The 122,112-nt window shown below is 35.4% G+C and overlaps 2 protein-coding genes across 7 annotated transcripts; one reads left to right on the top strand and one right to left on the bottom strand.

The window, feature by feature from the left end:
• Positions 1 to 804: 804 nt before the first annotated feature.
• Positions 805 to 17,199, bottom strand: LOC123536989 (rho guanine nucleotide exchange factor 39-like). The gene is made up of 13 exons (XM_053528741.1): positions 17,156 to 17,199; positions 11,482 to 11,846; positions 10,827 to 11,026; positions 9,759 to 9,974; positions 9,126 to 9,241; positions 8,566 to 8,636; positions 6,957 to 7,120; positions 6,206 to 6,400; positions 5,495 to 5,583; positions 4,887 to 4,998; positions 4,156 to 4,299; positions 3,490 to 3,842; positions 805 to 2,072 (listed from the first exon to the last, which is right to left on the bottom strand). The coding sequence occupies exons 2-13, from the start codon at positions 11,507 to 11,509 to the stop codon at positions 1,985 to 1,987; spliced, it is 1,776 nt and encodes a 591-aa protein (XP_053384716.1). The 5' UTR covers positions 11,510 to 11,846; positions 17,156 to 17,199; the 3' UTR covers positions 805 to 1,984.
• A 12,065-nt stretch (positions 17,200 to 29,264) lies between these two features.
• On the top strand, positions 29,265 to 118,098 carry LOC123536008 (myotubularin-related protein 13-like). 6 transcript variants are annotated; one of them, XM_053528736.1, is made up of 41 exons: positions 29,265 to 29,386; positions 37,640 to 37,725; positions 44,581 to 44,835; positions 45,932 to 46,151; positions 49,238 to 49,370; positions 60,004 to 60,112; positions 61,513 to 61,626; positions 65,201 to 65,281; positions 70,689 to 70,802; positions 71,638 to 71,766; positions 74,188 to 74,286; positions 75,072 to 75,223; positions 76,302 to 76,464; positions 76,878 to 77,027; positions 79,012 to 79,080; positions 80,201 to 80,389; positions 83,165 to 83,275; positions 83,937 to 84,130; positions 84,623 to 84,792; positions 87,371 to 87,444; positions 88,159 to 88,354; positions 88,707 to 88,840; positions 91,374 to 91,549; positions 92,177 to 92,367; positions 92,859 to 93,054; positions 95,247 to 95,327; positions 95,612 to 95,721; positions 96,469 to 96,682; positions 97,169 to 97,209; positions 99,658 to 99,780; positions 105,325 to 105,369; positions 107,527 to 107,699; positions 109,005 to 109,181; positions 109,481 to 109,771; positions 110,506 to 110,814; positions 112,228 to 112,458; positions 112,739 to 113,048; positions 113,613 to 113,783; positions 115,013 to 115,161; positions 115,967 to 116,110; positions 116,602 to 118,098. In XM_053528736.1, exons 1-41 carry the CDS (start codon positions 29,332 to 29,334, stop codon positions 116,692 to 116,694), a joined length of 6,222 nt encoding a protein of 2,073 aa, XP_053384711.1. In that variant the 5' UTR covers positions 29,265 to 29,331; the 3' UTR covers positions 116,695 to 118,098. The 6 variants fall into 6 exon arrangements, with proteins under 6 accessions (XP_053384711.1, XP_053384706.1, XP_053384708.1 ...); XM_053528731.1 differs by lacking the exons at positions 29,265 to 29,386; positions 37,640 to 37,725; positions 44,581 to 44,835; ... (3 more) ...; positions 61,513 to 61,626; positions 65,201 to 65,281 and having other exon boundaries at positions 70,693 to 70,802; positions 80,201 to 80,353; XM_053528733.1 differs by lacking the exons at positions 29,265 to 29,386; positions 37,640 to 37,725; positions 44,581 to 44,835; ... (4 more) ...; positions 65,201 to 65,281; positions 99,658 to 99,780 and adding an exon at positions 102,248 to 102,280 and having other exon boundaries at positions 70,693 to 70,802.
• Positions 118,099 to 122,112: the final 4,014 nt, after the last annotated feature.

Here is a 122,112-nt window from a genome sequence, read left to right as displayed (position 1 = left end):
CTTGTCAAAAGTCTGAATTTTATGACCATAGAATGTAGTATTTATTTACTTTTAGAAATAAATAAATATTTAAGATCGCGCTGTTTGAAATTTTACAAATAAATGTATGAAAATTCGATCGTTTTTATAGTCTTTTGCCTACAGGTCGCACGTGTTCGTGGAATGGAAAATTACTGGTATGACGTTTTGATATCTTTACGATTCGCGGGTAAATTCCAGTCAATCCAGGTTAGTTTTAGGGATGTAATTTCTGCATTTGGTAAAGTTACGAGGTAAAATCCACGCGTCCGATCGGATGAGCATACAGAGAGGTCCACTCGTCCCTATCCAGACTTTAACCCACCAATACTCGTATAAGACATAACTCGCAATATACGAGGCGGCTATATGTCCGTGGTGTTTGAAGATAAAATTGCATGCAAGAAATCGAGAAATGCATGCTGCAGACAAAAGTTCGTGCAAATTCTGACGCGCGGGAACTTTTCGGCGCATGTAAAATTTATGAAAAACGTAACAGTTGTTTTCATTGAAGTACAGCGCCTATGCGGGCCAATCAAAATTGTCGTTACATATTGACAATATGCGAGATGCGCTGCAAACGGCAAATGTGATAAACAGAGTCGATTGTGTTTGTCGCCGATCGACTGATTTTTCAAGCTTTGTTGATTGATGACACAATACCAACACCCCCCCCCCTCCCCCGAATTTCGACCCGGATTTAGACGATTTGGGAAAACGATCCCGGCCGAGATGGAAAATCCGGAACTTCCGGAGTATTCCGGAAAACTTTCACCCATGCTATTGTAATAAAGCTTTGACGTCGACGTCATTTATAGTACATGAGACGTTGGTCAAATTGACTTGTTTATATAGTAGAAGAAAGTAGAATGTATGAGTTTTCGACAGGAAAATCTAACATGTGATAAAAAGAATATTACATTTGTGACTTCCCACACTGAATTTATTAAACTCGTTGAATAAAATTGATAAAACACTCGACAGAGCCTCGCATTTTATTCAACTCATTTAATAAATTCAATATAAAAAGACACTCATGTAATATCCTCTATATATTATTAGCAAGAATTGGAAAATGCATTATTAACTGCAGCTCATTACAGGCGATATATTTGCAAGAATCAGAAAATTCATACTTACTGCAGTTCATTATGAAATGGTCATATATTAGCAAAAATTGAAAAATGTATAAACTCTAGTTCATTACATATTATATTTGCAAGAATCAGAAAATGAATAAATTACTGCAGTCCATTACAGAATGGTTATGTATTACCTAGAATGGGAAATGTATTTAATGACTGCCGTTAATTATGGAATGGCTATATATTAGCAATAATCGGAATGTCCACAATAAAGCACAAATGGTGACAATTATAATGATAATTATTCTATTATGACCTAGTAAGTGAAGCAAAATTGTCTATATTTTTCAATAACAAATCAAGTCTTGATTTTTCCAAACTATTTTTAAGAACCAGCCTTTTATGATATGTGTCTATTTACTTAATAAACACCTGAAAATTCTTTTCACATATCTTGAAGGTTCTCTGATACTTAGAGAGAATACATCAAAAATATAACAACACTCAAATATATAATCTGAAAAAATATCACTTTTTTGTTGATTTTTACATTAAAGACTTTATTACCAATTAAATTTTAATATCACGTTTTCTTTATATTACAAGAGTTACAAAATGAGTACTGGTATACAAACAAAGCCACACCATGAGAAAATCAACATAGTGCATTTGCGACCAGCATGAATCCAGACTAACCTGCGCAGTCTGGTAAGGATCCATGCTGTTCGCTAACGATTCCTCTAATTGCAATAGGCTTTGAAAGCGAACAGCATGGATCCTGACCAGACTGCGCGGATTCGCAGGCTGGTCTGGATCCATGCTGTGGCAAATGCACTATGTTGGTTTTCTCATGGGGCAGCTCAATTATATCTGTAGACTATCTAAATAATTATACAAGATTTATGGTCTCGAACACTGTCCATCATTCCACCTATACGGGATGTTACTTTCGTTCCTCTCTGTACAACCCTGAAATCATATAATTACACAAACATTAATATATTTTATACTCCAGGCCACTATCTATATGGTAAATGCAGAAATGTACAAAAACTGGTAAATTAATGTTTTAATTTTCAAACTGCAAGTTTTCAATACTGAAGAAGAAAGTGAATTTTAGCATTGTGGAACTTCTATTCGTCAGCCATAGCAAAAGTTTCTTAATTTAATATCTCTACTCTGTTATATCAGAATTCCCTTAAAAACAAGAAAACAGTCGATTTTGCAAACACCACAAAATTTTATGCCCACAAAATCACGGGTGGTAAACGCGCAATCCAATTCCCGCCGGGAATACGCTTAAAATGGGTTGCGCAACTTCCGGTGCTGGTGTTGCGCGTAAAAAAAGACGAAATTGAGGTATGTGAAGTTATGATTTTGCTTAGTATGAGACAAGAATAAATTTTCTCGAAAAAAGCAAAATGCTATTCGACACAAATATGATAATATATCATATGTGTAAAATATCTGGTTTGTAATTTATGATTCGGCTCTATTATCACGAAAACTCAGGCGACAAGAAGCGTGAAAAAAGTATGAAATCAACAAAAATGGAAGTTTCTGACCTCGTATGCCTAATCTGAGGACATCTGATGCTTTTTATGATAACTCAACTCTTTTGAAGTAACGAATATCATAATTATTTGCTTCAAATCCTGCTTACGGGGACATAATTGACAAAAAATCATCGGAAATGGGGTTGCGCACCGGGAATGGAGTTGCTCGTATACATCATAATGTATATAATGTAAACGCGCAACTCCATTCCTGGGGCGCAACCCCATTCCCGATTATTTTTTGCCAATCTTTCATCCAAAAGCAACATTTCATTCAAGTGTATGTAATATTCATGACTATTTTACACGCGTTTGACCATTAGAAGCATCACATTTCCAGAAAGAAGGCACAAGAGTTAGAAAATTTGCATTTTTCATGAATCCATGCTTTTTTGACAGCTCGAGCCAGCAGAGTTTTCGTGATAACAGAGCTGCTTCTTAAATTAATAAGTTGGTATTGCACATATATGATCTTTATTCATTTTTGTGTCGAATAGCATTTTGCTTTTTTCGAAAGCACTCGTAAATGTGTCATTATTTACAAAAACAAAAACCCACCTACCTCGATTTTGTAAATATTGATGCGCAACACCAGCACCGGAAGTCGCACAACCCATTTTTAGCGTATTCCCAGTGGGAATTGGATTGCGCGTTTACCGGCCGTGAAAATAAAATGGTTTTACATCACAATAAACTAAATCAAATATAAAAAGTTCTGAAAAAGCAATCCACAGCTACACCCTCATAAACTAGACGTCATTTATAAACTCTTCTGTCATGTTTAAATTAATTAAAACACAATTCTGCAATATGAATTTATTTCATATTACCTCCTAATAGGCCATGTGGAGCAAGATGAAGATTCCTCTTTTTGTTGTAATTTTGGATTAAACCAGGGCTGTGACGAGTTTCCATTATGCATCGTAACATCTGAACTAAATTTAACCCTACTGCTCCCACTAGCTGTAACATTGTCACATTCATTTTCAATATCCTCTAACAATTCCCTGTATGGAGGATTTTCAATAACTATTGTGGGGACATTTTCATCTATATATTCATTATCATCGTCATCATCTTCATAGTTTTCATCATTGTTATCATCTACATCATTGTTTACATACTGCGCCTCTTCAGGGTTCCAGTTGTCAAGACAAATTTCATTCTCTTCTTCAACAGTACCCTACAATGTTGAATGAATAAATCAAGTAATAAGAAATATCTGCTAGGGATTATTTTTCACTATTTTGCCATTATTATTTCTCCAAAATAAAAGGCAGCCGCCGAAAAAGCTCTTATTTTAATAACTTCTATGCAATGGATTTATGACATTACATAAAAACCTCGCATTAAAATACTACTCTTAATTTGCTCACAATTGCTTTTCATATAGAAATATCTGACATTACATTAGTTCATTTTTATAACTCTTATTGTAACAAGTTTCCTAAAGTTTTTGATTTGTTATACATTATCAAAGGTTACATTTATCTTACAGTGGAACAAGATGCTTCACTTTCTACATGGGAATTCATCCTCTGGCGTTTTGGTGGAGTCAAGCAGTTCTCTACCAAAGTTTTCATAGGTGGTCGACCTTCTGTTGTGGCCTTAGAGGCTCTTCTCTTTGGCTGAAGTTTACGCTGCAAATAAACATGGGAATTTTTCTCACAAATGAGACAAAGTATTCTGAACAAAATAAAGTGTGAGACAATATCTTACTGCTGGTTGTCTAACACTAGAATTTTGTTTTACAGACAGTCTTAATCCAGATTTCCCCATTTACAGGTAGATTCCAAAGTCTTATTCCAGATTTCCCCATTTACTGGTAGATTTACTTTCTCAAGTGTATTCAATACAAAGATGCTTTGTTAAAATCTGTTGCATGAACAAGTCATTAACAAACTTCTTTCTGCATCTACATTGGAGCGGAACATGGCATGCAGGAGGCAATAAGTATTAGTATGTTTTAGAATTCACTGATACAGCACATGCAATATATTTGAGTTTCTGGCAAAGCTGATCTTACTTTCCAACAAAAAGTTAAATTGTCCTATGACTTCTAAAAAAAGTATGAATAGTGAATATTGATGTTAATTCTTTTAAATATTCACTGCAACATGCATAGAATTCACTGGTTTTACTGCAAGCCAAACTGTTTTTCAAGAATATCAATACAGCAATTACATATATGTAGTTAAAGGCAGCAAGACCTCATACAAATCAATACCTTCAAATCTTGTTTTCTTTCTCTCAACCTCATCTTGAGTAAAGACTTTCCTCTAACTGGCACATTCTGACTGCTTGGTTTTCTTAACGTTTGTCTATTTACATTCAGTTTTCTGTAAAAAAAATGTACAAACTGCCTATTAACATGGATAAAGAACTAACAATGAGGTATAATTATCAGATGAAGCAAAAGCTACAGATGAAGTAGAGGCTCCCTTCAAATTCTGCAGAGTCAGGACTTACTATTAACTTACTTTAACAAATCATTTTGCATTCTTTTGTTGTTGTTTTTTGGATCTGGCACCATTTTTCTTTTAACAGTATTTCAGTTTTGCAATTACTTTTATGTGTTTCTGTATTCTGTAACTATACTAACTTGTCCCCACCATCCCACCCCCCAAGTAATTGCCAACTTCTCCACATGAATCAGGTGGAAGACGAATGAATTCCAACACATTTTCATCCATCAAATCATAATGAAGAACAAACTCATCACTAGAGAGTTTAAACTCACAATACCACAACCCATAGATCTGTACTTTCCCTGTCAAGCTAAGAATGTGGGCTTTCCCAAAATCAGACACTACACTAGAATATAGACCAACTAACCTTATTGCAGCTTCAGTACAGTCTACCCATGACTGGGCCTCGTCAGGATCAGTACAGAATAACAATAGGCTCTCCTCCTTACAGTTTATCTAAAATGTATAATAAAAAAGACTGTCAATATCTTAAAATTTTAAAAGCAACATTTGAAGTAAAAAGGGTTCTTGACAAGACATTTACTTCCATTCCATAAATTTCATTACTGAGAACAAAGTAATAATTTGGGCTAACTGTTCTTGTTATGATGTAAAAAAAAACAACATGCATCTCTTGTGAAGAATTCTGACCTGGTGACTGTCCATGCACTTAGCTACACAGAGATTCCAGAAGATCCATTTCTTTTTCGTTTGAGCCGTGCCATGAGAAAACCAACAAAGTGGCTTTGCGACCAGCATGAATCCTGACCAGCCTGCGCATCTGCACTGTCTGGTCAGGATCCATGCTGTTCGCTTTCAAAGCCTATTGCAATTATAGAAACCGTTGGCGAACAGCATGGATCCTGACCAGACTGCACGGATGCGCAGGCTGGTCTGGATCCATGCTGGTCGCAAAGACACTATGTTGGTTTTCTCATGGCACGGCTCATTTAATGTTTTTCAAATTTTATAATTACCAAATTAATATAATGTAATATCTCAATAAACTTTATTCTATCTGTATGAAAACCCTAAAACAACAAATACAAGAGTTTTTACCATAAAAAATAGCACCTACCCTGAACATGCCACCACCGTCCGTGCGTTGTACACTACCAAGAACTTTCTCCACTTGACAATGTTTAAGTGGCAGCACACAACAACAGGTATAGGAGTTGTTACCACTGTCCAACAGTTTGGGTTTGCCATATATCATCATATCAGAGAACAGGAAAAACATACGCTCCTGTGATCTGCCACCTCGTCTCGATATCTACACAAAATATAAAATATTTTGAAAATATACAGATTTTTTTTTTTTTTGAGAAATCAGCAGGTAACACTATTAGCATATGATTTATAAACATCTGAACCAATCTCAATAAAACTTGCAGGGCCTCATTGCACTATAGCAGTAAACATTTCTACCATGTTTTATCCAACCGTGTCCGAGATACGATTCCTGACGGACAGAAAATGGAACATAACACTATATATACATGTATAAAGGGCCATAAATTTTAGTCTTACTCATGCAATCTGACCAAAACTTGCAGGGTGGAATTTCCCTACAGCAGTTAACATTTCCAACATGTTTTACATAATCCACATCATGCCATAGATACCGTTTTGGATGAAGGACAATGCCAAAACTATATCCCTCTGCCTTCTAAAACAAAGAACAGGGTCTGAGTCAGATCAGTCTAAGAAAACAAGCTTGCTATTGGTCAATTACAAATTTGTTCTAAGAATCGACCAATCAGATGCTGCAGTTTGAAAATCGGACTGGTCTCAAAATTCAGCTTATAACATTGTACTGCAAAATGTACCTTATTAAGTTTTCCTTCTTTGATAAAAACTCTCCCTGGAGCAAGTATTTTTGGAGCTGAGTTGTCAAAACTGTTATGTATGGACAACATTTTCTGGAAGTTCTCATTCTGTCTTACATGCTCGTTGATGTGTCTGGCAATCTCACCAACCTGCTTTGCTGCTTCTACAACAAAAAATACAGGCAATACCTGAACAGTTAATCTTGAATGCAATGGGTTTTACTAAACTATCTCCATAACAAATATGAACATGTTACAACTTTACAAAATGTGGGTATTGCAAAGGTATATCTTCATGATCTTGGTCTGAATGAAAATGCTGTTGTAGTGTGAGTTTTTTTATAAATTTAAGTAATACCTATAGTGTAGCTTACTCTATTGCAGGAAATGGATGTTTAATGCTATAACATCTAATGTATACATTTCTCAATCCGAAAACTCTAAAAATAATGAAGCAAAAAATGGCTTTTTTTCTTCTTTAACTCCCTGAGGCCGATATCGTAACATACCTGCTGCGGCGGGATAAGAATTATCACCTGACGTCGAAGAACATTACCTAATAATCTCACTCGCATACAGTCAGTTGACATCATGCAGGGAAACATTATTAACTTGGGTGTAAATTAAAATATACTTACAAAATATTCGAAGTTTGAACAAATATTTTTTATATCTAATTTCGTATGAGCTTTTATCCAAATAGAACAAAACTTTCACTTCCAAATATTCACAATTTTAACACACCTACTGCGTTTAATAGATATTTGAACATTAAATTCCAATAAATAGAAATGCACCATTAACAATGAATATTTACATCAGCATTACTCGAAATTTACACTCGTTTTTGTGTGAATATCAATGGCTTATTTTGATGTATAATCTATTTCTAAACATGTACACAAATGTTGTGTGTCACACACTGAGTTAAGATGTAATATTTACATCCATCTTTGAATAATTATTAAATTTACAAACATGCGTTTATTTACATATATTTTTTTTTTGTATTTTATGCTTTGCTGTGTTATTTTTTATCCATTTGTATCGTATATGATGTAAGTGTACCAATATTTCAGCCTTCTAAAACTTAACATTTTCCGACCATTCATTTGTCCGATAATGGCATCGCATGGTCGGAATCATCATCCGACGGAACAGTTATTTTAGAATCAGCATGATAATAAATAAATATTTTCTTCATTTTAAGAAAGATCTCTGGCCGACGACATTATTTTACTCTTTTGAAATACAGCATGAACGAAACACAGCGGAGATCATCTTTTTATTTTATTTACATTACCGCATAGTTACAGACATTTATTTTAACAAGGGAACTAATTATTAGCTCAACTAGTAATTATCACATCAAAGAAATAATAGCCAGTATGCAAAGTAATTTTGCTTTTATCAAGATTATTAAAAATTAACAAGTACTTATCGCAATCATCATAATCTCGGTGCAGCGACTATACTCGTCAATCGCCGTCCTGGGGAGTCCTGATAACGAGCATATATTCGCATATTGACGCTACAGGGGTAGAAAATATAAAGCCTACAGTCGCATTTCGGCCCCAGGGAGTTAAACACTGCAATATTATAAAATTACCTTTCAACATTGCATAATCATGATGTTCTTCACTTGTGTTTTCTAAAAGATCTTCAAGCAGTAATTTATACCTGTGAAAGTAAAACAACAGTAAATATACATGTATATAAACATCTGTAAAATACTGACTACCCTGTCAAACTGTGTCATACTCATTCTCAGTCTTTATTTCTCACACATGTATCAATCTTTTACTTGAAAATGCAAGTAGTCAGTGTCATTGTTAAAACAGTACTTAATTATATATCCAATTTCTCATTTTATCAGACATTACATGTACTTTAATAATATGACCTGCTTTTCCTTATGTATGAATTTGTATTAAAGAACAATGGTTGTTGTTACGGAATACTTGGAAAACAAGAGCTGTCCATCAGTCAACCAATGCCATTTTAGGGCAAAATAGGAATGTCAAATAATAAGACTGGAAAGACAAAGATAGGGGTTAAATTTTCTTTGAATTTATTAAATTTTGGGTAAAGAAATACACTCATCCTGCACAAAGCCACTGGCCTGGGGTAGATTTTTTACAATCAAGTAGAAGTATAAATCTACAGTACCTAGGTATCCTCTGTACAGGGGTTATAAGTAAAGCTCCAATTTTCAGTCCCATTACTTCAGGCCTGTCTTCCTGCTCTCTGATAAATTCTGCAAACTTTTCATTTTTCAGACTATCCTATAACCATAAAACACATTTAACATAACATTAACAAGATCTTGTTATACTGAGCAAATGTGTCGTGCATGATTTAATGCAAGATGTAAGTTGTAAAATCATCATTATTTAATGTGGATTTCTTGGTACTAAAGCCAAATCAACAAGTAGAATTCCCTTTTCTCTGATCTTCATAGCTTGAAATTCTCAAATTTATGCCCCTAAGCACTTACTTTTTGAAATTTAATGCATACAAAATTAAATAGCCACCTTTAATTTGCACCATCAGGAACTCATAATTTGTGACTGGATATTTTCTTGGATTTAATGCTTTTAGTACTATATATTAATATTCATACCTTAGTACTTCAAATGCACAGCTAAGACGGACTGATAGAAAGACAAACATATGGACAAGGGTAAATTTAAATGCCTCACAAAAATATTGTAAGAGGAGAAGGGGGCATAAAAACCGAATCAACAATAATCCTACCTTGAAGCAAATCAAGGGACACAACATATTCTGCTGAATATATACCTGCAATGTTGATATTGCTTGTTGGTGATTATTTGCATACATTGAGTATAACTTCAAGAAAGGTCCCAGAAACTTGAACGCTGTTCCCACAGTAGTCTGCTCCATGTACTCTAAAAGCTTTTTATTCACTTCAAGAATCTGCTCCAGGTTACTGAAAAGCTGTGCATGTGCTCGCTCTGACACCAAACAGTTAAACCTCAATGGGAACTCAAAAAACTGAAATACAAAACAAATACCACACTTTAATCATATATATAACCTTTCTGCATTAAAGCAGGTTTCAAGAAAATTGTATGGAGAACCCTGCAGATGTAATAATTTAACTCTGTTTTCTAAGCTAACTAAACACACAAAATAAACATACAATGTCGCAGAGCAGTCAAGACCTCTGTCAGAGTCAATCACACACACCCCTCCCCTCAACTCTGGGGTTTGAAGCAAAATTGAGGTTTATAGTTCTTATATTAAGTTCACCTGCATGCTTGCTCATGAGGTGCCCTCCTGTGCCTTTGAATAATGCCAAAAAGAGCTCATGGGGATATTCCTTTACCAATAAATCTTGAAAGTAGCAATATGACCTAAATTTATTGGTGAGACTTTAAAATCCTAACAAAACAAACAAAAACATACTAACAAAATTCTTTTAGTTTGTTTTACTGGGTTTATTAAATGCAATTTTTTTTCTAAAAATATTTCAGTTATGTAGCAGCAGTTAGTCAACAACTCCTGGATATCTTAACATAGGCTCAATGAACATGAAATGAGCTGTGCCATGAGAAAACCAACATAGTGGGTTTGCGACCAGCATGGATCCAGACCAGCCTGCGCATCCACGCAGTCTGGTCAGGATCCATGCTGTTCGCTAACAGTTTCTCCAATTCCAATAGGCTTTAAAAGTGAACAGCATGGATCCTGACCAGACTGCGCAGATGCGCAGGCTGGTCTGGATCCATGCTGGTCGCAAACCCACTATGTTGGTTTTCTCATGGCGCGGCTCAAATATGCAGACATGCAGCTTATCTGCCTCACTATGAATAGATCCATAATATCTTAAGAATAAAATATCACCTTATAAGCTAATTCTAAATGGTGTATATATGTTTTCTCAGTTTCAAACAGCTCTTCTGTAATTCTCCTTCTCCGCCGTTCTCTTCTATCATCCTCCTCCACACTCTCTGCCCTCACGACCCTAACTGGAGTCCCTCTGATATCCTCACAAATTGTAGGTGAACCAACATCTTCTTCCTCTTCAACTATCTCTGCTAACACTGAAAAAAAGAAATTTTAAATAACCTTGATATAAAACATAGTAAAAAAGAGATACAGATGTTCCAGATTTTGATAGTGATGCTTTCGATATAGTGTTAACCCTCACCCTGCTAAATTTCTGTAATGAACTTGCAAGCCCATTTTCAATTTTGATAGTACCATTAGCTGTTAAAAAGGGTGCTTACCAAAAGACACTGACTGAATGGTTTCACAGCTCAAACAGCTAACACTCTTGGAAGAGGGTCACCCAAGAATCTCGTGTGAAAATATTTTAAAATTGTGCCACACAAAGAACGTGCAGCAGACGAACAGTCAGCGGTCGAAATTGCTCACCCCATGCATTCTGTGTTCAGGCGAGCTAAAAAGTTGGCAAGCATAAATTGTTTGTATGAGTTTCTAAATTGTTCAACAATAAAGATAGTTATACGGTTACCATACTCCTGCAAGTACATACCTTTCAACCTGGTCCTGGTTGTCAACATACTGTTGTATAAGTTAATTCAGGTTAAACTCGATGTCACATGGGCTGAATGTAACAAGCTTATCTTCAACTCCCTACATGTATGTCTGGTAAAATGTCAAGAATGTCAAACAATAACATATAATGATAGTTCCATCAACTTCCTTTTTGCAAGGCGTTGAGCCTTTGTTTTTTGTTGTGGTTGTATTTCTATACAAAAATGCAACTTTTTGTCAGTCGTCTCTACTTTCCACCTTTGCCTATATCTATTACAAATACTTGGACTGTTCTAGCTTCAAAGTATCACTGTTCACATGTATTCCTATTGCCAACTTTTACTATACTTGTTCTTTATTTATCTGAAATTACAACAAAAATAGTTTCTACATATTTATAATTATATCAATGAGAGAACTGTCATTACAAAGATAATTTACTACATATATACCGATTCATGAATGCCTGACAATTTGTCAGAGAAACCTACTACTACTGTCTTTAATATTTTTTTTAGAATTTATGAGTATTCCACATGTAGTAATAATACAAACAAGAGCTGTCAGAGGACAGCAACGCTCGACTATTCAACAGCCTTGTCGACTGAATGAATACGAAAGTCGAAAAAGGGGCATAATTTTGTAAAAAAGCAAAATAGAGTTATGGACCTGTGCAATGTAAGTCAGTTTATCACAGTGAATAAGTGTGTGAAGTTTCAATCCATTCCCACAAGTGGTTACTGAGATACCAGCTTACATACAAAACCTTAACCAAAAATTTCTAAGTCGAAAAAGGGGCATAATTTTGTAAAAAAGCAAAATAGAGTTATGGGACCTGTGCAGTGTAAGTCAGTTTATCACAGTGAATAAGTGTGTGAAGTTTCAATCCATTCCCACAAGTGGTTACTGAGATACCAGCTTACATACAAAACCTTAACCAAAAATTTCTAAGTCGAAAAAGGGGCATAATTTTGTAAAAAAGCAGAATAGAGTTATGGGACCTGTGCAATGTAAGTCAGTTTATCACAGTGAATAAGTGTGTGAAGTTTCAATCCATTCCCACATGTGGTTGCTGAGATACCAGCTTACATACAAAACTTAACCAAATCGGGACGCGGACGCGGACGCCGACGCATGGGCGAGTCCAATAGCTCTACTATTCTATGAATAGTCGAGCTAAAAAAGAAATTCTGATTAGATTCTAAACAGTAAATGTCAAGTATGTGATGGTGACGCCGGGACGAGTGCAATAGCTCTACTTTTTCTTCGGAAAGTCAAGCTAAAAATTAAAAGTACCTGAAGTGAAATTTCAAGAATTTCTAGCCCAAAAATAGGTCAACTTTGAGTCTTCATGTCTCAGAAATGGTTTAATATAGACAGTTTCCAGTGGTTCCATGGCGCAGAGGCATATACATTTTAGCAAAAACAAGGTGAAATAACATGATATTCTGGAGTGCTTAGAAGCACCAACCTCTTTCAACACCCCATGCCAAACTCCATGTACATACAACAGCTTCGGGGTCTTAAACGTTGCATGGATTCGGAATAAATAAAAATAGTGTTAACTAAGTCTGGCTTTAGACTGTCTTTCATTGACACTATCTTTAGCTAGAGCTGTACATGTCTCTGCCTTTAGAACTATCCCTGAAAGTTACCCCCATCTGCGCACTTGTTTCTAAATTACTTCCCTTGACAAATACTCTTCAATTTTGCAAATCTTCATCTATACGTGTTGCTGTCAAACTTGACCATTATATTACGGTGGGCAAGAAAAAAGATAAATGGGAAGTAAAGTATGAAAAGACTCAGACAAGTGCAATATGGTAAAAGTTTAGGAAATAAAGTAAAAGATTGCCCAGTTGTGATATTCCTCAAAAGACTATAACGTCAATCTGGGTATTATCGGACATGGGGCTTTTATCGGACAAACCAATGAACATCCATTATTTTAAAAGATATAATCATAAAAATGCATTATTACACCGGTCACGTGTTTTTTTAAAGCTTTTGCCGCCCGATTTCAAACGAAGAAAGAGGCAACATCGATAAAAGGTAACAAAAATGCAAACAAAAATATTCATCTATGCAGAATAAATCCGCTTCCTGTTACAACTACTAACATTCCGATAAAACATTTGTTGGAATATTTCTTTGAAAACATGTACAATGATGTGCTCAAGTGGTGATTTGGCACCAATATGTACAGTCGGTTTGATAAATATACAATGCAGAGTACAATGTACTCTGTATGACAGAAACGCTTTGCTCTCCATGGAGGCCTGTCAAGGGGTATTTTCGGACACTTGTTTCACAAAAAAAGTAAGGCTACATTAACCGCATTGATAATAAATTTTACAACAGTCCAAATTTTCTGCCTGTTGCTCGCAAAACTTTAATTATAATTTATGAATGGGTAGGTGGAGACACAGACCAAACAGAAACCCCTCCTGCACCTACCCTCATTCGTCTCGTATTTGCACCCCCTTTCTAGAAAATCTTTGTTACCCCTATGAATACTATTACAGTGATTTATTAAATTGAAAAGAGTGTAGAGTAGATCTATATTTCATGCATATACGCTTGAAAATTGCCTAGAAATGCATTACTCCACATAGTCCACAAATTATTTCCTACTGAATATGCCATAATCAAACTGATGGTGTATGATTAGTGTTATAAATACGTGTCCGGTAATACCCCAGCATGACCGATAATACCCGCTTTGAACACCTCAAATTGATTGTATACATAACAAGTCATATGACATAATACGACCTATCTATTTTTGAGAAATGGAAACTACACATGCAGCTGTAAAGTGAGAGAGGATTTCTGAGTCTTGTTTATGGTAAGTCGTGTGAAACATTATTTTTACGAATTCTGTCCGATAATACCCCGATCGACGTTACATGCTGACCACTCTGGCTTGCGTGGCGCCACCAGGGAATAGTCCCTGCTGGCACAGCTCAGGTGTCTTATTGAAAATACCACAACTGGAGGAAAGTCCCCGTTTAGATTCAGATACATACTGGTTTCACTCATAATTTTTAACAAAAAAACTTTTTAACAGAAAAAGCTATAAAAAATGTTTTTCACTATTGTTTCTCTAAAAAATATATCTTTCTAACAATATACAGCATGTGCCATTTACTTAAAAGAAAAGAAATTGCTGGTCAGGGTTCTAGCCAGGCTATTATTGCCTGTCGCGTGCGACATGCCTTCAGGCTTTGAGTTGTATATTCGACATCCCTTATTTCCCCCGTCATCCCTTAACTGCCAAAGCGACATGTCTTAAACGCATTCCAATAAACACCTCGATTAATCCAATAGTGTATTCGAAAGTTTACCACGTGCTCACCCGATAGTTCAGGTAAAGCGATGTCAGTTAAGATATACGATAAACCAATGACAGCTTCCTATGTAGAAACGTGTGACGTAAATTTCATCGTAGCTCCGCCTTTAAATCCTTTGACAGACGGTATCTTGTGATGTGTACATGAAAGTGTTTTAAGATTTTTTATGTTATCAGAAATGACAGATGACTTTCAACAATTATTGTCCGAATGTTTTTCGCAATAAAAAAAAAGACAATGGAAGGTACTAAGTCAAAAATTGTGCAACACGTTAAAATGATTTTGAACAATTCTCAGCGTAATATTAATGTTTTTCTCATGTATGAATTGTGTTTTCTCGGGTGGAATATCGAAAAGACCATCATGAATGCCAGAATTAATGTTTTCTGTTGTCACTTTCAAAATAGAACTTGTAGAGAAAAGTTTGAAATATTGTGGATGTATTACTTAATTACTGATAATGCCTGGAAATAAACGTAAATCAGAGAGTGGGACATTGTTAAATATGAACTGTTTCAAGAAGAACAGTGTTAGTGACTCAGTAATAGAGGAGAGGAGACAGTGAGATGTGAAAAGCGTGACGAATCTGTGAATGACATTCGTCCAGGACCAGGTACACCAGAGAAAACGGTCACAAATTCAGAATCCCACCCAGCCACGCCGGACGACCAAAGGAAATCAGGCATTGATCCAAAATGGAAACAAGCGTTTCCCTGGATGACAGTTCTCAGAGAACGGTAATTTAAATAATTTTTAAGTTATCCCAAAAATACGGTCTATTGAATGTATCATATCGTATGTATCAAGCGATCTGTGAACGTATTAAAAAAAAGTGCAAACTATCAGTTGTTAAACAAATTATAAGAAGACCACATTTTATATTTCAAATCTGATTCCTTTGGGGAAAAAAAATTGGACATGCATACTTAGAAAATAGGGAGGAAGAGTTGATGACTAACTAGAAATTAAGTTGTCATGACTTTACACACAGGGCTATGTTTTATGTGTTTGTGTCTTTTTTTTTTTGATATAAGTTCTTGAAATTCATTAAAAAACCCATTTAGATCTCTTATCATAGCAGTGACGGTCCCTTTGGCTATGCAAAAAACAAAATTGTTTTAAATTCTTTATTTCAGGCCAAGGTATGTTGTGTTCAGTATGTGTAAAGCACCAGAGAAGGCCAGAGAAGTGTACTTCAATAAGGCGATCATCTTTAGTAATTCATAAGGACTCAGACTCGCACAAGAAAGCAGTGGTATTTGACGTTGCAGAAGCAAAAACAAGTGGGGGGATCGAGGCTTGCTTTGTGAGGGAAGAAAACATGTGAACCATGAGGCAATTACAGCATCTATGACACTGCTTTACTTTCCTTGATAGAAAGTAAATGAGTAATTATGGAAAATTTGATGGTCCATCAGCAAATAAAAACAGCAGTCAGATTCATTTCATGCCCCAGTGATTAAATATTGATATGCAGTTTTAACAGATTGATTCCATTCCTACAAATTATATCTTGTGAATATGTAGAATAAATTTTTGTTGCATATCTTCGCTTAGCAGACTTTTATGCCTGTTTCTCGTCGATTCGAGCTTTCTCATCGATTCGAGCCCTTGTGTTTTAGTAAAATTCATGCTCATGTAGCATGTTCTTCCATCAGAAACTTGTGTCATTTACATTTTAAAATGCCTTGGAAAATACTAGTCATGAAACCACTGAAAAATTGATTATATACCTATTTTAAATTTTTGCATCAAAAATTACTTATTTCAAAAGGAAATTACATAGTGGGTAATATTGTGAGCCCAAATTTCAAATTAAAAGCACCCTGAGCATATTTCGACTGTTGTAACGAGTGCACAAGAAGTCAGTCTTGATAGAAATTTGCTTTATGGAAATAGAATATGCAAACATAAACATTTAATGACCTTCCAAACAGAGGGCTCGAATCGATGAGAAAGTTTTAAAATGATGTGGAGTTTCACCTCCTTCAGTCTTGTGCAAAAAAGTACATATAAAAGATGATAACATTGTAATTCTTATTGCCCATTGTTAAATGCAAATATTTTTGTAACAAAAAACAAAAGTTATTTAATTGAACAGGTTTACAAAAATTTGCACACCTCTAAAAGATTTAAGAGGCTCGAATCAAGGAGAAAGCAGCATATAATTTTAGTTTAAACCAGTGGACAGCATTATAACCAATTTTATAAATTTATGAAATTCTTAACAATTGAAACAATCATTTTTCGAGCACGTTACTTATTCATTGATACCTAACTTACACATCTAAACTGAAATTAAAAGAAAATATTTAAAACCTGGATTTCAAATTTTGTGCCATTTGACATTTTAATCATTTCCGGTGATAAAACCCGAAATAGAATTATTTCGCGAAATGAAGCACCCGAACGAAACGGACAATGAACGTGATATGATATTTTTTTCAAGAGTAAACTTTGATACATTTAGATAAATATTTATACTTTATGTATATATCATAGTAACAAAAAAAACAACAAAGTCCCATATCTCTGCAGAATTTTATCTAAATGAACCTAACATGCACCATGCACAACTAGGTGGTACTGATAACTCGTGTGAAGTTTCATTAAATTGTGTGCAAGGGTTTGGGAAACTAGACACGCACAAGGTTGCATATGCAAACTGTATGTATATAGCATATTAACAAAAAAAACAAAGTCCCATAACTGTGCAGATTTGTTTTAAAGAACCTACCATGCATCAAGCGCAACTAGGGTTTCTACTGATCACTTAATTTGTGTTATGATTCATTCAATTGTGTGCATGGGTTCAGGAGATTAGGCGCGCACAAGATTGCATATGCAAACTGTATGTATATAGTATATTAACAAAAACCGAAGTCCCGTAACTGTGCAAAATTTTTTAAAGAACCTAAAATGCACCAAGCACAATTAGGGTTACTACTGATCACTTGTGTTAAGTTTCATTCAACATGTGTAAATGGGTTCAGGAGATTAGGCGCACACAAGATTGCATATGCAGACTCTATGTATATAGTATAGTACCAAAAACAAAGTCCCGTAACTCTGTACTTTTTTCCTGAAAGAACTTAACATGCACCATAAACAACTACTGTTGTTACTGATCAAATTTTTGTCTACGGACAGACAGACGGACAGACGGACAACATGAAACCAGTATATCCCTCCCCCTTACAACGTCGTTGTCAGCGGGGGGGGGGGAGGTACATAATACCACAGACCACAGACTCCATGCTGCATAGAGTTGGAATCAATTTTTTTGTGTTGATGTTACTGTGGAAGATACTCCCCTGCGTCATACCAGATTTGCCTAAACCCAACCCTAACAATGCAGTCAAATCCTTGCAGCTAGCTCGCTTATCAGAACATCTTCATTTGCGCTGGCTTTGCCCTTTGCCTGAAAAAGCAGTACGTCCGACTATTCTGAAGGAGTTTAATATTTTCCTGACTGCCATAACTCATTCCAGATACCAGATTTTGTTTTAATAAAGTTTTTAGTGATGTTAAACTAGATACCTTTATGTGTGTAGGTGATCACTGTAGATAACAATGATTATGATGATGAGACGTCAGCATATTTATTCTTTTTCTTGCCCAATGTATTGGAGTTTCCGGCGATGTTGGCCAAAACCGTTTGGAACCCCATAGTGCACTGATTATATATTTTCTATGCAAAATTCGATGAAAATCAAAAGTTTTGATAGTTGTTCTTTCTTCCTTATAGTATATTTCTCAATTAAAATAGTTAACTTACATAAAAATGTAACACTGAAAATGCTGAACAAAACCAGAGCCTGGCTGTTTGAAAGTTAAACATGCGATTAGGGTAACAGTCAATTCACTAGCTTTTATGGCTACATTTTGACTGATTTTAGAAAACTTGTTAAAACAGCTTTATGAGTTGAGGATTTTGAACACTGAAATGTCTTTACAGTTAAAAAAAAATATTATACTGGTATTTCCCACCAAGACTGATGTTTGGAATCAAAATTTTACAGTGGTAAGTTTAATAGCCGGTAAAAGTTTCGAACGACTAGGCCAAAATCTTTTTTTACGTTTTTCAAACAACATCACATATTAATTTCCCGCATTTTATTTAGATAAAGAACGTTTCATTAACACTGTTTCCTTTTGCTTTATTTATCATATAATTTGTAAAACATGGTGCGCAAGAAAATTAATCTATCACTGGTTGCAATTGTAAATGGGAATATCCAGCTCTTCGGTAACTGTTTAGGCGGTAACTTATCGCAAAAACAGTTACCCTCGAAACTTCTTCTTCTTCTTCTCGTTCGCGACTACACAGTCAGACCAGTAGCCTCGATGGAACTTATGGTTTGCCACAGATCCTCAATGCCTCCATGCAATTTCTGGTGGATTGAGGTATCTATCGGCCAAGTCGCAGCTCGCTCCTGGTCATGCCTTTTACATCTCTGAAGTGTATGCTCCGCAGTCTGATCTTCCTCACCACATGGAAAAGTTGGCGATGATGCCAGTCTGTATTTCTTGAACACGTGAGCATAAGGCTTGTTGTGCCCTGAGCGAAGCCTGACCAGCATCACCTGAGGATGGCTATGACTACACAGCCATCCTCGAAACGAATATTACCATCTGCATCTGCAAACAGTGGCCGATAACTACAATACTGCTGATATTGCAACATTATTATTGCGTTTCCTGCAAAAAAGTCATACTGCACCAAATGTACATCTAAGGTCACGCACTGTAAGCCGATGCAACCGAGTATCAATATAATTGAAAAGGCTACCTCACATTTAAATTCAAACCTAAATTACATTTTGTATTTACATTTGTAATTCCAAATGTGGCTGCAAAATGCTTTTACAACTCTGATATTTTTCCCATGAAGCAAAGGTGCACTCTTTTTTCAATCTGTTCATTCTTTCTAGGAAAGGACAATCGTAAGCTAATTAGTTTTTTGTCCAATTCCTTTATCACTGTTATTACAAATTATTCATGAACTGACTTGAATAAATAAAATATGACTTGAATAAATAAAATATTTTTAAACCAATATATTCATTAGTAGTTTTTCATTGTGTAGACAAATATTCGCCTCTGTTATAAACTTCTTGATGCCTGTTTCATTACTATAATTATAAATGCACACTTACGACTATACCTGCCATAAATACATAATATATATTTATAATATTTATATAAGTTAAGAATGCAACCAAGCAAACTAATAGCAGACAGTTTGATTGAGTCTTTTTATGAGAGGTAATGGAAAGTTTAAGACCTCTCACGCCCCCTAGCACCGGCTTATTTAAGCGGAATTCATAGATACTGAATGTACTCCGTGATTCCAAAGGACCAGAAAAACCAGTACAGTGTCGTAAAGGCTTGTTTTGCTTTAATGATCTTCTGTTGACATACATTATTTCTTAAAAATAAACAAAATGAAACAATGAAATGACGTTGGTGCGCCAAACCAACATAAACGTTTAAATGTAGTTCAATTGTATATTTACGAAATTTTCAATGGTAGAGTTGAGATGTGAAGGAATTATATCACATGGGCCATCCCGAGTGATATGATAATAATATGAATTTGAATGACAATTACTGATTTAAATCGATCTTTGAGGTCTAACATTATATCAAAAATCATTTGTGTATTTTGTAAGGTTTTCTTTTCCAGCGCTCCGCTATGATATTTGACTTGATAACGTGATAAACGTGACATACTAACACTGAAATTGTTACATAACATTACACTTATTCAGTTGTATTTTTTTTTTTGTTGTTTAATAGGAAAAAAATCAGATTATGTTAGAATATAAAATAAAATGCCTTTGTACGTTCAAATAAATAACATTATTACACAGTATCTGTTGTTATAGACGTTATCATTTTCGACATAACATATAAAATCATTATTAAATAACTGAATCAAATGAGACATAAACTTCTTCAAAGATAATGAAATAATTTTGTCCACATTAACGAAGTAAGAGGTTCCCAGTGACCTGGTACATATTGACTGTGGTTCGTATTAACTTGTTACGGCGAGAGACATCCACAGCTATCCATATTAGCTAAATTCAAAGCAAAAGATTCATAAGAAACAGTCACCTCAATTGTTTTCACACTGATACCCTTTAGGAGTGTGTATATGGGTGTTAACATCTGTGGAAAAGAACCAGTAAACAAAGTATTTCATACCTTAAATAAATGTTTACAAAGCATTATACCTTTTGGAGAATAAGAAGGGTCAGGGAGCAATTCTTTGGTGTCGGGGATGACAATTCATCATTAAATTTATTGTGACCAAATGGTTACAGAAAGCATGGTATGTAACGATTAGATTCGTTGGAAGAACCAAACAAAGTAATAGCAGAATGGTTTGATAGACTGTTCATTGGAGGTGCTATGTATATTGTATATAACTCCGTCTACCACACTGTCAATTAAGTTCAGATGAATTCATTCAGTGGACTCAATGGGTTTGTCCATGAGAGGAAAGAAATGTGCAAACAACCCCACTTCCTTAATCGTCACATATCCTAAAGACAGCATTTATAGCTATAAAATTCAACAACTCAAAGGATACTTGAAGACATGATGTAAACATTTGCAGCAGTTGAAAGTTTATTTGTGTTGTAAGAGACTTTTCAAAATTATGTACGACGTCGCATTTGGTGATGTCACAATGTTATGACGCACTGCTGCAGACAAAGAAGTGTTCTTGACTAAACTCTGGAGTAAACTTGACTTGAATACATCTCTAAATTGTTTCTGTACTTGTAGCATGTGTAAATGTTGTGTGCTGCTCAACCCGGGGCTAGAGGGCGTGAACGGTAGCATGCATTTCCAGTCCATGAACAGGCTCAATCAAACCGAGCCTGCAACATTTTCGTTTTTGTCGTATTAAGTAACCTGTGGAGTTCCCACTTTTTATACGCCCGAAGGGACGTATTATGTTATGACGATGGTGTCCGTCTGTCCGTCTGTCCGTCCGTCTGTCTGTCCGTCTGTCCGTTGGCAATTTCGTGTCCGCTCTGTAACTCTTGAACCCCTTGAAGGATTTCAAGGAAACTTGACACAAATGTTCACCACACCGAGACGATGTGCAGAGCGCATGTTTTGGATGCCTCGCTTCAAGGCCAAGGTCACACTTAGGAGTCAAAGGTCATATCAGTTTGTTTCGTGTCCGCTCTGTAACTCTTGAACCCCTTCAAGGATTTCAAAGAAACTTGACACAAATGTTCACCACACTAAGACGACGTGCAGAGCGCATGTTCCGGATGACTTGCTTCAAGGTCAAGGTCACACTTAGGGGTCATAAGTCATATCAGTTTGTTTCGTGTCCGCTCTGTAACTCTTGAACTGCTAGAAGGATTTCAAAGAAACTTGGCAGAAATATTCACCACATTGTAACGATGTGCAGAGCGCATGTGCCGGATGACTCGCTTCAAGGTCAAGGTCACACTTAAGGGTCAAAGGTCATATATGACTTTGCTTTGTGTATATTGCTCTGCATTGCAGTGCTCTTGTTTTATTTTGGCAGATCTCTTTTTTGTACTTTATTTTTTTTGAATTACTTTCCTTTTATGTTACTATAAATAGCTTATTTTGAAACTTTTTTTATTATTGGCCGTAGGGAAAAACCGAGACCACTTTTCTGTGGTACAACATGGGTGGTACCTCTAATTTTTAGGTGTATTTTTACATACCTGTACCTGATAAGGATTTTTTTGTAGACTTTGAATCTTTTATTTGTGGACTTAGATTTATTTTTTGAAGTTTTTCTTTTGTTGTTCAGATCCATTGGGGCTACAACAGTCAAGTTCTTAAAATTTTGCTCCCATCCTATGATGTAAGCCTTCGGGCGTATATTGCCCCGCTTGGCGGCGCTCTTGTTCTACTTTGTAATCACTAATCAAGTGACCATGTTTAGACATATTGAGATGATTATTAAATAATATATTTCAAGCAGTGATTTTTTGTCACTGGATAAAATCTTTGTTTGGAGTTCAGATGCGAAGGAACAATATCACGAGAGCGTGGCCTGATCGAGTGATGTTATAATATGCATCTTAATGACAATGATGTAAGCAAAGGAAAATGACATTTTTAGATATATTATTTTGAAATCAACACAATATTAAGGATTATATATTTATATTTGTAAATGTTGAGTTCTGCTCAACCCGGGGCTAGAGTGCGTGGACGGTAGCATGCATTTCCACTACCGTCCATGAACAGGCTCAATCAAACCGAGCCTGCAACATTTTCGTTTTTGTCGTGTTGAGCTACCTGTGAAGTTTCCACTTTTCTCTATTTTATTATCCTTGACGACATCCAGCAAAAATTTGTCCGATTTTCCAACAAATATTTGCCAGTTTGATGTTGTTTTCTTTTCGAAAAAAATACTGAATTTACAATGAAAATTACGCAAATGAATTATTTTTAAAATGAACATACAAATTGTCATATTTTCGCTCTTGAGATTATTTCAAATGATTTATAATATAAATGATATATTGTCTTAGGCCTGACAGTACTTCAGAAACCAGGACGGGAACCATCTAGTCTAGTCGCGTAATGGCGGACATGTTATTATACACTAATTTTTCACTTTGGGTGGTCACAGAGGTCTTAATTAAAGCCATTTTTGTTTGAGTTTCATTGTGGGTGTATTTATTTAAGCTTATTGGAACCACTCTCGAGTCCATTTCGCGGATTAACAAGTATTAGAGATTTTCAGCTTACTTCGACGCGTACTGCGGACCACGGACTGTGGACTTACTATAGGGATTTTCTCAAACTGTATATAAGTTAATTAGGCATAACTGAACAGCGGCATATTTAGCATCCGGTTCTAATACCGTAATACTGTTTCCATTTAAAATATCTTAAAGACAGTTATAAGATTTATTAATATCCGTTTTATATAATTGTTTCTGAAATACCGATATATTTTGTCTTAAAAGCATTCTTAACAGCGCGGACGCATTTACTTTTCAATCGCTTTTTGATTAATGTATCTATTCAAATCTTTCGACTACCGTATTTATGAACAAGAAGCGACAGGACCTGTATCGTAAACCTTTTCATATATTCCGGGGATTTGAACCAATGACCACCTGGTGAAGAGACATACACTCTTCCCCTGCGCCGCAAGAGATTCACCTATTTTAGCTCAAGCTACCCATATGCGTAGGGAATCACAACAACATATGTTACAAGTCATTTCTTCATTGAATATTTGGTATCCAAGAATGTACATAGTGATTTTGGAAACATGAAGCTTCGTATTATTGCACTCGCGACGCTGAAATACTATTGTACAACGCACAATTTTGAATATGCACGATACGATGCGTGACATTTTAATGCACCGCGGCAAAAAAAAATGTCGCAGGTGGTATTATACGTGTATATTCTTAACCATTTAAAACCCTACAAATTCAGTTTGATACGGTACTGAATTCATACAGTTTTCCCGGTCACCTTATCATGATATACATAATGGCTACATTATGAATTTTTAAACCAATATAGACCTTGAGTTTTCATGAGTTTAAATCGTTGTCCAAGTTCCCTGAAGCCGAGTATCTACACATACCATATATGCATGTGTTCGAAAATGTACTCGACTAAAAAGGCTTTGTCAATAATAATGATAAAAGTCTAGTCTCGACTACTAAGCTGGTTGTATCAAATAACCACACAGAACAGCTCAGATGTCTTGTGTCATTGGAGTTGACTAAGTCAAAATATAATTTCGTTGACAATTCTATGCATGTACTGGCAATAACACATTTTTGGAATATGATTGGAATTTTGACTTTGGACGCTTCCCGGGCCCCATGTTCACAAAACAATTTTCGGTCTCAGTTGGATTTTAGATTGAAATTTTGACAGCTACTTTTAATGGTACTTAAAGATCAAATTCCAGTTGAGACTGACAAACCATATTTAATAGTCACTTGAAAATAGTCAATTTAAAACTTAAATTTTAACATGTAATTCTGATATCAGAGTATGAAAATACGAAGTGGCTATTTCCTTTTTTTTATTTTCAAACATGCTTCAGGATGTTTTCGCTAAATTATGGTAATGTATCGGATCTCGTTTCGTCGGGGGTGAAAGATACATGTATGAGAACTTCCTGTATGTTAGACAAAGTGTTGAACTAAATCATTCAATATATTTCATGAAAACCTCTATTTTATGGAAGTTTAGATACAATTCTCAAAATTAATTAAAAAGAAAAAGCTATGAGAAAAAAATGAATCCAGTTGATGGTGACGGTGTTAACACCATTTTCCTGAAGTTTAAAGAGAAGTTTTAGGTGAGAAACTTTATCGAATGTTTTACTAAAGTCGAGGAGAATCAAGTCGGTTTGTTGTCCAAAGATGAGGTTTCTGGCTAGATGGTCTACAACCTAATGAGCTTACTCGTTTTTGAACAGTCTGTACCAGACAAGCGCCTCCCATTTATAGTCAGAATTGATTGTTGGGCAGTATACCGAAGATGTAGATGTAGACGGCAGATACCTTATCCACTATGACGTATTTTTGACGTTAAGTTTGAAAAATGGGACAGTAGTTTTTGTTGGTTTTTGTTTGTTTGTTTGTTTGTTTTTTCTGTGAAGTAAAACTTAATTTTTTCAATTTTTGTATGAATAGTCATAGCCATCTACCAGGCCACAACAATGTGATTTTGATAAGATTTTGCAGTAATTTAAGCAAATGAGGCAGAAGATACATGACCCATACGTTTCCCTTCATTTTATGTAAATTTAAGGATAATTATTTAAAATGAATTAAGGAATTTCACTCTGAAATGTGTTTTGATATGTATGTCAGATCCGTTAAAAACAAAGACAAATATCAAACAGGGAATGCCACGTACCAAAATTGCAGCCTCCCCAAAACGAAACCTACAGCACGCAGACGTGCAAAATTGTCTATGTAATACAGATCTATATAGGGGATACTATTTAGGCATGTGTGGCGTTTTATCAAGCGAAACCCTTGTTACGAAATGAGTACAAAGAACCGTTGGAATTAAGCAGTAACAGTTAACAGGCATGTTTTCAAACTCTTATGAACTGACTTTATTATATTTTAGACAATTTTTGATATCGTCAAAGGGCACACACGTTAATATACTTACGGGTAATCTTAAAAATTGGCATAAATTGGCATAAAATTTTCCAAGTACTCAGTACTATACAGTATCTCTTTAGAAATTAAAAACTGAATAATAAGTGTTGTCTTGATTACAATTTTATAAACTGTGTGTATAAAAACTATGATAAGATATATAAAGAATATGTTTTACAGCGGCACTACATATCATTAATAACAGAGCTACCGGCGCCGCGAAGCGGGTCCGACAGCGTCGCATTACGGTTAAACGTGTGAAAAAGAAAATGAATAAAACTGTGTACAGACATTACTATCGAGTTGAAAATTCGTGGAATCGGTGTTGTTTGGGTTTCTTCCAGTACGCAATGCTCATAGTAATCAATCAGTAAGACGTCAATAGACGCTTGCTGTTTACAGTTGACAAAAGCGTTTCGCTTACTGCTTTGAACGTTGAATAAAAATGTAAATGAGCGCCTGATAGTAAGAAGTTAGTGCTAAATACATTTTCTACGAAGAAAGAAAGGTAAAATACAATATTTTTAATGTGAAACGATTTTCGTCACGCTGCCGCAACTGAAGTTTACTTATATTTGTGGTGATGAAGTCATACTTCCACACTGGTGCAGTGTTTAGCGAGGTCGCGTTGAAATCCAAAGGTCGGGAGTTCGATCCTCACCAGAAGCGTCTTTTTTTTTTTAATTTCTTTTTTATTTCAGTTTTTTTTTATTTTATTTATTATGGGTTTTGAAAGTATTGTAAAAACAATAAAGTCATTCATGTGATATTTAACAAGTGTTTTGTTAGTGATGTCAGGTTCCAATGTAGTACTGTCTGTAGCCTACAGTAGTCAGTAGATAAAACTTTAAAAAAAGAAGGTTTTTGGATCAAAATTTACAGGCATTGAACTGTGAAAAGCACAAAATGCTCTTCTCCCTGTTAACATATATTTCATCCACAAGCTTAAAAATCACTGACCAGAGTTTATTACTAGAAAAAAAAAACTATTGACTATGAATTATCAATAAACATCAAAAAGGCTCCTATTAGTAACTACCATTCCTAATCTGTATCAGTTGTGCTAAAAGATTAACCATAAAAATGTTAACTTCGCAGTTCAGTAAATAAAACAGAAGTTTTCGAGAATTTCGGCAAAAAAGTGATTTTCTCTGGGTAAAATTCTCATCATTTGGGAGACAATCAAAATCCCCTTGATCAAAATCCCCTTCACTAAAAAATGACAGGGTGTTACAAAATCCCCTTCATACTTTTGCAGGGGGTATCATAATCCCCTCTGTGATTTTTACTTATTTCATCAAGTTCAAATACAACTATATACAACTTAAAAGTCTATTGCATAAAGCACGTAAATACAATGCCTTTAGCAAACATAATATAATTTGGAGCACTGATATCTATATATCTATAATGTTAATCACAGAGGGGATTATGATAACCCCTGCAAATGTGTGAAGGGGATTTTGTAACACCCAGTCATTTTTCAGTGGAGGGGATTTTGATCAAGGGGATTTTGATATACACTCTTTACATGTACAAAGCTAGTCTTTTGGTTTTTAAACAAGCTTTGTACATGTAAATGATTTTCATTCTCCCATACCAGAGGTGGGTGCAGGTCAAAACGTACCCAAACCAAAATGTACCCACATGGTAAAGTCAAAATGTACCCAAAAAAGTCAAAATGTACCCACTTGGCTAAGTCAAAATGTACCCAAAAAAGTCAAAATGTACCCAATTACTTTGGCATTTAGTATTTAAATACCCATAAATTCAGCTATGTATTATATATAATATTTTAAATATATGTAAGTTGTAAATTGAATGTTAGAGAAGTAGATCATCTAATTAAACTAGATTGGCACAATAATTGATTATTTTTCGCACCTACAGCACAGTTGTTTCACACCTGTTGTGAAATTTTTTACTCCTGTCTTTATTAGACTGTCAATGGAGTGATTGACACCTAATTTAGTTATCAAAGTGACTTTCTTTAATGTCCGAGTTTGTAAATTTCCTACTTTATTTACTATTGTTAAAAAATCAGTAACACAAGTCTGTTTTAAATACTTTATTTTTCACCCTAATTTTGTTTTATAAATATGCATCTGCAGCTATCTTATCAGAATCCTATATATATATCTGTAAAAACTCTTAATAACTTATACACATATACACAAAATACAAAATAAATAATAAATAATATTAGCATGATTAGAGCTGCGGGTACTGGATGCACTATTTCATCACTGAAACTAAACACTAGTTGCTCCATAATTGTCTTATCAAACTACTCACTATTCAAACATTTTATACATATTTACAAAATAATAATATTAGAGATGCACTATTTCTAAGTCTGATCCATGAAATGTCTAATAATTTGAACTATTCAAACACTGATCCATGAAATGTCTAATCATCTGAATTATTTGTTAGTGTTTTATTACTTAGTAATTAAGTTGTAATAGATGAAAAATTGTATTTCAAACTTCAGTTTTAATAAAGAAAGATCAAAAACTATTTTTTTCACACTTCCAGATCAAAGGATAAACAGTTTGATTATTATGTAAAAGATGAAAGGTTCAGTAATTAGCTTATCTCAATTATTGGCTTATCTCAATGTTATTGACACCTTGGAAAGTAGGTAGCATGTTTGATAGGCCTAATAATTACCTGTTAATTAACAATGAATGAAAGAAAATTCAGTTATATACATGTTATTTTCCATTAAAATGCATTACTTTGATAATTAAATCAAAATAAATGATCATTTTTATATGGGTACATTTTGACTTCTGTCACATTTTTGGGTACATTTTGACTTTCAGTAGTGGGTACATTTTGACTTTTTGTGGGTACATTTTGACTTTTTATTTTTGGGTACATTTTGGTTTGGGTACGTTTTGACTATAATCCCCAGAGGTCTATCATAGCAGTATTTTGCCTTAAAGTTGGATACATTATTCTTTCTAAAAAGAACTGTAACTTTCTTTAGATTTAATCTTAATGCATTTTAAGACATTCATTCAGAAATCAGGAATTATCATTAATTCCTGAAAATTTTAATAGATCTTAAAGAACATAAACTTCCTAAAACGGATCCATAATTCTAGGTCATTCCAGCAGCACTCCTTTAATTTTCAAGGGGCACTGGTGATTTTTCAAGGGAGCTCTGCCTAGCACCTAAGTTCATATTATTAACGTGCTTTTCGCGGAAAGTGGTTCATTTTAAACAAAGGGAGATAATTTCACTTGATGAGTCACTCGTCGAAAATAAAAATGGCGACGACGTAGACAGTGCCGAAAAATTAGCTTTTGGATTTATTTGTGATGTCGCGGCTGGCTGACTATTTTGCTATTATAGGATTTGATCATGAAAAAGAAAGTAAGTTAACAGACTGTGCGTATGTCAAATTAGCACAAGCATTATTTCCAGCCAAGTTAAATTTTGATAAGAAGATGCAACCAGTTGGAAACTGTCTGTTTTCGGAGCTGTCAGTTATCGCTGATAATTAATTATGCCAAGAAATCACTAAATGGAGTATACAAAGAATGTATTTTATAAATGCTTTAAATTGTTGTTTTGAGTATATATAATTGGGTAGATGATGTCAAATTTATATCTTAGTTGGAACTGTGCTGATGATGTTTTTATTTTTTGTTGGTAAATATGTCTGTTTAGTTATGCCATAATCCTATTGGACCAATTTGTTTCACTCAATCCGGGACATGCTGGTCACATGAGCGGCAAGACCAGTTTATTATTAAAAAAGGCATTGTCGTACGTTGGCCACATAAGCTGAAATAGAATAAGTTGTTGAATTGCATCTTATAAGCAAGTGCGCCTAATAAGCATGTGTAACAGTCTCAGGAAAAATGTGCAGCCTCGAACATGACTCTAACCTGGGACCTTCGGCTCGCCATGTCAACGCGCTACCAATTGAACTACCGAGGCCACGCGATACAAAAACCACTACACACCTTCCCTCACATTGCAAGTCATTCGCACTCCTGGCAGACTGTTAACCAAATTCAGATGCACACCCCAGCCAAACTGCTTTGCCCTGCATGACCTCCAAGGGTGAACATCTTGGTAGGACCTCCAAATGTAACAGTCTCAGGAAAAATGTGCAGCCTCGACCAGGACTCGGACCTACAGCTTACCGTGCCAGTGCTCTACCAACTGAGCTACATAGGCCCCAGGGCCTCCTCTGGGTTTTTCATACTTGTCGCCAACCTTTTCGCCAATTTGAAAAAAGTTGGAGCCACATTAGAGCCATTTTTGAGCCAAAGTTCTGAGCCACTTTTATTTCTTTTAGTTGGCTGTCATAGTGTGCATAGAGAAATAAAATATTGTAAATAATTTCATTAGGAATAATAACAACTTTTGAAGGTGTATTAGTTTATTGTAGAAGTAAATTCAATTTGTAGTTGGATAAAAAATGACACAAATCATTCTCTAATTTAAGAATCATACCTATCCATGTCAGAATTACCAATATTTCGGGACTCATTTATTTTCGGAAAGGAAAATTCGGATTTTTTTCTATTCTAAAAGGTCGAGTTGAACACTCTTCTAATGATTTTTAAGAAGCCAGTAGCAAGTGATACCTTCCAGTTTCTGAACATTTCAATTTCAAAGAAATTAACCAGGTCCAGGATGCAAATTGAGGCCGAGTGTTTTAATTTAAGGAATCAAAAATTATCTTGCAAAAAAGTAACAAATTAAATGTATCTTTCTACTTACTTAAAATTCGTCAGTACATACAACTGCATGCCACAAACATGACAATCTTTTTTTTTTTGTAAAAAATGCGCAACACTAAAAGTACAACCGAATCGGCGTTAATTTTGTGAATTTCGGCAGAGGTAACAAACAGTGCAGAGTTTTGGTACTGATTAATCTTCAATTCACACATTAATTACGCAATTATCTTCTCAAGTGTCCAACAAACTTCAAAGTCCGAATTGTCAAATCACACCTCCTAGACTGGTTCATCGGTTTTACATTACTACCGGCGTCTAGTAAAACACGTGTATCGGGAACCAATTCTTGGGCGCTTATCCACTACGGAAAAAACAAATGCCGAGGAAAAAACTATGCGCACTTATTTTCGCCAGATCGGCAAATTTAGCGCCAAATTCTTAAATTCGCAAATGGCGACATTGGCGATCGGCAGCGGAGGCCCTGATAGGCCCAATACAGGAACTGCTACACACCTTCCCTCATACTGTGAGACATTGGCTCTGCTGGCCAGTGTCTGTCAAGAACCACTAAACATGAAGGGACAGTATCTGGTGCACTGGACTCTTAGTTTTTATCCAGTTCAAATGAAAACTATACATACACAGGGATCGAATTTAGTGGTCACTTACTCGCAAAATTTGAGTAAGAATTAAAAAATGCGAGTAAAAATCATGGCACTCGAATATTTTCGCGATCACGTACGAAAATCATGGAATTCGCTCAAACTGTCCTTTTCTCTTTAAAACCTCCTTTGGGGTAGTAAATTTACCAATAATCACCTGACCGCTTGTAGACGCTTGTCGCTTCATACAAATTATGTAATAATCGGGTATGTAAGTTAAGTAAGCGTCTAGACATTATTTGTTTTCATTTTGGTAGGTGATTTGCAAAGGTCTGCGGAAATGGAGAGGAAAATAACAAGTTTCTTCGTGTAAAAAAGGCCTGCGGAGGCCGAAAGTGCTAGCAACACTGGGGCAGTGACCTGAAAAAACCTAAAACTTACGAGTCCAGCCAAACGTCCAAAGAATCATTGAGCACTTTGGTTCATATCATACTTTCAAACCAGAAAGTCTCCGCTTGTCCAGACCATGAACTTCCATATGGAACCAAACAACAACAAAACAACTTAATAAATTTAGCATGTACATGTAAACAGCTTTTAAATAATTGCTAGTGGAACCCATCATTTTGCTAGTTGAAAAAAATGGCACTAGCAAAAATTTGCTAGTGGGGAAAAAAAGTTAAATTCGATCCCTGACGGTGTAGTGGAATTTAGGGTATAGTGGATAGGTTAATAATTTTTGCATTTAGACTTAAAAGTATAATGTAAATTTTCATTTCATTCTATTACTGAATTGCAGAGTGAGACAGACATTCTGACAATTTGCTTGTTGTTTTTCACATGCCATCCAGCCATCGTATGAAAATCAAACTATCCTGTACTGACTAAATCAGTGTGAATGTAAAATAACATCAGTGAATGAGAAGTGTTTAATACAAATTTAAAAGGCTGAATGTTTTTGAAAAGTGTAAATTTATAATAAAACAATCTCGGCGAAGTTTGTTTAGATGTTGTTTTTATAGCTGATTTAAAAAACGACCAAAGCTATCCTGTACACACTAAATAAGTTAACTGCCTCGATAGCCTAGTAGAGACAATGCTCAGTGTTGAATAGTCGCTAAACACTCTTGTTGTCATAGAATAGAGAGTCCTAGTGTAACACTTTTCTAAATGGTTTATTTTTTTCACACTTTTCTAAATGATTAAATTAGTTTTTCACTTTCCTAAACATCTAAACGGTTAAAAAAAAATCCACACTTTTCTTAATGGTTAAATTATTTTTTCACACTTTTCTAAACGGTTAAATGATTAAACTGTTTTTTTTCCCCACACTTTTCTAAGTGACTAAATTAATTTTTCATACTTTTCTAAATGACTATGTTATTTTTTTCACACTTCAAAATAACTAAATTATTTTTTTCACACTTGTCTGAATGAATAAATTTATTTTTTTTCTAAATGATTAAATTATTTTTTTCACACTTTTCTAAATGAATAAAAAAATTTTTTTCACATTTATAAGGATATATGAAACAAACATGAAAGCTGATTATTAATAAAAAGGAAATGAAATGGGCCATGTCGTTGTTGAACAGGAAAATATGTTATTTAGAAATTTATTACTAATTGACCATGTTGACAGTGATTGTAATTGTATGAAACTTGTGTTGAGGAAGGCATCAAGCATTAAAATTCTTTTCCATTTCCATGACTGAGTCAGTGAGTGGTAAAGATTACTGACTTTGAATCTCTTTCCCCTCACTGCCGAAACCTCACTTTGGGTGTTGAATTCTTTCATGTGTGGAAGCCACCCAACTTGCTTGTATAATGTTGATAATTTTGTCCAAAAAACCACTCATGTGTGCAATGATGCCTGGAGGTGCACATTGGTCTCCCTCTGCAGTTACCGTAAAAGCCAGAAATCACTGTGTGACCTAGACTAGCCTCTATACTGATAATTAAGATATTTCTATTTTTTTTTCTGTGCCCAATTCCATTTCATAGAGACAAAAGCCAGTCTATTCTAGTGATTTTCTAAGAGGAATGATGTTTAAATTATCATTGATATTGGACATAAGATTATAGACTTGCTCAGTTCACTAAATTAAATTATAAAAATGGAAAAAAATATATATCATAGTCTAGGAGCTAGTCTACATGTGACCTAAAATTGTGTCAAACAACAAAGTGAAATAAGTCTAAAAACACGTTTCTTTGAAAAGCAGTCTCAGAGTCCATTTTTAGGTCACCTGTCACAAAGTGACAAGGTGAGCTTTTGTGAATGCGCGGTGTCCGTCGTCCGTCGTCTGTTTGCGCGTCCGTGCGTCCGTAAACTTTTGCTTGTGACCACTCTAGAGGTCACATTTTTTGTGGGATCTTTATGAAAGTTGGTCAGAATGTTCATCTTGATGATATCTAGGTCAAGTTCGAAACTGGGTCACGTGCCATCAAAAACTAGGTCAGTAGGTCTAAAAATAGAAAAACTTTGTGACCTCTCTAGAGGCCATATATTTCACACGATCTTCATGAAAATTGGTCAGAATGTTCACTTTGATGATATCTAGGCAGGCCCTTCCCCAGCCACATAAGGCGCCGCGCTACACGAAATACAGCTTCCCGCAGCGCTTAAATATCCTGCGCGGTGCCTCAATTATTAGCGCGGCGTCTTAAATCAGTAAGCGATTTCATCCCCGTGAGATACCTCGTGTAGTGTATATGTAATTTCCCTGTTGACATGCCTCGATGATTTCTTTGATCAGCAAATTACGTCACGGCGAGTGCACACAGGTAATGAGAATCAATGAAGTGTTAAAATTAATTGATAAATAGTATGGAAGGTGCGTAAGCGGCCAGCTGATTACCAAGCACGTGAAAAGTGCCCTAGATTTCTTCGTGCAAAATTTAAATTAGACCGTTGTTTAGTATAATAACAAGTATATATCAATGCAGTTTGATTCTACTGTAATTTAAACTAGAAAATGCACAAATTTTAATGAATATCGAAAGTAAAAGTACGTTTAGAGTGTACGTTCACGAGTCGTTATTACTCCCGATGTCGTATGCAATTTTTCCATTTTTCCTTCAAAAAAAGCTGACAGTCGGTGTATTTTTTTACGATGAGAAACATCAATATTTGAGGAACTATCTCTGGTTTACCCTAGTAGGTCATGTAACTGAGTAAAAACTTCTTTCAGACAACATTCCGGAAGTGTACCAGTATCTGGATAGTATATTTTGGATATGTGTTTTAGTAAACTTTAACCTGACTGTAATAGCACTTTTCTGTTAATGAAATATTGATGAAAGACCTGATCAATACAACATGACTTTTGATAATTATTAGTTTACAATGTGACCTGAAACAGGCCTTTAACTATGTTGTTTACAACATGATCTTGGTTTCAAGATTAAGCTAATATATTAAGGCCCTCCACTATTTCATATTCATATGAATAAGTTGACATTCTTGGTGACAGACTTTACCCCAGCGCCTTAGAAAATTTTTGGGGAAGGGCCTGCTAGGTCAAGTTCGAAACTGGGTCACATGCCTTCAAAAACTAGGTCAGTAGGTCTAAAAATAGAAAAATCCTTGTGACCTCTCTAGAGGCCATATATTTCACAAGGTCTTCATGAAAATTGGTCAGAACGTTCACCTTGATGATATCTAGGTCAAGTTCGAAACTGGGTCAGTAGGTCAAATAATAGAAAAACCTTGTGACCTCTCTAAAGGCCATATTTTTCATGGGATCTGTATGAAAGTTGGTCTGAATGTTCATCTTGATGATATCTAGGTCAAGTTTGAAACTAGGTCACGTGCGGTCAAAAACTAGGTCAGTAGGTCTAAAAATAGAAAAACCTTGTGACCGCTCTAGAGGCCATATATTTCATGAGATCTTCATGAAAATTGGTCAAAATGTTCACCTTGATGATATCTAGGTCAAGTTCGAAATTGGATCACGTGGGGTCAAAAACTAGGTCAGTAGGTCAAATAATAGAAAAACCTTGTGACCTCTCTAGAGACCATATTTTTCAATGGATCTTCATGAAAGTTGGTCTGAATGTTCACCTTGATGATATCTAGGTCAAGTTCGAAAGTTGCCATCTAAAACTAGGTCAGTAGGTCAAATAATAGAAAAACCTTGTGACCTCTCTAAAGGCCATATTTTTCATGGGATCTGTATGAAATTTGGTCAGAATGTTCATCTTCATGACATCTAGGTCAGGTTCGAAACAGGGTCATGTGCGGTCAAAAACTAGGTCAGTATGTCTAAAAATAGAAAAACCTTGTGATCTCTCTAGAGGACAGACTTGTGAACGGATCTCCATAAAATTTGGTCAGAATGTTCATCTTGATGATATCTAGGTCAAGTTGGAAAGTGGGTCACGTGCCTTCAAAAAGTAGGTCAGTAGGTCAAATAATGAAAAAACGTTGTGACCTCTCTAGAGGCCATATTTTTCATGGGATCTGTATGAAAGTTGGTCTGAATGTTTATCTTGATAATATATAGGTCAGGTTTGAAACTGGGTCAACTGCGATCAAAAACAAGGTCAGTAGGTCTTGAAATAGAAAAACCTTGTAACCTCTCTAGAGGCCATACCCTTGAATGGATCTTCATGAAAATTGGTCAGAATGTTCATCTTAATGATATCTAGGCCAATTTAGAAACTGGGGCACGTGCCTTAAAAAACTAGGTCAGTAGGTCAAATAATAAAAAAACCTTGTGACCTCTCTAGAGGCCATACTTTTCATGGGATCTGTATGAAAATTGGTCTGAATGTTCATCTTGATGATATCTAGGTCAGGTTTGAAACTGGATCAACTGCTTCAAAAACTAGGTCAGTAGGTGTAAAATTAGAAAAATCTTTTGACCTCTCTAGAGGCCATATTTTTCAATGTATCTTCATGAAAATTGATCTGAATGTTCACCTTGATGATATCTAGGTCAGTTTTGAAACTGGGTCACGTGCAGTCAAAAACTATGCCAGTAGGTCTAAAAATAGAAAAACCTTCTGACCTCTCCAGAGGCCACATTTTTCATGAGATCTTCATGAAAATTAGTGAGAATGTTCACCTTGATGTTATCTAGGTAAATTTTAATACAGGGTCACGTACCTTCGAAAACTAGGTCAATAGGTCAAATAATAGAAAAACCTTGTGACCTCTCTAGAGACCATATTTTTCAATGGATCTTCATGGAAATTGGACAGAATTTTTATCTTGATAATATCTAGGTCAAGTTCAAAACTTGGTCACATGAGCTCAAAAACTAGGTCACTATGTCAAATAGTAGAAAAAAACGATGTCATACTCAAAACTGGGTCATGTGGGAAGAGGTGAGCGATTCAGGACCATCATGATCCTCTTGTTTGTTATTGTAAGCTGGTTATTGTAAGAAAATCTGATTCCAATTCTGGTGAGGAATTTTTTTGTCTAGAACTAGCTTTGATATATAGCAGTTTTGAGGGATTTTGTATATATAACCACTGTTTAATATTATACCACAGGAGTCTGAAATTCTATCAATAAGACCATAGAAGTCTATCTTTACAAAAAGTACCCCCTATGTATATAAAATATGTGTTTATTTTATATATATAGGGGGTATTTTTTGTAAAGATAGACTTCTATGGTCTTATTGATAGAATTTCAGACTCCTGTGATTATACACTGTTGTAACAGAAACATTTTTTAAATAGATCTGGATTTCCGTGTGTTACTGGAATTGAAAAAAACATTTTTGTTTACTGATATATCATGTATAATTTTAGGGAAATAACTGAACAATTTGATACTGTAAGATAATTTGATTTCGTGGGCATGAAATTTCTTGGTTTTGGGCAAAACAGCAATTTCGTGGGGATATGAATTCATGCAATTCGCCCTAATAGTAGCCTAGTAGTAGAGCGCCCATTTCGAATTTGGGAGGTCATGGGTTCATCATAACAAAGGCGTAAAATAATGGTACTACTAGCAGCTTCCTTGCTTGGTGCTCAGCATTAAGAGGATAGTGCTAGGACTGGTCAGCCCGGTGTCAGTATAATGCGACTGGGTCGGGTATCATGCCATGTGTCTACGGTGTGATATTCCAGTGAGGCAGCACTATAAAGTTGAGCACTGTACTCACTGCTACAAGTAGACATGAATGACTGAAAACTTGTTGAAAAAGACATTTTACCCGAACACACACAACTTTTGAACATAAAATGAATGGGAATTTTACTTGTTTGTTGGGATTAAATTCTGTGGATTGACTCAACCATGAAATCCATGAAAATTAGTCCCCCACGAATGTTGATCATTTCACAGTATTACTTTCATATATTTTCAGGGGGAGGAGCCAGTTGCGGCAAAATCCTACAAAGATTCCCGAAGACTGACTGGCCAGATTGTCCTTTTACTCCGGGTATAGAGTTGGTAAGTTTCCTTCTGTTGGTTGATCTGTACAAGAAGACAATTTGAAAAAATGCAGCAGCTTTTCACCATTTTTAGCTTGACTAAATGTAAATAATATTTTATAATTTACAGCGATTTTTTTTGCCATTTTGGGAAAGCGTCCACGTCCGGATGATTTGGGAAAAATAGCGTCGTCTTCAACCTAATTGGGAATTTTGTGTAACATACAAAATTGACAGTGGCTAGGATTACGGTACCGTAATCCTAGCCTCCGAGTCTAGGATTACGGAAGTTCCGTATTTCTAGACAACCCTACGAGGATAGGCTAGGATTACGGAAGTATTTAAGAGGCATCAAATATATTTAAGGACATGTATAAATTATGCTGTAAACATACTTTTTTCCACTTAAAATATCGATTTTCATGCCTGTCATACTATTTTGTGTTATCGATCCGTTATTTTGGGTTACGATATATTAATGGTGGCGACTACATACCCATATTTTACAATTTCCATAAAAAATATTGTGTTTTTTTTTTCTTTTGTTTCTTTTTAAAAAATAGTGTTGTATTTTTTTTTTTTTTTTTTTTGTTAAGAGCATGTTATTATTTCATATTAATGATTTTTCTTTCTTTTCTTCCTTTTTATTGATTTTTTCCTTCTTTTTGGGGGGTCTCTCTTTTTTTAACACTTGACTACAGATTTTTAACAGCTGTTACTCTGTTTATACACCCGGCAGCGAGTGCCGCCATTACTATATCGTTAACCCTAAATGGCGGATCATAACACGATACGACAGGCATGAAAAAATCGCTATTTTAACTGAAAAAAAATGTTTAAAACATCATTTATGCATGTCCTAACATATATTTGATGCCTCTTAAATACTTCCGTAATCCTAGCCTATCCTCGTAGGGTTGTCGAGAAATACGGAACTTCCGTAATCCTAGACTCGGAGGCTAGGATTACGGTACCGTAATCCTAGCCACTGCCTACAAAATTACAATAACCCCTTTCCTGGATCTAATTGAGTTACACTAGAGCTAGTGTTCTGATCATCACAACATGATACAGTGGCCTGACTCTGAGATAACGATGGTTGTTCTAAAGGCACACACTGGCACAAATTCAACCGGAGTTACACAAGAGTTCTCCTGACTCTGACATGAAAACGACACCGATGTCGACAATTCAACGGACGTTCCCTCAGTCAGAACAGGCTGTGAAGATGCCCGTGAGAATCTGAACTCCACAAGGCTTTTGCAGCCAGCAAGCTTGGATTTTGTTAGCCTTTGAACATTATATTTGCTGTTGTAACTCATTGTTCGCACAGTTTGTCACTGGTTCTACAGAAAAAGATCGTGGAAACCGGTTACCGAAAACAATGCATGGTGCGATTGATTAAATTCGCACTTGTGATGACAGAGAACATGTTCTGAATTTTAATCGAGTATTTGCCCTTTGGTCAAAATTAGCGAACGCTCGATTAAAATTCGGAACATATTTTCTATAATCGGCGAATTTCACGATGCCGGGACAGCAGCCATTTCAAAAATGTTTGTAGGTCATTTTTGGGAATAATTTGGTCTGAAATTGGGAAAAATGGTCATTATTTTCAATTGGGAAAGAGTCCGTTTTACGGACCCTATTAAAGAAGGAAAAAAATCGCTGTATAAACTGTGATGTACAGCCTCTGTAAAACAGCAACCACAAGAAAACCTGAACTTTGTTTTTTAGAGGACATAGTTTTGGAAAGGTTCATTTACTATGAAATTGATAATAACTGGATAGAAATCAGCTTCCTTCACAGGAAGTTTTTTTTTCGTTGTCTGTACATTGTTACTTGTTCTGTTGGAAGACAGATTCATGGCATACATGTAATTCATTGTGGTATTAACCAGATTACAGCTAAAGTAAACTGATTTAGAAACGGTCTTAACATTTTAGAACCAGAAATTTGAATGAGTCTAATCTTTAAAAAAAATCACTAGTTTTTATCTTGCCAGTATTATCTTTAATTTGATCCTCATTTCCTCAAATGACAGCCCTGCTTATCTTTTTCATAATAGAATTTATGATATATAATTATTTTAAACATAAAACATAATAGGTTATTACCAATGTTGGTTTTAAAGGAAAAGTTCCCAAGTTCAGTCCGAGTAAGAGGCAAATGATAAAAAAAAATTGACAAAAAGCAATGAGTCTGAAGCCTTAGATTTCCCACCATTCTTATTCATGTAGGGAAGTTGTAAGTTACTAGTGGAGAACAAGTAAATAATGATGCAAAATCCACAAAAAACTGGTTGTAAATTGGCTGCAATTATACAGTTCTCTTAGATACAGTCTTTAACCCCAAATGAAAATAGTATTTGTAATGTGGCTTTAATAATTTTGTGTCAAAAAAGTCATGAAGGAATGACACAAATTTAAGTTACTTAGTAAACGAGAAAGGTACAAAGTTTAGATATATGATAGGGCACTTCAATATAACTTGTAGTTTTCATTCATATCCTCTACCAGAAAGAGAGAAAGTCATAATTAGGGTATTGTACATGACCGTACATTTATACACTACTTCAGTAATATTTGAAATGAAAAACACTCTCAAATAACAAATTGCTAGCATACAAAAAAGGAGAGATTGACTAGGCCATTTGTCACCATTTTCCTAATTGAGGATAATAGGTCACTGAATATTCTATATCCAAAAAAAAAATAAAAATACATTGTACATGTTGTAGAGTATATTGAACCTATATAAATCTAACCAATTTGTGATTTATGATTTGTCATTTGTGTTTGTTTTCTGAAAGGGTGGCCTGGACCCCACCACCCTCCACAGCCCAAGGCCCCTCTACTTCCCTGGTACAAAAAAAAACAGTCGTGTGAAATCTGTTGTTTATACTATTAGTTTCATGAAATAATAGTTTTGTGAGAAATAAATCATATTACAGTATGGTATAAACAACTGATTATACCAGATTATGCAGTTTTCGTACCAGGGTAATAGAGGAGGGGCTTTGGGGGAGGGTGGGTGTGTGTGTCGGTTGGGGGTCCAGGTCACACGCCGAGTGCCAGTGCTACAAATGAAGTTATATTTTTGCTTTATATACATGTATTACTTTTTGCTTTGGGGTATTTATTTATAATTCATCAAGAGAAGAAACTTAAATAAATTTTTTATTCTGTGGCAAGGTTTTCGAGTACATAGTCAGATATTTTCCAGGCCCCATGAAATTGTTCCCAAATCCATTCAAAATATTTCTTAGTGGTAAATAAAATGCTGCAATAAAGAATTATAGGATATGGCTTCCATCTTTCATGCAAATAAATCTGTTCAATGAATAATGAATTTTTGCAGTCAGTTTACTGCATTTATATTGACTCCGGCAACAAAATAATGCATTTGTATTGACAGCGGATAAGGTTGTTTCAATGATGAAGCAGATTTTGAAGATTACTGTAGATCAGACACTGTTTGAGTTACTTTTTCTTCAACTTTAACTGCTAAATTTCTAAAATGGACTGGTCCATCATTCAGTTTGGGCAGTACCACTTATTATTCAAAGGGATGGTCACTGAAAATTTACTGACAGAATATCGAACAGTGCAGACCATGAATGATCAGCCTGCACCTCAAAACTCCATAAAAATAAGTCCCCAACAAATTATAGTAGTTTTACCGTTTTGACAAATTATTGAAAGAATATGTTCCTGAATATTTTTCTGTCTATAGATTACAAATGCATGAAATTTGAATCCTCCTCCACAATATATCATTTGCCTAAATATGATGAATTTATTTAATGTTTGTTTAAGCCTGGATGTGTTTTTAGCTCACCTGAGCACGAAGTGCTCAAAGGTGAGCTTTAGTGATCGCCCTGTGTCCGTCGTCCGTCGTCCGTCCGTCCGTCCGTCCGTCGTCAACAATTTGACTGTTAACACTCTAGAGGTCACATTTTTGGCCCAATCTTAATGAAACTTGGTCAGAATGTTACCCTCAATAAAATCTTGGACGAGTTCGATATTGGGTCATCTGGGATCAAAAACTAGGTCATCAGGTCAAATCAAAGGAAAAGCTTGTTAACACTCTAGAGGTCACATTTTTGGCCCAATCTTAATGAAACTTGGTCAGAATGTTACCCTCAATAAAATCTTGGACGAGTTCGATATTGGGTCATCTGGGATCAAAAACTAGGTCATCAGGTCAAATCAAAGGAAAAGCTTGTTAACACTCTAGAGGTCACATTTTTGGCCCAATCTTAATGAAACTTGGTCAGAATGTTACCCTCAATAAAATCTTGGACGAGTTCGATATTGGGTCATCTGGGTTCAAAAACTAGGTCACCAGGTCAAATCAAAGGAAAAGCTTGTTAACACTCTAGAGGTCACAATTTTGGCCCAATCTTAATGAAACTTGACCAGAATGTTAATCTTGATGATCTTAAGGTCCAGTTTGAATCTGGGTCATGTAGGATCAAAAACTAGGTCACCAGGTCAAATCAAAGGAAAAGCTAGTTTACACTGTAGAGACCACATTTATGACCATATCATAATGAAACTTGGTCAGAATGTAAATCTTGATGATCTTAAGGTCAGTTGTAAATCTGGGTCAGGTGGGTCAAAAACTAGGTCACTAGGTCAGATCAAAGGAAAAGCTTGTTAACACTGTAGAGGCCATATTTATGACTATATCTTCATGAAACTTAGTCAGAATGTTAAACTTGATGATCTTTAGGGCAGGTTTGAATCTGGGTCATGTCGGATCAAAAACTAGGTCACCAGGTCAAATCAAAGGAAAAGCTAGTTAACACTTTAGAGGCCACAGTTATGACCATATCTTAATGAAACTTTGTCAGAATATTAATCTTGATGATCTTTAGATCAAGTTTAAATCTGGGTCAGTTGGGGTCAAAAACTAGGTCACTAGGTCATATCAAAGGAAAACCTTGTTAACACTCTAGAGGCCACATTTATGACTGTATATTCATGAAACTTAGTCAGAATGTTAAACTTGATGATCTTTAGGTCAAGTTCGAATCTGGGTCATATCGGGTCAAAAACTAGGTCACGGGGTCATTTCAAAGGAATGGCTAGTTAACACTTTAGAGGCCACATTTATGACCATATCTTAATGAAACTTGGTCAGAATGTTAATCTTAATGATCTTTAGGTCTGTAGGTCAGGTGAGCGATACAGGGCCTTCATGGCCCTCTTGTTTATTATCATTTTGTGACTTTGGCAAGCAAATATGCTAATAATTACGTAGATCATTGCAAAACATAGTATGCCGATAGCAAGATGTTTTTTTTGCAAATCAAAGAAAAAATCTTTTTAAGATCAATGTTAGCATAGACTATATATATATATCATTTGATACTGAAGTTTTGTAAGTAAAATAATATAAATAACTGCTTACAAAAAAAAAAAAAAAAAAATGAGGTCATATTTCATTACATTTTTTTTTTATACCGTAGATACCCATGTATAATGCGCACCCGTGTATAATGCGCACCCCGGATCTTAGTCCAAAATCCTGGGAAAAAAAAGAAAAAAAAAAAAAATTTGGTCAATTTTTGAGGTGGATGGAAAACGAAAGTAGAGTTTACATCGACACCGGTAATAAATTTTATCTCCGCGGCGGAGAGCAGCATCAGTCTAACGGTACTATCGATTTTTGTTTTCTCGAAAATAAAACCAGTGAATTATTGTTATATTTGTTGTTTTACCTTTTTTAATTCACTATTTTGAATAAATAAATAGCAGCTGATTCAATATTTCGGAATGGTATCTTTCAAAATGACATGAGCTTCTCAATTCAAACTGATAACAAAAGGTGTGATAGTCTTTTTGTCACGATCATAAAGCCAGTAATTACCGGCAATTAACGTGTCACCTCGTGTCAGTTATGTTGTTCACAGTTTGATCTCGGTTAAAGATAATTCTCGATCTTTAATTAGTATCATAATTTTTGTGATTTATAAACATTTCTTTCGTCAAAATACTTTTAAATTTATATGAAATTAATTTTGTTTCAAAGAAAAATAAACAATTCGATCTTTTACGGAACGTAACGGCAATCTTAGATTTTAGCGGAGACAGGAAGCGCGGGGAGTAGTTTCCCTTTACCAAAATGGCGAACATCGGTAACAAACTCGTTTTGAAGTAGGAAAATTGTCTATACCTGTATATTATGCGCACCCACGATTCGGGGGTGGTCCCGGGGGTCAATAAACTGCGCATTATACATGGGTATCTACGGTAATTTTTGTGTTTACATGTTAAATTAGCAAAATGATTGAGCTGGTAAATTATGCATGTTGGCAAAGAGACTTATAATTTCATCAAAACCTGACTAATGAAGTCAGTCCTGTGTAGAAATAAGTCTAAGCAAGGTCTGTAGTAAAATTGAGAAAGTGCTGACCCCTGCCACAGTTGCTAGAAATTATTTGCAAAATCGAGCAGTTGTCGGTTTGCCTCTGTAAGATACTGGATTTTTTTTATTAAGTGGGACTTTTCGGAAATTATTTTTGTATCCAAAAATGAATACAAATAAGGGGGGTATGCCTTTTGAGCATCAGTAAGTTGATTTCTGTCATCACTGACCATGTTTAAAGCATAAAAAGTGCAGTTTAAAAACAAATTCTCCAAGGCCTTTAAAACATTAGGGTCGGGCCAAAAATTTATGGTAGGTTGGAATACCGGAAACAAATAATTTTTTTAGGTCTAAGTGTAAATCAACAAACTCATATCCCAACAGAATAGCCATTTTGGGTAATCCCACAAACTTGCATACCTATGAAATCAGAAGATTGCAATTTATGGAGCCCTTTTGCCACATGATTTCATTCGTTTGTTGAAAATCATTTTTCAGTTCTGTCAGCCAACAGGATGGGTACTTTCCAGTCAGAGACAACAGCCGACATACTTCGTTTCGGTTTTAACCGACATCGATGCCGACCGACACTACTGTTCATGCCTGACATTTTACGAGCCGGTTGCCATGACTTTAAAGCCGGATGATGAGGACATTGACGTAGAAGATGCCATTATACCGCACCATTCGCAGATGTTCGCACCAAAGAGTTTAGTTATCATTACACGCCATGACTATGTTGAAACATTCAAAGTATGTACTGTATATAGTATTAATAATTCATTTCCTTTAAATTGGCAAAAAAAAAGATTTATGGCCTTTTTTTAAAGTCAGATCTCAAATTTCTAGGTGGTACACTGAATCCAAGAAAATGACCCTACACGTATTGAATGACTGGTCATTATATTACTGTAAAAGCAGAAATTTTCATGAGGGTTTAATTTTCGCTATATTTGCGAGGCCTGCCCTACATCTCGCGAAAATTAATCCTCATGTAAATATTCACCATATCATTCAAATTCAAGTATGATAATATTTTTACAACTTCGCAAATATTAAACCTGGCAAACATACTCAAAGTTTCAAATTAGCGAAATTTGACAAAGTGAAAATTTCTGCTTTACAGTATTTAGGGTATTTGAAATAAAAACTCACAAGTGAAATCACTTAGCAAGTCTGAACCACTATGCTTATATTAAATTCTGTTACTGCAGTGTAACGTCTGAAAAGTCTGCTAGTTTGAAAGACTGCTAGTCTGGAAGGCAACCAGTTTGACGCTTGAAGCCCACTAGTTTGAAAGTCAAATTTGTTTGCAGATGTTCAGATACTTCTGTCAGAAGGCTGTCTAGTCTGGAGGCTTACTTGCCTGAATGTCAACACTACTATTGAAACCTGATGTCATATTGTATGAATATATTCAGTAGGTCTTTGTTTTTCATGAATAGAGGAAGGGATCTGTGTCTGTTTCCGAGGGGGCAGTAGGAAATAGTATTGTTGTACATGATTAATCCTTACCTGCTTGTCACATTTTCTTACTGTAGATTTTTTTACGTGCTTTGTAACTGACATTTATTTTACTTTTCATTTAACCCTTACCATGCTGGACACGATTGGTTCTGCCTTTGTGACCAGTGTAGATCATGATCAGCCTGCACATCCATGCAGTCTGATCATGATCTGCACTGTTCACTATTCAGTCAGTATCTTTTTTGGTATACACCCCTTTTAACAGTTAATGGAACTGTCCAAATTGGAAGATGGACAAGTTCATTACAGAAATTTTAGCAGGGTAAGGGTTAATTGCTGTAATTATTGATCAGAATGGTAATAATCTTTGTACTCTTTTCAGAACTGTCTCGGAATCATATACACAGCATACGTTGACAAACTGCAAGTAGACATCGATACTTTGGTCGGAAACATTATTGGTTGTGTTCAGGCTCCATTGCCTAGTGGTCCTCAAGTTAGATTCTCAATAGGTGCTGGAGACCGGCAAGCCCTTCAACCCCCGCTGTGTTCAACCCTACCTGTAACCAAACAAGCTGCCGCCCTGCTGTTTGAACAATTAGGTATGCAGTTTTGATAATCTTCTCTTACATCGAGCAGGGCCTCCTCTGCCATTCACCAATGTAGCCAAATGCTACAAACACAGAGAACTGGCTACAGATTTTTGAAAGTGGCTACAAGAATTTTATTAAAATGTGGCCAATTTCAGCAATTCAGATTCAATTTGGCACTTTTTCTCAAAGTGGCTACAACTTTATAAGGCCCAGTGGAGGCCCTGATCGAGCTAGATTCTGGCGATAGCAAGCCATAAAGCCCCTTGCTGTATTTAGTGCATCATGTAGCCAAAAATGCAGTAGTCCTGTGTTTGAACTTCGCGCAGTTAAATGTAGTTATCTTGTACATTTATATCTATATCAGAAATGGGGCCTCACCATCATGGCAGAGTGGATAAGGTTGTATACTTCGAATTTCTGGGTTTGAGCCTTGCTCTGGACATCATGTGAAAAAGACATTCAGGTTGCTTGCGAAAGCCCCATGGTTCTACCCAATGTGTCTCGCCATTTCTTAAAGGATGACTGGAGGGGTAAATTGGCCCTATCTCCATCATTTAAGCTGGAAAGTCACGGTATGACTTGAACTGTGTCAACAAGACTTAAAGAATAATTAAACGAAACTGTTTTATCAAGTTTTCATTGTGAATAAGCTGTATTCACTAACTTTTGAACCAAGTCAGACACGTTATTTATACTCAGCACTTTAAGTTGTTGGAAAAGCTTTTGCTTTTATGCTCTGTATGATCAGTGAAATAAAATAAAACAGGGAACAGCTTCAAAACAATTAGTATAAAACAGCAAAAAAAATAGATTTTATAATTTAACAACAAAGTAGAAACCAAAATAGGCTTTGAGGTACATACGTTCCAGTGACTAGGTTCACAGGTAAACAAAATATTCATTGCAGATTTGTTTAGTGATTACGCAATACTAAGTGATTTACAGTGCAGTCTCTCATAGCAAACAATATTTAGAAGACTGAAGATGTGTTTATTGTACAGTGGTTGTTGCTCTGAAGGAGTTAATTTATTAAACACTTTATTTAACAAGACTGCTTGTGAAGTGTTTTACTATTGGGAGATGTCATTATCAAAGGTTATATTGCATATACAAAACAAACATTTACTAAAGACACTCTGTGAGCAGAGACAACCTGTCTTACATTTAGCCTGCTGGAGGCAATAGATTCTGCCTTTGCGACCAGTGCAGAGCAAGATCAGCTTGCACATCTGTGTCTACACAGTTTGCTAGTCAGTCAGAAAATTTTCAGTGAGCACCCCTTTGAATAATAATTGGTACTGCCCAAACTGAATGATGGACCAGTTCATTTTAGAAATTTAGCTGGGTAAAGTCTAAGAGACAACTTGGCTTCATTTCCAAAAGGGGGTCATAATTGGACCACCTGTCTGTTTGCTCAGTTTCTGATCAATAACTGAAGAATGCTTCGGCACAGGAACCTCAAACATGGTAGGCAGGTTTGTCATGAGTGGCAGATTACCTCTTGATTTTGAGGTTGGTTGCTGAAAGGTCAAGCTCGGTGTGACCTTGAGCTAGAGATTTGTTTAGAACTCAAGAACACCTTATTTTAGGAATCTCAAACTTCCTAGGCAGGTTGTTTGTAATCTGCAGTTGACCCCTATTGATTTTGAGGTTGGTTCTTTGCAATCAAGGTCACAGTGGTCTTGGGCTGAAAATAGGTTTCCAGTCAATAACTCAAGAAGGCTACCTCAAATTTTATTGCCAGGTTGGTTATGACTGATGAGTGACGACCCCAATCGATTTTGAAGTGGGTAAGAACAAATCGCAGTGTTTAGCTTTAAGGTAGTGTAGTCAGTTATTAAGACAGCTTTTACAGATTTTATGTCAATTATACTATCCTCATTTGATCAGGCGTTTTGTGTCAAAGGCTGTTTTGGTGGTGGGATGGGGGAGGGTATTTTGCTTACAGTGACAGTTCTTGTTAACCTGTGAGTAAAGGCCACCATCTGTCTCCCTTACAGATGGTCTTTATTTACAGGTTTGACTAGAGTTGTTTTATCACAGGTACATATTACTGAGGAGTTTTCTATTCTCAGCAGACTGGTTATTTTCTGTTTCAAAAGTTATAAACTTAGTTAAGGGACTAGTCCCAGAATACAGCCTTGCCATTGGTTAATTTTAAGATTATGCTAAGAGTTAACCAGTCACATGTTAGAGTTTTTACATTGATGCTTAAACTTGAGTTTTATCACCTTGGGCCAAAATCAGTAATGTTAGATGCCCTCCCATTGTGAGAATGATATCCATTTAGTTGTTCTGTCAAGGAGTGTGTCTGTTCTTGAATATTTGAAAAATGCCACCTGGAATCTTAGCCCATTCATAAAACTGAGGTTGATGAACCTCACTAGATGTTATAGTTTAGTTAATAAAAGCTTTAAAACAAAGCTTTGTAATGTAATGTGTGGCACAAAGATTTATCATGGGGAGGATGGACTGCATGCACAGTGGTTGATTTCTCTAGGAAAAAATTGACTCCAACATACTAAATACACTTTTTAGAAAATATATAGCTAATGTGTTAATTGAAATTATGTGCATTTTCTCTGTTTTGGTGTGTTCAACTTCTAATTCACTTTTTGAAGGAATGGTTTCAAAGTTGCTCAGATGCACAACCTAATGTGAATACAATTTGCTTCAAACTTTTAGTCAAACATCCTTCATGTGAAGATGGTGTGTACTAAAAATTTTGCTATGTACTGGATGGTGCAGTATGTTTGGGCATCCATGTCATATGGACACAAAATTTCTGGTTTATAACATTTACCAGATTGTAATCTGATGTGTGAATGGTTAACCAGTTTCTTGACTAACTGTTTACATTCTTATTATAAATTGAAATAAAACTTAACCCTTATTATGGAGAACATGATTGATTCTGCCTTTGCAGCTAGTGTAGATCATGATCAGCCTGCACATCCTTGCCAAACAGTCAGTATCATTTTTGGTAAGCACCCCTTTTAACAGTCAGTTGTACTATCCAAATTGAAAGATGGACAAGTTCATTATAGAAATTTAGCAGGGTAAGGGTTAAAACTTCCTTTTCATTTTTTTTTCAGGAATACAAACTGTGATAGATGTATTTGTTCTTTCCCTGTCTGACCACAAGATTCTCTTCCATTCACAAAGCTTCTCGCGGCTCACAGAGGCTTGTCATGCCCTAGTTTCACTTCATTACCCTCTCAAATACACGTAAGTACCAGTTTCATACAGATTTTAAGCTCACCTAGACACAAAGTGCATTATAGTTAGTTTTCTTATAATTGCTGAATATGCATTGCTTGTTTACAGTTTCTTTACTACTTTCCTGTTTTTGCCACTAAACAGGGTTCAACTGTTGCCACTTACCTTGAAAAGTCAGGGAAAAATGATTTTTTTTCAAGGTCAGTGAAAAATGAAATTTCAGAAAAGAGGTTAAAATCAGGAAAAAATGAAATTCTGGGTAGATGTTTAAAATGTTCAGTGGCTATGGCAGTCTTCAAGCAGTATTTATAAGTATTTCCAAACACATTTTGGTGTAATTGTGTATAAACATATTTAAATGTGTTTGAATCAATTTCGTTTTTGTGTTAACTTTGGAATTTTGAAGACTAAAATGCTTTACAACCCTTGCCAGGATGGTAAAGGGTGGATTGGATGGCTGTAGGGGAGGAGGAGGTCGAAAAAATATGGTTGTATTGGTCAATGAAAAGTATGGTTTAGTCAGGGAAAAAGTCAGTGAAAAGTCAGGGCATTTCATCTACTTAAGTAAGTGGCAACCCCGCTAAACCACTAAGATGATTTCAAACAAACTTCACTAGAACCTTCTTTCATGGATGTTCTAAAGATGTTTCCTGTTGTTTTTTTGTTGTTGTTTTTTTTTGCATTATGCAGATAAGCAGAATATTCAAATAAGTGGAATTGACTATCTTAGGTCAAGGTCACAGCATACCTTCGGTTGAAAAAAACAAGAACTCAACTTCTAACATGCAATCAAGAGGGCATACTATTTAATATATGTGTTTTACAAACAACTGTAACTGTTTTCAACATAGAATGTTTGTGGACCATATGTATAAAGTTTAGATTGTTTAACTATCCAGTAGTTGAAACTCATTATTAGCGCGACTATTTGAAGGATAGGGGAGCTATCCTATACGCCCCGGCGTCAGCATGAGCGTCACACAAATGTTAAAGTTTGCGTACCACCCCAAATATTTTCAAAGTCCATTGAGATATTGCTTTCATATTTTGCATACTTGTTTACCATCATGACCCCAGTCTGTAAAAAGGAGGAGGCAACTCTATCAAGCATTTTGACTGAATTATGGCCCCTTTTCGACTTAGAATAAAAGTTAAAGTTTGCGTACCACCCTAAATATTTTCAAAGTCCATTGAGATATTGCTTTCATATTTTGCATACTTGTTTACCATCATGACCCCAGTCTGTAAAAAGGAGGAGGCAACTCTATCAAGCATTTTGACTGAATTATGGCCCCTTTTCGACTTAGAATAATATTATGCTTATTGTAATGTTAAAGTTTTACTCATAGCTTATATTATACTATCAAGCACTGAGAATAGTCAAGCGCTGTCCATTGACAGCTCTTGTTTTTTATTTCATTCTTAAATTTTTTTATTTCCTTTTTTCCATATTATTCTTCCTCAGATGCTTTGTGATTTATTGTATTTCTGTGTATCATAGTCATGAACAGATATGACCTATATTCTTTTGTCATTGCAAGATTTTCTTCCTTAATTTCTATTTTAGCCGCGCCACTAGAAAACCAACATATTGCATTTGCGACCAGCATGGATCAATGCTGTTTGCTTTCAAAGCGAACAGCATGGATCCTGACAAGACTGCGCTGATGTGCAGGCTGGTCTGGATCCATGCTGGTCGCAAATGCACTATGTTGGTTTTCTCATGGTGCTGCTCATTTTTGTTTTAGCACAAATATGTGTATTGAATTTGTTAATTACTAGGTTATTATATATTGGCATGGTGTTATGACATTTTACCCTGGTACAGTTCTGGTTAACAGTCATTTGATAGGAAATAAAGTGTATTATATGATATGACTTTATGTATTAATAATGGGGGCATTCCTTTGTTGTACAAAGTAGTTATATTTTATTGTTCAATGAAAGGTTAAATGTGTTGTTGAATAGGGATGCTGAGAAACCTTACAAATTTTACAACTTTATGTATAACTGTATTCAGGGGTGAGCTACATTAGGTGAGGCAGTGGGGGAGGGGGAAGGGCAGTCATAAAATAATGTTTAAAACTGCCTAAACTGAGTAATTGTGAAAACTTATCTGGAAAGGACAATGACTGTTTCACAGGATACATACCTGGTTAAGATGTAGCCTTTCCAGGTCAGTTAATTTAACTGTTAAAGGTTAAGGTCATTGAAAATTTTATTAATATAACAAAAAAAAAATTATTGACTCCATTACTTCTTTATTACCTCCTTTTGAAGCCATATAAGATCATGGGTAGCTTTCTAACTTTGTCTCAAAGAAGCATCATGCATTACAGTAGGGAAAGTGATAAAAATTGAATTTTTATTAAGTACCAATTTGCACTTTCCTTACTTTATTACTGCATTGCAGATAGGCAAGTTGTACCATAGGAACAAAATCTGGAGTGCACCTACTTAAGTATTAGTATCTTGAAAGATACGCTAGGATATTGAACAATAGGTTATTAATTAAATCTGATGCATTATATTTGAAGATGATATAGATGACTTTATATCTAGAGAATATTGGTATTTAATCAAACACGTATAAACGGTATTCAACATGTAAAAACACATGATCAAGGATAAACAATATCTACTATGAGGTAACTTTTAATGAAACAGTTACAAACAGTATTCAACAAGAAAAAGCACAGACTGATATGATATCAAGGATAAAAAAAAAATTTCAGTAAAGTAAAGCAAAAAAAAAAACAACAATTTTTGCAGTAAAAAAATAAGTCCATTTTGCCTCATCGTTAATATATCAAATAATTGTTTAATATTTCTGAGTAAAAAAGTCTCTACTTAGAATTTCCTTTTTTAAGAGTTTGATTTTTTCAGGATTTAACTTGGGTTTTATTTTTTCCACCACATATTAACATATAGGTGTAATGGAAGCAGGGAGTCATTAAGAGTTTTTAATTTATATTCATCAGGAGATATTTCATCTTTTTGTCTATTAAACCAAAATTATGATCTTCACAAGAAATAACAAATAAGATTTCTGGCACCCATTTTCTACTAGAAAATTCCAGCAAGTTATGATTTAGCCCAATTATTTCAGTAATGTTTTTGAAAGGTTTAGTCTGTTCTGGTTAGCTCAGCTGTCGGTATGTTAAGCCCTGGTACAGGTAAATATTTATTAGAGCATTTGGTACCTGTTTCAACAGCAGTTTTAAACACTTTTACCTTTCACTGTAGAATGGGAAATATTTGTGAACTTTTTTTCTCATTAATAATTGAAACCTGTGTGAATTTTGCAAATTGAAAGCGTACCATATACCTCCTTTATTTTATAAACCTTTTGATATTTTTGTTAAAAAGAAATAAATGGTATTTATTTAATTTTTGCAATCAAATATGAACTGACACTGCACATGGTGGAAATCTGTTTCTATATCATCCTTGGGCCTAGACTTCGTCCATTGATATTCATGACCTGGGCTCATATTTAAACTTTAAAATGTTAAAATGAATTTTGTCCCCATATATGTAAATCTTGTATAGAGAAAAAAAAAATACTGGAGGGGTTGCTGGGGTATGGGGAGGCCAGGAGGGGGCGTCAATTAACCAAAGAAGCATTAATTTTATTCTGAAAGGTAATCAGATTAGTTATTCGAAATTGAGTATAATATCATGAAGTGAAAATAATGCAAACAGTGTACATTGTACAGTATAGATCTGAGAAGAGTTCCATGATGTAAATTATGTGTGTTATTGTTTCATATAATGTGTTATAAATTTGGTATCATAAAAAGCAGTTACTGGGAAATCATTAATATTTGTGGGGGCAGATTTTCAGGGTTGAGTAAATCAATGAAATTGAACTCAAGTGAACTAGTAAAACTCTCATTTATTTTATATTCAGAAGATTAAAACCCAATGAAAAAGTTTTTACCCAAACCAGGAAATTATTTGATTTCGCATAAATGATTTTGCATAAATTTAGCATGTTTCCATTTATCTTTTTTGAATATGATAAAAAAATAATGGTTGAGTTGCAACTAAAAAATTGAGTTCACAAGTTAATTAAAAAGGTAATTGGAATTTCAAATGGTTTTAATGTACAGTGTGTAGTTAATTTTTTTTTTTTTCCAAGAATAATTGATCAGGCTTATCATTTTAAGTTCATTTCATGATCTTGTGTTTAAGGGGTACTAATACAATGCAAATAAAACTGTTTTTGAAATTGTGGATTGTTGTATTTAAAACAGGCCTGGTATTTTTTAGGATTCACTCACCAGGTCCTGATTGCAGGCTTTTGACTGCCAGTTTCCCTCTATAACTATTGAAAAAGGAGATTTCAGGCTTTAGAATGTAGGCTTTCAGGCTTTTGACTGAATCCCAGGCCTGTAAGAAACACACACACACACACACTAAACAACAATGGCCAACATCTTACAGACAGTTTCTGTTTTATAGCATGAAATTACTGTAATCGGGGAAAAGTAATTGTAGCATTTTCTGAGAATATTTGTTTGATTGATCTGTATAGATACTGATTGTGTAAAACCAGAAATTCTCGGTCATAAAAAAAATAATGTTTACCAAAATTTCTCTAGATAATGCAGACAATTTATTATAAATTTGCTTTAGAAATTGGTCCTTGTCATAAATAATGAATTTAAGTTTGCTCTTCCTGCTGAACTGATCTGAGGTTAACCTTTACCCTGCGAAATTTCTAAAATGGACTGGTCCATCGTTCAATTTGGGCAGTACCATTTATCATTTGAAGGGGTGTTTACTGAAAATTTAGACTGAATACCAAACAGTGCAGACCATGATCAGACTGCAAGGATCATAGTGCAGGCTGATCTTGGTCTGCACTGGTCGCAAAGGCAGAATCACTTGCTGCCAGCAGGCTAAAGGTTAAGTTACTAAAAGTGACATGCCTCCCTGTCATGGCATGCTTTTTTTACTGGGAGGCAGTTTATGTAAAACAGTTAAGGATTTAATTATGACAGCATTGGTTGTCACCGGGCTGTTTCCCACTTCTGAATCAGGGGATGTATAAAGGCTTTTTACCCTCAGAGCGAAAATAAAAAGCCCTGATTGAGTAATAATTTCAGTCTACACCTTCCCAGTACCCACTGACACAAACCCTATGTATAATTTCTGTTGATGATTAGGTTAAAAAGCTTTTATTTCAAACAAATGTTTTGGGGAGATGGAACATAATAATAAAAGCAAACATTTCTGTTTGTCAGATTGTTTTTCCATATAAAAAAATAGTTGCTAGTCTGGATAAGGGTATATTGTTGTTTAACCTTATCATGCTGGACATGAATGATTCTGCCTTTGCAACCAGTGCAGATCATGATCAGCCTGCACATCCATGCAGTCTGATCATGATCTGCACTGTTCATCATTCAGTCAGTATCTTTTTTGGTAAGCACCCCTTATAACAGTTAATAGTGCTGACAAAATTGAAAGATGGACAAGTTCATTATAGAAATTTAGCAGGGTAAGGTTTACCCCTAGCAGCTGTTGCACAACTGTTACTGTGTAACATTAAAGTCAACATGCTGTATCAATATCAGTTCACTTTGATGGAAGGCCATTAACTACATCTTGATTATAACATTCCTGTTTGGGATAACAAATTTCTGTTTTCAGTATGCATGGCTTTACATGATTAGCCAACAGCAAATTTTATTTATGGAAAATAGTCTCTACCTACCTTGAAAAATGTTCATTATTATTCTATCTACATGAATGTTTACATATATTTTTATGCTCTGCAAATGGCTAACTTTTTTTATTGGTCACATCAGTCTGTCTGTGCATCTATCTGTCTATTACACTTTCTCTGTTATCCTTAACCTACTGGCAGCAAGTGATTCTGCCATTGCGACAAGTGCATATCAATAGCAGCATCTGTGCAGTCTGATCATGATCTGCACTGTTCGCCATTCAGTCAGTGTCAACACACACTCTCCTATTCGGCTTCGCAATTCTTGCGCATATTGAAGTAGGCTCTTTATTACTGTTTGTGAAAGCAGAAATATATTTGAATTGTAAGTGTCTGTCTGACCATGATGAACTGAAGCCAAGTGTCTGTTTGACCATGATGAACTGAAGCCAAGTGTCTGTCTGACCATGATGAACTGAAGCCAAGTGTCTGTCTGACCATGTAGTCTGCCTATATATCCAAAAAAGAGGCCTAGAAATTGGCTATGATGGCATTTTTTGTTAATACCCGACAGCCATGTTCATTGTTAACTTTATAAAAATTGGAAACTTTTCAGGGGGGCTGTCGCCTTCTAAGGGTCATAGTAAGGTCACAGCACAAGGTCAAGGTCAGTAAGTGCATTTTTGTTATAAATTTCAGATATCTGCAATTTTTGCTACATTCTAGTACAAACTTGTAATTTTTCGGTGATAATTATGAATTTCAGAAGTAAAATAAATTATTTCAAATAGATTTATTGCATTTAAGACTGGCTAAATTTAAAACGACTAAAGGTATTTCTATAGAATGAGCTTAAATTGTCGTACGCTCGAATATTTTGTTCATTTATGAAAGTTGTTTTTCTCATGCTTCTAAAATTTCCGTTTTCTGGCTAACAGTTTCCATAATGGCTGGTTGGTTACCTGTATGGTTGTCTGTATGAACAGTACAGGTGGAAAAATTCTATGGCGCGTATAGTCAAATCTGTGCTAAAGACCACCTCTGAACAGAAACCACCTGGCTCTAAACACTACTGGTTTTGTTTCCTATTTTAACATTTACACTGTGTTTAACCTGTGAACAAAGACCACCTGTCAATTAAGACCACGATTTGTTTCTCCCAAGGGTGGTCTTTATAGACAGGTTTGACTGTATTTTATAATGTCTAGCAAAGTCAGTTTGCTTGCTCGAACTCGGTGTAAGGCCTATATAATGTATACGTCACGTTAGCTTGTACTACTGATATCTCGAACACATGTTGCTTGTCCTATCAAACTCTAGCGAAAATAGTTTGGCTGTACTAACTGTTGACAGATCTAAAGATTCCTTCGGCGGCATAGAACTCCAGAACGCAAAAATAGCAAACTCGGTTTGATTAAGTCTATTTGTGAGACAAAATGAAATGTGAAATTTTTCTCAAGCATTATCTAAAACTGTCCATGCTGTCAATCAAAACTCTATTTCATTGGTTTACGCATGATGATCAACATGAAAAATGGTACTTTTCATATTTTTGAATCAGCTAAAAAATTATTCCTTGCACACTGACATTAGGCTATTATAAGAACTTGTAACCGCTCTTCAAGTGTTTCAATATCTACAATTTTGTAAATATTTGTTTATGTTGGTTCTTTAGATGTCATAACTTCAAAAAGGCTTGAACATTCTCAGTGAATTCGATAGTATATCGAATGTTGTTAGTATGATCGTTATGACCGTGAATATAGGGGCAAAGCATGTTTGTTTTCCTGTTACAACACCTTTACATTTCCGAGTGATTGGTTGGTGATAGAACTGTGTGGAGAAACTTACCAATGTATCATGAAGGAATCTACTGATGTTATAAAATAAGCAATTGTGAGCTAATGCTATTGTAGCCTTAAACTTGTAAAATATATTGTCAATTAAATTCAGTGCGAATGTTGGAATGAATTTCCCTTATATAGAAATAACTTCTTACTCTTGTATAAAAAAATGAATAAATTCCATAACACTTCACAAGCAATTGACGGATTAGCCTGACATAATATATCTATCGGCATTATATGTTTATTATAAATCCATCATTTTGAATTTCAAATCTCTTCTTCATGCTCTTCTCATCCTGCAGGAAGTTATTTTCACGTTTTTTATATCTCATGGTAAATATCGAACCACAATATTTCATCATTTTGATTAGTTGAACCATCATAACTATGTCAGTAATCATGAAAATATCGGAAGGTATAACTTCAATATCACTGTTTTCACAATGTTGTCACTGAGGACATCCTGTCTGAAACCATATGCCAGATCTGTAAATTGTTACGATCTGATTCGTTTTTCAACTTTGATTTAAATAAGTGAGAGTGTAGAAGCAAAGCCAAAGATAAAAAAGATCGAAACAGAAATAGCGTGGTGAATTTTTAGATTAAAATGACACAAATATCGCGTTAAGAGCTTCGGTGATAGAAAATTTAGTTCTTGAAATGTGCTACTTAATTGGAAATACCTAAAATATTATGATAAAAAATAAAATCTGGAAATTAGATCCCTCGGAAGCATCGAGAACAAGGCAAAAAGTGAAAATTGCAGACTCGGTTTGACTGAGTCTGTTCATGGGCAGTAATGGAAAATGCAACACTGCCCACGCCCCCTAGCACCGGCTTAAGCAGTATTCAATCTTCAAATCTAAATGAGTTGAAATCAATGATCCCGAAGGACCAGAAAATATAACAACACTGAGATGAAGTTGGGGCGACCTTTTACGGCCGCCACACAGCACTTAACACCCGCTGTTGTGAAGTAAATAAAATCTGGAAATTAGATCCCACGGAAGCATCGAGAACAAGGCAAAAAGTGAAAATTGCAGACTCGGTTTGATTGAGTCTGACTTATAGTAAACAAAATAACTATATTACAGTGAATCAAGGGAATTGTGTATAGATTAACTAGTTGAAATCATACAGATCTCTTCTGATTAGTTTATTACCGTACATGTACTGTGTAAACCTATGCTCTGACCAATATTTCAGTTATTCTTCTAAAATGTCCTATTTAACCATCGTCACGTGGACAAATTAGCATAAATATATATCAAATAATGAATCATCACCAGATCTGAAATCATTTCTTTAGGGGCTGGAGAAGTATTTCATATAATATTATAAATGTAACGGCGGTCAATTAACTTATTAATTAATCAGTGTTTCTGGAGTCTCTACAAGTAGTGGCCTTTTCCCTGCAAGTAACTGCCGACATCTCCAAATGATTCAGAAAGTGGAGGACGAACTCACTCATGACAATGTCTATTATCAAATTGTCATGGAGAACATTCACCTCTTCCAGGGATCGAACTCATGGCCCCTCGATCATTAGATATGTGCTCTGCTGATTGAGCTAAAATACTATTTACGTGAGAAGTTTATGCATTTATATGTAATTCATTTTCCGCTTAGTCTTCTTCTGCAAAACCTATCATATTTTCTCTTTCGCACACATTTCTCAAAAACTGTACAATATGTAAATATTCTTTTTATAGTCAGTTCAAAGCTTAAATTCAAGTTTTATTGCTGCCTGAAATGCAAGAAATGCATTTGCAGTGTCATTTTGTAATCATTTGCGCAACAATTTTTCTAACTGCACACCTGACTTTTGTTTTTATCTCTGCCAAATTTTGACAGATTTGAATGAAAATTAGACACACTGTTTAATGTCCAGTTCAATTAAATAAACATAACAACGATATCAATTGTTCGTACATTCGTTGTGCCATGACAGTTTAAATAAGGTACCCCACCCCTCGTCCCCCTACAAAAAATGTCACTGAATGAATGCAACTTGGTGCTGGTCTGTATACGGCAATACTGTCATCTGCGGGAATAAACAATTTTGTCATTAATTTGGTGTCATTAATGACGTCACAAACCTGATAAAAATTAATATGTACAAACAGAAAATATTAACTGATGTTCCGTTACAACTAAACAGAGTTGAACATTCAGAATAAAACAATTTTAATATCATTGAATTAATAGAGTCAAAGTGTACCACTGTGAGTTGGAATTTACTAATGTGACTTTTAATTTAAGGGTTACCTTATTGTTACCCTTACAGTTAAATGAATTTACAACAGGCTATGGTGGTTTTTATGCTATATTATAATAGAATAATCATTTAACATTGTGTAAAACATTCATTCAAATCTGTCAAATTTGGCGATAAAGGGAAAAACAGGTGTGGAGTCAGAAAAGTTTTTGTGTATATTGTACTATACGCACCATTTTGCTACCATTAATAACTTAGCAGTCATTTTTAAAAGTTCAGTTTTGACCTTGACATGTTTGTGACCTTGAATTTACATTGAAATAACCCTTTGATACAACATTTTCAAAAACATTTCACTAGTTCATCCACATATAAAGATTAGCAAACATATCAAGTAAAACATACTTTGCCGTCATATTTCCCCAAATATATACTATTCTATATAATATTATATATATATTAGATACATATTTTATATATTATCATCAGTTTTATTTACAAAATAGTAAAGGGCATTGAGACACAGTATTTAAACCAATTTAGATGGTATATGAAAATAAAACGGGTGCACATCGGCATAATTTATTTGTAAATGCACTTATTTGACCTTTGACCCCATTGTACTGTAATGAGGAACCCTAGAAGGCGACAGCCCCTTTTAAATTTCATGTTCGATTCTAAGGAACACTTTAATACTAATATCCGAGCATTAACAAAAAATGCCATCAGAAGTCACATTTTCCCAATATATTGGCAGACTAATGATGAACTGAAGTGTCTGACCATGATGAACTGAAGCCAACATAATAGACTTGTCCCCGTGTGGTTCCCTGGTATTGTGTGAAATATATGTCTGAGGGCTACATAATTATTTGTTGATTCTATTTTCTTTGTTTTCAGATATGTATATATTCCTGTGTTACCAACAGCCCTGCTCGAGGTCCTCAACACCCCCACCCCTTTCATTGCTGGAGTCCATTCAGTACATAGAGAAGATATCAAAGATCTGGTAAGAATTCTTTAACCCTTACCTTGCTGGACATGGTTGATTCTGCCTTTGCGACCAGTGTAAATCATGATCAGCCTGCACATCTGTGCAGCCTGATCAATATCTGCACTGTTCGCCATTTAGTCAGTATCATTTTGGTAAGCACCCCTTTTAACAGGTAATGGTACTGTCCAAATTGAAAGATTGATAAGTTCATTATAGAAATCTAGCAGGGTAAGGATTAACATGCGTGATTGGGTATCCATTATAACTTTGCATAAATTAATTTAATTTGTCCCTCCTTTCTACTGCTATTTAAATGCTTGTTCCTTTCTAAAGTTGTCTGAAAATTACATATATATTTAGCTTGAGTGCTGTAAGAAAACGAAGGACTTTATTCAACTTGTTATTGCCGTGCCTTTAGCAATGCTTTCAAGTCAAAAATTTTAGTCACAGTCCTCAAAGTGATTTTGTATTTCAAACCTGTCTCCCACCACACACCATATTTTTATGCCCCCGGCATCTACTGATGCGGGAGGCATATAGTGATCGTCCTGTCCGTCCGTCCATTCGTTCGTCTGTCCGTCCGTACGAGGTTAACCAAATGGGACCGTTTCGTCTAGCATCAATACCCCTAACTAGAATGACTTGATACTAATGCAGATGTAACCTGTGACCATTCCTCATCTTCAGACATCAGCTGACCTCAGTTTGACCTTGACCATGACCTCATTTCGGACTTAGGTTGCTTTATATGGGCCATCTCTTGGTTAACCAAATGGGACCGTTTCGTCTAGCATTAATACCACTTACAAGAATGAATTGATACTAATACAAATGTAACCTGTGACCATTCCTCATCTTCAGACATCACCTGACCTCAGTTTGACCTTGACCTCGTTTTGGACTTAGGTTGCTTTGTATCGACAAGTATGCCACTGGGGGCATCAAGCGTTTATTGAACGCAGCTCCTTGTTGTGTACTGTCAGAATGCAGCATCCTTCTGACAGCACTTGTTTTAGTTTCAGAAAGTAAAGCTTTGCAGAAAATAGCTTTATCAGAGCACTGTAAAAGCCTTACATTTCGTTAGTTTTTTGTTTTTTTTCCTCTGATTTTCAGTTTTTTCGCGTGTTTTAGAATCAGCGATTCGCGACATTGGCATTCTCCACCAATATTAAGACAGAAATTTTGCGACAGTTGAATTTGCGGGAAGGTTCGTTTGCGAAGTTCCGCGAAAATAGAAGCCTCACGTAAAAATAGACTTTTACAGTAGCTTTCAGTGTTCACCAATTCAAATATAACATTTCAACAAAACAGGCTACTTGTGAAGAATCAAACATCACAAATCAAGATTTGAAATCCATAAATAACAGAAAGCCTTGTTGGAAGTTGGAATAATGTGACTAATTTTGTATTTGCAGCTGGATGTTGTCATCATAGATCTTGATGGTGGTTGTGTACATATTCCCGAGTGTGTGACATTACCCACAATTCCAGAGCCAGTCCTGTCTCGCACCATGAAGGCATTACATATGGTATTTGTCTACTCATTTTTGCTTCCTCCTTCATAAAATATACATGTTTCTGTTACTACTAGGCTGTAATTAAAAAATTGTTTGTTTGCATTAATGCGACCCAAAGTTTTTTGTTTGGGTAGGTAGGTAAGGAATTTTTTTTTTGCATATAATCATACAGGGAAAAAAATTTCGATCTGACTGGCCGGAAAAAAAAGTGTGGTCGCAGCAGTTTTCACAGGTAGGTCGTGTTACCGCAAACAAATGTTTTTTTAATGATAGCCCCAAGTCCTGTTTTAGATGGAGTGAGTCCTCGTTCCTTGTTGGAAGAAAGTAGGACAAAATATACGTGATTGATATTTGATAGAGGACTAATTTTCATAGATTCTGTCTTTGCATCAGTCTGTGAAGTTATGTCCTGACAAACTTACTTATATTTTATTGTAAAAGTTGAAGTGCACAAATGTAAATCCCCATGAAAATGAAAAAGTGGTTTTGGTCTAAGTCATGTAATGTTAAACCCATGAAAATAATTGATTTAGTAGTATTTTTTTTTTTTTTTTGGAAAAATGTTGCTTTTTTACTTACTGGAAATTAAGAATTTTTTTTATTATTATTAGGAATAATTGTGCATTTTGCCAGATTTTTTAAGGGGATCAAACAAAATTTAATTGATGTTTGCATAGAACTGTTAGCCTGATACCTATTGTCAGAATGTTCAAGGTCTAGTTCAAAACTGGGTCAACTGGGGTAAAAGGCTGTGTTACTATGTGAAATATAGAAGGAAGAGGCTACATTTTGTATGTGATCTACATGAAACCTGGTCTAAATGTTTGCCTTAAAATTAATACTTGGTCATCTGGAATCACACAAAAGATAAAGGGCCGTTTTAGTCCTTTTGTTATTTCAATAGCTTGGCCATTAATCCTTCAACAGTTTTATAAGGCTAACATTTTTGTTAGGTTTTTTTCATCAAACTTGGTCAGCAACATCCATTTTACATCAGATATGGTCTATAACATTCTGATATCAGCCTCCATTTCTCACCAAACTTGTTTCAACAACCTAACAATATCGACTTGATCAGATAGGCAGATTAGCTTCACCTTTGCAATCTTGTTTGCTACATGCAGTTGCGTGTTCCTGTCTTCATGCAGAAATGCAGAACAATTGCAAGAATTCTTTGCATCGAAATCATGATTTAATGGTATTCATTTTTTTTTTACTTTCTCATGTTTAACAGTCTTTTGTTTACTTGGTTTACAATAATTAAAGGAGACATAATATTTATGAACATCTGGTTGTCTTTAAACAATACCTGATGTATAAACAAAAATGTAACACTTTAATGTGCATTTGTTTCAGCAGAACTTTTCTGTCTGCATAACTGTTTCATTTTAGCTGTGAAAGTTTTGTACTACCAAACAATGGGTTGTCAGTACATTACCTTAACTGTAGGGCAATAATCATTATATGACAGTTTAACTGCAGATGTAGCCTTCACCTGTGCTGTGGTGGAGAGGTTTTCCTTCCTCTATCTGTGTATATTGTGGAGAAGTTGTCCTTCCTTCACCATATCCATCCTCCACCTGTGTATGTTGTGGAGAAGTAGTTGTCCCCACCTGTGTATGTTGTGGAGAAGTTGTCCTTCCTCCACCTGTGTATGTTGTGGAGAAGTTGTCCTTCCTCCACCTGTGTATGTTGTGGAGAAGTTGTCCTTCCTCCACCTGTGTATGTTGTGGAGAAGTTGTCCTTCCTCCACCTGTGTATGTTGTGGAGAAGTTGTCCTTCCTCCACATGTGTATGTTGTGGAGAAGTTGTCCTTTCTTCACATGTGTATGTTGTGGAGAAGTTGTCCTTCCTCCACCTGTGTATATTGTAGAGAAGTTGTCCTTCCTTCACCTGTATATGTTGTTGAGAAGTTGTCCTTTAATTGCAGTCAGAACTGGTAGGAAATCCATGAAAACATTGTTAATAAGCTTACAGAAGTATGAGAAAATTCAGATGAAAAGATTGCATTTTTTCTAGCAATAAAGTACAGCCTGTGAAGAGTGAACATTGTTTGTTTGTTGTGCAGAGGGTTTTACCATAGAGTGGTTAATTGACTGAGAAATGCCTGCCCCTGTAAAGAGTTGTTTGCTGTTAAAAGTTGTCTTTAACAGTTGTTGTACTGTATATGTTAGTATTGTTAGCAGAGGGTAAAAAGACCTCATTATTAAAAATGGGAAAAATTGTGGAAGCATCCCAGTGGTTCAGCCGGCAGAGCGTCAGTACAGTATTCCAGAAGTCCCTGGTTACCTAAAACAAGACGGACTGTGACGACATTTAGTCTCCAACACATTTATCTATGTAGTATCCACCGAATTTCAAGGTTGAATTTCAAAATAGTGGGGAAAAATGTCATGGCTTGATCTCTGAAATTTGGAGAATAAGTGTAAGCAGTGCAGTAGCTCATCTGGTAAAGTTGAGAGTGGTCTTCTAAGCACTCCGGTTTGTGTCCAGGTCTGGCTGCACAGTTTCCGGCCCAGTAATATGTACTGGTACATGCTGTTTGACAGAGGTTATGTTGTACGCACTGTTGTACATCAAACTTTAGTTCTGTGTTTTTCTGTAGCTGATGCTGAGGTATCGGGAGTGTATAGAGATTGATTGCATTGTAGATTTTATGATAATTTAATCCAGTAGAAGTGATTAAATATACATGCTGATGAATTCTTGTGGCTTTAGAAATTTGCACAAAGGTACCGTGAAATCATTTAATTTCATGGGCATGAAATTTCATTGTTTTGGCTAAATGGCTTTTTTGTGAAGATGTAAAATTTTCTGGGATGTTGCTTTCAAGGATAAAATGAACAGAAGTTGTTTTCAACTGCAATTGCAATTTAATCTCAATGTTTGACCCATGTTGGAAAATCCAGTCTGCATGATTTTACAGTACCTGATGAATATTTTAATATGTGTTTCTCAATTCCACTTATATGCTAATAATTTATCATCTAAAATTATGATTGATAAATACAGAATAGATCAAAAAGAATACATAGCTTGAGCAATTCTGACTATATGGAAGAACACATACAGCCAGCTTGTGGATTTTTTTTTATTTCCAGAACAAAATACATGTATATATGTTTCTTGGGAGGCAACTCTAAGACAATTTAACTGGAACCTTATGTAAGAAATTGTCTCTGAAAATGCCTCTGTAGGCAGTGGTGGTGTTTATTTAGAGCCCTTTTAAAATGAATATAATCTATAAATTTAACTCCTTAAAATGTGGACTTAACAAGCATACTTAAAAACATTAATATTTTTTTGTATTTTTAAGGTTACTTTGTCATTTATACAATATAACTGTATCAAATATATTCATTCATTTCATTCATCTACCACCTGTGCTTCATGTAGGCAGTTTCCAAATCAGTTTCTTTCTTACATTAATAGTGATATATTTATACACAAATAAAAAGTACCTCGGTTATTAAGGAATTTCTCTTGTTTGTCTGGTGCTATGTATTTCTTGATGTGTTTATACTCAAAGTTATGTGCATGCATGGCTAGCCACATTAAAAGGCATTTATTTTTATTTTCATTTCAGATTTTGCACCAGGACCTGCTAAGTGCAGATTTTGCATTTCCTGCCACACCTAACAAGAAATCTCCATCTCTGGAACAGAAGGTACAATACAGAAAACATATGACAGAAATGTTTTGTTTTTTTTTGAAAAATTAGACTGTTGGTAACCAATCAAAATGTTAGACCTACATATTTGGCAGTTTTAGTGTATTTTTTGCATAATTGAATGTGGGATTTTATTAAGATGATCTTTAGAAGACAGGGGTGGCTAACTCGAAACTTACGATATCGCTGAATTTACGAGGTTATATACGACAGTGTTAAGGTAACACTAAGGTAACGCTATTTCTATAACTCAAAGCATACCTTATCAACCTCGTATGTTGAGCCTGACTTACAATACCGTAAATGTAAAAAAGTGCATAAAAATGAAACGGGAATCTTCCACATTTGTAATTGTCCTATCTTTTAGGAAAAAATATGTAACAACCTGTAATTATTTCCTTCATTTTTGTGTTGATTTAGTTTAACTAAAGCAATTAGAAAATACTTATTAAATCTCACAGGTGTCCGTATCGGAGCAAGGGTATATGGAGATTTTTGGAACATTGTGAAATCGTTCAAAAGGTCCTTTTTGCTGTTGTCTAAAAATGTCGGTATATATATTCATCGGATGTTAGATATTTCCATATTTAAAAGCGGCAACCTGGACATTTCAGAAATATTTTTAAAATGAAGTTCGTGTAATAATTGTTGATTCTACGGAAGCGTGAAAGGGTCATCAGACACTAATACATTTTATTACGTTAGGGCCGCGAAAAGGATATAATTATAGTTGATATGAATATTTATCGCCTTTTTCAGACATATCAAAAAAACACCCGGCCCAGTGGGCCTATAAGCCAACAGTGAATGAAATTCTTATGAAATTAATGGCTTACAAAAGGCACCCTAATGTGTTTTCTAGTAAAAGAAGTTAAGTGCCACATTTGTGATCAGGAAAAGTTAATAGGTACTACACGAATATACTTTTTTTAGTATGACAAATAAATAAATTTTTATTCGTATAAAATACTCGTACAATTTTGAAGCAGTGGTATGTGTAAACGTGTAGCAAGAATTTATCACTAGGTTTAACACATCTGACCGAATGAGTTTTGCTGTTGTTGGTTTAAATTCTAAATTTGAGTAATTTTAAGTCGAAGAATTTGACGGAAAACTTAATCCTCTACTCTTCTTGGAATGAAAGTAGATATACATTCATCTCTAGTTGATATAAGACGTTTTATCCCCTGCAATCATTTGAATTTCCGTACATTTACAGTATTAAGATTTCTGTCTGTTTATATTATTCGAACGCAGTTATCAAGAGCTTTTTTTAGCCCACCGTCATCAGATGGTGGGCTATTAAAATCACTCTGCGTTCGTGGTCTGTCCGTCCGTCATTCCGTCCATCCGTCCGTTAACAATTTCTCGTTATCGCATCTCCTCAGAAACTACTGGGGAGATTTTGACCAAACTTTGTGAGAATGATGTGTTGGTACCCTAGTTGTGTCCCCCTGAAAATCAGACTGGTTCAACAATTTATGAGTGAGTTATGGCCCTTTGTTTATTTCTATATTTTACATAGATTTATATAGGGAAAAACTTTGAAAACCTTCTTGTCCAAAACCACAGAGCCTAGGGCTTTGATATTTGGTTTGAAGCATCATCTAGTGGTCTTCTACCAAGATGGTTCAAATTATTTCTCTGGGGTCAAATATGGCCCCACCCTGGGGGTCACATGGTTTATATAGACTTATATAGGGAAAAACTTTGAATAACCTCTTGTCCAAAACCACAGGGCCTAGGGCTTTGATATTTTGTATGTGACATCATCTAGTAGTCTTCTACTAAGATTGTTCAAATTATACCCCTAGGGTCAAATATGGCCCCACCCTGGGGGTCATATGGTTTACATAGACTTATATAAGGAAAAGCTTTGAAAATCTTCTTGTCCAAACCACAAAGCCTAAGGCTTTAATACTTGTAATGTAGCATCATCTAGTGGTTCTCTACCAAGTTTGTTCAAATTATTCCCCTAGGGTCAAAAATGGCCCCGCCCCGGGGGTCACATGGTTCATATAGACTTATATAGGGAAAAGCTTTTAAAATGTTCTTGTCAATAACTACAACATTCAAATTTGGACCACATGTATATTTTTGAGTGGCAAGATGAACCTTGACATGAGTTGACCTTGATTTTGACCTAGTGACCTACTTGCACATTTCTGTAGCTACAGCCTTCAAATTTGGACCACATGTATATTTTTGAGTGGCAAGATGAACCTTGACATGAGTTGACCTTGATTTTGACCTAGTGACCTACTTTCACATTTCTGTTGCTACAGCCTTCAGATTTGGACCACATACATAGTTTTGTGCACTGGAAAAAACTTAGACCTTGATTTTGACCAAGTGACCTACTTTCACATTTTTGAAGGTACAGGCGTCAAATTTGGACCATATGCATAGTTCCGTGTTTCAAAATGAAATTTGACATTGATTTTGACCTAGTGACCTACTTTCACATTTCTCAAGCTACAGCCTTCAAATTTGGACCACATGCATAGGTTTGTGTACCGAAAAAAACTTTGACCTTCACGTTGACCTAGTGACCTACTTTCACATTTTTGAAGGTACAGGCTTCAGATTTGGACCACATGTATAGTTTTGTATTCCGAAATAAAATTTGACCTTGATTTTGACCTAGTGACCTACTGTTACATTTCTCAAGCTACAGCCTTCAAATTTGGACCACTTGCATAGTTTTGTGTACCGAAATGAACTTTGACCTTTACATTGATCTAGTGACCTACTTTCACAATTTTAACGTACAGGCTTCAAATTTGGACCACATGCATAATTTTGTATTCCAAAATAAAATTTGACCTTGATTTTGACCTAGTGACCTACTTTCACATTTCTCAAGCTATACCCTTCAAATTTGGACCACATGCATAATTTTGTGTACCGAAATGAACTTTGACCTTTACATTGACCTAGTGACCTACTTTCACATTTTTGAAGGTACAGGCTTCAAATTTGGACCACATGCATAGTTTTGTATTCCGAAATAGAATTTGACCTTAATTTTGACCTAGTGACCTACTTTTACATTTCTCAAGCTACAGCCTTCAAATTTGGACTACTTGCGTAGTTTTGTGTACCGAAATGAACTTTGACCTTAAGATTGACCTAGTGACCTACTTTCACATTTCTGTAGCGACAGGCTTCAAATTTAGACCACATGCATAGGATTGTATACCGAAACAAACTTTGACCTTGACATTGACCTAGTGACCTACTTTCACATTTCTCAAGCTACAGCTTTCGAATTTGGACCATATGCACAGTGTTGTGTACGGAAATGAAATTTGACCTTGAGCTAGTCAATAAGTCTTGAAATTTGGAACACTCAAAAATGGCAGATTGGTGGGCGCCAAGATCACTCTGTGATCTCTTGTTCTCATTTTGTTTTACAAATGCAATGACAGTGCAACTTATGTTTATATTACCAAGTAATGAGATCCAAGCAACTTGAAAGGCAAAAAGACTTTACTTGCGGCATTCATTTCGCTATTTACATTTAAAAGCAGTTTCATCGGACCATTTTTTCCATAGTATTGTAGACACTTTTTGCATTTAGTAGTGTTTATATTATGATGCAAATGTATCTGATAACATATATTATTATTTTGATACAGTAAACTTTTTTTGACCGCTAAACTTGATGCAGTATTATATCTGGTAAATCTTTTGAAGATTACTAAAATTTCTTTACTGACGTGTCTGAATCATGAAAGGATATCAAATTATGTTAACCTGTCATCCACTTTCTGTAATAGTGGTAAAACTTTTGTTGATATAAATCTACATTTGAGCAACGGTAGGCATTTAAGGTGCACGTCTACAATAGAAATTATTATATGAATGACAGTTGTGAAATATTTACTAAACTGTAGGACTAGGAGTACCAAAATCTGCATTAGGCAAGTACATTTATTTTGACCGTGTCAGATATGCATATTCAACAGAAATGTTTTATCAATCACTGAACTAGCTAATTACATTAAATTACATTAACATGTGGAACATCTTAATTGAACGACTCTGATATTTCTTCAAACATGTCCTCGTAAGTAGGAGTCCGAAATAGATGCGTTAATCACACAGCAAAATATATGATATAAGACAGAAGAAAGTATCAGTATTATACAACTAACATACGAAATATCAATTTATATAATATTGACTGAAAATTTCCTATATACGTTGTGATTTAAAAAAAAAATGTTTTGATGAACATCGGAAGGTTTATACCATCAATTCAAAAAGTGACTTGCATGTTTGAGGTCATTTGAAGATCTTTGCAAATATTCATTAATACTCGTATCTCTTATGTTTTTTTTTACTAAATAAAATGCCATTGCTCAATACTTGTATTAAGGCAACTTTGTATGGTTTGAAATGATAGTTGCCTTGCAGGCAGGCGAAAAAAACACAGATTTTTTAGGAAATTACCTCTATACCGATTTAAAAAACAACAGGAATTGGAAAAGCTAGATTATAAATAAAAAATTAATCAGAAAGTTAAACAAAACTTAATTTCTTCAATTTTCTATCTATTTACGATATAGATAAGGCACAATTTTTTTACCTTAAGATATGGCATTACTTAAGGTATCTCGTATCTTACGAGTTAATCAAAAAAATCCCTACGAGCAAGAAAAGGTGACGTTACGACCACCTTAGGACTTAAGGGACCTTTGAGTTAGTCACCCCAGATCTCTAATCCAATCAGAGAATTCTAAGGCAGTCCTCTGAAAGAATGTCAAACCCTGATTTGTGGGAAAAGAAAATGTAAAAAAGCCATCCTGTTCAATAATTGCAGCCAGCATTTTGCATACTAGTTGATATGAACAAAGTCAGAGACTAAAAGTTCTGCAATTTTTTGTATCATTTCGAGAAATTTTCAGTTAAGACCACAACTGTTGACCACAACCAAATAATTAACCATACCTGGTCAAAATAATTTTTGAAGTGCTTGACTGTACTTGCTACTAAAACCGTTCCCATATGACCTAAATGTGACAATAAATACCTATTTTCTCAGAAATCTGCAATTTCAGCAATATTCATGGACATGTTATAAACGAAATAATGATTCTTTTTCCAAAAAACTAAATTCAAGAAGATAAACATTCTGTTAGCGCGCACACTATAATATTCTCAGTTATCCCCAATTTTGAATTTAGAGATGTGTGCACCATATAAGATTTAAGTGATTCTTGTCCTCTGTTTTCTGGTTGAGGTTCTTGTTGGTTCACCATCGTCACAGTTTCCAGCTACACTGGGGAACTGTGTACCTTCTCTTTCCTCCAGTACTGTCATTTCCCAGGAAGCCAGAGCAAGAGTGGTTCAAACAAGCTTTGATCTGTTGTAACAATCATTTTATTATCTTTTACAGGACAAGGAGATCAGAGCCGTGTTCATCCGTATGATAGCAGAATTGTTCACGGGTTATAGGTCATGCCTTGCTCTGGTCAGAATACATCCAGAACCATTCATTACATTTCACAAGGTTTGTTGCTTATTTTTTTCACAGAAAATATATAAAAATAGATTTATGCATTGTAAGGCAACATAAATATAAATTACGAGTATATATATTAAAATACAGGGGAAAGTTGTTGTAAATAAGTCATTTCCTTGTATAGTGATATATCAGCTTATAGATAAAATCTATGAAAATAGAAATGGTGTAGCCTTTAGCTTGCTGGCGGCAAGTGATTTTGCCTTTGCGAACTGTGCAGATCATCATAGTCTGATCATGGTCTGCACTGTTTGCTATTCAGTCAGTGAATTTGCAGTGAACACCCCTTTGAATAATAACAGGTAATGCCCTAATTCAATGATGGACTAGTCCATTTCAGAAATTTAGCAGGGTAAAAATTAAGAAACACGATATGAATTTATTAGCTTGTCTGATCTTTGAAAAAAATCTACGAGTCATTGTCGTCACTTGATCGTTGGCGTCACTAAAATTTTCTCAAAAACTATAAGAGGTACAGCTTTGCAACTTTGCACACTTGGTTATCATCATTAGTTGACTATGTAAGCCAAGAACCATAACACTAACCTATATTTCGTCAGAATTATGGCCCTTTTTGTACTTAAATATTTTGAACTATAACTCTTTTCTAACATACTCTCCAGCACTTGCAGACGAGCCATTGCATCTATAGACGGTGCTCTTGTTTAATGTCTTATTATTAAATTAATTTACTTGTGAGTATGCTGTCTAAAATATCTCAATTTATGTCTTTGTTCAGCCCAAAAGCAAGTACTGCAAATATAGATTTGATGATACAGTGTCTAATAGCTATTTATGTTATATGTAATTTTGTATGTTGTAGGCAAGCTTTCTCGGTCATAAAGGGATGGTGGAGGAAGATTTTGTAGTAAAGGTTCTGGGTGCAATGAGTTTTAATGCGTTTGTGTCAGAGAGAGGACCTCCATACAGAGTCTGTGATATATTTGATGAGGTAACATCATTTCTTACTCCTTATCATGCTTGACACGATTGATTCTGCCTTTGCAACCAGTGTAGATCATGATCAGCCTGCACATCCATGCAGTCTGATCATAATCTGCACTGTTCGCTATTCAATCAGTATCTTTTTGGTAATCACCCCTTTTAACAGTTAATGGTACTGTCCAAATTGAAAGATGGACAAGTTCATTATAGAAATTTAGCAGGGTAAGGGTTAACATATTTTTCTCACGTGATAATACTTTCGCGATATGAAATTTGCATAAAATTGTGCGAAAATCTTGTTTTTAGGTTAAGTCTATAGGGATAATATTGCAAATCCATTAAGTCTGTATGATATAGGTATTTTGTAGTTTGAATCATTTCAATGTGTACAAGTTAATGTATTCCAAAACAGGGATATAAACCTGTATTGCAAACCAAACTTGAATGTAAGACATATAAAGTTACTTTTCTGGGTTCGTTTGATTTTACTCTGGACATGTAACAAGTGTTAGAAAGGTCTACAACATGAGAAATCAATACACCGATATGGTCTCAAGCATATCAGATCTGTTTTCAACAAATTTGTTACTGGTGCGGTATATGTCTGGTGTATTTTGGTATATTTCTGATACATAAATGTAAGTTCAGGTGTATCCTGGTATATATCAGGTGTATTGTGTATGAAAGTTAGTTTCAGGTGTACTTTTGTAGGGATAATACACGTTTTTTTGTGTATTAACGTCTGCAGAAGCCCGCGGGATTGTTTGTGACCGAGACCGAAGGTCGAGGTCACAAACATATCCCAAGGGCTTCTGCAGACGTTAATACATAAAACAAACGTGTATTGTCACTATTCTTGCATAAAAAAACATTACACGTCGACTTAATGCATTGTTTTCATATGTGATGGCTTTACGATTCCGGTACATTTTTAGTTACCATTCGGTTGTTCTTGGAAACGGTAAACATGTTTTAAATATCCATAACCAGGGCACACATATCAACAACACTACCAAAAGCGTGATTTGAAGGTTATTCAGCGTCTTATTTTTATTTCTAGTTATTACAAACGTTATATTACCCATAATTTTGCATATAACTTAAAAATTTGATTAACAGGAACACAATTTTAAGAATAATAAATTTACATTTGAATTATTTTGAGTACGGACACATTTAGAGTACGGATGAGTACGAGGTTAGTGACTAGCTTTCAAGGTTTATTATATGAATTCTGCGAAAAATCAGGTAAAAACATACCGACTGATACTAACAAAAATCATAAATATAATACCTAACAACGAACAATAGCACAAGTTACACGCGATACTTATTTATTCACAGTTATTTACAATAACTGAACAGACGCTTTGTAAAGGGAGTGAACTCTAAGAGAAGCTAGTGCGTATATTGATGGGGGCAGTACGTTTGGGGTTGGAAACTGATACAGCTAAACATACTATGGATTACATTGTATCTATAATGCTACAAGAAGAGGTTGTTATGGAAGAAACAAGACGCAGATGCCAAATATCAGTGTGTGCAAAAATACATACATATGTCCCTGGCAAAGCATTTCAAAAATAAAAATCATGTATTAACAGCACGTGAATTGCCTTGTTTGCACACGATTTTTCTCCCGTTTATACATGGGCGGATCCAGTGAAAAAAGTAGTTTTTATGCAAGAATGTATATTGCATTTGAAGACACCTGTCCCTTGTATTAAGTTATTTTGTGTATGTATTGTGGTACTTTTCAAGTGTTTGTTGGTATAATAAAGATGTATGTTGGTATATGCAGGTATACATGAAGATCTTTACGTGAAGTAGACTGTGACAGTCGCTGTCATCCAGTATATCAAATTTCTTGCATATGTGTGCATTGTGGTATATTTCAGGTTCATGCTTTATTAAAGATATAATTTATGTTGGTAGCAGGTAAACTGTAAGATCTTCAAAAAAACAAGGCTGAAACAGACCTCTAGTCATCCAGCATATCAAATCGCTCTCTTTATAATGTCTTTTCGTATATTTCAGGTGCATATTGAAATATAATTGAGCCATGCCATGAGAAAACCAACATAGTGGCTTTGCGACCAGCATGGATCCAGACCAGCCTGCGCATCCGCGCAGTCTGGTCAGGATCCATGCTGTTCGCTAACAGTTTCTCTATTTCCAATAGACTTTGAAAGCGAACAGCATGGATCCTGACCAGACTGCGCAGATGCACAGGCTGGTCTGGATCCATGCTGGTCGCAAACCCACTATGTTGGTTTTCTCATGGCACGGCTCATATTATGTGTATATTGGTATTTTTCAGGTGTTTGCAAGTATACAGATTAGGTCTTCAAGAAAATTTTGTAGGTGTATTGTAGTATCTTTTAAGTGTATGTTAATATATTAAAGGCATTATGTTGGTATATTGTAGGTGTATGCAGGTATACAGGAAGATCTTCAAGAAGAGAAGGCGGAGCCAGACCTGGCCATCCAGCATATCAAATCCCTTGCTCAACAGTTGCATAATAATGTAAGTACTTAAAGTTAGAACTGAAAATGTCCTTAACCTTTAGCCTGCTGGCAGCAAGTGATTTTGCCTTTGCCACCAGTGCAGACCAAGTTCAGCTTGCACATCCGTGCAGGCTAATCATGGTCTGCACTGTTTGTTATTCAGTCGGTAAATTTTCAGTGAACAACCATTTCAGTAATAAATGGTATTGCTCAAACTGAATGTTGCACCAGTCCATTTTAGAAATTTAGCAGGATAAAGGTTAAATTGAGTCACAATTCATGTTTACTATGGGCAATTTGTCTGTTTGTGTTCAATGACTAGATGTTTGCAATGAAATGCAAGTAATTAAATGCTCTAAGCTGTGAAGTCTTCACTTTCAAAGTAAGTGTTATTCATCAAGAACTGAAATGCAATGGTTAAATTGGGAATTGATAAGAGCAAATGCCTTTTGAAGCAAGAAATACATTTTATATATGATGAAATTTTCTTCATACCCCAGAAAACGAAAGTTCATAGTTATACCCCAGAAAACAAAGTTTAGGTTGGTATATCTAATGGTTGGTCGTCCATACCCTTCCGCATGCATCCCCGCAAGGAAAAGAAATTGAGCCACAAACTTCTCCCACACTTTTAAAAGGATTCCATTGGAACTTATTTACATGGTCGCCATGAAGTGTTTTACCAGCACAAAGTACATTGAAATAATTATTATTTGTGGGAATTCATGGATGCACAAGAGGTAGACATTTTGGATTCAACCATGAAATTCAGCCCTATCTCAATTAATGATTTTACCATTTCAGGAAAATCCAAATCCCCAACCCTATGTACAGAAAGTGCCAAAACCAACAGAAGGAGCCTATGCAAGAATTCATCAACCTATCTTCCCAGTATTGGATGAAGACAAAGTTCAAGCTATCATAGAGGATGGAATCTCAAAGTTGGCAAAGAACAAGTAAGTTTTACAAAGAAAAAGTAAGTTTTACAAAGAACAAGTAATTTCACAAAGAACAAATAAGTGTGTTTACACAGAAAGTTAGTTTACAAAGAAAAGTTTATATACAAAGAACAGGTAAGTTTACAAACAACAAGTAAGTTTACAAAGAAAAGTAAGTATTCAAAGGACAGGCAAGTTTACAAAGAACAAGTGAGTTTACTAAGGACAAATTAGTTTACAAAGAAAAAAGAAAAGTTAGCATACAAAGAACAGGCATCTTAACAAAAACAAAAAATAAACATTACAAAGAAAAAAGAAGTTTGCAAAGAACAAATAAATTTACAAAGAACAAAAAAGTAAGTTTGCAATACAAAAGGACAAATAAGTTTGTTTACAAAAACAAGTAAGTTAACACAGAACAAATCAAAGTTTTCCTGCCCTCTATGCACAAAGTTTCATAACCCTGCCTTGTAAGGTCACAAATTCCTCCTGTCTGCCTGCAGACTACAATTTCAACTGTTATGAGAGATGACTAGATAACAAACAGCTCTTTTTTCAGTTCCTATTTGCTGTTTGTATAGATAAGTTTGACTTCATTACACATTTATTTATGGTCAATCGCATACAGATTATAGATGGCTAAATTTAGCTAGAAAAATAGTCAGTCCCTCGAAATTTTATACATACCCTGGCCTTGTAAGGTCACAAATTCTCCTGTCTGCTTCAGACTCAATGTTCACTGTTTGGTGTGACAGATAACAAACTAGCTCTTTTTCATTCTATTGTGTTTGTATAGTAACGTTTGACTCATTATACATTTTTATGGTCATGCGTACCATTATAGTTGGACTACATTTAGTTAAAAATAGTCGTTCACTCGAAATTTATACGACTGAGCACATTGATCAAATGCTTGTTAGCCATGTATCACTGCAGGTGTTGGGTGAAAATAGGTTGTTGGTCGATCAACTAGTGCAGGTCATTTGGAAATTACATGCTTAAAGAAAAACAGTTGAAAATTAACTGATTATAGACCCTGAATACTTCACATTTTAAGTTATATGCAAGTTTTATGGCCATAAATCTTACTTTTCAGATTAACAGCAGCGCGGACACAGAAACGTATAGTCCCGATGGGACCGGCCATTGCTACTATAGGGGACAGGCAGAAGATTGTACATAACAATGCAAGAAGACTTGAAGTACTCAGAAACTGTGTTAACTTTATATTTGATAACAAGATCTCAGATGCAAGGATTGTAAGTGAAAAAATCATGCTGTGCTTATTATAGGGCAATGCATAGAAGCTTTTGTTTTGAATTGCTTGATAAATCTTCAGTAAACTTGGTTCGTAGCACTCTTGTATGAGCCTCCGTTGAGTCTGCCTGAACCCTGGCTGAGTTGTTAGTCTCAGACTTCAGGTAGCTTGGCCCTTACAACTGTGCTTTTGAGCTATGACTGAGTGGTCAGAAGAAACTAGCTAGTTGGAAGGCCAGTTGTTCTATTCAGGTTCTGACTTGTGTCAGAAATTATGTCAAGACAGTTACCTTTTCTTTTTCACCCTTTAAGCTTGAAAGTTGTCATATAACATGACCTGTGTTGGAATCACTTTTACTGACAAAAAATACCAAATAAGTACATAGATAAATATAGATATTGATTCTTTTTTCAGATATTTCCTGCAGTTTTACGGGCACTAAAGAGTAAAGTGGCTCGTATATCATTAACCCAAGAACTTAGTCACCATATACAGAGCAATAGAGCAATGTTAGAACATCAACAGTTTGACCTAGTTGTTAGACTACTTAATTGTGCATTACAGGTAAATGTTTCACACTTTTTAAATTAGTTTAACTTGTAAAAATCTGTGGTTTTTAACTTTTATTCAGAAATTGTTTGAGAAATTTCACTGGAGAAATTGTCACAATTTCCCTGGGGTATTTCTTGATCTAATCTTTACATATTTTTTTTTTAAGCCACTAATCACTGACAAATTAAAGCTTGACCTCTACATATAGCTGGTCCTTCATGTTTTATTAGCTCACCTGTCACATAGTGACAAGGTGAGCTTTTGTGATCACCCTTCGTCCGTCGTCCGTCGTGTGTGCGTCCGTGCGTCCGTCAACAATTTCTTGTCTGCACGATAGTGGTTTTATTTATGATTTTATTTTAACCAAACTTACACACAACTTGTATCACCATAAGATCTCGATTCCTTTCTTGAACTGGCCAGATCCCATTATGGGTTCCAGAGTTATGGCCCCTGAAAAGGCCAAAATCAGCTATTTTGACCTTGTCTGCACAATAGCAGCTTTATTTATGATTTGATTTTTACCAAACTGGCACACAACTTGTATCACCATAAGATCTTGCTTCCTTTCTTGAACTGGCCAGATTCCATTATGGGTTCCAGTTATGGCCCCTGAAAGGACCAGAATTAGCTATTTTGCCCTTGTCTGCACAATAGCAGCTTCATTTATGATTTGAATTTAATCAAACTTGCACAAAACTTGTGTTGCCATAAGATCTCAGTTCCTTTATTGAACCGGCCAGATCCCCTAATGGGTTCCAGAGTTATGGGCCCTGAAGGGGCCAAAATTAGCTATTTTGACCTTGTCTGCACAATAGCAACTTCATTTATGATTTGATTTTAACCAAACTTGCACACAACTTGTATCACCACAAGATCTTGGTTCCTTTCTTAAACTGGACAGATTCCATCATGGGTTCCAGAGTTATGGCCCCTTAAATGTCCAAAATTGGCTATTTTGGCTTTTGCTGCCATAAAGAGACTTTATTTATGGTTTTATTTGATACAAACTTCCAAAATATCTTCAACAACAATAAATCTTGGATTCCATGACAAATCAGATCCATTCGTAGTTTCCAGAGTTATTTTATATCTGATTACCTCCCCTGATTGTAGTCAAAATGGATTTATATCAGTAAGTACTTACAGGACTTATTTGAAATTTCATTATTGTCATTAGTTGGACCGAGGCAATCAGGGAATATAACTATGGACTGATTTTATGTCAAATTACCTCCCTTTATTTTTGAATTTAAATTGGGTATATCTCCGTAACTAATGAAGATACTGATCTGAAATTTCATTTATGTTAACAGATTTATTTGGCAGATCCTTCTTTTGTTATCTTACAATTATTTTCTTTTGAATTACTTCCCTTTTACGTTACTATAAAAAGCCTATTTTTAGTAACGTTTTTATTATTGGCCGTAGGGAAAAACTGAGACCACTTTTCTATGGTACAACATGGATGGTACCTCCAATTTTTAGGTGTATTTTGACATACCTGTACGTTGTAAGAATTTTGTTTTTCTTTTTGGTTAAATTTCTTTCCTTTGTTGTTCCTGTCCTTTGGACTTAGATATTTTTTCTGAGGACCTTCTTGTCCTCAAGTGCAATGATAACAGGTGAGCAATATAGGGCCATCATGGCCCTCTTGTTCTTAAAAGTGAGTTACGGGCCTGTGGGGCCAGGTGTCAATTTATTTGTAATTACTAAATTTGTATTATGTTACCATGTACAAAAGTCACTATGATAAACACTTCACCTTAAACTTCAACTTCAACTTCAACTTCAACTTCAACTTCAACTTCACCTTAAACTTCAACTTCAACTTCAACTTCACCTTAAACTTCACCTTAAACTTCAACTTCAACTTCAGCTTCAACTTCAACTTCAACTTCCACATCACATCACATCACATCACTCTTCACACTTCACTTCACTTCACTTGTACTGAGTGTAATTGATTAATCTGTAAATGATTGAAATATTTCAGAATGATTCATCGATGGATGAGAATGGTGTAGCAGCTTCCATACTGCCCTTAGCTACCTCATTTTGTAGGGTAATACCTTGTACTATTTTCCTGTTTTTAGCACATCTGATTTTTGAAAAAAATTGACATGTATCGTCATCACTTGATCGTCAGCATTGGTTAAAATTTTTGTTTATGTCCACCTTTCCTCAAAAACTATAAGAGCAACAGCTTTGAAACTTTGCACACTTGTTTATCATTATTAGTTGACAGTGTATGTCAAGAACCATAACTCTAACCTGCATTTTGTTAGAATTATATCCCTTTTTGTACTTAGAAATTCTAAACTATATCTCCTTTCTTGCATACTGACCAGTACTTGCAGACAAGGGATGGCACCTGTAGGTGGTGCTGTTGTTTGTTTTTCATTGTCAGTTTGAAACATAATCAAATACTGTAAAACTAACGGTATATCTTCCAAATCTCTTGCAAAGACATGTTTGTTGTTGGAATTTAGAAGAATTGCCTCAGAGGTTTCTTAATGTAAAAGACAAAGGAAATACAAATGTACCAGTTGCTTGAGGTTGCACAGGGATGAGCTAAATAATCAGGTTTTCTAGTTTTTGAGCAGTCAAAACAGAATATATGGATAATGACTAAGGACCTCTAGAGTGAGTCATCGATACTCAAGCAAGCTGTATTTCAAATTGTATTTGATATTCTGTGAAATAAATTTATTAAGTGGGTGTAAAATTTTGTGGTCCAATGATTTATTTGCATTTGCCTAGAATTTCATAAATTTGTGGGTTTCAAGTTGTAAAGACCAAATAAATGGAAATTCCATTTGTTTGTTCATGGATCAACAAAACCATTTCTTTTTGAATCATTTCAATCATAAAATCATTAGTTATCCAAGAATGACAAGATCCTGTATTTTGAGCTGCGGTGGCCTAATTGATAAGGTACCTGCCCCACAATTGGGAGGTTGGAGGTTTGAGCTCTGTCAGAGGCGGGTCTTGTTACTGAAGAGAGACGGGTTAGTGTGCTGCCAGCTAGTTAAATAATGGTTTATGCCTGGTGCCTGGCATTAAAAAATAGGAATAAGGGTGTAATGCTGTTGAATGTATGTAGATGTCTCATAAGCCAAATTGGCTGGTCCTTTCAGTAGGGATGACACAATAATAAACACTTTTTATTTCACTTGTTCCAGAAACTTTGCACAGGAGTTATCCAGTTTGCATACACGTTAGTTCAAGACCATGCAGTTTGGGGCAACTTGCAGTTCTGGGAGGCAGCTTTCTATCAAGATGTACAGAAAGACATACGACAGTTATACGCCCCTCAGTACGAGGAGCACATCATGGTACGCTGGCGTAAAGAGGGTTCCAAACTAAGACATGTGAGCAAATTACACGTGCTGCAATGGCTGGACTAGTTTACACCTTTATATCACCCGCACACCCCTTTTGTTAGTGCTTAGAGTGCATTAGTTTTCACGCTTAGTACCTTGCTTATTTTTAGATAGTAGTCTCATAATATTCATAGAGCTTTTGCATAGAATGAAAGCATTTTAGATGTGTAGTCTTGCCTATGCTTCAGTTTTGCATTTGTTTTTACTTTTGTATTTTACATTAGTTAAGCATGTAAAGACCAGGATCCTGTGCTATAAAAGTGACACCCACAAACACCCACCAAATTCAGTATACTGGCAGTTCTGCCCTAGTTATTGGCTTATTTAAGTCTGTGAGAGGCTTGGACCAGGGAGAGGGGATGGTGAGAGAGATGTAAAGGAAGGGTTTTTTTTTTATTTATTAAGTGCGAAAAAGCTTTCTGTGCAGTGTCCACCACTACGGGCAGAGTTTGCTGTTAGAGCTAGATTGCATAAAAGTTTCAGAACTTACAGTAACCCAATCTTCTATTCAGTTGTCTCCCCTTATAGCTGAAAAGTTAATAGATACCAGCACCCATTTGGTACATAAATTTAGATTTGCGTAGATAAGGTTAACCCATTTTTGCTGTCAGAAGGGAGGGGAGGCCATTTTGAAGGTGTGTACCATGTTACCATACAGACCTGGCCATGAGAAGAGATCATTTTTCTTTTTTCTTGCTGCTTGTATATATTGCTTCCATTCAGTCAGATTTGCCAAGTTCTAGATAAGCACTTATTTTATATCTTAGCTTATTAGATATCACCCTTGCCAAATATTTCTTAACAAAACTTAATGGCCTGTTTGATAAAATTTTTTAGTCACTTTTTTATCACCGAAATATAGTATTGTACACTAGATAGAGTTTTTTTTCTATTATATTTTCATGTACAAATGTCTTTGTTTTTAATTTTTACTGTATAAATATATTAAATTGAACAGTAATATATTATATTGGAAGTAATTATTAAGAGAGTGATAATATTAACTTATGCTGATTTGTATGAATACCTGTACTGAATATTTATATTTGAAAGATCTGTTTTGATGTATAACTACTGGTGTGAATCCAGTTACAGTCAAGTTCATTTGTTGAACATAGTTATCCATCTGTTAGGGTCAAGATAATTCATTTAAGGTAGCTAATGACTTTTCAGGGTCAAGTTCATTAATTTAAGGTAGATAATGACCCTTCAGGGTCTAGTTGATTCATTTAACATAGCTAATCATCTTTCAGGGTCAGGTTCATTCATTTAAGGTAGCCAATCACCTTTTGGGGGCCAAGTTCATTCATTTAAGGTGAAGTACCACCAATCGGGGCAGCATTGGTATCCTAGTTATAGTGTCCACCAAGTGTGGGAGATTGTTGGTTCACATCCTTGCTGCATCATACCAGAGATGTGAAAAATGGTACCAGTAACTCCCTTGCTTGGTGTTCTGCACTAAAAGGGAAATGGTTTCTCTTCTGTCATACCCTTGTGGTGATTGTTCCATCAGGAACGAGGTGTCTAGAGTGTTTAATACATGTAGTAGAATTTATTTCACAATCAGCCTAAGTCAGTATAAACGACCTGTCAAAGTCAAGTTCATTCTTTTAAGGTAGATATCCATAGGTTAAAGATAGGTTTAAAGTTCTACCTCGTAAATATAAATCTGAAAAACGTCTAGGTTATTTTTTATCTGTCAAGTCAGCATATAAACTTTGACACTGTCATTCACTGAAATGAGCAAAAAGTATTTTTCTTTCTTCAGCGCGGTCATTCACCTGAAAGCAAACCAGTTTAGTATCTTAATTTTTCCAGGAGAAGTGTTTTATGTTTACCATTTACCGATGAATTGTTTTGTGTCATACCTTATCATGTTTTGGTGTTGAGTGTGCATCCCTACGCGTTGCTTTGTTGTCAAGTGTACCTCCCTGCGAGTTGCTTTTATATTGTGCCAGGGCCAGTGGGAATATTGTGCTTGGATTTGATGAAAGCAGCGTGAAATTTGTGCACATTGTCTTGTATTTGGAACGTTTTTTTCACCCGACTTACTTTGAAACTTTAATCTACATTTGTTATCTAACAGTGATGTCATGAAATTGACATTTTTTTACGTCATCGCTATACATGTATTCCTTTGTTTGTCTTAAGCAAGGATGATGCATATAATCTGCTTTTTTTTCTGATTTCTAGTTTTTTAATTAATTCTCTTTTTTTTTCAAATTCAAGATGAAAGGTACATCATAATGAGTAGACAAAATTGATTGTTTTATATTATTTTTTGGAACAGCTGACAATAATGTTTGAAGAGAATCTCAACTGAATATGAATTTGCGGTGATGTTTGTGTCGGATATCGGCACAACTACACCGTCGGCAATATAAAACATTGCATATATCTCTCAAAAGACTGTCAATGAGCATTTGAATAATATTCAGTCAAGGGACTGTGAGTTTATACCTGTTAGGAAATGGTGAAATACTTTGGTGATTTGACCAAATATATTGTTTTGAAATACGTATATGCAAGGCAGTTCTGTCCTCGGAGTTTTGCTGTTATTTGCAGAGATCTTATTAATACTGGTCAGAATTTCTTTAAAAATAGTTACGTCAGCTTTATGCAATTACCCCGCTAACATGTGATGTAGATTGTGTAGTTATGTAAGTCAACATAAATAAAATCCAAATACAAATCACATTGGTAAGGTTAAAGAAACGTGGGTGTTGTGGATGTTTAAAATGTATATTTTGAGGCTGTTTTCAGAGTATGGAGCTAAATGCCAGCAAAGCAAATCTTACTCCGGAAATGAAGAGACGATCAGCATCACCATTTAGACAAAAGGAGATTGGAGCCTTAGAGATCGCAGCTGAACAGGTATAGGCTGGGAGTTGAACAGGAAACTCTGAGGGTCGGAAATCTCACCAAACTTCTTGTCAATGTCTTTTCCACTTAAACCTGAACAATAAATATAGGCACTGCTAAGATTGGGAATGAAAATATTTACCAATATTTCAAACAATTGAACTTTTTTTATCATTTGATTTTCTTGATGTAAACCTTAGTTAACTGAATGTACATCTAAACTGAACATTTTCTGTGAACCAGAGCTTGTTCATTTTAGGTGGGTTCAGCCGAGTAATGGACATAACTTATATTCATAGCTACAGTCGAACTTCGTTAACTCGACCAGCAAAATTTGTTCGAGTAATCGATTGTTCGAGTTATCGAATAAAATTCATTATTCAGGGATTTTTCCGGGACCTGACGAAGAGCTCGAGAGAAGGGTTGTGTACGAATTATCCGGAGTTTGAGTTAACGAAGTTTGACTGTATTAGAAAAGGAAGAATAGACAGGCATACTGTTTCTCATGTTATTTGTGAAGAAGTACACTTGAATGATTGATGTTCTTTTATATTTAATTTACCCTCTCTCACTTTAATGGCAAAAAATATGAAGCTGTTATGAGTTAATGCTTGAAAATTGGGAAATCTTTTTGTCAGTATGTTGTTACACAGACAGTGTAAAATATTTTCAGTTGCGTATATGGAGTACATTATCTGAAGGACAGCAACAGGAAATGATAAACAATGAGGAATCAACAGTATACAGCCAAGCTATACACTACGCTAACAGGATTGTGTATATGAGGGTGCCGCTAGACTGTAGCAAGTCATTGAAAAACACAGGTTACGATGATGAGATTAAAAGTAACAGCAATATTACTGCAAGGTTTGTATGCTGTATCTTTATTAGTCCCCTACTGTTCTTAAAACTAGCTTTAAGGACTGCAGGGTTGCGCTTAGTCTATCCAAATTTTCGTGTTTGGTTCATGACTGCCATCCATTGAGGAGGAATTTTGATATGCACAAACTTTCACCATAATGAAATGGCATGTCACTCGCAACATCCAGACCCCTGGGTCTGAGATCAAGCTTACAGTTGGCGGTCAAAGGTCAGCAGGGTATTTTCCTGTCTGCTCAATAACTCTAACAGCCATCAGAGGATTTTAATATTATTTGGCACACGCTTTCCCTCCCAATGAAGAGATGATGTGTCATTCGCAACACCCAGACCCTTAGCTCAGAGGTCAGGTTAAAAGTCAACAGAGGTTTTTCCCAATTTGCTCCATAACTTAACCATTGTAATTGTTTGATAATTTACTAATCGTCTTTATACCATCAACAGTAAATGTGAATGATCATTTTATTGTTTATCTTACAGTTTGGCAGAGAGTGATAGTGTAGATGCAGAAAGTGGGTTTGACGAGACAGAGGAGACCGGGAACGTTCAGTCAGAAGTTATACGATTTGTTACACGATTTGTAGACAAGGTTTGCCAGGAGAGTGGCGTCACAGACGACCATGTCAAAGCTCTACATCAGATGATCCCTGGTAGGTTTCTTAGCAATATTTTATATTTAGACCATTTATAGAATGGATCCATAAATATCACTGTACCAGCTAAGAAGATGGAACTTGCGTTTTCATTAAAAATTGTAAATTAGAAAATCAGTTTGTATACGGAAGAGAAATTGTCTTCATTGAAAATGTCAGAAATAAGCTGGTTCTTAAATTATTTTTTTTGGTAGTAATGATTTTAAGTGTCTAACATAAACAGTTATAGATAGCATGGTAAATAAAAACAGTAGGCCTAATTGTGATTACCTATGTAATTCTGATTATCTAAGTTAAACAAAATTGAAAGATGCTGTATACCTGAATTATATTTACATTTTTTTCATGAAATTGTTCTTATGGTGTTTTTGAAGTGTTTTCAAGTTTTTTTATGCTCCCGAAGGGAGGCATATAGTTTTTGAACCGTCTGTCTGTCTGTCGGTCCGTCGGTCTGTCAGTCTGTCCGCAATTTTCGTGTCCGGTCCATATCTTTGTCATCGATGGATGGATTTTCAAATAACTTGGCATGAATGTGTACCACAGTAAGACGACGTGTCGCGCGCAAGACCCAGGTCCGTAGCTCAAAGGTCAAGGTCACACTTAGACATTAAAGGATAGTGCATTGATGGGCGTGTCCGGTCCATATCTTTGTCATCCATGGATGGATTTTCAAATAACTTGGCATGAATGTGTACCACAGTAAGACGACGTGTCGCGCGCAAGTTCCAGGTCCGTAGCTCAAAGGTCAAGGTCACACTTAGACGTTAAAGGATAGTGCATTGATGGGCGTGTCCGGTCCATATCTTTGTCATCCATGGATGGATTTTCAAATAACTTGGCATGAATGTGTACCACAGTAAGACGACGTGTCGTGCGCAAGACCCAGGTCCGTAGCTCAAAGGTCAAGGTCACACTTAGACGTTAAAGGTCATTTTTCATGATAGTGCATTGATGGGCGTGTCCGGTCCATATCCCTGTCATTCATGCATGGATTTTAAAATAACTACGCATGAATGTGTGACACAGTAAGATGACGTGTTACGCGCAAGACCCAGCTCCGTAGGTCAAAGGTCCTAAAATCTAACATCGGCCATAACTATTCATTCAAAGTGCCATCGGGGGCATGTGTCATCCTATGGAGACAGCTCTTGTTTATCATTTATTCTTCCCTATCTTTACTCTTTTTTTCTGTGATAACATATATAATCATCAGTGTTTATTTTAGAGTAAGAAATTAAATGCAATTGTTTTTTCATGACATAAGGTGTACATGATTGAAAAAGTCAGTTTTGTTCAGTGTCCACACGAGGGTAGAACTATAAGTAACCAGTGCTCTTTTAATCAGTATTTAGTGTCCACAGACCATTTCCACTGGTTGTCTTATCCTATAATGATTGAAAAGTTTAAGAGTTTTTACTGTATTATTATTTCAGGTCGACGTGGTCAGTTGCTACTTCATTTGTCTTTAATCATTTCTTGTCAGATTAATGAGCTCTGTGTTTCTGACTGGCATGAACTTGCTTTTATGAAAGCATACTAGAGTAAAACATGATGACTACATGATATAACACTTTATAACTTTTTGCTTGCTGAGTTTGTCATATTTTGATGCATTCTTTGAAGGAAATGGCTTCTTATATATATTCTCTCTGGTCATTGTGGACATAAGTTAATATTAGTTTGAGTTTTGATATAATAAGCTGTTCATATTTCCTGTTCATACAAAGTTAAAAGTCCAAGTTTCAGTTTATAAAGCCTTTTCAACTCAAAATGTTTTCCACACGTACAGTATTATTTCTATCGGGGAGCATACTCAATATTTTATACCAAGTACTGTAAAAGCAGAAATTTTCTTGAGGGTTTATTTTTGCTATATTCCCAAAGCTCTGCACCTTGCGAAAATTAATCCTCGCGTAAATATACATTATTAGTATAATTCAAATTAAAGTAGGATACCATTTTACAATTCCGCGAATATTAAATCTCTTGAACATACGCAAAATTTCAAATTTGCGAAATTTTGATCCAGCGAAAAATATGTGCTTTTACAATATTAGTATGATATTTATTGGTTTTTCTGTGTAAAATCATATTGTTCTATACTAAGGAAAGGAGACAGTTACGGAAACAATTATGACTAACAACTGCTTTATAATTATGAAATCTGTATTACAGTGGGAATATTTCATATTTGTCAAACCTGTGAGGCTGCACTAGGTATTCTTTCAGATTATCAGTATTTTCTAGGGTGGTGGGAGTGGGGGATTTGTCAACAATGTAGTATTTGTGAACATTTTTGAAATCGACATCAGTTTGTGTGAGTGTCAGCAAGTTCATGACTTGAGCATTTATAAACTTAGCTTGAAACTTTAGATAAAAAGTGTTTGATCTCTGAAACTCTTGTTGGATTCCAACAATTTAGTCTTGAAACAAATGACATGTAATTTTGCCAAAATTGATCCAACACATAAATGCTTGTTTTGAACATGTTACTATAACTTCTAGATGCAGGGCAGTGTCATGTATGTAGTAAGTATTTAGAATTCGCTAGACATGTTTGTATATCTGTTGTCAGGTGTGGTTGCTATGCATATAGAGACGTTAGAAGCTGTTCACAGAGAAGCCAAGAGATTGCCACCTATACAAAAGGTATGTTAACATGCTAGTCTTAGCTTTATTGGAAATACAGGTGCGCATACATTTTTTTTCACTGGCGGGGGAGGGAGTGGGGGTGGGGGCAGAACAGAACAGGATGGGACGGGTATGGTAAGCTAAGAATTGATTCACTTATAAAATAATCTTGGTCTTTATCAGTGTTCTAAGTGGAAATTTTAGACCATAACCAATGTAAACTTGATATATTGGAGTTCCTTCATGACCGAGTCAGGAATAATTGGGCCTGAATATGGCTGAAATCTCTAACAACATTTTAGCAAAATTTTAGTTAGAAGCAAAACAACATCTTTTGTTTTAAAAGAAAATAAACAATGGAGTTTATTTTTTGAAGCTATTTTGAATTTTTGTCTTGGAACATTGAGAAATGCTGGCCTGTTGAGGTAATTCAACTGAAGTCATGGTTAGTAAAATACCCACAAAGTATACACTTCATATTTTTTTAATCTCAATACAATTAATTGTACAAACTGGTTTGGGATGCTGGGTGTGGCTCATTTTGATAAATATTTAAAATCCAATTATTTTTTGGTTTTCCTAAGGGTTAATTGTACCAGCTAGAGTACTGAATTATTTGTTGTTCAAGAACTACAATACATTGGCTGTGACACCTGATTAGTGATAAAACTGTAATATTGTTAATAAAGGATAAATATGTAAGCAGCATATACAATTATTTTGACATTACAGCCAAAAATACTCACGCCAGCCATGTTGCCAGGAGAGGAGATTGTTATGGAAGGATTACGTGTGTACCTGCTGCCTGATGGTCGAGATGAGGGTACAGGGGTCACTATGGGTGGTCCCTCCCTCTTACCTGCGGAGGGGGCAGTATTTCTCACTACTTACAGGATCATTTTCAAGGGAATACCTTGTGACCCTCTAGGTAAACTACCTTAATTTATATTTCAACTTTGTTCCACTTTAGTGATATTTCTTCCTTTATCTTAGTAGATTGTGTTGAATTGGTCATTTAAAGATTGCTTTGGGAAAATACTGGAATTGTATTTGAAGGTAATTTGACACTGCTTGTATGTAACTGAAAATTTTGTTGAAAAAATTATTCAGTCCAACAACGCAATGCAAAACATTCAAAGCAATACTTTTTACCATCTTGGAGTCAGTTTTATTTTTGATTGTTTTCACCATTTATATTAGAGGATATCCTGAATCTCAGATCAAAATAAAATTTCTTTCTTGGTTAATTTTGAATTTCTTTTCTGTTATGTGTATTGCAGCCTGTGAGCAGGTGATTATGCGATCGTTCCCAATTTCTACATTGACAAAAGAGAAGAAACTGAGTGTGCAATATTTACCACATCTAAACCAGTGGTTACAGGAGGGACTTCAGCTACGCTCAAATATCTTTCAGGTAGGTCAATGTCATTTCACATTTAAAGATTATGTTTAACTTGGATTGGAGCGAAAATTGTTAAGCTGTTTGACAGTATTTGTTGAGTAACATGCGTAAACACTGGCCAAAGTCATGTTTTGACCAATGTGTGCTTGTTTTGTGGCTTAAGGTAGTTCTGCACGTTTGATAAACTGGAAGTAATGGCCTAACGTCATTTATCCGTAAAACGTAGAATAAAGCCTAGATTTGGTGCACAGAAATGAAAATTATTTTATCAATTTATGGCAATAGGTGAGTGAATTTGTCACAACGGCAACATTACTATCTTCCTAAAGTTAAGATATGATAGAATAAACATCTGATACATTAGATAATTCCGAAAAATGTCTTAAAATTAGCTTGAAATATGCAGATCTCTTTAATCATGGGCAAATATCTTGGAAAGAAGCACACTGACCCATACATTTCATTTCATCATATTATAAGACGTATGTTTATTTACGACTGTGAGAAGTTTCATTAAAATCTACATCCAGCACACAACCCTATCTTTTTTATTTGCCGGATTTTCTTAGTGTATTCTGAAGTTCTGAAAAATCTGGGTTCAATCAAATTCTACATTGTAGAAATTTTTTTTATCCCCCGCCGTGGCAGAGGGATTATAGGAATGGTCTGCGTCCGTCCTTCCGTCCGTCTTTCGTCCGTCCTTCCGTCCGTAACACTTTCGTGTCCGCTCCATATCTCCTTAACCCCTTGAAGGATTTTCATCAAACTTGGGTCAAATGATCACCTCATCAAGACGATGTGCAGAACCCATGAGTCAGCCTTGTCAGTTCAAGATCAAGGTCACAACTCGAGGTCAAAGGTTTGAGCCTGCCATTTTGTGTCTGCTCTATATCTCCTAAACCCCTTGAAGGAATTTTATAAAACTTGGGTCAAATGATCACCTCATCAAGACGATGTGCAGAACCCATGAGTCAGCCATGCCAGCTCAAGGTCAAGGTCACAACTCAGGGTCAAAGGGTTGAGCCACCCATATTGTGTCCACTCTATATCTCTTAAACCCCTTGAAGGAAATTTATAAAACTTGGGTCAAATGATCACCTCATCAAGACGATGTGCAGAACCCATGAGTCAGCCAAGCCAGCTCAAGTTCAAGGTCACAACTCGGGGTCAAAGGTTTAAGCCTTCCATTTTGTGTCCGCTCTATATCTCTTAAACCCCTTGAAGGAATTTTATAAAACTTGGGTCATATGATCACCTCATCAAGACGATGTGCAGAACCCATGAGTCAGTCATGCCGGCTCAAGTTCAAGGTCACAACTTAGGGTCAAAGATTTGAGCCTTCCATTTTGTGTCCGCTCTATATCTCCTAAACCCCTTGAAGGATTTTCATCAAACTTGGGTCAAACGATCACCTCATCAAGGTGATGTGCATAACTTATGAGTCAGCCATGCCGGCTCAAGATCAAGGTCACAACTGAAGGTCAAAGGTTTGAGCCTTCCATTTCGTGTCCGCTCTATATCTCCTAAACCCCTTGAAGGAATTTTATAAAACTTGGGTCAAATGATTACCTCATCAGAACGATGTGCAGAAGTTATGAGTCAACCATGCCAGTTCAAGGTCACAGCTAAGGGTCGAAGGTTTGAGCCTTCCATTTGGTGTCCACTCTGTATCTCCTAAACCCCTTGAAGGATTTTCATCAAACTTGGGTCAAATGATCACCTCATCAAGAACTCATGAGTCAGCCAAGTCAACTCAAGGTCAAGGTCACAACTGAAGGTCAAAGGTTTCAGCTCTGTATCTCCTAAACCCCTTGAAGGATTTTCATGAAACTTGGGTCAAATGATCACCTCATCAAGACGTTGTGCAGAATTCATGAGTCAGCCATGTCAGTTCAAGGTCAAGGTCACAGCTAAAATCAAAGGTTTACCCTTTCACTATCCATAGCAGTGGCAGGGGATTTAGCTGTCTTTCAGACTGCCTTGTTTATCTGAACATGCAGAAGTACCTTAGGTAAAACAAAAACTGGTCAGTGGATGGATTTCATTGACAGAATGGATATACAATAGAGAACTGTCAGATTCCTCAGCAGTAACAGATTGTCTTAAAAATCAAAGTTGGCCTGTATATTTTTGTGACATATGCTTGGTCAGTTTGGAGAGCTTTGGTTTTCAAATCCAGGTAGAGGGGTCTATACTTCTATTGCCAAGGTGGTTCACTTGTTTGATAGAAAATGTTGCATCTGAAGGTGTATGTGTGGCAGTTGTCACTTGCTTGTGTAGAAATAGTCTGTGGTTGTCACAAGTTTTGGAAAAAATTAACATTTACCTGACAGCCATACATACAGCAATTGTTTAGATGAAAAACAAAACTGTTGGTCTTAAGAGACAGGTGATCCTTATAGGTAGGTGTGACTAGTAGAAAAGATTTTCAAATGTAAAGAAAACTAAAGGGAATGAAATACTTACAATTGTTAGAAAACCTACATTCAAACATGTTTTTCTATGGGAAAATGTGAAAGAAAATTCTTTGTTGTCTTTATTTCAGCTTTTGAAGATTGCATTTGATGAGGAAGTTCTAGGAGATAACGTCGAGACCTTCAGAAAACTAGTCAATAAATGTCGCAACCCACCCACCGTCTTTCATACCTTCGCATTTACGGGTCATGCGATTGCACAGCCGACAACTCTTCATAAACAGAAGGAGAAAAACAAAACTCTGAAGTAAGACATTTTACATATATAACTCCTTAGTGGATGAATTTTCCCACTCTAAGCAAGTCGTAGTATTAAATCTTATCATGCTGGACAAGATTGAACCTGCCTTTGCAACCAGTGTAGGTCATGATCAGCCTGCACATCCGTGCAGTCTTATCATGATCTACTCTGTTTGCCATTCAGTCAGTTTCTTTTTGAAATATACCCTTTTTAACAGTTAATGGTACTGTCCTAATTGAAAGATGACAAGTTTATTATAGAAATTTAGCAGGGTAAGGGTCATCAGGGCTGCTCGCATCGTTATGCTATCAAAAGTGTAAAATATGTTTTATTATCTTCTTCCTGCTGGGATATAGCTTGGGCTTTGCCATCCATCTGTAAGTCCTTCCATCTGTAGTCTCAACTAAGACAAATTTCGGTTCAGTTCCTCCACTTTCAGAGGCGAATCACTATGCCATGTTGAATGGCTAGCCGCTTATCTGTATCTGATACAAATTTCCTTGAAATCTACATCACAAGTAATACTCAGACATCACATAGGCTGTGGTATATACATTCAAGAATACCGCAATTAAAAAAATTTTGGTGCAAGTTAAAGCAAATTCCGATGATAAGTTTTGTTATTTTTCTCAGGCATTTTGCTAAGAAGACGTTGATGAAAACTGCTAAGAAAGCTGGAATAAAAACCAAACAAAGTTCAAGACAGAAAACCAAATATATTTTACCTGCCACTCCCATGAGGGGGCGAAGTTTAACTCCAAGGTCATCGGACAGCGAATCAGAAAGTGGAAGGCCAGGAAGTGAAATTTTCGATGATTTGTCAAGTACGTTTTTTTGTTCTGTATGACAGTTTTATATGATATACCAAAAAACTGCTTTTAAGGAGTAAACATTGCAATCTTTTCCAGGGATGACTAAAATAAAAGAAGATACCAAACATTGCTTGTTAGTTAGGACCTTTACTGAGAATGCATACCAATATTTCTCAGGCAACAAGCGTAAAGGAATGAGCACAATTTTTATGTCACCTTATATTTGGGGTTATATAGTGATACTATATCGTCTGTTTGTGTGTCTGTTGCTCCATTAAGGAAATTTTTGGACGTTTGTTGAGGTCAAAACGAACCTGATACTCCCTTTCAAGTGGTATCAGTATTTTCCCAATGGAATTTATTTAAAAGATATCTTTTTGTGTTCTTCAGCAGTCAGACTTAGTAGGATGACTGCCTATTTTCAATAATGAACCTTAGTGTTTATAGGTTCAGAGGGAATTAGATTTTACCTCACTTGACAAATTTATTTTTGTCTTTTACAGTAGTTGATGAACATGAATTTGAATCGAATTTAACAGCTGATCCAAAGAATCTGGAGAAGTTATTAGAACGTCCAGGGTACCAGGACTATATAAGACAAGGCCTGGGAAGTCTTTCTATTGCCTCACAGAGAGATCGGGCACACCAGGAGCCATTTAGAATATCAGCTGTTAATGCTAACTTCTCTGTATGTAGAAGGTAAATTGTACTTACATATAAAAAAAGGTAAAGTTTCTAGTTTAACATGGGTAGGCGACGAAAGTCCCCACCTGAATTGGTTGGAACAACTTATTTCCAGCCCAGCTTACGGCAGGCATCTTATTTACCTCCCCAGCATCCAGTCTAGGCCAGTACTGCTGGAAACTGTATCAATTTACTGATGCAGGTTCAAATCCTCGCTTGGGGAGTGGATTTCTTTTATGTGGGGAAGCCATCTAGCTGGCTTAGAAAATGTCAGGGGCGTGCCTAGATGGTGCCCTTGTCTGAATTAGTGCCTCTAGGGGTACGTGCGGTCTTCATCATCAGAAGCTGGAAAGGTACCATATGTTTTAAAATTTGGTCTATTTGACTTAAAATATCTTATAACTAAACTGATATTTAACCTCTCAAGTTGATAAGATTCTGAAGTGCCTTTTAATTAAAATTGATGAAAAGCAAGAGATAATATAAATAGTGACATGTGAATGCTTTTCAGTTAGTAGAAGTTACTTAATGAAAGAACATTTTGATAGAATCAAAACCTCATTTTGTTTCAACAGAATTTTAGAAAATGAATGTTTCACTGAGATAAAATTATTTTATAGATGGACAGATTCTGATGACAGTGTTATTATGTCTCCCCCAGGAGACATATTGTTTTTGCCCTGTCCGTCCGTCCGTACGTCACACTTCATTTCCGAGCAATAACTGGAGAATCATTTGACCTAGAACCTTCAAACTTTGTAGGGTTGTAGGACTGCTGGAGTAGATGACCCATATTGTTTTTGGGGTCACTCCGTCAAAGGTCAAGGTCACAGGGGCCTGAACATTGAAAACCATTTCCGATCAATAACTAGAGAACTACTTGACCCAGAATGTTGAAACTTCATAGGATGATTGATCATGAAGAGTAGATGACCCCTATTGATTTTGGGGTCACTCCGTCAAAGGTCAAGGTCACAGGGGCCTGAACATTGAAAACCATTTCCGGTCAATAACTAGAGAACCACTTGACCCAGAATGTTGAAACTTCATAGGATGATTGGTCATGAAGAGTAGATGACCCCTATTGATTTTGGGGTCACTCTGTCAAAGGTCAAGGTCACAGGGGCCTGAACATTGAAAACCATTTCCGATCAATAACTAGAGAACCACTTGACCCAGAATGTTGAAACTTCATAGGATGATTGATCATGAAGAGAAGACAACCCCTATTGATTTTGGTGTAACTCCGTCAAAGGTCAGGGTCACAGGGGCCTGAACATGGAAAACCATTTCTGATCAATAACTAGAGAACCACTTGACCCAGAATGTTGAAACTTCATAGGATGATTGTACATGCAAAGTAGATGACCCCTATCGATTTTGGGGTCACTCCATTAAAGGTCAAGGTCACAGGGGCCTGAACATTAAAACAAACCATTTCTGGTCAGTAACTTGAGAACCACTTGACCCAGAATGATGAAACTTCAAAGGATGATTGGTCATGCAGAGTAGATGATCCCTAACGATTTTGGGGTCACTCTGTTAAAGGTCAAGGCCACAGGGGCCTGAACATGGAAAACCATTTCCAATCAATAACTTGAGAACCTCTCGACCCAGAATGTTGAAACTTCATAGGATGATTGTTCATACAGAGTAAATGACCCCAATTGTTTTTGGGGTCACTCCATTAAAGGTCAAGGTCACAGGGGCCTGAACATTGATAACCAGTTCCGATCAATAACTTGAGAACCACTTGACCCAGAATGTTGAAACTTCATAGGATGATTGAACATGCAGAGTAGATGACCCCTATTGATTTTGGAGTCAGTCAATTAAAGGTCAAGGTCACAGTGGCCTGTTCATGTAAAATCATTTTTTGGAAATAACTTGAGAACCACTTGACCTACAATGTTGAAACTTAATAGGATGATTGGACATGCAGAGTAGATGACCCCTATTTATTTTGAGGTCACTTGATCAAAGGTCAAGGTCACAGGAGCCTGAACAGTGACTTGAGAACCACTAGGCCGAGAGTGTTGAAATTTAGCGGGATGACTGGACATGCCAAGTAGATGATCCCTATTGCAGCCAAGTGTCTCTTTGACTTTCACTCCTGACCCCTATTGACTTCTTGCCTGTAGGACTTTGCATTTGGGGAGACATGCGCTTTTTTACAAAAGCATTTTCTAGTTTCTTTCTGATTACAGTTATCCGCCATTGTTGGTTGTGCCACAAGCCGTGTCAGATGATAATATACGTAGGTTTGCCCGAACTCAAAGACAATGCAGGTAACTATAAAACAGTGTTTGCATGGTCTTAAAAGTCCTTAAAGTTGATGCCATTCTTAAAAGTCATGAAAAATGTGAGAATGTCGTGTAAAATATTTGAATTTTTTCTTGCTCTTAAAAGTGCTTTTAAATTCCTTTAAAACCTGAAATTTAGTGGAGTTTCGTATTTGTTGTTTAAAAAATGACTATATACATCACTTTTTAACTCTTCAAGGATAGTCTTTAGACAAGTTGGATTGTAGATGACCTTATGTGATGTTCAAAATGTTGCTGTTTTGTTTCAGATTCCCAGTAATAACATGGAGACACAGTAGAACTAAAGCGTTGTTATTAAGGGCTAGTAGTTTTCACAGTCGGGGACTGATGGGCATGTTAAAACACAATACCTCTGGTAGTGAGTATATTTAGTGTTTTGCCGTTACCAGTGCTTTTGAAGAATATTCATTGTTAGTTTGTGGTAAGGTGATCAGTTGCTTGGTAAATGCTGTTAGCGTGGTTGATGCAAGCTTACTGTAGAAGCACATATTTTCGTTGGGTCAGAATTTCCAGAATTCAAAATTTTGAGTATGTTTGTGAGGTTTTATATTCGCGAAATTGTAAAAATGGTATCCTAGCTGAATTTGAATTATACTAATGGTGAATATATAGGTGAGGATAACTTTTTGTGAGATGTATTGCCTCGCGAATATAGCGAAAATTAAACCCTAGTGAAAATTTCTGCTTTTACAGTATTCTCCCACATAATATTAGATTCTATCAAGGAACATTACCAATGGGTCATAGAAAGTGTGTGAAAATGAATCATTAAGCTCAGTGCCAATGATTCGTTAATTTTGAAAACAACTTGTATTAGTAACCCTTATCATGATGGACACGATTTATTCTGCCTTTTTGACCAGTGTAGATCTTGATCAGCCCGCACATCTGTGCAGTCTGATCAAGATCTGCACTTTTCGCAATTCTGTCAGTATTTTTTCGTAAGCACCCCTGTTAACAGTTATTGGTACTGTCTCAAATGAAAGATGGACAAGTTCATTATAGAAATTTAGCAGGGTAAGGGTTAGATATACAGCAGAAATGACAAAAATGTCTTTTGCTTATAAAAATAAAGATAAGCTGCATTCATCCATATTTTTTTCAGGTACTACTAGTGGTGAGACGACCTCTAGCTTAGAGCAAGAGAAATATTTCTCAGTTCTTGTAGCGGCCACCCCAAACAGTACAAGAACGGGGTCATACAAGACGTCATTCAGCGACTCCCTAGATAGTCTGGACAGTCTAATGATGTCTGGGGCTACAGGAGAGTCACTCGCCATACCCGAGACCCCAGATCCTCTCAGGAGAACCCATCACAGGTAACAGTTATCTCTTTATATTTATGGCCTTATAATCGAAAAGGTTTCTGTAAGGCATTCAACTCTGGCTTTGTAGAAAGGTAAGTCGGTAGACTGTGACTATGTGCCTTCCATTTTTACCACAGCAAATCTCAACTATTTAAATTTTTGTTTTCAAATAAGAGAGATTTTGTTGTCACCCCTGTGTTGGTGGGTATATCAGTATCACAGAAACACAAAGCAGGCTTCTCAAAAACTACTAGGACAAATGCTTTCAATATTCACACCTGTCTTCATCATAATTGGATGACCACAAAGGGCAGGTTAAGTAGTAGAAATTTTGGTTAAATTTTGCTGAATTCTGAATTGTGGTAGGTATCAATAAAGTCCTTGTATATTTAATAAATAAAAAATATATATTTAATAAATATCAGTAATTGATGAAATTTGAATACTTTATTTTTAAAAGTGTTTTGTTGGCTATATAAATTGTCTTGTGTTTTCCAGTGGCAACAAGAGCAGAAGCAGTCTAAAACTTAAAGGTCAATGTAAGTATCAGAGTAAACTTTCTTTCAACTTTGACCCCATTTTACCCATTTTAACCTTTAGCCTGCTGGCGACAAAGTGATTCTGCCTTTGCGACCAGTGCAGACCAAGATCATCCTGCACGTCCGTGCAGGCTGATCATCGTCTGCACTGTTTGCTATTCAGTCAGTAAATTTTCAAACACCCCTTTGAATAATAAGTGGTATGGCCCAATTGAATTTTAGAAATATAGCAGGCTAAGGGTGTACATACCCAAAAATAAACCCTTTTGTATTTACTTATGTTAGTCTAAGATCAGAACTAGTTTACATATTTTTTGTTTTTTGTGATATTTGATTTTATAGATTCGCAGAATTCTTGTAAAAATTTCATTCACATGATTATTTGGAATTTAAGTTTATTGGTAATCCAAACTGGAAAAATTGTAGAATGTTTTAAAAGGGTTGTTACCATCAATTTTTTCTCCATGCTTACACGGCTTTTCATCCTATTTATTCAAGCTTTTAATTTAACCAAATAGTTGCACTAAAATCTGTTGTTTATTTTAATAGTAAGAAAAGTTCTTTAATTGGAAACAAAAAGATTTTTTTTCTTCTCAAGATCTTTTATAAAGCAAGAAGTAAATACAATCAGACTGGTGTATGCAGACCACCAGAGAGTAAAATACTGGATTTTATTTGGAGAAGGTCTTGATTAAGAGACTAAAATACGTTGCAAATATTTTAATTGAAAGTGAAACTAGTTGTTGTTGAAGTCAGTTGATCTCTAGTCACAGGTGGTCTGTATATACATGGAGGAACAATATTTAATTAAGGCACAATAAACATAAGGCTACAATTTTGTATAAATCTGTTGTTATTTCATACATTCTTTAAGCTTTTGTGCAATATACTGTTACAGTTTTATACTAATTGTGTTCTATTTTACATATTTTTCATGCGTTCAGATCAGTGCATTATGGTAGATATATGTTGTGTAGATGTGTGTACTCTTTCTGATCTCTGTGTATAAATGTGACCCATACATGCATGTATAACATGCACAATTCATGTATATCATAGAAACATGTAATATTTCGTAAAATTTCATAAAATGTCCTGTGATTTTGAAATTTTCATGGCCTTAATTTCAGAAATAAAATGTAGAAATTGCCCATCACTACATTTGAGTTTGAATTCTTGCTTTGTTTTTAGAATTCTTTCTTCTAAATTAGCTATTAAAATTTAGCCTGCGACCAGTGTAGTTCATGATCAGCCTGCACAGCTGTGCAGTCTGATCAAAATCTGTACTGTTTGCCATTCAGTCAGTATCTTTTTGGTAAGAACCCCTTTTAACAGGTAATCGTACTGTCCAAATTGAAAGATGGACAAGTTCATTATAGAAATTTAGCAGGGTAAGGGTTAAGCTGACAGAAGGTCATTGGTTTATTCATACCTGGAATAGTATCAGGAGGGGCTTCTGGGGTCTTCCTACACCTTGAAACTGGAAAGTCAGCATTTTACTCAAACTGTTAAAGTGTGATACCTGCCTTTTTTAACTCAGGAAATACTTTTTGAGGTCAATATCTGGAATCAAGGAAAGTACTGCATGACAATTTGACAGATGGCACTGAAGTACTCCATTTTCTGTTTGGAGGTGGTCAGTGGCTTTTAAAATAATATACCTGCCTCCCCACCCCCTTTACTTGATATAAATGTATCTAGATAATACACAATATTTTTGGAATAATTTATTGAAGCACACAATGCACATGTAAGATTTTGTCATATAACAGATATGCAAGTTAATTTCATTGTAAAAAATTGGTATTTAATAATGATGTTATGCATGTAAATTAATGGATTCTTTCTCTTAGAAGTATGGGTATACCAAAATTAACATGTGTAGAAGTACAAATAGATGGGCACCCCTGTTTATCTAACATTCATGAAATTTATCAAATTTCACTTTCCATTCTGAAGTAGCGTACAACTCCTTAGAACCGAGAGATATGCGTCTGAAATTGAACAGACTGTAGTATATATTAACTTTATACATGTATTTGTCCTTATGGTTGAAAATTTTAACCTTTCAGGAGTATTGACAGCACTTCCTTCATTTTACCAAACAAGTTTACCTTTACTTGTTTCAGTTAAGCTCCAGTTTCTTGTAATCCAGTCAAAATGAACTAATATTAATAATACATTGACAAAATGAGAAAAAGAAAAGATTTCAGTTTAAATTTTTAAAGGCATTAAATATTTCTGGAATTTTTTACTATCGTTTACCTTTTCATTCAAATGCACTGAGCTGTTTGTGATGATATTGTCCGTCTTTTTAGAATCTTTTCTATTTTAAGTTTTTTTTATAATTTTTGATTGATCCATTAGATTTTGTGAAGTAATTTTATGTATTGATACGCCATTTATGTGCCCCAGTTGATATATGTTTTATGTGCTCCCTATAAACAGCTGGAAATGGAGATTTTGTGGCCCTTCATCTGTCCGGAGACGCCACACCCAACACCATTCGTCGCAGTATGTTCTCACGTGCCGTTGACACGTTGCGGCAAAGTGGCGGGAAGGGAGGCAACCGTATGGATTGTTGTTGCGATTTATTTATTCCTAGTCTATGACTGATGCAAGTTCTACTCTTTTCAATTGCCTATCGACTCCTTTTGTCATGTTCGAATCTTCTTTGCCCGTTGACTCTTCTTGATATGTTGTTGGAATGGTTCCATGCTGAGGATTTTGTCTATAATCTCCTTGGAAATTTTATTCTCTTGAAATCTGATTATCTTATACATATCTCATTGAAACTAGTTTTACTCTTTTTTTTTTTTTTAAGCAAAAAAAAAACAAATAAAAATAACTTGAAATTCTTTGTTTTTTCTACATTTCTTAAAGCGATAGAAATATCCTATTCTTTCATTTCAATATATGATATCGGTAATGTTGCATTCTGCAGACGTGTCATTTCATAAGTTGCTTACTTCATAGATAGTGCACAAAGTTTTAACATCTTTCACCGGAAGTAGATATGCAAATCAGAAAAAGTAAAACTTGCTAAAAGTCTTACGCTATTGGTCGGCTTGACATTATATATTCAAACTATATAAATAGTTGTGAGGCTGGTTGTGACGACATCGCTGCTAACCTGCACTTGACCCCACCTGCTGTACCCCACCAGTGTTACCATAGCAGCGCACTGTATTTAGTTCATGCTTTTACGGAATGTGAGGCCAAAAGCCACCTGTCGTATTTATTTTGTATTTATTTTTACACAGAAATTACTTTTAGATTTAGCTTAGAGTGAAAAATATGCTAAACAGAATTTTAATATGTGGTGCAATAATGCTTAAAACTTATAAACGGACTGAATTTTGAGATTTTGTTTTGCAGTTTGTTTTAGTTAGCCTGTCATTATGGCTTTAGCTTTTATGATGCTTCATTTAAACATAAAACATGAATTTGGAAAGTCAGTTTTAAAGGAGAAATGGATAAATGGCCACAGTATTATCTAGAAAAGTATATTGTGTTTTTTTTTCCATAATAGCATTTTGTGGACAGGACTGTGTAATAGAGTTCTTGACTTTTTGCCTGTCCATGGGTTGAAACCTGAATTTTCACATCCCTGTTTATGCTTGTATAATGTGGATCGGAGGATAGCTTTAATGCAGTGATGAGTTGACTGTAATCAGAATAAAACTGTCTTAATGTAAAATGTACTCAGAGACATACCTAAATTCACTGATTTTTGAAAGTCAGTAGAATATGGAAAGAAAATAACGTTTCACTACTATTGCTTATGTTGCCAGGTTCCATATTACGCTACTGAGTTATATTATTGATTTTGAGTTCTGTATATTTTTAATTTTAATATTTTTGCTTGGTCCAGTTTTGATGATTTTAACCATCACCATACAGTCTGCTTGTTATTTTTGGGCTCAGATAATATTCATGGGTCAAAGATTTGTAGCGAACTTTTAAATCAGCTGTAAAAATGTTGCTTTTTTCCAGCACAGCTTGTAGACCGTTTGATATTCGGTGTTTCTTTAATGCATTGTTCATAAAAGAATGACACAAGATAGCTTGCATTATGCTAACGTATTGTAAAAAATGTTTCACCTACTCATATTCTTTAAAAAGCACTGTCTCAAAGATATATCTGTAGAAATATTTTTCAGAAATTTATACTGACTAGTTCTTAAATATTTAGTAGAATCAAAATTTATTTGCATTTAAGCAACGGTTTGAAGTTTAACAGTGCTAGAAAATGATGTTTCTATCATAGAATCTACCATATTTTCAGAGTCGCCTGAAAAAAAAATACATATAATTTTTATACTTCATGAAAATATTGAAAATTTTAACTAAATGGTCTCTTTTAGTATAACTAAGCTTCTGGACTTTAAATTGTCAAAGACTGAAGGTCTCATATTTTATTTGGGAAAAAATGCATGCATATATTTTGCATTGTTTTTAAGAAACGTAACTTGCATAACTTGCATATATTTACTGGCAAGAGATATATTTATAGTATAGTTTTGCATAGTTAGTCATTGCTTAGCTCAATATTATTATGCAAAATAATTTTTTATTAAAGTACCTGATATAAAAGATAATCTATACTGAATTACAATGAGCACACAACTTCGTCTTTTGTATCAGAGCTTGATAGAAATATAGCACAAACTATAAGTATATAAAGAGGTATGAAAAACAACTTTGTCTTCTTGTATCAGAGCTTAATAGAAATGAGCCGCGCCATGAGAAAACCAACATAGTGCATTTGTGACAAGCATGGATCCAGACCAGCCTGCACAGCCTTGCACTCTGGTCAGGATCCATGCTTTTCACTTTCAAAGCTTATTTCAATTAGAGAAACCGTTAGCAAACAGGATGGATCCTGACCAGACTGGGCGGATGCGCAGGCTGGTCTGGATCCATGCTGGTCGCAAATGCACTATATTGGTTTTCTCATGGCACAGCTCAAATATAGCACAAACTATAAGTGTATAAATAAGTATAAAACAGTATAGCATCACTTACATTTTTACAGTTGGCAAGCGGAGATTGGCAGCTAGCTTAGATGGTACTATGACACAAAAATTATCTTGTTGTATATCTCACATGTATCCGCAATATAACATGGCATAGTAGAGATGTGTTTCCCCTAAGTGATAGTTCTATTGAATGTAAAAGTTCGGGGTTACCTCAATAGACAGTTTGAGATTTTTGGTAGGCATTCTTATAGGAAGTCCCTATAATCGGAAAATTAGCGTCTGCTAAAAAGTAGGCAGTAAATTAGTAGAATTACTATAAATAGTATAAACAGGCCTGTTATTTTTCAGGCCTGGTCCTGATTTCAGGCTTTGAAACCTGAATTTTCCCTATATGTTTATAGTAAAAATCAAAATTTTAGGCTTTCAAGTCAGGATTTTCAGGACTGGGCATATTTGGCTAATCACAGGCCTGTATAAATGAATTTTTAACAGTTACTGCAAAGGTATGTTTAACAAGACTTAGATAAATAAATGTATTTATCTAAAATAATGTAAAACTTCAATGTTCAAAACCTGTTGTAATATATAATTCTACAGCTACGGGTACCAATCCTAAAATTTTGCTGACTTTGGGGATATACATCTCTTAATTAAGGCTTAAGCACCTAACACGAAAAAAAATGCTTTGAGTGATCTTAGGTATACAATAATTCTTTTCTTCCAACATACATGCTTACACTCACATACATACATATATATATATACATGTATTTCTTGTTGGTTTGCCTAACTTAGTTCTGTTAGTCTTACTTCTTGCAGAGTGATTTTTTTAAGGTTTCGGAAAAGCTATTGCTAAGATTTGTGTTTTTGAAGTTTGGTTGCTTATATACTTGTAGATAGTTCCGTGAAAATTAATTATCTTTTGTTCAATTCTGCAACTAAGTGATCTCCTCAGTGCAAAATTTGGATAACTGCACTGACATACAGAAACATTTGTCTGGATTTTGTGCTATTGAGATGACATTTGTGGATATTATATTGTTATTGTTAGCATTTTATACATACAGTAAAGCTCTGCTCACTTGATCATTGATGACCTGAGCATCCAGGCTTACTCAAGTGATTTACATAGGTCTCTATTGTTTTCCTTTTATTTTCTATGTTTCAATTGCTCGAAATCCTGGATACTGGAGCATTTTGTTCATCCCCTTGTGACCTCAAGCAGTTTGTTATTTACTGTATTTTAAGATTTTGGCAAGCACAAAATATATTTTAATTTGTATATTACCATAAATTTACGTTTAAAACTTGATTTATTTTTTTTTGACATGCATTCTTGAGATGCAACCAACTTGGCATCCGTGCACAGTTTAAGGAACAATGGCTGTTTAGTTTGAATTTCGCTTTGAAAATCTGTTTTTGGCTGTTGTTTGCTGTGCATCATCCTTCAGTATATTGTCTTGAAGTTCTTGTAGTCTGTAGAGTTTTCTGATGTGTATGTTTGTACATATGATATATGTGTATGAAAGTATACATGAATGTATATAGCAATATAATATAACTGTTAAAGTGTGTTCTGTATGGCTGTGGATGAATACTTGGCTTGTTTATATAAATGAGCCGTGCCATGAGAAAACTAACATAGTGGCTTTGCGACCAGCATGGATCCAGACCAGCCTGTGCATCCGCGCAGTCTGGTCGAGATCCATGCTGTTCACTAACACTTTCTCAAATTGCAATAGGATTTGAAAGCGAACAAATGCACTATGTTGGTTTTCTCATGGTGCAGCTCAAATAAACATTGTGTTGAATTCTGCATTAAAAAAGATGACTTTCATTAAAGAAAAAGTAGTGCATTGTCGTTCCTTTTCCTATGTCATTGTACCACCAAATATATGAATCACAAAACTTTCTTACATCATCGATATAAATGTATGTACTTTATTGTTTATAATTTGCAGCCAAGCCTAATGTATGTTATACATCAAACTTAATGTACTTTTAAAATTTGTGTTATTTAGTTAAATTATATCATCAAAGGTTTGGGTACTTTCAAGGTTTTTTGATGATAGTCCGTAACAGGCGCAGGTAGTGCATAATTTATCACTTAATTTAGACCGTTTTATTGGTTGTACAAAGTAATCTGTCTTATATCTACCTTTTAACACGTAAGTACAATGATAGGCTTAAAGGGGGAATTAGAAACATTTTGAAACATGCTCATAAAGATGCAGTTTAGTTAAACTTAGAAGAAAAAAACTGTTGGGGGTGGGGGGGGGGGGGGAAAGTGAAAAAAAGACAACAGATTAATGTTATAGCTATTGGAGTTGTAACCAGATAATGATACAGTGGCCATTTTGGAGTGCATTTTCCCTTATATGGTCATGCCCAATTATGATATACTTTGGGATCATGGGTATTCATGATGTAGCTAATTTTGTTTTGGATGTCATGATTGAGATAACTCATGGAAAACAAATAAAATTTTTGTTGTTATTTCAAAGCATATTAGAATCGAAATAATATATAGCAAAGTTGTGTTTTACTTAAATTAATACACTCAGAATGGTTAGACGTCCCAAGAATAATTCACTCGGGCCACGCCCTCGTGAAATTGTTCCACAGATGTATTACCTATTTTCGTGCATTCATAAGGTTAAAACACGGTTTTTCTAAACATTATTTCCTAATTAGCTGATATTGATCTGTTCACCTTATTTGGTAATGCACATTTAAGGGAATAACAATGATATCACAGCGCCCATAATGGCCGCCACTACATTAGAAATTGAATATTTATTTAATGTTACGTTAATCATTTGTTGTCGGATTTTCGAATAATTTTTACGTTTTATTTTTGTTTCAGAAATCTTAATATGATTGGCTATGTATTGAAATGTTAAGAAATAGCTTATAACATTGTGTCTGAAGGTTTATTATGTTTTCAGATCATTGCACAAATAAAAAAACATCACATAATTATATAGACCTACGTAATATTATATGCATTTTCTAGTATTCATATGTGTACACCTTATAAGCTGCATCATGCATATACTGTTACTGGCGAAGGTAAATTTTTTGTTGACATCCAGGAATATATATTTTCACATCATCCGTTTTCATATTTCAGTTTTAACTTTACCAAGACGTCCGAGGACCCGAGGATATTTTTCAAGTATAACCTCCTATATTTTATGCTCGGGAATGCAGCATTACTGGGCATTGTGGTTTCTGTTCCTCAAACATGTGTATGATTCTGAAGAAGAATGAATAAATTTGATAAAAAAATGATTAAAGTACAAAAAAAAATGCTGAAAATAAGGCCAAAAGGAATAATTCTTGATTCTTTAAAGTGTTTGGATTAGGGCTGATTTTTGAAGTTAATGTATTTAAGTTTAACACGATATACTAATCTTATCTATTGGACATTTTTGCTGAGCCCGCTGGCGGTGAGTTCGACATAGTTGTCACAATGGCAGTTCGGTGTATGTGCATCCGTGTACGCATCTGTTTGAGTTTGTCCAGGCTGAATTTGTCAAGGGATACTTAAATAACTTGACACATATGTGTGTTGCATGCAAGAACCAGATTGGTAGCTTAAAGGTCAAGGTCATGTTTGTAGGTCAAAGGAGTAACACAGCCATGGATTGAGGGTTTCTTGAATAACTATGCACAATTATTTGCCTCAGTGAGACAGTCTGTCAGGCGTAAGTAGATGAAAGGTCAAGGTCACACTTAAGGGTCAAAGGTCAAAAGTTGATGCAGTTTCTCTTGTCTGGGCTGTAACTTAGACATGGATGGAGATGTTTTTAAATAACTTGGCAGAAAAGTTTGCTGCAGCAATCAGTTCTGTTGCCGTAAATAGTATCATAAATGTTAGTCCTTTTGACAGGTGGCGGGCTCAACATGTTGCTCATGGGCATCTAGTTTTTGCTAAATTATGCAAATTTATGTTCACAAGAAAGTCTTATTTGTAGTGCAAAGAATTCACAACTCTTAATAATAGTTTACTGGATTCATTACAGAAATTTAGCAGGATAAGGGTTAATACAACAAAACCTAATTACAACTGGACATTCTGTTAAGAGCATAGTTTGTTTAAGACATATTTATGTCCCTTGGATGAGAAAATAAGTTAAAACGATTTCTTCAGACAGGAACATTCACTTGTAGAGGAATAAAAACAAGCATGCCCAGAGATAGTGCATGTGTCATAACATTTTTTTTTTATAATCAAACACATCAGACTGTCACATGACTGGATGTTCTATTTTTAGCTTAAAATTCATTTTCAGCAATTTTGACACCAGAGAAAATAACTTTTAATCTTTATGCAACAATTATTTTAATACTGCCTTGAGATTTTTCGTTGCAAGTATTTCTAAAGCTATTGTCACCCACTACTAAATAGACTAGTACTGTTTACCCCACCCCACTAGTGGATGAAATATATCTGAAATTGTCTCAGAGGGATGACAGAATCTATTTATAGGCACAGAGATCCTCTTCCCAGATAGTTGTTATATCACTTCTTCTATATGTATACAGCTTTTGATATTCTTTGAACTAAGGCATAACAATTCAGACTAGCCTGTCATAACTAATTCAGATGATAACCTATGTAATTTTGCTTCTTATTTGCAATTTGTAGTCGAGACAAAGCTGCCTTGTGTTGTTTAAGATAGAATTATTTTGTTTAGTTGAAAATAGCTTCTTTAATATGGCTGATTGAATTGACAAAATATGTTGTCTTGTTGAGATGAGCTTCTGTCTTATAATGTACGTGGCTGGAGTGATGTATTATGGGAATGCAATAAGGGTTGCAGAGCACCATCTTAATTAGAAAGCTTTACAAGATTGTGTGTCGGTAAATGTTGGATGACGTAACACTAGAAAAGAGAGGTTACATGTTTGTTGCGGGTTTAAAGAAAAGAAATCTGCCTGTTTATGTTTGGAGGTGATAGTACTCTAATAACGAATGTGGTAGCTAAACTATTCTAGTTAAAAAACTAGTATTGGCAGTTTTACCTATACTGTAGAAGTGTTTTACTTTCTTACTTCACTGTAGAATGATCATTTAACCATTTAACGTAAATGCTTAAAGATTCTTGGCTGCTTTTAAGTATTTATTATCTATCATTTTATTGAGCACTTCAAAGAAAATTTTTTACTTTGTTTGATTTCTTGAATGTTTGTTTTTCACTGTTAACTAAAATACAGTGTCATTAGTATGTATAAATTTGATGAGAAGTTGTTTGTAGAGGAATGTAGAGAGAACAGTATTGAGGTTAATGTTAGCATGTGTTTTGATTGTATTTACATGTTTTTTCAGCTCTAACTAGGATTGGAAGTATGAAGGACAAAGCAAAGACGAGCACTTTTGACCCTTCAAGATTTTCCCATCCGAATGGAGATTTAGAGAGGACTGGGGACCTTATTAACAGTTCGGTACAGGGACTTAAGAAAGTCTCGCTTTATGTGCTTGGAGAAAAATCACAAATGAAGGTTAGTTTCAATAAATCTAGTCAAGGTTACGGCTGTCTGGGCCTTCAGTGCTGTAGCTGTTTTTAGGGCCATGACTTAACGGTAATAACCCACAAATAAATTTGATTGTTTTCCTGTTTTGTACAGATTATTTTGATTTCAGTATTCATTGATTCTTGTATCAGATATGCACTGTAAGTCTGTATTAAATTGTCCTTTCAGAAAAAGAAGGAAATTAATCTTAAGGTATTTTCTGTGCCAGAAATGCCCCCACATTTCAGCATGATATTCATTATACAACACAATACTGCAGTATCAAGTTAGTGGGAAAATTTTCTTAGGATCTTACTTTACTGAAGCATAATTTTTAGTGCCAAAGAAACTATGATGAAAAGATTACAAAATGAAATCTGTATCAAGAAGTTGTAACAAGTTTAAAATATCAGCAGCAGTGTATCAGTGGTTACTAAGGGCATCTATTTTGACATGGCAAGAGCAGGAGGTCGTGGGTTCGATCCCTGGCCACGTCATACCAAAGACGTAAAAAAATGGTACTTGGCGCTCAGCATTAAGAGGATAGTGCTAGGACTGGTCAGCCCGGTGTCAGTATAATGTGACTGGGTGGGATATCATGCCACGTGTCTACGGGGTGATATTCCAGTGAGGCAGCACTATAAAGTTGGGTATAGTGCTCCGCTACAAGTAGACACCGTCGTTTATATGACTGATAAAATGTTGAAAAAGACGTTAAACCCGAACACACACACACTATTTTGACATGGGAGTTTAGGGTTTGTTCTCCTGCTTGAACAAACCAGACTTTATAAACATGTACTAGCAGCTAACACATTTGGTCACAGGTTCAAGAAGATAGCACTTGGATTGGTCACCTTGTTGTCAAGTGACTGGATGGGGTATTATGTCATACGCCATTGGTGTGATATTTAAGTTCAGCAAAACTATGTAGTTTAGCATTATGCTCACACCAGCAAATAAAGACACAGTATTAGACCGAAAATTGTTTAACCCTTAGCCTGCTGCAGGCGAATTTAACAGCCTTTGCAAACAGCTTGGAACCAGATCAGACGCCGATTAAATCGGCGTCTGATCAGGTTCCAAGCTGTTTGCTACTCTGACAATATTTCTTCCAATTTTGGAGCAAATTGATTGAACTTTACAATTTTAGCAGACGACATTTCCAGCAGACGACAATTTATCTAGCATGTTAAAGGTTAAAGAAACCCACTGAATCTGAACCTTATTGGCTTAATAAACAAGTTCATCTTCCGTTCCCATGCTTTGAGTATATTGCTTCTTGAATTTCAGGGTGTAAAGTTGGAATCTTTTCCAAAATGTGATTTTATACCAGTTGATTTCTATGAAGTCCGGCATGTGAAGGCAAGTTTTAAGAAGTTGTCAAGGGCATGTATACCTAGTAGCTCTACTCAAGGTCCAGATGCTTCGTTTCATAAAGCAGTTGAAGAATCAGGGTGGTTGCCACAGGTATTTATAGATTCATTCTTGTACAGCTTATACCAATGAAAAAACTTCTGCTTACAACAATGAAAAAATTTATTAAAGTTAATTTGAATGGGTACAAATCTACTTATGAGAGATCCAGAGGCAGTGTTTCAGAAAGCGGCAGTATAGTCTAGATAAATAAAACAGAAAATGGGTGTTACAATATACAAAATGATTTACAACATGCTTCTGCCTTCACCAGTGAAAAAAACAGCCCTATCAATAAAATTGAATGTGTTAAACCTAAGTACAGTGACTGTATATTTGTCTTTCTGTTTCAGATCCAGAACATTTTACAGTTAGCAGGTGCCACAGTTGACCTACTTGATGTTCAGGGCTCATCTGTTATGATCTGTCTGGAGGACGGTTGGGATATCACTACTCAAGTTGTGTCGGTCGCTGAGGTCCTCTTAGATCCATATTACAGGACAATGGAAGGTTTTCGCGCTCTCATAGAGAAAGAGTGGCTTTCGTTCGGGCACAGGTTTACTCACAGGAGCAATCAGACTCAGGCAAACCAAGCCAGCGGATTTGCTCCGGTGTTTCTACAGTTCCTGGATGTAATACATCAGGTTTGTAATAAAGGTTTTTCATCACATTAGAACAGCTGGGTATGTTATTATGTCATAAATGGGTAATGAAGTACAGTCAGACTTTGTTTGCTGGAACTCGGATAACTCAAAACACCACCCTTCACTCAAATTCATTGTCGGGTCCTGGCAAAATTCCTGTGTAATGAAGATTGTTTGATAACTCTGAACAAATTTTGTCGGTGCAGAAGATTTCGAGTTAAGGAAGTTCGACTGTAACTAGAGGTTCAGCTGTGTAGAAGTCGAGCCTCTGATGCCCAACCTTGGAATTGGCTTGTTCAGATCCTGGTAGGTGTGGAATTTACAATCTCCACAATCCCCTACTTATGCAATGATTAAATTGCTGAAATTTTTTTTTTGCTCTGTTAAAATAGCACATATAGCATGAATATTCATTCTGTTGCTGCAGATAGCTCTACAAAAAATTGTAAGTATACAAAAAAAGTCATGTAACATAAAGCTATGACAAATCAAATATTTTAAATTAGTAAGTGTTAAGTTTCATATTTTAAACATAGATGTATATGGGTCCAGAGAATTAGGAAACAGTCATTGAGCAGAGTTTACCAAAATCTTTTCACTTCAATCTGTGTAAAATGAATATGTTCAAATTAAGTAAATTGTTGGACATCATAACAGTTTGAATTCCCATGTCTGCAAGTACAGTCACTTTGTGTAATATGTGAGAAAATGACAAGTTGATTCCACTGTAACAGGTTCACAGTCAGTTCCCGTTGTCGTTCGAGTTCAACCAGTACTTCCTCAAGTTCTTAGCTTATCATTACGTGTCGTGTCGCTTTCGAACTTTCATGATGGACAACGAGTTTGAACGTATGGAAGCTGGTTGGCTGTTGGAAGATAAGAAGATGTACCAGTTGGACGATTTCGAACAACAGGCTGGGTTTTCGTCCAAACATATACAGCAGAGCAGTATAGGAGCGTCCCTTTGGGAGTACATTGACAAACATCACAGAAAATCTCCACTGTTTTATAACTTTATGTACAGCCCTGGGGAACATGATGCTGTGAGTAATTAAAAGATCATAATTTCTAGATTTTCTTCAAATTAGAAATATTCAGTCCTGTATTTGTCACTGTCACCTTACCTATTTCTTATATGATTGCTACATTGTTGGAAGGGTCTAGCTTGTTTACATGTAGCTGAAACTGAATTCACTGTGAAAAAACTGAATTCACAGAGAAAAACAGTGAAAAAACTGAATTCACAGTGAAAAAATTTAATTCAGTTTTGTGACAGGGTATAAAAAAAATGTATTTGTCAAACTATTCTGGCGTATTAAATCTTAAGCCCCAGTCACACTGAGATGTAAGACAACTTTTAACATTGGTGGTCTTGGATGAGTTTTAACTCAGCTATTCAAAGAATAGTGAGATCTATTCTTACCCAGGCATCAGCTTCATCTTCTGCATCTCCCCTTGGTTAAAATTTTGCGTGCAAGTCAATATCTCAGAAACCATTGCATGTATTGTTTCGAAACTTTACACGAGACTTCCTAGTTATCTGAAATAACTAAATTTGGTAACTCTTGGTTGAAATTGGTCAAATTATGGCCCTTTTTCACCTTTGAAAATTTTGTTAAAGTTTTTTGTCTAGTAACTATGTAACTGTATCTCAACAACAGCTATATATACTGGGTTGAAACGTCATGCCATGCTTTCCAGTCAACGGAACTACTGACAGAACCAAGTTAGATAACTCTTGGTTTAATTTGGTAAAAATTGTGGCCCTTTATAGACTTTGAAAATTTGGTAAAGTTTTGCTGTAGCTAAGTATCACACAGTATCTCAGTAACAACTGTATATATTGGAATGAAACTTCACACAATGCTTTCTAGTCATCAGTCTAGCTGAAATAGCCATGTTTGATAACTTTTGCTTGAATTTAATTCTGAGATGCCCTTTTTAACTTAGAAAATTTGGTTGATTCTATGTATGCAAGTTGTCGTTATGAAATATAATTTTGTTTTAAATTGTAATAAAATAACTCAGTTACATAAATCTTGCCAAGTTATGGCCCTTGTTCAGCTCAGAAGCTATTGAATAGTCAAGTGTGCTGTCTTATGGACAGCTCTTGTCTGTAGTTGCATGAGAAAATCTTCAAAACTTAACTTTTTGAGTGACTGGTCTTTGACAATAGGAGGTAGTCATGAATGATTGTATGACGAATCCCTCAAGGTCTTGCAATGCTATCATTTTGCTACAGATAGCAAACTAGAAAGGGGCAGGGTTTGTGTGATTATTAGGCTGACACCGCAGAAAAAAAACCCAGAACCAGTTGACCCTTGGTCACAAGTTACGGCAGACATGGTTGCTGCGTTACCACAGCTTGATTGTTACTTGGGCTTCAGGTGCAAGCCTTCTAATGGCTAAGGTTAAACTTCATAGAGGGCTATTATGAAGAAAGACTTTAATTTCAGGTGTTGCGACCATATTCGTATCTATCAAACCTGAAGATCTGGGATTACTACACGGTGGAAGATCTGGCCCACGGGCCATCGTATGATATTGAGATTGTGCATCGTGAGATTACACAGAATGAAGACTCAGAATCGCTTGAGTTGATGGGTCAGCAACAGAGAAAAGTTATAAATGGTTGCTATGACAATGTAATGTTACAAGAACCTGATCACTTTTGTTGGCAGTTTCAGGTAAGATAAGCAAGGAATATTAAAAAGAAAAACACCTAGAAATTTTGTCTCTAGATGAGGAGATGTAGGTTAAACTTTTAGATTGAAAATGAACCCTTATCCTGCTAAATTTCTATAATGAACTTGTCCATCTTGTCCACCAAAGCTCAAAATAGAGAATACCTTTGAGCAACTTCGCATTGACCACTTATCTTTATTCTAACAAAATTATAGGATTTATTAACGATTGTCAACTTTAAAGTTACAGTTATATAATGCATTTTGTTTCTGTAAATTAAAGGAAATCCATAAACTAGAGAATGATCTTGGTCACCTGCCTAGAAAGTGGAAGGTATTCTGGGATAAACTACAGCGTCCAGGACGAGATGCGTCTTCCTTACCTCGTCAGCTGTCTTTTAACATGCAGCTGGCACGCTCGCATGGTCGTTCGATACACAAGCGTTCGACTCTAGAGATCCTGGTCAAGGGTAAGATGCTTGGCGAGGCGGCCCGTATGTTTGGTCAGCCGCACAGGTTCGAAGAATGGACGTACACGACAGCAGTTTATTGTGATCTCTGCTCCAATGTGCTATGGGGTCTGACAAAAACAGGTAAAGTAGTGCCTTATTCTTATCATTCTTATTCCCCCCATCCACCCCTGAATATTTTTCTATACCCATGAAACCGGATATATTATGAGGTCACCTGCAGCTGCAGTGAATGGCACCCACAAAAGTTCTTTGCTCCGCAGTTTGAATAGTTCTTATTGATTGTTTACCAAACTTTGTTGTTACAATGTTTATGGGTGTAATACCTTTACCAAGTTCAATAACAAGCTGGAACATTCGAGTCTGTCTGGAGTTAGGGCTCTTGAGTTACACAAAGTTACAAAAATTGGCAGTAACTGCTGTCTAGAGTTCACCAGTTCACAAGTTCAATAAACAGTCTTTGTTGCTCAAGAGTTAAGGCCGTTGAATAAGTCGAAATTGAGAAAATGTACCAATAGTCTGCTTTGAGCATATAGAACGTTTGTACAGTTAAAAGTAACTTGCTTTGATGTCATATATTGCGACAGTTTGGCACTCTTCTTTTCTCTACTTTTATCATTACTCATAACAACGCAGAGGTAGGTAATGTACAAATGAGTACATGGAATTATTTGACTGTGATTTCAGGAATGCATTGTACAGACTGTGGTTACAACTGTCATGAGAAGTGTATGCCAAATGTACCGAAGAATTGTACCAAGTTGAAGGCAGTCAGTGACGCAAGCACAAGCAACTCTAGTATATCCAAACCCAGTGGATCCGAAGCAAGCTCTCTCCATGGTGGAGGTGATAGACTAAGTAAATGTTAAATTCGTTTGGACATGTTCTTTTATACAAAAATGTAGATGTAAATTTCATTGTTTGGTTAAAACTTTTAAAATCAAGTGTGTAATTTTGAATTCATACAGTATCTATGAAAATGTTTGCAAGAATGTCGGCGTCAGTGTTGCCTGGTTAAGTTTTATGTTTAGGTCAGCTTTTCTCCTAAACTATCAAAGCTATTGCTTTGAAACTTGGAACACTTGTTCACCATCATAAGCTGACCCTGTACAGCAAGAAACATAACTCCATCTTGCTTTTTGCAAGATTTATGGCCCCTTTTGTACTTAGAAAATATCAGATTTCTTGGTAAAGTTTTATGTTTAGGTCAACTTTTCTCCTAAACTATCAAAGCTATTGCTTTGAAACTTGCAACACTTGTTCACCATCATAATCTGACCGTGTACATCAAGAAACATAACTCCATCCTGCTTTTTCCAAGAATTATTGCCCCTTTTGGACTTAGAAAATCAGTTTTCTTGGTTAAGTTTTATTTTTAGGTCAGCTTTACTCCTAAACTATCAAAGCTATTGCTTTAAAACTCTGAACACTTGTTCACCATCATAAGCTGACCCTGTACAGCAAAAAAAATAACTCCATCCTGCTTTTTGCAAGATTTATGGCCCCTTTTGGACTTAGAAAATATCAGATTTCTTAAAATTTATGTTTAGGTCAACCTTTTATCTTAAACTATCAAAGCTATTGCTTTGAAACTTGCAACACTTGTTCACCATTATAAGCTGACCCTATACAGCAAGAAACATAACTCCATCCTGCTTTTTGCAATAATTATTGCCCCTTTTGGACTTAGAAAATCAGTTTTCTTGGTTGAGTATTATGTTTAAGTCAGCTTTTCTCATAAATTATCAAAGCTATTGCTTTAAAACTTGCAACAGTTTTTCACCATCATAAGCGGACGCTGTACATCAAGAAACATACTCTATCCTGCTTTTTGCAAGAATGATGGCCCTTTTTAGACTTAGAAAATCATGGGTAGGACAATATTTCTACTATACAAAAAAATCAGATGAGCGTCAGCATCCGCAAGGCGGTGCTCTTGTTACAATTTCGCGATTATTAAACCTTGCGAACATACTCAAAATTTGCGAAATTTTGACTCAGCGAAAATATGTGCTTTTACAGTACACTGTATATCCTATACAACCTTACATACTACATTAGAGAGTAATTAACTTTTCTGTTTACAGCATCCCATACAACTCCTTCTGCCATGTATGAAAGATATGGCACCAGTTCAGGAGAGCATAGAACACACGAGGGATATCTCTACAAGAAAGGGGCATTACTCAAGGGCTGGAAGCAACGCTGGTTTGTGCTGGACTCCATGAAACATCAGGTTTGTTCTTTTGACTTTAACCCTTACCCGGCTAAATTTCTATAATGAACTTGTCCATCTTTCAATTTTCACAGTACCATTGACTGTTAAAAGGGGTGTTTACCAAAAAGATGTGGACTGAATGGCGAACAGTGCAGACCATGATCAGACTGCACGAATGTGCATGCTGATCTTGGTCTGCATTTGTCGCAAAGGCAGAATCACTTGCGGCCTGCAGGCTAAGGGTCAATAAACAAATAGGATAATGAAATGTTTGGAGACATCCTATACCATTCTCTTTCATTTGTGTGTGTAACATTTCCTTTGATTTTCATGAAGTTTTTAGCATGTCATTTAGAAGAATAAAGAGGACTTTTGTACTTGCCGTGTTGTCGTTATCTCTGCCATGTTGTCACTTATCTCTAAGGTTTCAATGTTCCATTCAGTTTTAGATTTTATGGTAGGCCTCTCAGTTTCACTATATCTTCATAAATATCTCTGCCATAATGTGAGTTCACAGCATGTCTTAAACCTTTAGCCTGCTGCAGGCGAATTTAACAGCCTTTGCAAACAGCTTGGAACCAGATCAGACGCCGATTAAATCGGCGTCTGATCAGGTTCCAAGCTGTTTGCTACTCTGACAATATTTCTTTCAATTTTGGAGCAAATTGAATGAACTTTACAATTTTAGCAGACGACATTTCTAGCAGACGACAATTTATCTAGCATGCTAAAGGTTAAAAAGATACTGGTTTTATTTGGTCAGGAAAAGAAATGCTGAAGAAATTAAAGCATTATGAGATTCATTATACTGTTCATGTTTCAGCTGCGGTGGTATGATTCAGTGGAGGACTCTGCAACAAAAGGGTTTATAGATCTGTCTGAGGTGGAATCTGTAAAGCAATTAGGAAGTGGAGGCAGACATATACAGGGTGCACCCAAAAAGGCAGATGAACAAGGCTTTTTTGAGGTACGTTATTCTTATTTTCCTTGCTCTAAATGATCAGTTTGGAAGAAAAGACTTTTAATCTTGTATTATAGAAATTTGTATAATTTCGCTGGAAGAATGAATTAATTTAGCCTGTAAACTAAATGTGTATTACATACTGTATGATTTACCCTTTCGGTAACAAGGCTGTTTCGCTAACTGGCTGAATATTATAGGCCATAATGATTTACTGTAAAATCATTTAATTTGGCGGGCATGAAATTTGGTGGTTTTGGTCAAAATGGCAATTTCTTTGGGATATGAATTTGTGGATTTCAACTTTTGAACATAAAGTGAATGGGAATTTTATGTGTTCATTGGGATTAAATTTTGTGGATTGACTCAACCACGAAATCCACGAAAATTAGTCCCCCACGAATATTAATGATTTCACAGTATTGAGTTTTGTCAACTTCTTTGTCTTTGTTCGATTGAAACAGGAGTTCACTAATTTCTTATATGGTCTGTTTTAGATGAAAACAACAAGAAGATTATACCACTTTCTTGCTCCAGACTTTAAGATCGCTCAAGAATGGATAGACAAAATACAGAGTTGTATACAATAGTGTTTAATAGTCTTTAAATTGATGGAACTAGCACAGGCCCAGATTGCATAATAAACTGCTGTTATACAGTCGTCCCATTGTGGAAAAAAATATATGTGATATGTACAGAGGTGACAGTTGTATCTAGTGAAGGAGGTTGGGGTGATAGAGATGGGGGTGATAGAGGTGGGGGCGACAGTGACCAGGATGACACATCATGATGGCCCGTGACTTGTAGATATTCAGAGGATGTAGAATAGTCTATTTATAAACTTGTTCAGTTTTCTTGTTGGTAGAGAAATAGTTTTTACATAAATTGTTGTGTTCATATAATGGAACGGATGTATATAGGGAGAAATGACACAGATGATTTGGATTTAGTGACGTGTTTTTAGTGACATTTGGCAGCTTTGATGGAGAAAGGGCACATGGGGATGTTATGCATATGTCCCCATATGTTTACTGGAGATTACTAAATACCATTAAGTGTACTAAATATGTTAAAAGTGTATAAAATACCCAAAGGTACACTAAATACCTGAAAGAATGGTTTCTAATGATCTAAGCAGCCTGTAGTTTAGAATTTCTTGATGCAGAATGGAACAGAAATGGGACAAAATTTTGAATCTGTGAATAGGTAGTTGATGTTGTGTTAACCATAAGGAGAAAGATTCTCCTGTGATTTCTTTACATGTAATGTGAGCTGGTAAGAATTTAACAAATTGTTTTTAATATATATTTAAGATTACCTTAATGTCTTAATGCAAACATACTTGTTTTTAACCTTTTGTCACATAGAAATGAGATCTGTTATTTTAATTTTATGCATATGGAGTGTTGACCAGTTGGTAACCTTTTATATGATTTACTTCTTAGAAAATGAGGTGTACTCCGTGCTGATGTATAATTTAACGTTTACCAGTATGTTGCATAGGTCTAACAATAGAGATGTTTTGTTACTTTATTCATGAAGCTATTTGTAGTTAGATTCAAGGTGACCTCTGCGGCTAAGGTATCACAGCTACTAATACTGAGATCATATTTTTCAAAGTACTGATAGGCCTAAAAAAATTGTTTGTTTCCGGTATTTCGACCTACCCTAAATTTTTGGCCCGATCCTAAATGTTCTAATGGCCTTTGAGATATTGTTTTTCAACAAAACTGCACTTTTTGTGCTTTAAACATGGTCAGTGATGTTAGAAATCAACCTACTGGTACTCTAAAAGTGTAACCCCCTTATTTGTATTCATTTTTAGACACAAAAATAATTTCCGAAAAGTCCCACTTAATAAAAAAAAAACAACAAAAAAAACACTTTCCGACCCTAATTTTTTTTAGCATGTTACAGGAAACAATCTTTTTTTAGGCCATATACATGTCCAAATGATGTATATTCAGTATCAATAGCTGATAATCCATTTATAATGCCTAGATGATAATTCATGTGGGGAAGTTGGCAGTTACTTGCGGAGAACAGGTTTGTACTGGTACAGAATCCAGGAACACTGGTTAGGTTAATTGCCCGCCGTTACATGACTGAAATACTGTTGAAAAACGGCGTTAAACCCAACACAAACAAACAAACAAAATTTATAATGCATGGTGCATCCACTACCCATCCACCCCATTTTCAAAAAATATCGGTCATAGATAAATCTGTATTTTTCTCTTTTGAAACAGTCATTTTGAATCACATAAGATGATATGAGAACCAGTTAGTTTTGTGATGAAGTTATGCGCTTTGCTTAGAATTACCAGGGTATTTTAGGTGTGACCAGAGTTTACACATGACATTATTCTTAATTGTGCTCATTTTATAGGCTTCCATTTGCTTATTGTTTCATTAGAGTAAAAGATCTTTAAAGTTAAAATGTAAAGGTATGAGTTTAGGATGTGTAGGCAAAGATGTAAATTGTAAAGGAAATGTAATGGAGGTAAAAAGTCTTAATGTTACAATGTTAAAGGTATGAGCTTAAGGTGTTAAGGCAAAGATGTAAATAGGAAAGAACTGATGGTACAGATAATAGCTTGTACAATGATATAGAAGTATGAGTTCGAGATGTAAAGGCTAAGATGTAAAATGTAAAAGAAAAGTTGAAAGAGGTAAAGGCAATGAAATAAATGTAGTTTAAAGTTTGGGATATAAAGGCAAAAATGTAAAGGAAATGTGAAAGAGGTAAAGGCTATAATATCAATGTATATTATAGTTTGGGATATATATGCAAAAATGTAAAGGATTCATGCTGGTGATAGGTGGTGAAATGATGTGAGATGGTGTGAAGGCAAGACAGGGGCCTCTGGTGTAAAAGTTGGAAATAGTTCTGTAAAGGAAGTAACAGAGTGTTTGATGTTTAAATCAGAAATGGTGATGTGAAGGTAAAGGATTTTTTTTTTTCAGGTAAAAAATTCCTTTTTGATGCAAAGTTGGTTGTTTTGTAATGCGATGTTGAAAATTTGCAATGTAAAGGGACGGATAAGTCAGGAATGTGTACTGTATAATAGAAAGGATTTAAATGATGTAAGGATAAAAGAGTAAAATCATGCAACATGTTATCACTATTTTGTAAATATCTTGCTTTTTTATATATTTGTGTTTGTAAAAAAAAAAAACCATTGACAAAACCTTAGTATAAGAAATTGAAATTGATATATATATAGGCTAAGGAAAATACGTAGACACTAAAACTTTTAGTAACCATTGATTAACCACTGACTAATATTTTTATATCTTTCGTACTTCTGAATACTAATTTTGTATTACTAAAAAGTTTTTTAAGCTTTTCTATGACGAATATGTCTTGCCAAAAACTTAAAACAACTTTAGTTTGTTTTGCTGGGCCCATATTCAGGAACATTTTTAAGTTTAAAACTTAGATTTTAGGAGGCAAATACTCAATTTACAAAAACTTTTTTTTTTGTCTAATGAAATTTTGCTGGGATGTCTGTGGATGCAGGATATTTGTTCATGCAGTGTTTCATTACAATCTACAGTCTGTTTACGAGAAGTAATGACATGTGCAACACCTCTGGTGTCCCTTAAGTCTTATCATGCTGAACATGTTTGATTTTACCTTTAGGAAATTGCGACCAGTGTAGATCATGATCAGACTGCACATCTGCCATTCAGTCAATATCTTGTAGGTAGGCACCCCTTTTAACACTAAATGGTACTTGCCAAATTGAAAGATGGACACATTCATTATAGAAATTTAGGTAAGGGTATAGTATTAAGCCTAAGTTTCAGACTTTAAATGTTGATGAATATGGGCCGGAGTATTTTTCTAAGTCTCAGGTTTTGTTTTTACCCTCCTTTTTTATATATTTTGGATAAAGAAGAAAGGATGCAGTTATGGCAACTAAACGTGTATAGTGTTATGTAATATATAGCTTAATCTATACTGTACATATAGGGTGATTATGTGCAATAAATATGTGTGTATAGTCGATAAGAAATTTAACAAACATCACTGCTTCACAGTGAAGAATAGGTTGTTGGTCTTTTGATTGATGTTTTGTAGGTTCTGAATTGATGGTACAGATTTATACTATAAAAGTAGAAATTTTCGCAAGAGTTTAATTTTCGCTATATTAACAGCGAAAATTAATCATTGCGTAAACATTCATCATTATAGATCTACTTTGTGCAACGAGGTTAGCCCCTAACAATATTGTGGTAAACGCCGAGGATAGCGGATAATTCACACCTCACTAATTGAAGTTGAATTATAGTATAATTCAAATTAAAGTAGGATGCCATTTTTACAATTTCAGGGATATTAAACCCCACGAACATACTCAAGATTTCAAATTCGTGAAATTATAACCCAGCGAAAATATGTGCGTTTACAGTATTTCTCGCATGTTGAAATTTCTGATGCTTTTTCGACACTCGAAAAACTTGTTCTGCTCATGACTTCTGGCATCATTTATAAATGAGTGCGTAAATTTAAACGTTTACAAGAAAAATGTGTTGCAACAGAAGTTGTTCATCTTATTTTACTTCACCTATCATTGTAGAATATGATATGCAAGAAAAAGAATCCATGTCTTGTTTGTAGTTGAAGATGGGAATATCAAGCTCTCAAATAACTGGATTAACAGTTACTGTTTCTTTTGTTAAGAAAAGAATTGAAGAATAAAAATTGTCTAATTTGATCTGATATGTACAAAAATGGTAATAGTGTTTTGGATGTAGATTAAGAACACATTAACTCGAAGAGTAATATCTAAAAATATCATGGGTTATAAATAGAATAGTAACCTAGACAGCTGTAATAGTATACTTAGCTGTAAATCAGTGATGTTTGTTACATTTTTTGGCTTATGACACATAACCGTTTTTAAAATGTATTTGCCTTACCCATATTGGGAAAGGTACACAAAGAAATCATTTTTTTTTTTGTCACCAGGCATTCATTAGCATTTTGTAGCATGTTCAATCCCTTTAGAGAAATAGCTCTTTTATTTACATTCATGTGACTCTGATTATTATGAAATATAATGCAGTGCAAAAACTGTATTTCAATAAGTATGGTAAACAGAATTCATTGTCATTTTATTGTGATTCATGCTATTAAATATTTTTTGTCTCCTAGATTTTATCTTGATGAAAGCTTTTTTTAAAAAAAATATTGATATACACATAATTTTGAAAAAATAGTTTGCTGTTACGACTTTCTGAAATGTTTTGTGTGTGGTATGATTAAATTAAACTAGAAATAAAAATGTATAAAGAATGCAGTGAAGTCCGTCTTTACTATGGAAACTTTGAATGTAAGGAATTCTAAATATTTGTACTGGGTGGAATTTTACTGAATATGGATGTTGTAAAGAGTACGCCTACAGAACTTTGATAGTCTGGACTGGACCTTTACACTGGGCTTGTCCATTAAATTGACATAAACTACCAGCGATTTTTTTCCTTCTTTATAAAGAACCAGTAAAAGGACCTTTTCCCAGTTCCAAAAAAGAAAAGAAAACTGGTCAAATTGTCAAGTGGTTTGGTATATTATCGACTTGTACATGCAAAAGAAATATTAACTTTGCAGATATTAATGATTGCTTGCTTGCAATTTTATAATAAGTACCGGCCTATGCCATGAATATTCCCAATTCAGTCAGTACCGGACCTTTTCCCAAAGTGACAAAAAAAATTGCTGACCACTAGGTGGTTCATTAACTGGGACTGGACCATTGCACTCAGCAGATCCATTAAACATGACTGGACCATTGCTTTTGGCTGGTCCATACAACTGGACATAAGTTTTATCCTTCTTCTGCACTTGTTTATACCATTTGTTCCTCAGTAAACTAGATTTGACAATTGTAGACTTAATTCAACATGTATGCAAGGGATAGCCAAATTTTACTTTTTTATTAAACAGTCATGTTTTAACACAAAGGAAAGCTTGGCAGGCAACGTGATTCTATTTACCAAAC

This window comes from Mercenaria mercenaria, chromosome 17 (assembly GCF_021730395.1).
Source record: "Mercenaria mercenaria strain notata chromosome 17, MADL_Memer_1, whole genome shotgun sequence".
NCBI classification, from domain to species: domain Eukaryota; kingdom Metazoa; phylum Mollusca; class Bivalvia; order Venerida; family Veneridae; genus Mercenaria; species Mercenaria mercenaria.
Note: the sequence above shows the minus strand (reverse complement) of the source record. Positions and strands in the feature narration are given on the sequence as shown.

Bases quoted from the DNA above. Each gene is read 5' to 3' on its own strand.
- LOC123536989 (XM_053528741.1), bottom strand. From the start codon at position 11,509: ATGTTGACAACCAGGACCAGGTTGAAAG. The intron at 4,300-4,886 runs GTATTGATTTGT...GTTTATTTGCAG, and splicing joins AAAGAAAACAAGATTTGAAG to CGTAAACTTCAGCCAAAGAG. The intron at 2,073-3,489 runs GTAATATGAAAT...ATATGATTTCAG, and splicing joins TCCACATGGCCTATTAGGAG to GGTTGTACAGAGAGGAACGA.
- LOC123536008 (XM_053528736.1), top strand. From the start codon at position 29,332: ATGTCGCGGCTGGCTGACTATTTTGCTATTATAGGATTTGATCATGAA. The intron at 44,836-45,931 runs GTATGTACTGTA...TACTCTTTTCAG, and splicing joins ACTATGTTGAAACATTCAAA to AACTGTCTCGGAATCATATA. The intron at 109,772-110,505 runs GTTTGTAATAAA...CCACTGTAACAG, and splicing joins TCCTGGATGTAATACATCAG to GTTCACAGTCAGTTCCCGTT.